The sequence below is a fragment of the Panicum virgatum genome, chromosome 4K (genome assembly GCF_016808335.1).
Source record: "Panicum virgatum strain AP13 chromosome 4K, P.virgatum_v5, whole genome shotgun sequence".
Taxonomy (NCBI): Eukaryota; Viridiplantae; Streptophyta; class Magnoliopsida; order Poales; family Poaceae; genus Panicum; species Panicum virgatum.
In genome coordinates this window covers 39,591,323-39,731,142 of record NC_053139.1, presented here as the reverse complement: position 1 = coordinate 39,731,142, position 139,820 = coordinate 39,591,323, and the positions used below count along the sequence as shown (strand labels likewise).

The 139,820-nt window shown below is 47.2% G+C and overlaps 10 protein-coding genes, 3 long non-coding RNA genes, 1 other non-coding gene and 1 pseudogene across 31 annotated transcripts; 7 read left to right on the top strand and 8 right to left on the bottom strand.

Annotated features, from left to right (window-relative positions):
• The first annotated feature begins 13,449 nt into the window (after positions 1-13,449).
• LOC120703972 (potassium transporter 10-like) lies at positions 13,450-18,228 on the top strand. Its single transcript, XM_039988202.1, has 9 exons — positions 13,450-13,932; positions 14,139-14,685; positions 14,788-14,841; positions 15,776-16,036; positions 16,124-16,176; positions 16,276-16,399; positions 16,512-16,766; positions 16,870-17,276; positions 17,380-18,228. Exons 1-9 carry the CDS (start codon positions 13,864-13,866, stop codon positions 18,043-18,045), a joined length of 2,436 nt encoding a protein of 811 aa, XP_039844136.1. The 5' UTR covers positions 13,450-13,863; the 3' UTR covers positions 18,046-18,228.
• A 101-nt stretch (positions 18,229-18,329) lies between these two features.
• Positions 18,330-19,915, top strand: LOC120703973 (pentatricopeptide repeat-containing protein At4g16470-like). The gene has a single exon (XM_039988203.1). It carries the CDS (start codon positions 18,364-18,366, stop codon positions 19,648-19,650), a length of 1,287 nt encoding a protein of 428 aa, XP_039844137.1. The 5' UTR covers positions 18,330-18,363; the 3' UTR covers positions 19,651-19,915.
• A 1,055-nt stretch (positions 19,916-20,970) lies between these two features.
• On the bottom strand, positions 20,971-25,707 carry LOC120703971 (probable glucomannan 4-beta-mannosyltransferase 9). Its single transcript, XM_039988201.1, has 9 exons — positions 25,196-25,707; positions 24,904-25,002; positions 24,565-24,823; positions 23,199-23,309; positions 22,479-22,615; positions 22,242-22,355; positions 21,952-22,151; positions 21,628-21,822; positions 20,971-21,556 (listed from the first exon to the last, which is right to left on the bottom strand). The coding sequence occupies exons 1-9, from the start codon at positions 25,538-25,540 to the stop codon at positions 21,400-21,402; spliced, it is 1,617 nt and encodes a 538-aa protein (XP_039844135.1). The 5' UTR covers positions 25,541-25,707; the 3' UTR covers positions 20,971-21,399.
• A 4,938-nt stretch (positions 25,708-30,645) lies between these two features.
• Positions 30,646-31,168, top strand: LOC120705214. Its single transcript, XR_005687843.1, has 3 exons — positions 30,646-30,762; positions 30,838-31,034; positions 31,129-31,168. It is a non-coding gene; the product is annotated as an uncharacterized LOC120705214 (long non-coding RNA).
• A 935-nt stretch (positions 31,169-32,103) lies between these two features.
• Positions 32,104-32,697, bottom strand: LOC120702218. Its single transcript, XM_039985945.1, has 2 exons — positions 32,462-32,697; positions 32,104-32,392 (listed from the first exon to the last, which is right to left on the bottom strand). The coding sequence occupies exons 1-2, from the start codon at positions 32,695-32,697 to the stop codon at positions 32,104-32,106; spliced, it is 525 nt and encodes a 174-aa protein (XP_039841879.1).
• A 15,137-nt stretch (positions 32,698-47,834) lies between these two features.
• On the top strand, positions 47,835-49,033 carry LOC120703970 (peroxiredoxin-2E-1, chloroplastic-like). Its single transcript, XM_039988200.1, has one exon. It carries the CDS (start codon positions 48,024-48,026, stop codon positions 48,714-48,716), a length of 693 nt encoding a protein of 230 aa, XP_039844134.1. The 5' UTR covers positions 47,835-48,023; the 3' UTR covers positions 48,717-49,033.
• A 4,253-nt stretch (positions 49,034-53,286) lies between these two features.
• Positions 53,287-64,876, top strand: LOC120703969 (stromal processing peptidase, chloroplastic). 3 transcript variants are annotated; one of them, XM_039988197.1, is made up of 24 exons: positions 53,287-53,612; positions 53,716-53,920; positions 54,638-54,867; positions 55,328-55,526; positions 55,800-55,847; positions 56,054-56,161; positions 56,331-56,519; positions 56,611-56,907; positions 57,066-57,167; positions 57,264-57,398; positions 58,162-58,386; positions 58,459-58,662; positions 58,840-59,010; positions 59,145-59,294; positions 59,396-59,533; positions 59,643-59,870; positions 59,986-60,138; positions 60,781-60,904; positions 61,077-61,191; positions 61,579-61,699; positions 61,778-61,858; positions 62,102-62,203; positions 63,618-63,768; positions 64,221-64,876. In XM_039988197.1, the coding sequence occupies exons 1-24, from the start codon at positions 53,398-53,400 to the stop codon at positions 64,301-64,303; spliced, it is 3,774 nt and encodes a 1,257-aa protein (XP_039844131.1). In that variant the 5' UTR covers positions 53,287-53,397; the 3' UTR covers positions 64,304-64,876. The 3 variants fall into 3 exon arrangements, with proteins under 3 accessions (XP_039844131.1, XP_039844132.1, XP_039844133.1); XM_039988198.1 differs by having other exon boundaries at positions 53,295-53,612; positions 61,110-61,191; XM_039988199.1 differs by lacking the exons at positions 53,287-53,612; positions 53,716-53,920 and having other exon boundaries at positions 61,074-61,191.
• Positions 64,877-68,350: 3,474 nt separating this feature from the next.
• Positions 68,351-72,293, bottom strand: LOC120703968 (probable nucleolar protein 5-1). The gene is made up of 8 exons (XM_039988195.1): positions 72,072-72,293; positions 71,066-71,175; positions 70,935-70,976; positions 69,772-69,804; positions 69,572-69,706; positions 69,325-69,501; positions 68,928-69,137; positions 68,351-68,841 (listed from the first exon to the last, which is right to left on the bottom strand). Exons 1-8 carry the CDS (start codon positions 72,094-72,096, stop codon positions 68,701-68,703), a joined length of 873 nt encoding a protein of 290 aa, XP_039844129.1. The 5' UTR covers positions 72,097-72,293; the 3' UTR covers positions 68,351-68,700.
• A 490-nt stretch (positions 72,294-72,783) lies between these two features.
• On the bottom strand, positions 72,784-80,651 carry LOC120703966 (ABC transporter G family member 36-like). Of its 6 annotated transcripts, none has more exons than XR_005687342.1 (23): positions 80,323-80,650; positions 80,036-80,156; positions 79,823-79,911; positions 79,661-79,745; positions 79,164-79,323; positions 78,997-79,073; positions 78,835-78,888; positions 78,649-78,739; positions 78,228-78,529; positions 77,858-78,139; positions 76,991-77,307; positions 76,734-76,894; positions 76,387-76,647; positions 75,907-76,187; positions 75,476-75,805; positions 75,115-75,405; positions 74,617-74,700; positions 74,392-74,525; positions 73,973-74,200; positions 73,703-73,874; positions 73,486-73,598; positions 73,332-73,412; positions 73,158-73,220 (listed from the first exon to the last, which is right to left on the bottom strand). XR_005687342.1 is itself a non-coding variant. In XM_039988193.1 (22 exons), the coding sequence occupies exons 3-22, from the start codon at positions 79,864-79,866 to the stop codon at positions 72,951-72,953; spliced, it is 3,876 nt and encodes a 1,291-aa protein (XP_039844127.1). In that variant the 5' UTR covers positions 79,867-79,911; positions 80,036-80,156; positions 80,323-80,650; the 3' UTR covers positions 72,784-72,950. The 6 variants fall into 6 exon arrangements, 4 of the variants coding, with proteins under 4 accessions (XP_039844127.1, XP_039844125.1, XP_039844126.1 ...); XR_005687343.1 differs by having other exon boundaries at positions 73,486-73,586; positions 80,323-80,649; XM_039988193.1 differs by having other exon boundaries at positions 72,784-73,220; positions 73,332-73,598; positions 74,617-74,685.
• A 3,016-nt stretch (positions 80,652-83,667) lies between these two features.
• On the top strand, positions 83,668-84,954 carry LOC120702217 (aspartic proteinase nepenthesin-1-like). The gene has a single exon (XM_039985944.1). The coding sequence runs from the start codon at positions 83,668-83,670 to the stop codon at positions 84,952-84,954; it is 1,287 nt and encodes a 428-aa protein (XP_039841878.1).
• Positions 84,955-100,662: 15,708 nt separating this feature from the next.
• LOC120703965 lies at positions 100,663-105,305 on the bottom strand. Of its 11 annotated transcripts, none has more exons than XR_005687335.1 (8): positions 103,778-105,302; positions 103,166-103,231; positions 102,738-102,824; positions 101,947-102,205; positions 101,606-101,839; positions 101,072-101,121; positions 100,928-100,998; positions 100,663-100,805 (listed from the first exon to the last, which is right to left on the bottom strand). It is a non-coding gene; the product is annotated as an uncharacterized LOC120703965 (long non-coding RNA). The 11 variants fall into 11 exon arrangements; XR_005687336.1 differs by having other exon boundaries at positions 100,928-100,987; XR_005687333.1 differs by having other exon boundaries at positions 100,663-100,998; positions 103,778-105,300.
• Positions 105,306-108,034: 2,729 nt separating this feature from the next.
• LOC120702216 lies at positions 108,035-111,297 on the bottom strand (annotated as a pseudogene).
• A 1,172-nt stretch (positions 111,298-112,469) lies between these two features.
• LOC120703964 lies at positions 112,470-114,467 on the top strand. The gene is made up of 4 exons (XR_005687330.1): positions 112,470-113,030; positions 113,103-113,171; positions 113,640-113,774; positions 113,867-114,467. It is a non-coding gene; the product is annotated as an uncharacterized LOC120703964 (long non-coding RNA).
• Positions 114,468-123,349: 8,882 nt separating this feature from the next.
• On the bottom strand, positions 123,350-123,430 carry TRNAL-CAG. The gene has a single exon. It is a non-coding gene; the product is annotated as a tRNA-Leu (tRNA).
• Positions 123,431-124,272: 842 nt separating this feature from the next.
• On the bottom strand, positions 124,273-126,014 carry LOC120705213 (cinnamoyl-CoA reductase 1-like). Its single transcript, XM_039989684.1, has 6 exons — positions 125,900-126,014; positions 125,371-125,540; positions 125,116-125,301; positions 124,775-124,955; positions 124,507-124,708; positions 124,273-124,405 (listed from the first exon to the last, which is right to left on the bottom strand). The coding sequence occupies exons 1-6, from the start codon at positions 126,012-126,014 to the stop codon at positions 124,273-124,275; spliced, it is 987 nt and encodes a 328-aa protein (XP_039845618.1).
• Between the last annotated feature and the right edge of the window lie 13,806 nt (positions 126,015-139,820).

Sequence of the window (139,820 nt, the reverse complement as noted above, 5' to 3'; positions counted from 1 at the left end):
CTAAGCGTAGAACTTACGCAGATGCTCTATGTTCCACGGGTTGGGCAGCGGGACTCCTTCTTCTGTGGCAAGGCGGACGCATCCGGGCCGGCATACTTCTGTCACCTTGAAGGGACCCTCCCAGCTGGGGAAGAGTTTGTGGAGCCCTACTCGGTTCAGGATTCGCCTTAGGACCAGGTCCCCAGTCCGGAGCTCCCTACTGTGCACGAACCGTTGATGATAGCGCCTGAGCGTCTGGTTGTAGCGTGCATTTCGGATTGTTGCTCGCCATCTTTGTTCGTCCGAAGTCTACGTCGTCACGCCGCAGTTGTTCCTGCATGGTTTCATCAATGGCCTGGACCCGTGGTGAGCCCAGGTGGATTTCCGGGGGAAGGCATGCTTCGGCCCCGTAGACCAGGAAGAATGGTGTCTCCCCGGTGGCTCGGCTCGGTGTGGTCCAGTTGCCCCATAGCACACACGGAAGCTCATCAACCCATCTTGCACCATGCTTCTTCAAGCAGTTGTAGGTGCGAGTCTTGAGTCCCCTGAGGACCTCTGCATTTGCCCTCTCGACCTGTCCATTGCTGCGGGGATGTGCTACGGACGCAAAGCATAGTTGGATGCCGATGTCCTCGCAGTACTCTTGGAAGAGTCTGCTTTTGAATTGGGTCCCATTGTCCGCGATGATGCGGTTTGGGACGCCAAATCTGCACACAATGGACTTGAGGAATGCGACTGCTGATGTTTTGGTGATGTTCACCATAGGGGTAACCTCCGGCCACTTTGTGAATTTGGCAATGGCGACGTAGAGGAACCGGTACCCGCCGACGGCCCGGGGGAACGGCCCCAGGATATCCACGCCCCATACGGCGAACGGCCATGAGGGCGAGATCATTTGCAGAGCCTGAGCCGGTGTGTGTATTTGCTTTGCATGGAACTGGCATGCTTTGCAGGACATTACCAGCTCAGCTGCATCCTGGAGTGCTGTCAGCCAGTAGAAGCCATGCCGAAAGGCCTTACCAACAAGCGTGCGAGATGAGGAATGACTTCCACACTCGCCTCCATGGATCTCTGCGAGTAACTCGCGGCCCTCTTCCCGGGAAATGCACCGCATGAGGATACCATTGGCGCCACGGCGGTAGAGATCCACTTCTACCACCGCGTAGTGTTTAGGCAACTGTACTATGCGCTCAACGGCTACATCATCTTCAGGAATGATGTTGTCTTTCAAGTAGTCCCGGATCTCGGAGATCCATGCATCGGGACTTCCCTGAGTAATTGGGGGTGGCCCTATGAGGTCTCCGGGATCCTCGGTAATGCACACGACCCTTGGCAGGCTCCATGGATGGATTGCCGCCGGGATTGCTAGCTTCGAGGTGCTAGATCGATCCCCTTCACCCAATTTGGCAGGCTGGGTGGTAGGTTTCGGCAGCCGTCTTTTGAAGGCGCCCTCAGGCACGGGTGCCCAGGTAGATGCTCTCATGGAGAGGTCATCTGCTGCTGAGTTGAATTCGCGGGGAACATGTTGCAGTTCCAAGGCGTCGAAGTCCTTCTCGAGCTTCCTCACATGTATGAGGTATGCTGCGAGTTGGGGATTGTTGCAACTACACTCCCCTCGGACCTGCTTAATGATCAGCTGAGAATCTCCCTTAACCAGGAGCTGTCGGACTCCCATAGACAGGGCTTCTGTCAGGCCAAAGATCAAAGCCTCGTACTCTGCCATGTTGTTGGTGGCCTTGAACTCAAGGTGCACCATGTACTTCAGTTGATCTCCGTTTGGGTCAATGAGGACCACACCAGCTCTAGCCCACTGCTTGCGGATGGACCCGTCGAAGAAGAGTGTCCAGTGGGGCTTGGTGAAGACTGGTGTCCTGACTTCCGGCTCCGGGGGTCCAGCGTTAAGGTCTGGACCCCCAGAATTGCTTGGGGAAGGAGTCAATTCTGCTATGAAATCAGCCAGGATTTGGCTCTTGACTGTGTGGCGGGGCTGGAAGTCCAGCTAAAACTCAGCCAACTCTGCTGCCCACTTGGCGATGTTGCCCGTGGCATTGGAGTTGTGTAGGATCGCTCTCAGTGGATAAAAGGTCACTACGACAACTCTGTGCGCCTGGAAATAATGGCGCAGTTTCCTGAACGTAATAAGTATGGCATAGATAAGCTTATGGTCTCAAGATACCTGGCCTTTGCCTCGTGGAGGACTTCGCTGACATAGTAGACTGGCTTCTGGATGGTCCGGACCCTGGCCACCGGGTTCGGCTCGCCTTTGTCCACCACGTCAGGTCCTTGGGCCCCCCTAGCGGTTCTAGGTTCCCTCTGGGCTGAGGCTCCTCCGGACCCCCATGTCCGGGGTTCGGACCTTCAGACAGAGGTTTGGCTGCCGGAACCCCATGTCCGTGGTTCGGCCCATCATCCTTGGCCGGGGTGTCGGTGCCCTGACCCTGGGGGGGTCTGGATCCGAACTAGTAAATGCCGCGTGTTTCCTCGTCCCAAATGTTGATGCAAGATGCAACACAGTAACGCACGGGTTTATCCTGGTTCCGGCCGCGGGGCCGTACGTCCAGCAAAAGGGTGTGCGAGGGCACTGTATTATCTTGCACCCGGAGTGCTTGTAGTAGAGGGTACAAGCGAGGCGAGAGAGGGAAGGAAGCTCCCAGTCTCTGCTAGAAGAGGAGTCGGTCGAGGTGAGTGCTCAGTGGTGCTGAGAGTGTGGCGATGATCGCGAATGTAGGTGATGATAGCTAACATCCAGAACGTCCTGAACGTCCCCCTTAAAGGAAGCCCGCCCCCTCCTTTTATAGTCACAAGGAGGGGCGGGGTACATGAGCAGGGGGACGTGGAAGTCGTCGTCTTCCCCCGAATCGCGAGGGTGCAGTGGTCGAACACTGTAGGAAGTACACTGTGGGGTTTGGCGTCGGGCCTGGCAGTCGTCCTGGATATCGTCCTTGATCTTGCGGAGATCGCGCCGGCGTCCTGCCAGCTCCAGCAGGCGGCGTGTTTGTCGCCGTAGGGTGTACCGTCCTGCAGATGTGGCATGGTGGCGTTCCGTGGACCCTGTAGGTCAGGGCCTTGCGTGCACCAGCGGTGGCGGGGCACGCGGCGGTCCCGGACCCCCTGGACGGAGTGCTGGTGTGCACTCTAGGAGGTCCGAGGGTTGCGTGGAGGTCCCAGACCCCTCGAGGGGGCAGGTCCGGGACTTTGGCTGCGTGTGCTGTGCGTCCCTCTTGGGGGGGGTACGTGACGTCGCCGGATCCCTTCCTAAGCAGGAGGCGGGTCCGGGGCCATACGTGTGATGAGGTGGAGTTCGGACGGCCGGAGTTGGTAGAATAGTACGGGAGCAGTGCCGAGCCTATCTTGTCCCGCGTCACAAGTTCCGCAGTGCTGCCACAGCATCCGGGATGGCGGAGCAGTGACCGGAGTTGGCGGATGGGACTCCGTTCACAGCCACTGTGAGGAATGGCGGCCTGACACCGTCTGTCCTGGGTGCTGTGGTGGAGTGGTTGGCCTTTAATGCCTCCGCATGACGGGCGGTTGAGCGGCAGGGCCGTTTTGTTCCTTTCGCCGAGGGGTGGCCTCGAGCGAGGCGGAAATGAGTTACCTGCTCGAGGGAGGTTCGCTGCCCTCGAGCGAGGCGGAGATGATTTGCCTGCTCGAGGGCAGATCCGCTACCCTCGAGCGAGGAGGAGATGCGGGGCGCAGTCGAGGATCCCGATGGGAGCCCTCGAGCGAGGCGGAGATCTGCCCGCGGACCCGAGAGGGGGGCGAATGGGCCGCATGCTAGGCTTCTTTGAGTCATTTCCTTTCTTCTAGATTGGAAGGAGGCCATGGGCCCCGTTGCCTTAACACGTGTTTGCATTTTTTAGAGTGATCTTAGTACCCTGATTAGGGTGTCTCTAATCATGGTAGCCGACACGGGGGGACCCCGGTGTCCCCCTGGCGGGCTTGCTCAGTCCTCTCGGCCACCAGCACCATGCTAACCGCATCTGCAGACGCAGCAAGATACAAAAACAATGTCTCACCTGACTCTGGAGCCACCAATACATGCAGTGAGGTGAGGTGCTGCTTCAGTTCCTGGAAGGATTGTTCAGCCTCTTCAGTCCAAGAGAATGGACCGGACCTCAACTGCTTGAAGAAGGGAAGAGCCCTCTCTGCCAGCCTTGAAATGAAGTAGCTAACAGCAGCCAAGGACCCGGTGAGCTTCTGTACATCCTTGATGCGGCCAGGAGGCCTCATCGCCTCGATCGCCTTGATCTTGGCTGGGTTTGCCTCGATGCCTCGATGTGAGACTAGGAAACCCAGCAGCTTCCCTGTCGAGACGCCGAAAACGCACTTCTCGGGATTCAGCTTCGTGCGCGTGGTGCGCAGTCAGTCGAAGACGAGAGACAGGCCCTCGACTAGGGTTGACCCTACCTTAGTTTTGACTACGATGTCATCGACATATACCTCAACTATATCTCTAATTAAATTACAGAAAGTTTTGTTCATAGCTCGCACAAACGTGGGTAAGGCATTCCGCAGTCCATGTGGCATGACAATATAATAATAAAGTCCATCCACTGTTACAAAAGTAGTATGTTTCCAATCCTCCCTAGACATCTGTATCTGGTGGAAACCAGAGTAAGCATCTAAAAAAGACAAAAGGTCATACCCGGAGGTGGAGTCCACAATCTGATAGATACGTGGAAGAGGATATGGGTCTCTGGGACATGCCTTGTTGAGGCTGGTGTAGTCGATGCACTTCCGAAGCTTCCCGTGGGCCTTTGGGACGACGACCGGATTGGCCAACCACTCGGGGTGGTGGACCTCCTCGATGAAGCCAGCGTGTAGCAGCTTGCAGGCTTCTTCACGGATGAAGTTTTGCTACTCCACGGACTGCTTCCGAGGTTTCTGGCATACCAGTTTGGTGTCGGGGTAGATCCTCAGATGGTGCTCGATCACTTCCCTGGGAATCCCGGGCATCTGTGATGGTTCCCAGGCGAACACGTCCTCATTTGCCCGGAGGAAAGTGATGAGCGCGTCTTCCTATTTGTCCTCCAGGTTTCTCACGATGCGGGTGGTCCTGGAGGAGTCCGCTCCGACCTGCACGGTCTTCACGGGTACATTATCCGGATCAGACGGCTGAACCTTAGGTGCCCTTGAGGGCGCCCTGGCTCGCGAGGTGGAAGGGGTATCCTCCTCGGAGTGTGCAGCCTCCACCGCCAGAGCATGCAGTTTCTCAACTGCAGCAACGGCAGCGGTGCGGTCACCCCACACGGTGAGGACACCGACAGGGGGAGGCATCTTCAAGACCAAGTACCCGTAGTGGGCAATGGCCATGAAGCGGTAGAGCGCCAGCCTGCCAATGATGGCATTGAACGGGAGGTTTACCTCCGCGACGTCGAACTGGACGTTCTCCGTGCGGAAGTTCTCCTTAGTCCCGAACGTGACCGGTAGAGTGATGCTCCCCAGAGGGAACACCGGGTGTGGGCCCACTCCTGAGGATGGGCGAGAGGGAGCCAGCTTGGACTCCGGGATATGCAGCTGCTTGAACGCTGCATAGCTGATGACGTTGAGGCCAGCCCCACCATCGATCTGCACGTGATAGAGCCTGATGTTGGCTATGACAGGGGCGGTGACTAGAGGTAGTACACCAGCCCCGGCCATGTTCTCTGGGCAGTCAGATGGCCCGAAGGAGATGGTGGTGTTCCTCCACCTGTGGTGAGGCGCCGCCCTCGGGACCCCCGGCTTCACCGAGAGGACCTCTCGGCGAAGGGTCTTGACATCTCTCCGGGAGACGAGTTCCGAGCTTCCGCCGTGCATCACGTATAGCTTCTTGCGGCGCTCGTCCTCGCCAGAGTCGGTGTCTCCATGGCTGTAGACGCCTTTTAGTTCTCGAGCAGGGGATTGGTACCCCAGCCCCTTCTCCACGGCAGCAGCCTCACTATCGAAGGCTTTCTCCTTGTCAGACCGCTGGCGAGAAGGGGGTGAGCCGTACTTGGAGGCCTGTTCACGCCGCCCACTGACCCGCTTTGCGAGTTTCTGGATCTCATAGCAGTCAGCGGCGCTGTGGCGAGTGATGGGATGAACAGGGCATGAACCACCATTGCCACCCTGCGGGCGCGGGCGCTTGCCGTTCGCATTCTGGCCCCCAGCTGCCGCTACTACAGCTGGTGCTGCTGCCGCAGCAACTGGGACTCCAACCTGGGGCCCCCCGCGACCGCGGTTCTTGTTCTTCTTTTTCTTGCCACCGCCCTGGACGGTAGCTCCGGAGCCACCAGCCTCGGCGACTCCGTCTTGGGGGGCTGAGTGCCATGCGCGGCCCTCAGCGGCCCTGGCACACTTGTCGGCCAGGGAGAAAAGCGTGGTGACGCCTTCCACCTCGTGTGTTGCCAGTTTCTCGAGCATCTTCTCACCACGTACTCCCTAACAGAAAGCAATAATGATAGATGCGTCAGAGATATGAGGAATAGTACCTCGTACCTTGGTGAAGTGTGAGATGAATGCCCGGAGCGTCTCTCCGGGTTTCTGCCTCACGGCGTGGAGGTGAGCCTCCACACCATGCTGCTGATTAGCACTGGAAAAGTTCACCGTAAATCTGGCGCAGAACCCGTCCCAGGACTGAATTGTCCCAGGAGTGAGGTTCATGAGCCAAGTCCGGGCTGGCCCAGTCAACGCTACATGAAAGTAGCTCGCCATGACAGCGTTGTTGCCACCAACTGCTGTGGTGGCGGTGACGTACACCTGCAGAAATTCCGACGGATTAGTGGTACCGTCGTACTTCTCCGGCAGTTGTGGACGAAACTTGGACGGCCAGGCCACCGCGCGGAGATGATCCGCGAGCGCGGCACAGCCCACCCCAGCAACCGGGGCAGCCGCTGGTGCCCGGGCGTTTCCCAGGAGCTTGGGTGCCGCTGCATCCAAGTCGGCATTGAGATTGCGGCCCTCAATGTTGAGGCGGCGTTCTCGCGCTCTTTTCACAGAGATGCGGGCGTCCTCACCCGCGCGCCTTCGGTTGAGCTCCGCCCGCAGGTCTTCTGTTCGCGCACCCCTCACCGTGGGGGAGCGCACGGATGCCGACGCGCCGCCCTGGCGCCGGTGGTAGGGTACCACCGCATTGCCAGGCGAAGGTCGTTGCCCAGTCCTTATGGAACTGGGGGAGGCCTGAGCCAGATGGAGGAGACGGTCAACGTCGTCCCGCCACTGCCTCAGGGCATCTGGCGAGGCTGCAGCAGCCGGAGGGTTGCGAAGCAACTCCCTAGCTGCCGCCAGCGCCCCGCTGCTCGCAGCTTGTGAGGGGGCCTTTGACGGGCGCCCTGATTCTCGCTGGCGTGCAACGTGCGCCGCTAGCATCGATGGCTGCTCCACGGGCACAGTTGCCCCTGGGACAGGAAGGCGAGAGGCGCGTGGCGCGGATGACGCCACACCCTCCACCATCTGCACGCCGTCGTCGTGGTGGGAGTGCTCAACCACCCGAACCATGGAGACGAGCAAGAGATGAACTAAAACTAGCTAACCTTCCCCCTACCTGTCGCGCTAAATGTCGGGTGGTAAACCCAGCCAGGTGGCAGAATGCACCCGCCTAAGCCCTGAGGGAGAATGAACTCGGGGGGGGGGGGGTAGCTAGGATTAGTCCGATCTAGATGCAAGAACACGATGAACACAGAAGGTTTAGAGTGGTTCGGGCCGCCGGAGCGTAATACCCTACATCCACTGTGTGTTGTATTGCCTGTGCTCACAAGAGATTGCTCGAGAGTGGTTCTAGCTGGTGAGCTGAGAGTGTGAGGGAGAGAGTGTGAGTCCACCTTTTTTGAGACTAGTGTGTGCTCTCATTTCATAGTCAAAGGGAGGCACGTACATAGCCGTTGGGACCCCGACAGGTAGGCCCAACATGGATGTATTTAAATAACATATCGCCTAGCGCTATTATGGTGCTACACCTAGGGAAGATCTTATTCCGGGATTTCGCTGCCTCGTCCGTATGGATGTACTGACCGGCCCAGACCCTCCGATCGGCGTGGTCTTGCCCTGTCATGTTGGTGCGGCGCTTGCAGCTAGCGGGGTAGGCTGCGCCACGCATGCTGTTCATGCCGCGTAGCTTGCGGCGTAGGCGGCATGATGGAAAGGGCCGTGCCGTCGCATCCATTTAATGCGGTAGACTAACGTGCACTGTGCGCGCGGTGCCTGCGTTGCACTGTGCACCTTGGCAATACGCGACCAATAGTGGAGTATGGTAAAGGCTGCCCCGTGCTCTGCGGCGACAGAGCACGCCTCAGCCTCCCGCATTAAATGCGGTGGGTGGGCGAGTCTTCCGGCGGAAGACTCGTGCCCGCGCCCGCGGACACGTGGCGGCTCCGGACCCCTCCTGGGTGAAATGCTGGTTCCCCGCGCGCCGGGGTGTCCGGGGACCCCCGGCTATCTGCACCGGACGCTGCCTTTTCTGGGACACGTGGCGCCACCGGACCCTCCCCCAAGCAGAGAGCTGGTCCGGGGCCGCTGGCCCGGCGAGGTGGACTCCGGACCGCATGGGTCCGACTGCTCTGCTCTTCAGCGTGTAGTTTAGGATAACTATGCGAGTCCTTGCCCAGACGCAGAAGGAGGGGGTACAGTCCCGGAGTACCGACACGTTCCTATAAATCGTTTTTGTTGTAGAGATTGAATGTGCATTTGGGAGTCATATTTCTTTGATTTCTCAAGGCAGGAAGGATCTATTTTTTTTTAAAAAAAATGAGAATCAGTTGGAAAGGAAACGTACAGTCAAACATCAGTAGTTGCTGTGGATTAGATATAGTGCTAGTTTAAATTGCTGTTAGCACGCGGTACGGTCCTCCCGGCCGGCCGGCCACAAGCTTCACAGAATCAAGGCACAAGCGTCGTCAGCGTCCCCCTAACAAACATGCATCCGTGGCTGGAATTCCTCATAGAATTCGCGTGATTCTACGTGGATGCGTGGGAACTAGTCGATCACAACGGCAACAAACCTAGGCCTAGCTTGAAAAATGCGACTAGCTATAGCTAGGAGTCGGGTAAAATGTGCGGATCGGAGGCGGCTCGATCAGCTCCCGTAATCCCGAAATCACAATGGAGACTAGCTAGATGTCAAAGCCGTGGAAGGGTAGGTGGAACTTCCGGCCGGGCCGGCCGGCGGCGGGCTGAAGAGACTAGTCCGGCGACCTATGGCTCAATGCAGATCGATGCCAACCGTACGTCAAGATCACCACCCCCGGCCGGCCGGCCGCCGGCCGACCATCCATCGATGGAGGACAACACGAGGCGGGGAGAAAAGACAGCACCAGGGATACCTGATGAGGCCCATTGTAACACTGACTGTGACTGTATGGAGCGCAATCATGCCTGCCTTCGCCGGTGATGATCGATGCCATGCATTCCATGCCGAAAGAGCGACTAGAGGGGTGAATGAGAGCCGATTAAAAATTCTTGCAATCAGAAAGATCGATTTAGTTCCGAAGTACACACCCAACCCAATAGTCCTAGGCACAGTGTGGAGTAGCTATGGAGAAGCTACAACAACACAAGAAAGCCCTAGAAACAAACAAGATCGACCGCGGAAGCAACCACGAAGAGCAGCACAAAAACAGCACGGTATACTAACACCGGTTAAACCGACATGTGAAGAAGTACTTCACCGGTTCAACCGACGTCACAGAGCCGGCAGCAGAAAAGAAGCACTCACCGGTTAAACCGACGCTACGGTTTAAACAGCGTCGGTTCAACCGACGATAGTGCACCGGATAAACCGACAAAATCCAAAACGAACACCGGTGCAGTTGTCCAGAGAGAGCTCAAAATGAACTTCTAAGCACCGGTTAAACCGACGATCACAAACCTAAAGCGCCGGTGCAGTTGTCCAGAGAGATAGCAAAATGAAACGCACTGAGCACCGGTTGAACCGACGTTAAGAAAATTCTATACGCCGGTGCAATGGTCAAAACAGCACACTACAAGTCAGTGAAAAGGTATCACCGGTTGAACCGATGCACAAGAGAGAGAATGCACCGGTGCAACCAGACGAAGAACAGAAAACCCTAATGTACGAGAAACCTACTCACCGGTTGATCCGACGCATCATATCACAAGCGTCGGTTTAACCGGTGATAGAAAAAACAGAGTCCAGAAACGTTTTTCAGCCCGCGATCTTTGGAAACTTCGATGATTGGAGAATCAAATCAAGTCCAAAGAAGCTCAAATTTTGCAGGCATGATCACAAAGGACTTGTGAACATGCCCACGGAAGGAATCGACGAATCACTCCATGGTTTGGGAGGAATCAAGGAATTCCCGAGCAAGAACGGGGTTTTCTCTAGAACGCCAAGAACTTCAATTCGAGTGAACTCGTGATTCCAGGGAGATTAGCACTAAGTTAGATGTATTAGAATCACTACAAAGAGTCACTCGATCATCAGAAAACCACTCGTCATCTCGTGCTCAAGATTCGTCAAAGGAAAATCGAAATCATCCAAAACAAAGCACAAATCGTACGAGATTGAATTGAATTCAAAACCCCGAAGGGCACAAGGAGGATTGGGCCTCCTTTCCCGATCAATCTTAGTACAAAAACTCAAGAATCCATACCTCTAATCCCTAGTCCTAGAGAGGAGAGGGAGGGAACCGAGAGGGAGAGAGGGGTGGCGCCAGAGAGAGGATGGTGGCGTGTGTTCTGTCTGTGGCTGGCGCAAAGGGAGAGAAGAGAGGGTGAGGGGTATTTAAGGTGCCCACGCAGGGGTCCAAAATACCCTCGACTCAAACTAGACACTAAAACGCCGTATGGGCAAAACCGGAAATATGTACACGATCTCATCCGACGGCGGAGTTTCTTTCTTCTACTCGAAGTCTTCTCCGCGATGCCGCCATGTCGACGAAGATCCGGTTCGCGATTTTGGGGGTCCGCGAAATCCGGGTAGGTGGCCGGTTTTGAGAAAACCGCCAAAATTTCACGCGCGGGAAGATTCCCGCCTCCACGCCGTGGCCATAAACGCTGTTCCCGCCTCGACCTTCTGACGGTCCTAAACGCCGCCCGACGCCCGTCACCCGTCACCTCCTCGCCCGCAGCGAGGCCCTAGACGCCGTCGACGCCCGTCGCCTCCGTTAGTCCCGAGACCGACGCCCGTGCCTCCACGACTTGGTTTTGTGGCGCAAACCAAGAAACCCGCCTTCTGTCGCCACTTGCACCCTCGATCCAGGAGCGGACGCCTCAGCTGCCACCCAGCATGAGCTCCTCCACGACAACTCTCCGTCGACACTTGACGCCCGTGTACCTGCAATCCAAAGACCAAGCGCACGATCACACCGCACGATTGACAATTCAATCATCACAAGCAGATTACTCAACGTTCCTCACTCCACATGTCAGGCCGCTGGCACCAGCCGGGTCGCCGACTAAGCACCGTACCGCAACTGCGCGCTACCGGCCGACGAGCGAGCGAGCAAGGCTCCACGCAGATGCCACCGAGGACTCGGCCGGGCGGCGCTCGCGCAGCCGCGTCGCCGTCGCCGCCCGCCGGATCGGAGGGCGACGGAGGAAGAGAGGGGCCTGCCACGAAAACGCGACGTGGCGGCGCGTCAAGCGCGAGGTAAAAGCGCGGGGGGTGGGGGGAAAGAAGAAAAAAAGATGGCGAAAGCGAAAGCGAAAGCGAAACGCCAACGCGGTCAATCCGCCGTGTCGCCTTGCCGGATCGCGCCAAGCCGCGCGCGCGGCGGGAGCCCGGGGGCGGCGAGCCGAGCGCGGGCTCCCCCTGCATCCACGTCACGGGCGCGGGCCCCGCCGCCCGGGGGTGCGCCAGGTCACCGTTCGGGTCCGGTGGGGTGGGCCCGCTCGGGACACTTGGGCGCTGCGGCGGCGGGCGAAGCGAGAAGCGCACGCGCAGATCACCCTCGGGCCCCGCGCGCTTGCTCTCCCCACGCCGGCCGCGGATCGCCAGCTGCTTCGGTTCTCTTGGGTAACCCGCGGGTCGCCCAGCCTCAGTCACTGAGCATGTGGGTCCACGTCGCGTCGTGGTAGGGGGCCCAGCCTGGAGCGGTGTGTTGTCTTGAGGGGCTTCGGTGCCTCAGGGGTACAGTAGGAAGGAGCAGGTGCGTCTGGCCCACCACCGACCGGTCTGGGTGTGGATTCTCTGCGGAGACTGGAGAGACGCAGCGGGTGTGCTTCTTTTTCTTCCCTGCGTGGGGGCATCAAACGAATTAAATCTCTGGCTGGCACAAGAAAAGGCTACAAAGAACAGTTTGCCGACTCCTTAAAAACCGAGAGTGCTACTAACTTCACAGCTTTATTTTAATCCAGTTTTGGAGCCCACTGATTTTGTTTCGTCTTTCATTCGTTTAACTCATGCGAAATTCCTAAAAAAGATTTGAAAGTTAGAAATGGGACTTGGGTCGAAAGAAAAGTACTGACCCAACGAATCACAGTAGGTGATTACAAACATAGCAGCAACTGAACCATTTCCTCTCTGTTCCATTAAGAAATATAAAATCACTATTGAAATTTTAGTTGGAGCCAAGCATAACTCCGCTTCAATAAAATTCCGCACATAGCAATATGGTAAGTGGAAGGAATAAAAACAGGACCAGCTTAGGACAGGTTCCATCCAATGTAATAACATGTTAAGGTAAAAACAGGAACAGCTTAGGACATGTCATGCATTTAAGGAAGTATAGGATGCTCCTGGTTTCTCAGAGCAGCGTCACCTTTCATTATAAAATAACTTGTTTGAATCCTACTTTGATCCACTAATAGCAAAATGATTGCATGCAGACGTACTTACAAGTAGTATAATCTACGATGGAAACATCTGCCTCACATGACAAGTTCAACCTTCCAGCAATAAACAAAACCGCCACGGTCTCCCTATCCAAGCATTTAGGCATGTACCGTGCCATGTGAAGAACTACAACTGCCATTCAACCCATCAGATTCCTTATATTCATGTCAATTCATGAATAGTAAATCAATTTCGTAGCCCTCACATTAAATCATAAAAAAAACCCCATCCGTCCAAAACAAGTATATTAGTATCAACAATGAAAACCATCCATCAGAAACAGCTCATGTACCACGCATTCACGGCCTAGTCGGTTAAACGCTGCGCCTTACTTTAAATTACAAAATCATTCAAAAAATCTCGTATCATTTATGGCCGCCTAAAATTAAATCGCCCCGTTATCTTCAACATGTTTTCTTTGCAACACATAATATGTGCTTATTCTCGACTCTTATCTTCCTCTCTTCATATAAAGGCCATCATCAATTCTTTTTTGAAAATTAATCATCAGTTCATCATCTCTATTAGATCATGATATCTTTTTTTGTAAAAATATTAGATGATGATATCTACTAAAGGATATCCTGAATAGAAGTATGCAGAGAGGAGGCACACCAAAACAACAAGCGACGGCCTTTCGCAAAAGGGAAAACCGCTGCTTTCTCCCCTGCTTTTCTGCCCCTCTCCCTCTTCTCTTGCTGTCCCACTCCCTCCCCCAAGGCAAGACCCCCCAATATTCCCTCTCTCTCTTCTCCTCCCTGCGCCTGCGCTTCTTCTGCTCGTCTCCTTCCTCCCTCCGCTTCCTCCGCCCCCCTGGCCCCCCTCCCCTGCCTGCGGCCCCCTGGCTGCCCCTCACGCCAATGCTCCCTGTTTTGCTGCTTTGACCACCTTAAAAACCTCAGGGCCTCCAAGTGCCCCCACCGAACCCCGCCTCCCCCTTCACGCCTCCTGCTCAAATTCCTAACGCCCGAGAAGACAAGAACCCGGGTGAGGTGAGGCGAGGTGAGGCCGCACGGCGACCGCCGTCACCTTCACCTAATCCCAACTCCCCCACTAGTCCCCAAGCGTCTGCTTCGGTCACCAGAGTCAGGCCGGAGTTCAACCAGGCCGGCACGGCCCAGTAGTGGGGAGGAGCGATGAAGAGCCCCCCAGCCATGGATCCCGAGTCGCCGCCGCCGCCGCCGGGCACTCCCCCGGATGACGAGGTACGGTGCCCGGAGCTGCCGGGTGTCCCAAAGGCCCAGTCTTGCCCGGGCGGCTCTTGCTCTCGCCGCCCGTGATCGCGGCTCCTGAATCTTGGAACGCCCGCGCCCGTCGGTTTTTGTCCGCGCGATCTTGGAGGGGTCGGTTCCTTCCCTGAAATGCGTGCTGATTTCTTTCGGTTTTTGTGCGGCTGCGCTGCGCCCCGCAGGAGGAGAAGCGGGGAGGAGGGCGGAAGCGGGTGCCGTGGCGGATGACGCTGAGCCTGGCGTACCAGAGCCTTGGCGTGGTGTACGGCGACCTCAGCACCTCGCCGCTGTACGTCTACAAGGCGGCCTTCGCGGAGGACATCCAGCACACGGACACCAACGACGAGATCCTCGGCGTGCTCTCCTTCGTCTTCTGGACGCTCACGCTCGTGCCCCTCCTCAAGTACGTCTGCATCGTCCTCCGCGCCGACGACAACGGCGAGGGCGGCACCTTCGCGCTCTACTCCCTCCTCTGCCGCCACGCGCGCGCTGCGCTCCTCCCGCCAGGCCGCTCCGCCGCCGGGGACGACGACCACTTCTTCGACGCCAGGAAGGCCCCGGCCGAGAGCGGCAATGCCGTGACGCTGGGCGGCCGCGGCGGGGGCGCCGCCGCCAGCGTCAGGAGGCTGCTGGAGCGGCACAAGGTGCTGCAGCGCGTCCTGCTTGTGCTCGCGCTGGTCGGCACCTGCATGGTCATCGGCGACGGGGTGCTCACGCCGGCCATCTCCGGTAAGCCGGCGACCGCCTTGCCTAGCGGGATGTTCTTGATTTGTTGGGTTGTGCGGGTATGCTGCGGATTCCTGATTTTGACATGGTGCTCTGTTGCCGCAGTGTTCTCTGCGGTCTCCGGGCTGGAGCTGTCCATGGAGAAGGAACACCATAAATGTAAGGATCCAACCATCGCACTTCCATTAATTTGGATTTGTTGTAGATTTCTCTTTCCAGCTTTCTGGATACTGTTCATCGGTTCAAGTTCAGCTGAATGGATCAGGGTCCACCTCAAGTGTCCTGATACAATCGGTCAATCATAGAATTGTCCCAGTGTTGGGTCTCAGTTTTGTTTCAGCAACTGCTTCTCCACTGTAAGATGTGGAACAAGGAGTGAATTTGTTTCGAACCGGGGTTTCTCCTAGGAAAAGGTGGTCAAAACAGATGCCGCATACCTGAACAATTTGGTTCACATGGAGTGGAAGTTAAAGTACCAGGATGTGAACTGCTCACAATAACCTCGAGTTATCTCTGTATCATCAGAAGCCATGGTGGAATATACAGTTCATCTCGGAAGGTTTTTGATTCTTTGACAGGGCAACACCACCGACAGGTCATCAAAGAAGATGGAGCTCTTAGTAGTCAACTACTTATGTATATTAACAGTTTCTGTGAGTAGCAAAATGGAACGGTTTCATTTTACACTGATGCTACAGTACATGGAACTACTCCCTCGTTCCAAGGGTAGTTGGAGGTCTGGAATGGAACTACTTGTCAAAAAGAAAGGATGTAAGATATGCTAGATATGCTGAGCTCTTTCAATTGATATTATTTAGTTATTACACGAAAGTGGGATGGCAGAAAGATAGTACCACGTAATGAGATTCAGGAACCTGGAGAAAGGCCACCTCTGCTGAAAGACGTTCACATTTGCCGAGGTCCAAATTATAAAGCAAAGGACCCTATTCTTGACTTTTCAATTAATAATTTGGCCTCTGTCAAGTTAATTATGACTTCACTTTATTCTGATTCCTTTTTTGTGTCGATAATGTGCTGTTTTATTCTACGTCACTTTCTAACTGTATGAAGTTCTGCGATCATGAATTTGCAGATGTGGAACTGCCTATTGCTTGCATCATACTGGTTTGCCTGTTTGCACTGCAACACTATGGTACACACCGGGTCGGTTTCATTTTCGCTCCAATTGTGATCACATGGCTTCTATGTATAAGCATGATCGGTGTTTACAATATTATTCACTGGGAGCCCAATGTATACCGAGCGCTATCTCCATACTATATGTACAAGTTCTTGAGGAAGACGCAGAGAGGAGGTTGGATGTCCCTGGGAGGAATACTGTTATGTGTAACTGGTACTGTGCTCTGCGACCATTTCCAAACCTTTTTGCCTTGATCTGTGGAATGTCTCATACTCAAGGTGACACCTTTTGCTCTTTCAGGTTCTGAAGCAATGTTTGCTGATCTGGGGCATTTTAATCAGTTGTCAATACAGGTGAATAAATGTCTGCTGCAAACTCACTTTTTCCTGTATTCCTTCATACTAGAAACCTTATATAGTAAAATAATTTTCTCTGATAAAATTCTTGGGCAGATTGCTTTTACATGCATGGTGTACCCAGCATTGATCCTCGCATATATGGGACAAGCTGCTTACCTGTGTAGGCATCATACCATGGAAAGTGACTATAGGATAGGATTCTATGTGTCTGTTCCAGGTGAGTTATGCCATTGTGCTATTCGGATCCTTCATCAGAGAATGTGAACAATATTATGATATCCTTGCTGCTCGTAGTGCTATTTTCTAATGTTGACCATCTTACATTGCAGAGAAAATTAGGTGGCCTGTTCTAGCAATTGCTATCCTTGCTGCCGTTGTGGGGAGCCAAGCTGTCATCACGGGTACATTCTCAATGATCAAGCAGTGCACTTCTCTGGGCTGCTTTCCTCGGGTGAAGATAGTTCATACATCTGCCAAAGTACATGGGCAAATATACATTCCTGAGATCAATTGGATCCTGATGGTACTGTGCTTAGCTGTGACCATCGGTTTCAGAGATACGAAGCATTTGGGTAACGCATCAGGTATGCCAGTGTTAATACTTTTCTTGGGGAAGGAGGGACATTAGGGATACTTAAGTTGACAGGAAAGAGCAATCCATCTCATACAAAGTTATTCTTTATGCAGGATTGGCTGTTATAACTGTCATGCTGGTCACAACATGTCTGATGTCCCTGGTGATAGTCTTGTGCTGGCATAGGAGCATATTTCTTGCAATTGGCTTTATTGTGTTCTTTGGAACAATTGAGGCACTGTACTTCTCGGCCGCACTTATCAAATTTAGGGAGGGAGCCTGGGTACCGATTGTACTGGCTTTCATCTTTATGTTGATAATGTGCATCTGGCATTATGGCACCATTAAGAAGTACGAGTTTGACGTTCAGAGCAAGGTCTCCATCAACTGGCTTCTTGGTCTCAGCCCAAACCTCGGTATTGTTCGTGTCCGTGGCATTGGCCTCATCCATACTGAGCTCGAGACCGGCATCCCAGCGATCTTCTCACATTTTGTCACCAATCTGCCTGCCTTTCATCAGGTAGCTTCAATAGTGTTTTTATGCCATTTTCACTGTTCGAAGTTCTAACATTCAAGTATTTTTACCTCCTTAGTCCTTATTCATCATTGTTGGTCATGGTCAGGTCCTCATATTCATGTGCATCAAGAACGTTCCAATACCTCATGTCCGGCCTGAAGAGCGGTTCCTTGTCGGAAGAATTGGCCCCAAGGAGTACAGAATCTACCGGTGTATCGTCAGGTACGGTTACCATGATTTCCCCAAGGATGACATGGAGTTCGAGAAGGAGCTGGTGTGCAGCATCGCCGAGTTCATCCGTTCAGGGTCTTCCAAGATCAATGGCATGTCCGAGGACTTCGACAAGGATGAGGAGCAGCGGATGTCAGTCGTGCGCTCCAGCAGCATCCGCATGCTGGAGGAGGACGGCTCGGTGGAGAACACCGTCGGGCCCTCACAGGCACGGGAGATTCAGTCGCCGGCGCCAGCGCCGGTGCCGGCACCAGCGGCGGGAGTGAAGAAGCGGGTGCGGTTCGTGCTGCCGGCAGCAAGCCCAAAGCCGAACGCCGGCGTGCAGGAGGAGCTGCAGGAGCTGTCGGACGCGCGGGAGGCCGGCATGGCTTTCATCCTCGGCCACTCCCACGTGAAGGCGAAGAGCGGATCCAGCTTCCTCCGGCGGTTCGTGATCAACTTCTGCTACGACTTCTTGCGGCGGAACAGCCGAGGGCCCAACTACGCCGTCACCATCCCGCACGCCTCCACGCTGGAGGTCGGCATGATGTACTATGTCTGAACCCTGAAACTCTGGAGAAGATGAACATAGGAAGAGTAAAAAAGATGAGGAGGAAATGAAACAAAAGTTTTCAGCTGTATATGCTAGATTTTGTAACTGATGTTGAGTTGTGTTGTAAATGCAGCCTGATCTTCTTAGGTCTTCAGCTTCTCTCGTAAATACCAAAATTATCAGTTATCCTCATTGATCGAGAAAATTCCTTGGCATTCCTTACATATATACCAGAATCTGCCAATCCACCTTCAGACCTCAACTACTATAACAAGATCACTCACCAAGTGGAATCCAGGAGGGTGCCATTTCTGGCGGCCCGCGGCCATGAGCTCGTCGGCTGGCCTGGCACGGACGCTGAAGTCCCTGTGCATCACCGGGGACCTGTCCAAGGCCGTGCGTCTCCTGTGCCAGAGCCCCCTGTGCCCCGGCGCGAGGACCTACGAGCTTCTGCTGCAAGAGTGCGTGAACCGGAGGGACGCGAGGCTCGGCAAGACGATCCACGCCCGCATGGTCGCCACCGGGTTCCGCTGCGGCGAGTACATCACCACCAAGCTGCTCATCTTCTACGCCAAGATCGGGGACCTCAGATGCGCGCAGAAGCTGTTCGACGGAATGCCGCAGCGGAGCGTCGTCGCGTGGAACGCCATGATCTCGGGCTGCGCGCGCGGCGGCGCGGAGGCGCAGGAGCGGGCGGTGGAGCTGTTCGGCGAGATGCGGGCGGATGGGCTGGCGCCCGACCAGTTCACGTTCGCGTCCGTGCTGTGCGCGTGCGCGAGGCTGGCCGCGCTGGAGCCCGGCCGCCGCGTGCACGCCGTCGCGGTCAAGTCGGACGTCGGCGGGAACATGTTCGCCAGCAGCGCGCTCGTGGACATGTACCTCAAGTGCAGCAGCGCCGAGGACGCGCGCCGGGCGTTCGCGGCGGCGTCGGAGCGGAACGTGACCATGTGGACGGCGGCCATCTCCGGGCACGGCCAGCAGGGGCGCGCCGCCGAGGCGCTGGCGCTCCTCGACCGGATGGCGGCAGACGGGTTCCGCCCCAACGACGTGACGCTCCTCGCCGTGCTCTCGGCCTGCGCGCACGCCGGGCTCGTCGACGAGGGGCTGAGGCGGTTCGCGTCCATGTCGTCAGACTACGGGCTCGCCCCGAGGGCGCCGCACTACGCGGCGGTGGTCGACATGCTCGCCAGGGTCGGCAGAATACAGGAGGCCTACGAGCTCGTCGAGAACCTGCCGGACTCCCAGGAGCACTCCGTGGTCTGGGGCGCGCTGCTGGGCGCCTGCCGGAAGCACGGCGGCGACGTGGCCCTGGTCGAGCTCGCCGCTCGGCGGTTCTTCCGGCTGCAGCCCGGGAACGCCGGCAAGTACGTTGTCCTGGCGAACACGTACGCCGCCCGCGAGATGTGGGACAGCGTGGCCGGCGCGCACGAGGCGATGCGGGCGGCCGGCGTGAAGAAGGACCGCGCCTGGAGCGCCGTCGAAGTGCGGGGCAAGAGGCACACTTTCCTTGCCGGAGACTCGTACCACGACGAGTACTCGGCGATATATGAGGTCTGCACTGCATTGGCCTCCGCCGTCTCCGAGCAACAGATGGGGCCAGACATTGCTGATTGATGCGCATCAACCTGCATGGTTATTGCTGCAATTCAGAATGGAGAAACATCCTGCACAGAAATGGTATCTTCTTCTTGTGTGATCTTAATGCCAAATTGTTGGCTGCGCAGTTTTGGTACAGCAGTTTTCAGGGCTCGTTCCTGTTGCCCATATAAAGGCTGTGTTTAGATGGGGGGAAAGGTGGGAGAAAAAGTCACATCGGTAACTGTAGCACACTGTAGCATTTTTCGTTTGTTTGTGGTAAATATTGTCATACCATGACCTAACTAGGCTCAAAAAATTCGTCTCGCAACGTACATTAAAATTATGCAATTAATTTTTTTATTTAACTACATTTAGTACTCCATGCATGTGTCATTTGCTATATTTAATGTTTCGATGTGATAGGGGATGTGATGGAAAGTTTGGAAAGTTCGAAAATTTTGTGGGATCTAAACACACCCAAAGACATGATAGAAGGAAGTTAAAGTTACAGATGCTCAGGTCTGCAACACTGTAGCCGTGGATGCTTGCCTTGCCACAGACTGACGAACTGTCACTGACGAAATCTGAAGGAGCAGAGGAAGCCCCCGATAATCTGGCCAAGAAGCTGCCGGAGCAAAGGACAGGTAGTACGAGGTACAGTACAGCTCCATCTGTGCCTGTCAATCACTAGGGGCCTTACCTTGCTTCCAGAAGCAGCATGTACCACAAGGTCGCGTCAACAGTTCAGGTTTCTCGATCATGGAGGCTCAGATCTCAGAACATCACATCGAGCTGTGAATTGGATCCTTGCAGAGCTGTGGTACTGTCAGGGTTTGGACTTTGGAGATCCTTGTTTATCAGTGACCAATAGTGCTATCACATGTTTTCTTCACTCACATGCATGTCCTTGTTTATCAGTGATTCAGTCGAATCCACTGACAGGCTGTAGAGCGAAATCCTTGCTGTGTTTAGATTCGTAAAATTGTGTTAAAAAAAAGTCACATTGGACACTGTAGCACACTGTAGCATTTTCGTTTGTTTGTGGTAATTGTTGTCCTACTATGACCTAACTAGGCTCAAAAGATTCGTCTCGTCGTGTACATCAAAACTATACAGTTAGTTTTTTATTTACCTATATTTAATGCTTCATGCATGAGGTAAAAGATTTGATGTGATAGGTGAATAGTGAAATTTGGAGAAAGAAATTTTGGAACTAAACACAGCCCCCTGAGTGAATCAGAAAAAAACTAGTGACTCATCTCTACTGAGGCCCTGGGAGTCTGACAAGATGTATAACAGTTGATCCCTCAGGAAGCAAACGAAAGAGGTCAGTTCCTCTGATACATCGTATCTCTATTTGTGCCACAATGCTCTGAACTGGAATATTCTCAAATGCAATATTTTTATTACACTTAAAATTGACATGGGAAACAATGAAAGTAAAGGAGAACACGTACAACTTTATTTTCTCCCTCTTCTCCCAACAAACTTGCGAACAATGAATGAGCAAAAGGTTTCTGTTTTTCTGTTTGCACAACAAACGATGAAACTTTCATGATTTGCTATCTTTTTCTACTGCTGATTCATGCGCTTCACAGCACATTCCTAGCAGCAAAAACATACCTATACTGTCTTGCAGTGCTCTTGCACGGCTTCTCTTCCTGACAGCAGGTACACACAAGATAAGGCTGCTTAATCTTATCTTTTCATCCGGTTATGTACCATAAAGCTGTAAACAGTTTAACCCAATCATGAATCCATGAAGATGGTGTCATTGCCCTTCTGCTACGGAACAAATGTACCGACATAGCCCACACCAACGACGAAGAAAGCAATAGATTGGAGAAAGAGGAATATGTAGTAGTGATTATTCCCAAATGTGAAGTCGTAGCATCCACAGAAGAAGAGGTATGCTGCGACACCAAGCTCCAGGATATGCAACCTGATTCCACACTAATGCTTAGCCGCGAGAATGGAAAGATGAATCAGAATGGACAAAATTTGGTGACGTACCTATCTCCGATCCTCATGAGGGGTTTCTTGGATCCCTTGCCTGGCATTTTCATCCTCAAAGCATCACCGAGCTTTTCTGTCACCACCCATTCATTTACCCTGCCTGCCTCCAATAGGCCAATGAAAGTGGCCTTCGTTCTATGCAAGGACATCACATTCTCAAAGAGTACCCAGAAGACAATTAAGTGTAGCGACCTGCATCATCCAATGATTTTGCTGTTAATATTAAGGTAAATGTTAGATTTCTCATATCTTCAGAAGTTAAGGCATATGTTGATTTTTATTACTCCACTTGGATCTCAAACTTCTTTAGAAGATGGGTACCTTGGAGTGCCTACAGCATTGAGAAGGGTGATCATGGTTGGGATATACACAGAACCCCACTTTGGTATCTCAACCTCAGGAACTAAGACTGTGGCCGGGATGACAATGCAGTAAAACACAAAGGTCACAATGTGCGCTATGATCTTGCGCACAAGGAAGAAACTGTAGATGACATGGATTTTCTTCCAAAGCGTCACTTTCTGCATCAAGATTGACAAATAATTTGTTAGAAACAACTGGTGAATGTGTTTAATTTACTTTCGGGAAAAAAAAATCTTGGTGCAACGGACCTTGTTCCTGACAATCTCCATCAGCATTTTCCTGAACAGGTTTGCCGGTCCACATGACCATCTGTGTTGTTGATATCGGTATGCTTTGAGTGTGCTTGGGAGCTCATTTTTCACCTGAAAATACATTTTTGGGTTAGTTTCATGCTTCCTTGTGCATTTACTCATTAACTCTAGCAGCTACGCAACACCAAGAACAATGGTTGTTACATGAATGTACAGGAACTGCTGCGGTTTTACCATGAGGTCGCCTAGGAATACAAACTTCCATCCTTTGAGGCTTGCTCGCACCGCCAAATCCATGTCTTCGACTGTGGTCCTGTCCTTCCAACCTCCTGCCTCATTCAGAGCGGATATGCGCCATACACCAGCAGTTCCTGTGCACAGACATTCGGAATGGTAAGAACAAGAGTGGAAGTGGATAATCTAATAGTTGCTGCCCAGAACCAGTTTCTAAGCAACTACTCCTGCGCTTATGTCTTCTAGTAAACTACCACTGGGGGGGGGGGGGGGGGGGGGGGACTGCAAAAGGTTGGCCATTCAGCTGTGTTTCCATAGCTGTCATTCATCATTTATGGTTTCTGCCTTTTACAAATCTCTTCATAAGACATGGCCATTGGCCAGCATTTAACTTGTTTTGTGCAGTGTATGATGCTTTTGAATGGTAACCCTGTGCCCTCTGTGCCACTGTGTGTTATTCCGTTGTGGCCAAGGGTAATGCTATGCAGGCACATGATGCATTTTCATATGACTTTGAGATGTGGGACAGGCCCCCTCTTTTTTTTACTTTCCAACAAGACTAGGAGACAGAGTCATCTCTGATTGTGAGCTCAAACACGTGGTGGAAAAGGAAAAGGAAAAGGACGAGGGACAGATAGAATCATGGGGTCGAGAAAGGAAACACAGAGAACGCCCCCACGAGAGATTGAGAGAACACACATGGGAAGAGAGGGAGATCACCATTGAAGCCGAAGAAGGCGTGGGTGGAGGAGCCGACTTCCTGCTCCACGGTGAAGTGGTAATCCAGGGAAATCTCCTGCATCCTTGTCATCAGGCATTCATCCGCGTTCACTGCTCACACACAGAAGGGAACCAGCAACATGTACAAACATGCCATCAACATGCAGAAAACAAAATTCTCTACTAAAAACACAGGTTGAGTACGTACTGCAGGTGCTATGTGCTAACAATTGAAAGCGACGTATTATCAGTTCTTAGTGCATCTAATGCTACCATCGGTTGTTCTCGACACCCTCGTAAACATGTTTTTTTTTTAAAAAAAAGAAAGAAACTCCTTGTGCATGGATTGTTTCTTTGACTGAACATACATGTCGGTGAACCTGTCACCAATAATCCCTACGGAAATACGACATTTTGATGAAGAAAGGCAAGCAAAGTTACACTACCTAATCTACGTAGCTTCTTACGGTCAAAAATTTCAAGAAGAAAAAAAAAGGTTTGACCAACCTACCAACGGAGATGTTGTCAGTTGAGGCTACTACTGTTTTGCCGACGGGGCTGCGTGTTTTGTGGCTAATGATTAGGGAGACACTAGGGCCTGTGTGCGCCTCTCTTGTACTGGGCCACGACGACGACACCAAAGCCGCGCAGACGGTAGTGGTGTAGTTTCGTCGATCCAAGTCAAGGATGCCACGCTGCTCACTCACTTCCCTGTGCACTGCTGCTGCTCCTAGTAGTAGTAGGCCTCCCCTATTAAAAGCTCTGGTGACCGTGGCGTTTGCAAAGGCGAGGCGCATGCACGCGTCGTGCATGGCGGCTGTATGCGTGCAGTTTGTGTACGTGCAGGAGCAGGACCGGTTGGGCTCGTGACAGCGATACTTCGACCCTGCACCGACACTCGAGTAGGGGCAACCGGGCAGTTGCATTGGGTCCCCCGGCCCCACTTCCAAACCCAACCCAGGCATTGTTTAGTTCCTTCAAAATTCCAAAACTTTACAAAATCACCCATTACATCGAATCTTTTAACGCATATATGAAGTATTAAATGTAGCTAAATAAAATAATTAATTACACAGTTTGTCTATAATTTGCAAGACGAATTTTTTGAGTCTAGTTAACCCATGGCAGAACAATAATTACCAAATACAAATGAAAGTATTATAGTGTTTTATATCCAAAACTTTATATATCTAAACAACAAGGCCCCAGTCTAATTACCCTGCAGGTCACCTGGCCTCCCGGTCACACGTACTCCAGTGATGGACCGGCCAGCTAGCAGCTCTACGTACTCGAGTCGAGCGCCGGTTAGGTTAACAAACCCGACGGCCAGAAGAGCCAAGCCAACAACGAAGGTACTAGCACTCACCGAACGTCCAGCGCGCCTGGACGAGCGCGAGGCCGGGGTTGTGGAGGAGGAAGGGCACGGCGCGGCGCAGGAAGTCCGGCTCCGGCCGGAAGTCGGCGTCGAAGATGGCCACCAGGTCGCAGCCGCGGGCGTAGGCGCGCGCCATCCCCTCCCGCAGCGCGCCGGCCTTGTACCCGCGCCGCCGCCCGCCCTCCCGGGCCTCGTGCCGCACGTCCACGCCCTTGCCCGCCCACCGCTCGCACTCCGCCCGCACCAGCTCCTGTGATCGCCAATTGCCAAAACCACTCACCACTGGCAGGGAGGAGCAACAGGAGGAAGAGCAGGCTAGTTGCTTGGTACCTTGACCACGGGGTCGGTGGAGTCGTCCAGCACCTGCACGATGATCCGGTCCGCCGGCCACGCCAGCCCGCACGCCGCCCCGATCGACACCTGGTACACCTGCCACGGCCATCCACACCGTGTATGCGTGCACATGCACCAACCGCACGGGCACGACACACGGACACACACACACCATTACTACCACTGTAGCAGCTAGCTTCCATCATCGCTAGAAAACAAACAAAAAATAAAGACGGCCGTGCGCGTGTTGCTCTGCCAGCTCGATCGCCGACCGATCACCAATGCTCACCTCGCGCTCGTTGTACATGGGGATCTGCACGAGCACCATGGGGAACGCCGCGCCTCCGCCGCCAGCGCCGCCGGCGGCCTCGAGGTCGTCGTCGCGGATGGGCTCCCAGCGGTACTGGCGCTCGGGGCGGCGGCCCAGGAGGCGCGCGGCGAGGACCGCCGCGGCCATGTACGCCTTCTCCGCGAGCAGCATCACGGACATGGCCAGGCACAGCGACGCCGCCAGCCGCAGCAGCGGCACCGCCACGGGGGACGTGACCTGCTGCCACGCCGCCGAGGCGTCGCCGCCGCGGGAGCCCGGCGCCGGCACCGTCGTCGCCCACTCCGGCAGCGCCATCCAGGCCATTGTATATCGCGCACAGACCACGGCACACGCAGTGGCTAGCTCGGGCTCGCAATGCGGGGAATGCAGCGCCGCCGCCGGGATGGTTGTGCTGCTGGGCTGGCTGCACGCGGAGGAGAATTGAAGGGAGCGGAGCGAGTGACAGTGAGAGGGCTTTGTCGGCTGTCGCGGGGTGGAGACGGCGAGGCGAGGGTAGGGGAGATTTAACGGCGGGGTAGGGGGCCGGGGACGCCGCCGGGTGTCGGTGGCCGGTGGTTTTAACCGTGGGGCCGACATGACAGTGAGGTTGTGTTTTCAATCTCAAAAAAAAAAAAGAGGCTGTGTTTGATTTGTTCTTTTGTTTTGGGGACAAGACAAACTGAGGTTGGTTTTGACTTTTGATTGAGGTTGAGTCGCTGGCCGTGACCGTGATGCGCTCTCATTTATGGGGTGGGAGTGGGATACGGTGCGTGTTGATTCATCTGGGATTGGGATTTGTTGGAGCTGTGGTGAGTAAATACTCCCTAGTATATAAGTTTGTTACCATTTGATCCATCCAACGCATGCATAGGCATTGAACAGCTAGCGTCATTCGTCTCATCGTCGTCTTGTGGCCGATGGCCAGTGGGGCGCCCCCCGTTGCGCGAAAGGCACGCGGATCTGCTCCTCGGATACATGCACGGGCATCATCGGAGCATGTGGTGCCGTCCGGCGGCGTGCATCGGAGATGGATACCAGAATGTAGGCGTCAGAAACAATAAGAGACATCCCGTTCGATGTGTTTACGCTTCTGCTCATTTCAAGTTGATGTCTCCAAACAAGGCATTCCCTTATTTTTTTTTAAAAAAAATGTACTACTCAGTTGAGATTCGACCTGGTTTCAGAATTCAGAGGTTCCCCGTAGTGGTCTTGTCTAGCTCTAATAATTTTCTTACACGAGCATAGCAAGGCATTAGAAAAGGACGGTTTGATTGCCAGCAGTATGTAATGGACTAACAACAATGAGATGTCATGTTTGCAGAGAAGTGAAATAGGAGGCATGTGACACCGTGCACCCTCAGAAAACTGAATCCCCACAGCATTTCCCAAATGACCACAGCCGTAGCAGCTTCAGCGTGCATTAAGAAAACTGCTCTGCTTATATGAAGCTGCGCGAACTGAAACAGCAGACATGATGAGATGGGACTGTCTGATAAAACTTTATGGACGCAGCAACTCAGTCAACTCAATCCCTCATCGAACGACCTAACCATAGCACCTATGTGCAGAGTGCCTATACCAAAACGCCTTCGTGTTTGGTCAGGTACTCAGGTGCGCATCAAAGCCTGAAGCACTGACTTTCCAAATGAAATTGGGCGGTCGCCCTCTATGGTTTGCACAAAAAAAGTGCAGCTGCAACCATTGCACCTCGACACGGACACAGGGTTTAGGTTGCAAACGAGTAATTCCCCAAACAAAACTGATAGTAGAAGATGCCAAACAAAGCACGCTCACAATCAGAAAGGAGCTATCATGTTCGCTAGAAACTTGGCATCAAGATGACAACTCTTACACAGTTATACACTGAGGTGAAGTGCGCAGAATTCACCAGTCACTATATACCAGTATCACCTGAAGCTTCTGAAAGCTGAGTATATGATGACTTGATATGCTTGTGGTGTAGTGCAATCTCTATCTACGATTCCTGCACCAAAAGCGGGCTAATGGATAGGGCCACGTCGCCCGTTAGCCTCATAGCCATTGGATCGGACGATCAAACAATGTGGTCCATCCGATGTGGATTGGTTCGGGTCTGCAACCCGATATGTCATCTACCCGAGCTGTCACGAAGCTTCGCGGGCCGACGCTCGTCCCCATCGCTTCGTCGCGTGCTCCGCCGCCTCTGCTCTCTGCTCCCCACCCTATGCTTGCCGCGCCACCGGAGCGGGCTAGAATCGCCGTCACCGGTGAGCTGGGACGCCGCACCGGCACAATGGCGAGCTGATGCTGGCGTCTAGCCCTCGAGGCGGCAGGCTCCCGGCCACCACGTGAGGCGCTGGCGTGGCGGGGATCTGGCGGCACGGCCTCGGTGCGGCGGCTCCCGGCCAAGGCGTAGGAGCGACCGGCCGCAGGTCCCGGCGCGAGCGGCCCTCGCAAGCCACCAGCTCGAGTCCCTTGGCGCGGTACAGCACCGGCGCGGGTCCCTGCCACCAGCAAGCTGGTGAGGCAGCAGGGTCCAGGTGCGGTGGGGTCGAGGCGCGGCGACAGCTCCCTGGAACCTGGTGAGGGCGCTCGCCTGCCGCCAGCAGTCTAGCCATAGCCATAAGGGAAGCACCAGATGAGGGCAGGTGGCGACGTCGAACCAGATTTCGACTTTGAGCTCGAGATGGACGACGCGTCGACGCCCACCATGTGTTCGATGCAATGGTGGCAAGAGGAGAGATAGCCGCGCGGTCCTGACAGCGACGCAGCATGCCGCGGGTCCAATATACCGGCGATGTGGCAGCACAAGGCCTCTCGCTCACCCTCCCGCGAGGGGAAACATGCCGTCTGACCCCCGGTGCCGGCGCGTGAGGAGGTTCGCGGACTTTCTCGCTCAGATGAGGCTCATCGACGTCGTCACGGGAGGAGGCTTGCTTAGCTTTGTCAGACTCACTGATTCATAGTACGTGCTCTGATTTTAAATGTTTATATGATTTGATATTTCCTATATGTGTAGTAGACTGTAGAAGTTAATTTGTAAGGCCATTTGTGCTCCTCTGAATTAGTGAATTGTTTTACCTTACTGTGCTTATGATATCTTAATTGATCTATAAAAAAACATTGATTTCATAGAGCCAATGGAAGATGAAAAGTTGAAAACCCACTTATAGGTCCACAAAGGGAAATTCCAATAAAGAATCATGTTTATTTACATAGAGATTTACAAGCTCAAATATGTCCAAGGGCTGAGTTAACAAACCATATAGATATAAAGTTCACTCCCTCAGCTTTTTATTTTGTAGAAGAAATAAGTACTATTATACTTTGTTTTTTTCATCTTTTTTAGTCACCATTCTAGAGGATTTGGGATATAATTTATATTCATTTTATATAGGTAGTATATTTCAGTTCCTACATACACTACATTTCTTTCGGTTCCTGTAGATTTAGGTGTGTGCTTCCCTACATCTCGAAAATAGCTCAGTTCTCGGCTCCCACCAATCTCTCTAAATTTGCAAGGTTAACGTAACAAACTGCACCATTGCTTGTGCTGGTTGACGTGCTACCTGTGTGACCAATTGGTGAAGAGTCACGATTCACACATATATGCCGGTGATTAGCGATTGAGGATTCCTTCTGATTGGTTGTAGTGATTTCTTCTCTTCAGGTGTGGTGGTCCATGCCCCTGTTGGGTCCAATTGGATTGTTTTCTGCATGTCTACAGCCATTTATTAGATTAGCCTCATTATCATTGGAACCTTCATGCTTCAGTTATCCATCTGCCCAAGATCAGTTTGGGAAATTTTCTGGTTGATTCCTATTTGGCTTATGAGACTCGATGCCTTCAGAGAGTGCCAGGGATCTGAGCTCAATGTTAGTGAAGGACCAAAAACTAGAGCTACGTAGAGGTGATGAAGAGGTTAAGGTAGGTTTCTTCCTCTGAACATAAAGAGCATTGGCCCGACGGACTCATGTTACAGTGATGCAGCCGAGAGTACAAACTGAGCCTTCTTTGGTGAAGTAACAATAGAAATAACGGCTGCTCCAGCCAAGTGCCCCTAGGTTCGTTTCCTCTTTCCTCCATCTGTGTTCTAACACTCGCACCTAGGCACCTAGCTTCTTTCTGTATTCCATGAGTTGGACGAAAATGAATCATGAAACTGAACTCCAACTAATCCGCTGACGCTATAGCCTATAGGTATAAGATTGGTTACAAATCAGGAGCACTGAACTTTTTGATAGACTTGCTTAGCTTTGTCAGACTCGCTGATTCATAGTACATGCTCTGATTTTAAATGTTTATCTAATTTGATATTTCCTATATGGGTAGTAGACTGTAGAAGTTAATTTGTAAGGCCATTTGTGCTCCTCTGAATTAGTGCCTGAAGACTCTCAGGTCTGATGAATCAACAACCAAACTAACAAAAGAGATGAGTGATTGTATTGACAAGACTCGTAACTGTTCTAGAGTTGACGTACAACTTTGGAGCCACATAAGACTGACTTCAACGGAGCTCATGCAAATGCATATGCAGCTATATAATATAATAAAATGCATGGTGCTGGTAACTTTGCATTGCCAAATCGTTCTCCAACGGAGAATGCATATCTGACATACATTTTGCACTTGCGGAGAGAGGAAATGTAAAAATACGTTCTCTCTCTCTCTCTCCACAAACGCATCCCTGCTCGCAGCTCGCACGAACCGTCAAGAAGCAGAAGGCGACTCCGGCCTGGCGAAGTGAGTGAAGCTAGTTCGCTCCGGGGAGACTAGGAAGTACGGCGCGGTTGTCCGACGGCCGGCGACGAGATCAACCACCAGTGCAGCTGCTGCAGCTTCGGCGGATCTTGAAGAGCACAGGTACACTGCTTTCGATTCCCAATCGTGGAGCAAAATAGATCCATGGGTTGCAGGCATGTGCATGTCGAATCGTATTTGGGGAAGGACGGAAGTAGGATTTAGGGGACCAGCAAGATCTGTTGCTAGATTTCCTATTATTTCAGTTCGCCATTATTTTAGATCTAGACACTCTTTTTTTTGTGTGTGTGATTTGAGGATTGGTTAATGGTGCTGCTTTTCCTGCAATATCGAGCATGACATAGCGCTTCTCTTGCTGCTTCCGCAACTTTCGTACTTGTTTAGTACTTAAAATCTTAATTGTGTCCCAACTGATGTTTCTGCATATATGTAATTTACAGTATGGAACGTCAGTATCTCAATTTCGGAGGACAAAGCTCTCAGAGACATCCGTTTTATGTTTCTGATCAATTTCTACATTAGTTTGCTACATCCCAACAGAATTATGAGTACCCTAGCAGTCAGGAGGTGCAAAATTCTTCACAGTACAATTTTGTTATGCCAACACAACCATTGACATCCCCTACACAAGCATATTCTAGGACTACTGGAGGTGATGATCAGGACATAGAGGAAGTTCGCCGTCTAACAACCAAAAGAAAGGGCAAGGAGAAGGAAGTTCCTCGGAGGGGTAGTAATTTTTCCAAGGAAGAGGATGTTGTCTTATGCTCTGCATGGCTGAACGTCAGCATAGATCCCATAATAGGTGACATTATTAGTGTATTTAATAAATCTTCCTAATTGATTTTGTACCTAACAGGTAACGTCTTTGAATGAGCAGGAGCTGGACAGAGTCAAGGAGGTTTCTACAAAAGGATGCATGAGTACTTCAATGCGAACAAGCCACAAGGTAGCACAAGAAGTCAAAATGCTATACAAAACAGATGGCTGTTGATCCAGAAATGTGTTAACAAGTTCTGTGGCATAAAGTCTGCTATTGATCGGAGGCATGAGAGTGGTAAGAACGAGGCAGACAGGGTATGTGACTCATTTCCCAAATGTAAACAATTTTCCAACGAGTTCTTTTTATTTTTGTGACCTATGAAATTTTGGACCTTGAATGTATTTTTAGATTGAGGATGCAATCAACACGTACGAAAGGAAGGAACCATTACAGTTCCTTCACTGCTAGAAAATTTTGAGAGACCAAGCAAAATGGAACGGCAAGCTACTGGAGCTCAACAATAATGGAGGGAAAAACAATGAAGACAATGTGGCTGAACCAGGTTGCGAGGGCGAACTTCCATCTGAAAACAATGTGCATGATAGGCCAGAGGGTCGAGATACTGCCAAACGTAGAAGCAGAAGGGAATCTGAATCATCTGCCAGCACTGCATTTGAAGTCCTACAGCGCATACATGACAACAGGGAGAAGAGCCAGCTGAAAGAAGAGGAACAACTACAACAAATTTTGAATAGGAAAGATGAGAAGTTGAACCTACAAAGGGCGGTGCTCAAAGTCCAGATGGACGCCATAGAGTTGAAAAAGCAGGCAAGAGAGGAGGACTTGTTGCTTCGAAAACAGGAACATGAGCTGCTGGCCAAGCAAACCGAGGCCCAGCTGCTCACAGCTGAGGCAGGCATCATGGCAGTAGATCTGGAAAAAGTGGCACCACATCTCAAGGAATATTACATCGGCATGCAGCGACAAATCATGGAACGTCGCGGATTTGGATCTTCTAGCAGCAATAATTCTTGACGGCAACATGTTGCCTACTTGAACTATTGTGTTTTCATTATTCTGTAGTGATGTACTACTTAATTCTCGAATTCATTAGTTTGCTTTCTATGTCATGTAACCTGAACCTTTTATGTTGTGATGTCGTGGATTCTTCTAAATATTCCGAATTCTATCAATCAAGTATGGTCTGTTTTTTTACATTGAACCTATCAATCACAAAATACAATAGCAGTGCCATTCAAGCTACTAGTCTTGAAATACATTGCTAATATCATTCAAGCTAATAATCATAAAATATATTGCCGGTGCCATTCAAGCTACCAGTCACGAGTGCCATTCAAGCTACCATTCACAAAATAGAATGTGCTACACTTCCTCATGTGTTGGAGGTCGGAGCCACTCATCTCCAAACACTTCAATGATAGTTTCAACAAACTTCTTCAAGGTTTCCAGGACAGTGCTTTCACCCATTTTCAAATGATCGTCTAAACAATCAGCTAGACCTCCATTTGCTAGCATCTTTATGGACACCGTGCACTTGTGGACAGGAGTGAACCCTTCCACACCAACACAATCATGTTTCTTTCGAAAGTATGGATTGGCAGCAGCAACACGATCAACAATTTCAAGAAACAAATCTTGCTTCATTCGAAACCTACATTCTGACCAATTGTTAGGATAAACAACAATTGAGTGACGAACCCAATAAAAATTGAGAAATTACCTTCTCCTAAAGTGATCCTCATTGTACAGAGGGCGTGGAACGAAGTAATCAGCCATTAATCTTTTGTCTGCCCCAGCTCTGTCACGTTTATATACTCTGTGTCCCGGAACAGAGCCTCCCCACTTGCGCTTTCGTGGAACCAGCGACAGAGCAACGGCGGCGGAGATCTCATCATCATCATCCCTTGGATCAACATTACTTCCATAACACGAAAGGCGAATGTACCTCGAGGCCATCCCTGAGACAACCTAAGTAAAAAACATTTGTTTGATCCTATGCTTAAGATAATGACCTATTGCCGGGACTAATCTGATGGAGGGAGTCCATGGGACTAACCTGCTGCACGCTATGTTGTATCGTTGCCGGAGCTAATGACTTGTTGGGACCGCGAGCAGTTCGCCGGAGCCCACTTTCGTCGTCGCAGCTGGTTGGAGAGGGGACGAGGATGTTCGTGCACGCAGGTCAAAGCATAGAGATATATCGGAAAGTGCACGAGCGCCGGGTCAATTTTCCCGCTATTCTATATTTACTTCGCCCACTTCCCGCCTATCGACCAGGGTGAGTTTATTTTTACGCGGGAGTCAACTGTCGGAGCCTATGCATGTCTGGATGCGTGCTTCCGTTGGAGTCTCTCATTTTTACATGCCTCATGCAACCACTATACACGGTGCGCACAGTGCCTTTTGCAAATGCATTTGCATGAGCTCCGTTGAAGTCAGTCTAATGTAGGGCAGTGCACTGTCATTCAGAATATTAATGGATTCATTCCATCAATAAATACTGTTGTTACTGTCCCTTGCATTGTACAAATGTCAATCAAGTAATGCTGCAGGCTGATCCACTGGTAATTTCCTACCATTCAATTGTTCAAGATAGATTTTTGCATTTTGTCCCTTGTTGTTGCCTGGCATATACAGTATCAGTAAAAGGAAAATCGACTAACAAAAAAATATGAAATATCTCTGCTAACAAAGTCCCTTCATATTAAGATCTATTTATGCCAGCCCACAAGAAAGTAGTAAGTTGAAGAGGAGGCTCAGCTCCACGGACCATAACTTTTTTTTGAAACTTTGCTCATTCATTTATTCACCAAACACTGGATCAGCAGTATCGCGATCCAACAAAGTACGTACAAAACTTGGGAGAGAATCAAACCAAACAATCAGCTGATCCGGGTCCCTACCTAGGCTACAATGAGCTAACTCTTGTGCACAAATGATTACAAGAACGAGGTATGAAAGCAACTCTATCAGGGCTAGAATGCAGCGACATCTCCTTTATTTCACTGAAGATGACACCACAGACCATAACTTTTGAGATAATTTGCAACTTTGCAATTTAGATTGTAACAAACAAATCCAAAATGGCTGGTCCCCTTCAAGGAAGGCGCGGCAAAGTCGCGCCGGTGTTTCTAGTTGCAACTAAAGCTATGAAAAAAAATAATTCGTTTAAGGGTGGACATTTCGAATGTACAGAACTTTCATAAAACTAATAATCGGTTAAAGAAAACATTGGTCACATGTTTCACATGAAGCCTACAGGAACTTACAGCTCAGGCGGATGATGCTCCAACTAAATGACAGTCCATGTAAAAGTTGGATTACTTTGAGATTCAGCCTAAATTAGATTTATCCCAGATGACACTTTCCATGTATAATATGACAGATCAACGTGTGCCAGCTAGGCAACTACCAATTTCTAGACACAGAACCACCAAACCAGATTCTGGTACCAGCTAGGAAAATAACTTCCGCAGCTATATGCAGAACAAACATGAAATTAAATAAAAATACTGAACAAAATTGTTATCTAAGTAACCTTCAGCATAGCACAAGTTAAACAAAAAAAGAAGAAGAGGACAGGGCGAATTCTTCAGCTTCGGAATTTCAATGAATATCAACAACAGTTTACCGTTTTGAATACATTATCGAACAGATAACCAAAAAAATACTGGAAACAAAAACATGTTGATGCAATAGTAGTAGAAACAAGTTGAATAGCCGCGGCCATGGCCAGAAAGTACATTGCAAATCTTAACCAAAGAGTTTTTCCCATTAATGTTCAGAGAATACGCAGAACTGCAAAACAAATAGTTTTGGAACATCAAACTAAACCCCATCCAACTAATGAGATCTGGGAACCAATTTGACAATTTCAACTACTGTTAAGGAGACACTGCTGAGCATAAAAGAAATGCATCAGATAAACTAGCTTACTTCTTCATCTATCAAGACTAACATCTGGACTCTGGAGCATGAACTGCTGATCAACTGCAACCAAGGTCCACAGGAAGCCACAATCACCACCAATTGGTGACCTCAGAGCACCAACCTAGTGTAAGTGAGCTTCATGGACTTTTGCTTGACCATACGTAGCCCCGGTTCACTTGGCAACACCTCCACACCAGTTAAGACAGTCACTGGGACAGAGTCATACTCGTCCTGATCGTTGTCAACCATGAAGCTACTGACAATGCAAAACCTCAGTGAGCCTAAGGTTCACCAGGTTACACGTTATCTGCCACCAGTTATCCGGCAGTTCAAATTCCATACCAATATGCTGAACCATTGGCGGTGAAGAACCCACAGCAGTGGAGAGGTTGTCCAAGGTGCACAAGTCATATGGGCTGCCATCTGATGATAAGCCAAGCCAGAGGCCCAACTCAGGGGCATACTCAGCTATAAAAGGCAGCACCCAATCACCCACCTTGTTCCACTCACGGGTCACCGTATCGAAGTAGTAGGTGGCTTTGGTGGTTGACACACATATCTTAGTGCTCTCAACCACTGTGAAGCGAGCCTTAAGGGGGCCCTCAAACTCTGGTTCCTTCAAGAATGGTGGCTGAGGGAGTGGATCCCAACACCAGCTCCCCACAGGGTCATAGGAAAGAACCTCGAAACAGAACGATCTGGTACGGTCCATATCCATGATGTACAGGTTGTCTGTGTGATTGCTGAAGTTGGATCTGCCATTGGTAGTAGCATCCGGGATGGAGACAGCCACAGAATAGGAGTCCTTGGGCGAATTCAGCTTGGGGATGGCAATCAAGGAGCGCAGCTCGGTGTTGTAGATGCTAGCATTGCCTGCCGCATCTGAGCAGAGGATCTTGTTCTTGCTCTTGCCAAAGAGAGCAAGCACACTAATCGTACTGTAGGGATTGGACATAGCCGGCGTGTATGGTTTGTAGTATATGCTCGGAATAGGCAAATAGCTCAGGCTTCCTATTTTATCGGTGCCATTCTTCTTCATCTTGGCTTTAGCCTTTGCTTCCAGTGCTTCTGCAGCTGATGGGTAGTGTAAGCTGGAATAGTTAGGGAATAATAGATTGATTTATGATGTACAAGTAGGAGGTTACATATATAGGCCGGGGGCCTATCCTACACATATACGACTCAACCAACACTCCCCTGCAGTCTGATCATAGCGCTTCGCAGAGCGGATTCAGACTGGAGAACCCTGTAAGTTGATGAAAATGCTATCGGAGCACATCAAATTGAACAAGGTGTACAGACTCAAGAGCAAGACGAAGAAAGACAGTATCTCACTCCCCCGTCGTCGCAGCCGTAGACTGGTCGACATTCAGATTGCGGCGGAACTCCGGGAACACTGTGGAAGGGAGACCCTTCGTGAAGTGGTTAACTGGAGATCGGTGGGGACGTGCAGGACACGCACATCACCGAGGGCGACGCGCTCTCGAACGAAGTGGAGATCAATCTCGATATGCTTCGTACGCTGATGCTGAACCGGGTTCGTGGAGAGATAAACCGCACTAACATTGTCACAATAGACAACAGTCGCACGCTGGAGAGGCGCATGGAGTTCCTGCAATAACTGGCGCAACCAACAAGCTTCGGCAACACCATTGGTGACAACCCGATACTCTGCCTCAACACTCGATCGAGACACGGTGTGTTGTAATTTCGAGGACCAGGATATCAGATTGTCACCAAGGAACACAGCATACCCGGAGGTGGATCGACGCATGTCGGGACAACCAGCCCAATCAGCATCGGTGTAGACCACAAGAGAAGCCGGCGAGGTGGGACGAAGCCGAAGACCAAGGTCTAATGTGCCATGGAGGTAGCGAAGGATACGCTTGACAGCCAGGAGGTGAGGTGCTCGAGGATCATGCATGAACAAACAGACCTGCTGAACGGCGAAAGCAATGTCCGGTCGGGTGAAGGTAAGCCACAAAAGAGAGCCAACCAGGATGCGATACTGACTGGAGTCATCCACAGGAGGGCCATCATAGGAGAGCTTGGCACATGTGTCCACAGGAGTCAAGCACGGCTTGCAGTCCTGCATCCCAGCACGCTCCAAGATGTCGAGGATGTACTGATGCTGGGATAGGAACAACCCATCCGAGCTGTGAGTAACGGACACGCCCAGGAAGTGATGAAGCTGGCCCAAATCCTTCATAGCGAACTCATGCTGAAGAGACACAATGATCCGTCGGAGCAGACTGTCAGATGATGCAGTGAGCACAATATCATCAACATACAGAAGCAAGTATGACGTCTCAGAACCAGAACATTAGATGAACAGAGAAGCATCAGTCTTGGACTCAGTAAACCCAATGGATAGCAAAAACCCAGCAAACCGACTATGCCACGCCTGGGGAGCCTGTTTGAGACCATACAAGGACTTGTTCAGCCGGCAGACATGATTTGGGAAGATGTATCAGCAAAACCAGTCGGCTGTACACAATAGACTGTCTCGGTGAGGGTCCCGTGAAGGAACGCATTCTTGACATCCAGCTGATGAATAGGCCACTTCTGAGAGACAACCAGAGTAAGAACCGTGCGAACAGTCATGGGCTTGATGACCGGGCTGAAAGTCTCATCATAATCAAGTCCAGGACGCTGTGTGAATCCCCGAAGCACCCACCTAGCTTTGTACCTTTCTAGTGTACCATCAGAGCGAAGCTTGTGAGTAAAAATCCACTTTCCGGTGACAATGTTGACACCTGCCGGTCGGGGAACCAAGCTCCAAGTATCCTTGGATTGCAATGCTGCATACTCCTCCATCATCGATGCACGCCAGTTGGGATCAGCAAGTGCAGCCCGCACAGAGGATGGAATCGGTGAGATAGCCGTCGCCTGGAGGTTGAGACGGGGCTGGCGGAAGCCCGTCTTCCCTCGAGTGCGCATTGCATGATCATTGGCGATTGGAGGAATAGGAACAGCAGTGGCAGGGAGACGACCAGGAGGGGAGAAACCGGACAGCTGAGTATGTACCGGAGCGCCATGACCTGGGGTGGCCAGTGGTGACGATGAGACCGTGGCTGCGGCATGGCCAGCAGGATCGCCGGACGGATGCGGGGCCGGGTGAGGGAACCCAGGCGGCGGCCTGAGCGGTGAGCGACGGACGGCGCTCGGGGACGAGGCACGGAGGATGTCACTGGCCGCGCGTGGCGCACGGGAAGACGAGGGCGTCGTGATGTCATGGGCCGCTTGTGGCATGCGAGAGGCGGTGGCGAACGTGGACGGCACATCGAGGGCCGTGCGTGGCGCGCGGGAGGACGAGGGTGCCGAGTCGCTGGTGGCTGCATGTGGCATGCGGGGGGTGGCGATGGACGAGGACGGCGCGTCAAGGGCCGCGCGTGGCGCGCGGGAGGATGAGGGCGCCGAGTCGCCGGGGGCCGCATGTGGCATGCGGGAGGCGGCAGTAGATGAGGATGGCGCTCCGAGGGCTGTGCGTGGAGCGCGGGAATGACCTGCAACAGGAGATGAACGGGATGGTCCAATGGGGAGGACAGCGACATCCCGTTCGTCTAAAAAAGTGTAGTCATCGAAGGAGGGAGAGGTGGGTGCGATCCTCTCAGCGAACGGAAACGATGACTCATCAAAAGTCACATGGCGAGAGAGGAGCACACGATTACTGGACAAATCAAGGCAGCGATAGCCTTTTTGTTCAGCAGAGTAACCTAGAAAAACACAAAGAGAGGACCGAGGCGCCAACTTGTGCGCTACGGTGGAAGAGAGGTTAGGGTAGCAATGACAGCCGAACACACGGAGATGGGTGTAGGACGGATGGGAGCCATGGAGAGCAAAGAAAGGTGTCGCAAAGGCTAGAGTCTTAGTAGGGAGACGGTTCAGTAGGTATGTCGCAGCATGGAGAGCCTCAACCCAGTACGAGGGGGGCATAGAGGCCTGAAAAAGAAGCGTACGGAGCACATCATTCATCTTGCGAATGGCGCGCTCAGCCTTGGCGTTCTGCTGGGAAGTATATGGGCAGGACATGCGTATGGTGACACCGTGAAGGAGGAAGAATTGACGAGCGGAGGAATTATCAAATTCACGATCGTTGTCACACTGGATGCTCTTGACGGTGGTACCAAACTGTGTGCGGACATAGCTAAAGAAATTAGCGAGAGTAGAGAATGTTTCAGACTTGAAGCGAAGCGGGACAGTCCAAAGAAAATGAGAGCAATCATCCAAAATGACGAGGTAGTATTTGTAATCGGAGACGCTAGCAACAGGTGACGTCCAAAGATCACAATGTACCAAATCAAAATTACAACTAGCTCTAGAGTTTGAATGGGAAAAAGGCAAACGGACATGACGGCCAAGCTGACATGCATGGCAAAGGGAACTATCAGAGTTCTTATTACATGAAATGGCGGCTGTGCTAATAAGCTTGGCGAGAGCTTCATGGCCGAGATGCCCTAGACGACGATGCCACAGGTCAGTAGAGGTGACAGTGGTGAGGGCATGTGTAGTGGGCGTCCGGAAAGTGTAGAGCTCGCCGGAACTATTGCACCGAGCTATCACGGTCCGTGTGCGAAGATCCTTCAAGGAAAAGCCAAAGGGGTCAAATTCAACAGAGCAAGAATTTTCTGTGGTGAATTGACGGATAGAAACAAGGTTTTTGATGAGGTTAGGTGTGACTAGAACATTATTCAAAACGAGAGGGCCACGAGAGGAGGAAAAAGAAAGGGAACCAGTGGTCGTGACAGGAAGCATGGACCCATTACCAACAATGATGCTAGAGGAAATGGAAGGAATGGAAGACGAAGGAGATGACGACGAGAGTATACCAGAGTTGCTGGCCATGTGAGAGCCAGCGCCGGAGTCGAAACACCACTCGGTGGAGGAGGACGGCGGAGTGAGCGTCACAGTGTTGAAGGCGTTGACGAGCTACTGCTGATCCCAGGAGGCCACCTGAGCAGGCACCTGCTGCTGCATGGGCCCGAAGTAGCCGGGAGGCCCGTATGCAAAAAGTGTCCTGTATCCAGGTGGCCCGTAAGCCCCAGCGCCATAGGAGCCGGGCGGCCCAAGCGCCGTGAACGCGTGAGGCCCAGGGCGGGTCGGCTGAAACTGCTGGGGCGGAGGCGGAGCATTGGGCCGAGGGCCCAAGAGAGAGCCACTTGGGCCACGAGCCTGATGGGGCCAAACTTGGACCATGCCAGCCAGGGATACGTCCAGGAAGGTGCGCCGGAACCCTGGGCATTGCCGGACTGGCCGCCGCTGCCGCTGCTGGTACCGCCGTTGCCACTACCGGAGTTGCCGCCACCGCCGCCACCTTGATTGCCCTTGCCGCCGTGGCGGTTCTTGTTGTTGTTGCCACTCGGAGACCCCTTCACACCAGAGGTGCCCTGCGTGCCGGTGGCCGGTGTAGAGGCCATCAGGGTAGATGGGATCTGCTTGCGATCATCCATGGAGAGTTCTTCCAGCAGTAGGATGGAGCAGATCTTGTCGAACAAGGGGAACGGACGCTGCTGCCGGATGAGAGGACCCATGTGAGCGAACTGCTCGCTAAGGCCGCGGAGGAACGCGAGTGCGAGCTGGCGGTCGGTGAGGGGGTCGTCGAGGGAGGCAAGGTCGTCGGCCATGCTCTTGAGGCGGTGCGAGAACTCAGCGACCGAGAGGTCCCCTTGAGAGAACTTGCGAAATTCTGCCTCAAGGTGCAGAGCGTGTCTCTCCTTTTCGCCGAGGAATTGCTCCTCAAGGAAGAGCCACGCCGCGCGAGCGGTGTCGAAAGCCATGATGTCCTCCAGGAGTCTAGCGGAGACCGTGCCGTAGAGCCAGGTGAGGATTGTCGACTCCATGGAGGCCCATGACGGTCGGTCCAACCGGAGATCGTCAGAGAGCACATGGTCCGTCAAGGCATACTTGCGGAGGACGACGATGATGAGGCGGTGCCACTTGGCGTAGTTGTTGGAGGCGAGGTCGAGGGTGATAGGGACGAGGGAACGGATGTTGAGGACGGCGACGGCTTGTACATGAAGAGACGCCGCGGTGGCCTCTTGTTCCGCGAGGACGAGCTCAAGATCAGTGGCCTCCTTGAGACGGCGTTCCTCGTCGAGGCGAGCCCGTTCGGCAACCTCCTCTCCGCGACGGTGAGTGTCGGCCTCTGCCTGAAGGCGAGCGGCCTCGGCGGTGCGGAGGCGCTCGAGTTCGGCGGTGCGGAGGCGCTCGAGTTCGGCGGTGCGGAGGCGATCGAGCTCATCGATTTCAGCAGGCGTCATGGCGTCGAGGATGGAGCGGCGATCGACGAAGCGACGATCTGCGACGTGAGGGTAGCGGCGAGCGACGGATGCGTCGTAGACTGCAAATCCGTGGGTCAGCGGCGCTAGGATATGCGGCGATGGGCACGGCCGGAAGGCAATGCGAATCAGCGACGCAGAGAAGTAGCGGCGAGCAGGGCCGGCGTCAAGGAGACAGCGGCGGCTGAAGAGCTCGGCGGCGCTAGGGTTTAGGGTGCGGAAGCGATGGTGGAGAGGCTGTAGGATCGATCTCTCGTGATACCATGTAAGCTGGAATAGTTAGGGAATAATAGATTGATTTATGATGTACAAGTAGGAGGTTGCATATATAGCCGGGGGCCTATCCTACACGTATACGACTCAACAACAGGTAGAAGAGGTTCGATACGTCCATGTGCCTCAACGAGTACAAGCCACGCTCCTCACTCAACACCAAATGCAGAGACTGACGGCTTAATTTCTGGCAGCTCATCTTCCACTGTAGTAGTTCACGCTTCGCTGTCCAAACAAGGAAAGAGAATCATTACATAAATCAGCAATATGAACGAGCGACCAAAATTGATTCTCTTTGTTGGTACCCTGAATGACACTCAAAAAGAAAAGGTAGACATTCAATGGCGAAGGCTGATAAATATGGAACCTGGGTGCCCACTTTGACAGAGGATTTATTTTGTGCGACTTATCCGTCTATCACTAACAGCAACCAACGAGCATTTTCTGTGCATTATGCAAAACTGCAGAGAATATGTTAAAGATTTAGAGAAAGGCACAATTTCATTAAAAAAACTTAGCCCTCAATCAACAAATATGGCTATCTATTTCAGCACAGATCTGGAATAACCTGGCCTAGCACACAATTCTAGCACAAATCAAAGAGCTTTTCAGCATGACCACCATCCCTCGGTGTGGCAAGCGACAAACAGTTTGTGCGGACAGATCATTCCATTCCATTCCATTCCATTCCCTGGGTATGCCAGCCAGGATGAAATCATCGATGATCGCAATTCATAGCACGTACTCGATCCTGTCTATCGCGGGATTTCTAGGGTACCCACAGCCGGGTGGCGGAACGCACCCGCCTATTCCCAGAGAGGAAGTACTCGGGAAGGTACTAGGCGATTGGGCTAATCTAGCTCTGGGACAAGCACACAAGAACACACGATCTAGAGTGGTTCGGACCGCCGGAGCGTAATACCCTACATCCACGGAGAGAAGTATTGTTCTTGGTTGTGTATGAATCTATCCTCTGCCGGGCCTTGGCTTTTTCCCCGCCTGAGTTTTTCTTCTAGCGGGCGCCCCCTTTTATAGACCAAGGGGTGCGGATACATAGGACGTTGGGGCCCCGACAAGTGGGCCCAACGTGACTGTGCAGCATACTGCGCAGAGTACTTAAATGGCTACAGTGGTTACGAATCTTTCTTCCGATATGCTTCCATGCCCTGCTGACCCTCTGACGAAGGGAGGTATTCTCTTGTCCCGTCAGCAAGGTGCCCGTTGGGGGAATCGTAGCTTGCGGCGTGACCTGTTGAGGCTATTATGTAGGCGTCATAGTGGGTGAAGCCGAGCCGTCGTATCCATCTGTTATGGCAGACTGACAGGCGCGGCGTGGGCGGCGCCAGCAGCTCCACTATGCATCTTGGTAATACGCGATCAATAGTGCCCCCTGGTCAAAGAATCGCCTCGGCTTCTGCTACAACAATGCGGACGCCCTCCTACCGCAATGAATACAGTGGTAGGTGAACCTTAAAATGGAGACCAAGCGGCTTTATATACGTGTCTGCGCTTGCAGACACGTGGCGGCTCCGGACCACCCCGAGGCGGGGTGTCGATTCCTTCCCTTGGCGAGGGGTCCGGTTACTATAAGGGGGTCCGGGATTCCACGGGGATCCGGACCTCCACGGGAGGTCCGGAGCCCCCGGCTGTTCGGGCTGAGCTCCTGCTTCTTCCGGAACACGTGGTGCTCCCGGACCTTTCCCAACCAGGGGACGGGTCCGGGACCGTTGTCGGGTGAACAGGGCTTCCGGACCGCAGGGGTCCGACTGCTGGACGTAGTTAAGGATAACTACAAGACTCCTTTCGCCTAGTCACAGCAAGAGGGGTACCCCAGTCCTGGGTACCGACACTGTCTGCGATGAGGTATTTGGACTTGTGCTTGATCCCACGGAGGGTCCTCTGCCCTTGTTGATTGTCACCACAGGGAACTACATCCACACCAGTGAAGGCGACCACCTGAGGATCATCTTGAGCATCTGCAGTATGGAAGAACATGGCAACGCAAAACCGACCAGAGCCAAGATTCACCAGCGTGCGACTTTGCAGTGACCAGTCCTTGGGCAGGTCAACATCAAGCCCAACATGCTGCACCATCGGTGGCACATCACAATAATCTATGGCAGCAGTAGAGAGCTCCAAAGCGCACAGGTCGGAGGGACTGCTTGCCGACAGGCCAAGCTCAGGAACATACTCTGCTTTAGTGTGGAAGGGCAGCACCCAATCACCAGTCTTGCTCCACTCAAGGGTCACCGTGTCGAAAGAGTAGGTCGCAGTGGCAGATGATACACAGATTTGAGTACCATCAACGATTGCGTAGGCAATGTTGTTGCAGGCCTTGTACTCCAGGTCATCAAAGAACGGTGGTGATGGCAGTGCGCGCCATTGCCAGTGCCCCACAGGATAGTATGCAAGCACTTCAAAGCAGCCCGGTTCGTCCTGGCCCATGTCCATCATGTAGAGGCTGTCAGTGTGCTCACCATAGGGTTTCTGGGCGAAGACACCATGGTCCAGCTCTGGGTTGACATCGAAGTCGGACCTTGCGTGGGCAGGAGTACGGGTTATATGAGCAGCCATGCAATTGTGTCCCTTGGGCGAATTCAGAGAAGGCATGGTCGTGAAGGAGCAGAACTCTGTGTTGTAGATGTTGGTGTGGCCTTCCACGTCTGAGAAGAGGATCTTGTTCTTGCTCTCACCAAAGAGAGCGAACACATTATTAACCAAACTGTTGGGATTAGAGACAGCAGACGAGAATGTTTGGTAGTGTATGCTTGGTCTAGGCAAAGAGCCGATGCCCCCTAGCTTATTGATGCCATTCTTCTTCTTTGCTTTAGCCTTTGCTTCCAGTGCTCGTGCCGTTGATGGGTAGAAGAGCTTGGATACGTCCATGTGCCTCAGCGAGTACAAGCCACGCCCCTCGTTCAACACCAAATGCAGAGACTGGCGGCTCAACTTCTGGCAGCTCATCTTCAACTTTAGTAGTTCACGCTTCCTTAACCTTAAGGTCCAAACAAGGAAAGAGAATCATTGCACAATGAAACAAAACGAACGGGCGACCTTAATTAATCTTCTCTTCTTTGGTACACTGAATGAACTAAGAAAAGGGCATATATATATTCAGTGGAGGAGGCTAAGAAATAGAGTAATTATTTTGAATGTCTCAGTTAACTATCACTAACAGAGGAAAGAGCACTTTCCGTTCGTTATGCATGCGAAGCCGGGAACGTGGAACGTGGCCACGTTCCTCGTTCCGGAACGGGAACGGGAACGTTCCGGGAACAATTTAGTGTAAAAATCCTTCGTAAGCGCCGTTCCTCGTTCTGGGAACGGTTTCGGGAACATGGCTACTAGAGCGTATCATAAAATAATTATAGAACGAACAATATCATCAGAAAAAGAACTTATCCCTAAATTTATCACATAATCAGCAAAGATCTGGAGAAAAATCATAAAATATTTATAGAAAACAATATTTTGTATGCAAATTATAGAAAACAATATCATCAGGAAAAAAACTTATCCCTCACTTCATCCCAAAATCAGCACAGATCTGGAGAAAAACTAGCCTGGTACCCAATTCTAGCACAAATCAAATGGTCTGTCCGGATGACCATCCCTAGTGGCGGGCGCAACTGCAGGTGCGGGTGCGGCTGCGGCTGCCCCACAGCTGCAGTAGCCCAGCTGCCGCTGCTGCAGCCAATCTGTTTAAAATATGGCAGCAATTACCATTGAGTAAAATGGCGCCAAACCCCACCTCAAATGAACAAACAAGCAACGGAAATACACTAAATGCTTAGAAATGCAAATCCTGCAAGTCATACTACAATAATGCGTACAAATAGCAGATTTGTAATGCTAATAACTAATGTCACTTTCGAAACAAATTAGCCATAAGTTGCTGGGTTGCATTCCTAATAACGACCACTTTTTCATTGCATACAAATCATGCCAAACCTCATATCTTAATGATCCAACTGAACTTTCCCTCCCCTCTCCCAACACCAGCAAATTCCAATAAATTACAGCATAATCCATCTGATAGTATCTACAAAGTACCTGACTACCTAGTTAACCAATTCCTAAAGGTAAGCTTTACACCGTGCTGCATAGCATCAGGAGCTAAGTAATGCCTAATGGAAAGCATGAGAACATGGCAATTAGCCAAAAACTAAATGCAGGATCTCAGTAATGGAATTCGCATAGATTTTGAATGCACAGTATATAGCACATAGGTATGGGGAATGGAGGGTGGCCTCACCTCGTGATGGGGGACTCGTCCTTATGGCTTCGATGAGGGATTGAGGCCTGAGGGGCGTCGAGTGGTACTGCAGCTGGGAAGCGCAAATGAGGCCGAACGGACAGGGGAAACAGGACTTCGCTAGGAGGACAGCGCAACGACGGTATTAGCACGAGCACCACCATGTGTGTTACAGGATTCGCAAAACAGCTTGGCGAAAAGATGGGATCTCACCTTTAGAACTAGGAGAAGGGCTGGCGACGGGTGGAGGCCGGAGACGGACGGAGGTGCGGACAGGAGCCGTCGCCGCCGCCGCCGCCGCCGATGGGCAAAAAGTGAGGGAGGCGCCGGGCTTCTGATTTGTAATTTTTTATTATTTTTAATACAAAATTATACTTTAATTAAGAATAATGCTCATCCTATAAAATACCCAACCTAGCTCACTTTCATCTGCCCACTAGACAAAATTTAAATTTCGTCTACCTAGAAGACGAAAATATGTTTTCATCTAATGAGAAAATACAATATTTTTCGTCCAATCGTTGTCAAACCAGTGGACGAAGCAATTTTCAGACAATTTTTGTGGGGCCTGCATGACGAAAACTAGATTTCGTTTACCCATTAGACGAAATTTAGTCTCCTATGTGTCCAGCTGCTCTAAGTTCCTGTTTTTGAACAGAACTTTGAACATCTTTATGATGTTTTGCACAAAAAACAAAATAATACATTTTTGTAGTACAAGGTTTCCTATACTTAGTGCTAATTTTTTTTCAAAGATTTTACCTAAGGTAATTTTTTATATACGTCTAAAATGAGTCACTTGTAATGGCAAGATTTAGAATTTTTTTCAAATATACGTCCTGCCATTACAAGTTGTCGTACACAGAGTAGACTAAATTTTGTCCACCGAGTAGATGAAATTTAGTTTTCATCATGCAGACCCCACGAGTTCGACGAAATTAGATTTCGTCCAACAATTGGATGAAAATATTGTATATTGTCGTCTCATTAGACGAAATATCATATTTTCGTTCTTTGGGTGGACAAAATTTCCATTTCGTTGTTGGACATATGAATGGGACCTAGTTTTAGAATTTTACAGGATTAGAGCATTATTATGCAATTAAAGTATAATTTCATATTAATTAAAAATAAAAAAATTCTCCGATTTGTTGTCGTGCCAGTTTCCCTCCCGAAGGCAAGTCTACTCGGAGTCTTCAAACCCTAGAAGAGGCCACCCGCTTCTCTCCTTTCTCCTCTCTGCATGAGAGATTCGAGAAGAACGGGAAAGAGTGGGAGATCCCTAAACAGAGGCGGAGACAACCGATGGAGTCACCAGTGTCAGCTCCATTAGTAACCGTTGTCAGGTCACTTGATGAATATGGCATAACAGTAATTTGCCATTGATTTTAAAAGAAATCATCATTGTCTGGGGCTGCAGCCAACGGAGGGGCTGCAGCTGCCACTGCCTGGGCCTGCAGCCGAGCCGCTGCACTTTGGGCCTATTTGGACGGGGCCTGAGCAGAGCTGCCTGGCGCAGGCTCCCAGGCATTCAATTTCGAGCGCCTGGGGTTGGGATGGCTGGCTGGCCGGCAAGCAGCCTGCTAGGTCTCCATCCAAACAAGTCCTTCTTGTTTCACTAGAGTGTGGGCCATTTTTCATCTCAAGTAAACACTTCCTGAAATTTGAAGGACCCAACTCAAAGAATATGGGGAATGGATCAAATTGGTCATTATCAATTTACTGGGTGATTTAGTAATGCTTCTTTTTTTTGCGGTAAAGTAAGAGCATCTCCTGCAGTTTGGCAAATCGAGTTGCCATTTTTGATTTTTGGCAAAAACGTTAAAAATACTCCTCCAACAGTTTGGCAAAAGACTTGGCAATTTTTGGCAACTTGGGAAAACCAGCCTCCAGCGCGTAAATATATGCGCGCGGCGCGCGGTTGGCATCATGGTTTCTAGTCAGGTGGGAGGGTGAAAAAGAAATAAATAACATAGAAGGGTTCCTGATTTAAGTTTTCAAGAGGTGGAAGGGCATAAATATAATTTTGTTTCTCTCTCAGGGTTCCTGATGTAAGTTAGATCTGGATTTGGCAAGTGAATTATGCCAAACTGTTGGAGATAAGCTCTTTTTTTTACTTGACATATTTTTTTAGAAGTTAGCAAAACACAAGATATACCAAATAAAATATGGCAAACTCTTGGAGATGCTCAAATGCTTCTCAATAAGACAATAACCCAATTCAAAGGCATATTTTGGGCCCAACACCTGACACCTCCCAGAATGCTGGGCTCCCTGTCGCGCCCAGCCCAATAACAAGCAGAGCCGTCGTCCTCACGCCGCCGTCGGCATTCCACGCACCACCTCAGACCTCACCAAACTGGCAGCCTCCCAGCACACGGCAGACATCGGCCGAGCCCCGCCGCCCCGCAGCCAACCACACTCCCCAACTACCAGACCAAATCCCCCACCCCACCTCCTAGGGCTCACTCCCCAGGATACCCAAGTCAAAACAGAAACCTCCAGGCCAATTCCTCGACCGCATCGCCGACAGCCCGCCCGCCCCCATGGCCACCTCCGCCGCCCTCGCCGCGCTCTCCGCCACGGCCGCCGCTGCCGGCAAGCGCCTCCTCCTCCCGCGCCCCTCCTCCTCCTCCCTCACCTTCGCCTCCCGCCGCCCGGGCGCCGCGGGCCCCCTCCTGGCCCGCGGGTCCCCAACCCGGGCCGCGGCGTCGTCCGCGTCGGCGCCCCCCGCCGCGGCGGCCAAGACCATCGCGGTCGGGGACCGGCTCCCCGACGCGACGCTCTCCTACTTCGACTCCCCCGACGGCGAGCTCAAGACGGTGACGGTGCGCGACCTGACGGCGGGGAAGAAGGTGGTGCTCTTCGCGGTGCCCGGCGCGTTCACGCCCACCTGCTCCCAGAAGCACCTCCCGGGGTTCGTCGCCAGGGCCGGGGAGCTCCGCGCCAAGGGGGTCGACGCCGTGGCCTGCGTCTCCGTCAACGACGCCTTCGTGATGCGCGCCTGGAAGGAGAGCCTCGGGGTCGGGGATGAGGTGCTGCTCCTCTCCGACGGCAACGGGGACCTCGCCCGCGCCATGGGCGTCCAGCTCGACCTCTCCGACAAGCCCGTCGGGCTCGGCGTGCGGTCCCGGCGGTACGCGCTGCTGGCCGAGGACGGCGTCGTCAAGGTGCTCAACCTCGAGGAGGGCGGCGCCTTCACCAACAGCAGCGCCGAGGACATGCTCAAGGCGCTCTGAGTTGCTGCGACCCCTCCTCGCTCGCCATGGTTTGTGTGTCCCCCTTACCTGAAAAAAAGTTAGCTTTCGTTTCTGAATGAATAATCGTTGCGTCAACGGTGGCTTGTGATGGTTGCTACCGCCGCCGAGAGTTTGGTGACTGGTGAATTCTGCGCACTTCACCTCAGTGTATAACTGTGTAAGAGTTGTCATCTTGATGCCAAGTTTCTAGCGAACATGATAGCTCCTTTGTGATTGTGAGCGTGCTCTGTTTGGCATCTTCTGATGGCATACCACTATTATCAGTTTTGTGTCGAGGTGCGATGGTTGCAGCTGCACCTTTTTTTGTGCAAACCAAAGAGCGACGGAGGCGACCGCCCAATTTCATTGGAAAGTTCAGTGCTTCAGGCTTTGATGCACACCTGACCAAACACCAAGGCGTTTTGCCGTTTTGGCATAGGCACTCTGCACATAAGTTTGGTGCTATGGTTGGCTCGTTTGATGAGGGATAGACTTGACCGAGTTGCTGCGTCCATAAAGTTTTATCAGACAATCCTATCACATAATGTTTTCGCACAGCTTCACATAAGGAGAGCAGTTTTCTTAATGCACGCTGAAGCTGCTGCGGCTGTAGCACAGCTTCACATGGGGATTCAGTTTTCTGAGGGGGCAGGGGGATCACATCACATGCCTCCTATTTCATTTGCTCTGCTAACATGGCATCTCGTTGTTAGTAGTCCATTATTATACCGCTGGCAATCAAACCTTTTCTAATGCCTTGCGATGCTCGTGTTAGAAAAATAGAGCTAGACAAGACGACTACGGAACCTCTGAATTCTGAATACCGTTTTTTTAAATAAGGGAATGACTTGTTTGGAGAGACATCAACTTGAACTGAGCAGAAGCGGAAACACCTTGAACGGGATGTCTCTTGTTGTTTCTGATGCCTCTACTTCCTCCGTTTCAAATTATAAGTCATTCCAAGAATCTTGGAGAGTCAAAGTTTTTCAAGTTTGACTAAATTTATATGATAAGATAATAACATTTATGATTCTAATTAAATATCATTAGATTCTTTATTAGCTATATTTTTATAGTACACTTATTTGATGTCATAATTTTTTATATTTCTCTTTATAATTTTGGTCAAACTTTGAAATAGTTTGACTCTCCAAAATTTTTAAAATGACTTATAATTTGGAATGGAGGGAGGACATTCTGTATTTCTGGTAACAAGTTGAAGTTCCTCGCTAGCATTTTCCGAGGTGGTGTGTCACGTGCGTGGAATGCCGACGGCGGCGTGACCGCGTGACCGCGTGAGGACGACGACGGCTCTTCTTGTTACTGGCTGGGCGCGACACGGAGCCCAGCATTCTGGGAGGTGTTGGCCAAATATGCCTTTGAATTGGGTTGTTGGTTTTGTTAAAAAATTGGGTTATTGGAAGCATTACTAAATCACCCCGTAAATTGATAGTACCAATTTGGTCTCTAAGAACATCTCTAGTAGACTATTTATCACTTATACTCTATATATTTTATATATTTTCTCTTTCCATTACCAATAATACTTTTTACATTTTTGGTAGCAACTGTTGTAGCAGATTACTCAAAGAATAGGATGGAGGGAGAAACTTCCTACATTTGAGGGAGAGGGAGGTGTATTTTGGCGATTGCCAAAATTTTTTTGATATTGGCGATGGGATTGGTAGTGTCGGTACCCTGTAGCAGGGATACCCACTTCTACTGCAGACAAGGCAGGATCCGCGATGTCATCCGTAACTCGTGGTAAAGGGCGGAGCAACCAGGGCCCACAGGACAGACTCTTACCTCACCGGGCCAACGGCCCCGGATCCGCTCCCCGCTCTGGGACGGGTCCGGAGACGCCACGTGTCCCCGAGGAAGGGAAGCTCCGAGCCAGCCACCGAGATCCCGGACCTCTCATAGGGGTCCGGAACCTCCTTACGCCCGTCCGGACCTCCCACGCGCGTAGAGCTAACATACCACGGGGGGGGGGGGTCCGGAGCCACCACGTGTTCTGTGGGTGCAGGCGCGAGTCTTCCGCTGGAAGGCTCGCCCACCCACCGCATTCAATGCGTGGGGTTGAGGCGTGCTCTGCCGCCGCGGCTCGCAGGGCAGACCTTGTCAGTAGACCGTGTTTTACCGAGGTATACAGTGCAGCTGCCTGCGCCGCACCCGCGTAGAGCCGTCTGCCGCATTAATTGGATACGACAGCACGGCTCTGTTTCATCATGCCTCCTACACCGCAAGCTACGCAGTCCGTTCAGCTATGTGGCAGGCGACGCCACTTGCCACGTCTGATGCCGTCCCGACAAGACAGCACCTGGACACGCTGAATAGGGGATTCCAGGAGCAGGCAAGGTAATCCAGGAGAGAGATCTCCTTCGCCTGCGACGCCATAATGTATGAGCAGTACGTTATTTTATACTACATCGATGGGCTCATCTGTCGGGGACCCAACGGCCATGTATGCGCCTCCCTTGAGATATAAAAGGGAGGCGCTCGCTGTGCACAACAAGCTCTCGAAAGCACACAAGAACACTCACACGGAGACACACGCTGGACTCAGCTCCAAGCTCTTCCAGACACAAGCAATACAACTCACAGTGGATGTAGGGTATTACGGTCCGGCGGTCCGAACCACTCTAAACCAGCTGTGTTCATCGTGTTCTTGAGCGAGATCGAATTAGGCGCTAGCTAACCCCCCGAGTACTCACCCTCTGGGCTTAGGCGGGTGCATTTCACTACCCGGCTGTGATTTGCCACACCACGACAGGTAGTTTGCTGGAGCACCTCCCATTACCTAAAGGGTAGGTTTTTGGTATTGGGAAAATGAATAGATAGTCTGTTGGAAATGCTCTAACATTCCCCGTATTCTGTGAGTTGGGTCCTCCAAACTCGAAGGGCTAGCCTAATAGTTCCTAAAGTTTCAGCTTCAAGGCAATTATGAACCAAAGCTGAGAAGATGGATGCTGTGCATCTATATCTATATATATCTTATATAGATAGCACATACTAAAATTATTAACTCTATTTTTCTCAACATGCAAGCTATCCGCATCATATATGAACCCACTACATTATCATCCAATAGGATCACCTATTTATGTCTTTCACCTGTTTTTTGTAACTAATAGCATCCATGCATGGAATTTATTAGTCTTTGTGAATACCACGCTACAACATTCTTATAGTAGAAATACATAAAGGGGCAATCATTGAGCCATTCAATTCTCTCTTAACAAAATGAACATGTTTTCATGTAGAATGTTGTTTGCAAAAGAATATCGCCATGTAATCATCTTAGTGTTTCTACTTTTTAATTTTACTTTAAATTTTATTTAAAAAATTCTACAGCAACATGCAGGGTATCACTAGTTGGTTTTGGTGGGCACGACTCCTCGGTACACGCATGCATCGATTCGGCTCGGCTCCCGCCACAGCCCACAGGGGTTCCACGCCAAATGGATTACAAAGCCAGTTGAATCGGTCAAAACAGCTTACAAGTACGCAAAACTGGGTACTAATCTTGCTTAGGGGATAAATTAATCTGGTATTTATAGGAGGAGGGAGCAAATTAAACCAACATTTTGGTGAGGGGGTGGGATGGAAAAGTGAATAGGTGAGGGGAGTAAAATTTTCAATAAAAAAGAACCTAAAAGGGGGAAAAAATAGCCCCCTCCATCGTCCGGTGGTTAAAATGGAGAACGTGCAGTACCATGGTATACGCACTGTTCGTCTATATAGCCGCTTACACGGCGTGTAGAAGCTACTCGATGGGTAGCAGTGTAAAGTCATTTCGACCATTTAAAAGGCCATTTAAATGGATGGATATACTGACTTTTTGCTAAATGATAGGTGACTGACCGTTCATCGTTTAAAAATTAGGTTAACATTGGGTATACGTGAAAAGTATATGCACTTGAAATTAACATCATTTCTTTAACAATAGGAGAGGAAAGAAATGATTAATGCATGACATGAGAAAGTGCAATAATAAAAGCTTATTGGATCTACCAATCAGAGCAACTAGGTCGATGTGGAATCAGTCTTAAGAAAAGGCTTAGAGCAAGTATATTGAAATTATCTAAATAAGTATACTGAAATTATCTAAATAATATGTGTAAGATAATCAACATTCAATGCTCTTATATTTAGAATATTATAGTTTCTCAAACTGTGGTTCTTATTTTATGTCAATATTCAGTGCTCTTATTTTATGTGCTAGAGTAACCCTCAAATTGTATCTCCATTCTTTCCTAAAAAAAAAACTTGTATCTCCATTCTCCAATCTCCAAGATAAAAAAAATCAAAAGGAAACAGAAAACAACAGCCCCCCATCATCATGGCATGGTGATGGTTGTGGTTGGTCACCGAGGCCGAAAATATCTTGGCGGTCAGGCTGCCTGAAATCCAGTCGTCAAGCCCAAACACGCACAAAACCCCAAGCCCAAAACCCGCACGGCCGCTCCGCCGCCGCCAACGAGGCCACGATATTTGCGTTGCGCCTCGTCTCGTCTCGTCTCGTCTCCGCGAAGAAACGCAGCAGCCAGCAGCCGCCGTGCCTTGTCCCAGCTCCATGCCTTTCACAAAAGCATTAAGAAAAGAGAGAAAATAATAAAAAAAAAGCAAAGAGGAGAGCGTCCTCCTATCCTCCTCCCCCCCCGCGGCCATCCCACCCCCGATGGCCTCCGCCCCCTTCCCGCCCGTCGCGGCGGCGGCGGCCTCCGCGCCGCCGCGCCTGGCCCCGCGCCACCCCTTCGCCGCGGCCGCGGCCGCCCGCCGGTCCTCCCTCTCCTTCCGCCCCGCCGCGCGCCGGCCCGCCCTCCCGCTCCGCTCCTCCGCCGCCGCCGCGGCCACCCCGCTCCGCTGCGCGCACCGCCGCGCCGTCTCGCCCAGGTGGGTGCCACCGGCCTCGCGCCGGTTCCGCTTTGTTGGGTTCATCCGCCCTGTTGGCGGGCTCGCCTCGCCCCACCACCACGCTGACCCGCGTGCCCTGCAGGTCGAGGAGACGAGCGCAGGGCCTCGGCGCGGCGTCGGCGTTGGATTCAGCGGCGTCCACTTGGGGCGCCGCGGCGGGGAGCGACGGGTGCCTCTCGTGCTTCCCCAAGAGCAGGCGGGGCCGGTCGGGGCTCGCGAGGTTCTCGCCGTGCGCGCTCCCGCACGCGCCGGGGCTCTCGTTTCGCGGCCGGTTGAGCGGCGCTAAGGTTCGTTATCATCAACTATTACTATGTCTCGAGTGGATTGCCGGATTAGGAATCGGGATGGCGATTTCGTTGCTTTTGGATTGCGTGAGATGTGTGCCGTAGCAAGTTCTAGTACCTTACTTCCATCGTTAGCTTTTGTTAGCTTGCTTGCTTAATGCTGTGTGGGGGATGCAAAGGGGTGTATGATCACGCATGGATTGGAAGTTCAACCTTCTCTGTCATCATCAGTACAACATTAAGTGCTACCTCCACGTTTTATATAAGCAAAAAAAGAATTAATTCCCGTAATAACTCCAGAATCCATCAAAGGAGCAATCACAGTTGTTTTGTTAATATATGGTATGCTAATTGTTGAATTAACTTCGAATTTTGAACCTAGTGAAAGCTCTTCTGGATATCAATTGTAAAAAAGTGACATTTCGCCATGATAGTTCTCTCTCATTAACATCTTGGTAGTGCAACTCAATTGTGTTGTATTGGAAGCATTATTTCGTACGGGGAACTGCTCTGCGTTTTTTTTCTGATGCACTTATACTCTTATATTTGTTAGAAGGATGAATGCTTTTATTATTTATTAATAAGAAAGTAGGAAAAAAGTTACATTGCTTTGTGTAGTATAATCTGAATTCTGAACTCACATCCTCATCGTCTTTGTGTCCTATTAACAGTGGTCCTGTAGAACGTGACATCCTTAATCAATTCTTCTTCAACTTTCAGGTCAGGCCTAGTCATATATTACGTGCTGCTGGACCTGATGAGCCACATGTTGCAAGTCCGACATGGTCTGAGACTTCCCTTGATAAACCTGATCTGGACCATACTATTAGTAAGGAGGAGCTTGAAGATGTTCTCAACACTCCGCTTCCTGAACACCCAAAGCTAATCCGGGGCCAATTGAAGAATGGTCTTCGGTATCTTATTTTACCAAATAAAGTTCCCGCAAACAGGTTAGCAAACTTTTTTCCCTGCTCGTATCTATTAATTATTTTTGGCGAAGTACTTTCATAATATTCTGCTGCTAGCACAAAAGTATTTTCATGATTTGCTGCCCTATATAACTTGATTCCCTAACATGATATCATTAGTAATGTTGGTTTCCTTTTAACTGGAATTTTATAGGATCCTTTGTACGATGTCACCCTTAATATCCTTATTACATTTGACGGTTTTCTTTATTGAATATACTCGGAAGATGACAATTATAGGTGGAGCATTGAACACCTGTACTTGTGTGAAGTGTTTAACTCATGGAACATGGGAATCATGTATGAATAAATAAATTGAGCAATGGATATTATCCTAATGTCTAATTCATGCTAATTTTTTTGCTAACTGTGAAGCAACCTAACATTACTATGATACATGTGGAGGATATGTATATTATGGTTTTAACTACTTATTTTGCAGGTTCGAGGCTCACATGGAAGTTCATGTTGGATCAATTGACGAGGAGGAGGATGAGCAGGGAATTGCACATATGATTGAACATGTTGCATTTCTTGGCAGTAAAAAGCGTGAAAAACTATTAGGAACCGGTGCAAGGTCTAATGCATATACAGACTTCCACCACACAGTGTTCCATATCCACTCTCCAACTAAAACAAAGGTCTTTACTTTCTTTCTTTATTGAGTTACAGTTTTCTTTTTCAAAGTTCTAAATGTCCATTTTTCAATCGGAAATAAATTATAGCAATTTTTTGAAGCTTGTTTTTGTTTTCTTGTTTAGTTGTCTTTAGCACGAGAAATCACATGAAAGTGGACTGAAAACATATTTGTTGACTTTGATGTTTGAATTTTCTATCTAGAACTAATGATCCTAGTTATATCTATTTCCTTGCGGTATTTAATTTTTACATATTAGTTTGTCTTATATTCGCAGGAATATGGTGAAGACCTACTCCCTTCTGTGCTGGATGCATTGAATGAGGTAATGTGTCACCAAGTGACATTCCTTTTTGGAGTGATCATCTGCCAAGTATACTTTGGTCATTTTTTTACCAACATTTGAAATTGTAAGCGTGCCCAGTCAGTACCTGAAATTTTAGGACAATGTTGCCAATGTGTTTGGAAAGTCTAACAAATTATTTCTGTTGCAATGCAGAATATAACAATTATGCCAATTTATTTTTCCAGATAGCTTTTCATCCAAAGTTTTCTTCATCTCGTGTTGAGAAGGAGAGAAGAGCAATTCTTTCTGAGCTCCAGATGATGAACACAATCGAGTATCGTGTTGATTGTCAGGCAAGTGAACTTTTAACTCCGCCCTATGGCCCTTTGTTTTACCAATATGGGACTTTGAGAAAGGATATCCTTATTACTCCTGAAAACTCATGCTAAATCAATTAACTTTATAATGTATGTGTTTTTTTTTTTGAGAATTGGTATGCTAATCATGATCCATATGTTACAGTTGTTGCAACATCTGCACTCAGAAAACAAACTGAGCAACAGATTCCCTATTGGACTTGAAGAGCAAATACAGAAATGGGATCCTGATAAGATCCGCAGATTTCACGAGCGCTGGTACTACCCTGCTAATGCCACTTTGTATCTGGTGGGAGAAATTGATGATATTCCCAGAGCTATGCGGGAAATAGAGGTAATCAGAAATTACATTCTAGGGTTTTTAAAAATGTTGGCGGCCAGTAGGACCATATAGCAGATTGATGGGCTGTCTTGTTGCAATGCAGGCTGTATTTGAACATACTCTTTCAGAAAATGAAGGAAACTCTGTACCAGGTGGTAGTCCATTTGGCGCCATGGCAAGCCTTTTTGCACCAAAGCTCCCAGGTGGTTTTGCTGCAAACCTAAGTGGCGAAAAATCACCTGTCACAAATAAAATAAAGCCTGTAAAGAGGGAAAGACAAGCAGTTAGACCACCTGTAGAGCATAAGTGGTCCCTTCCTGGATTTGCTCAGGATGCTAAACCCCCAGCAATTTTTCAGCATGAGTTGATTCAGAGTTTCTCTATCAATATGTTCTGTAAGGTATGCTCAAGTTTCATGTCTGGCAGTGTTAAGTGACACTTTTGTGGCTTTCATGTCTGGCAGTCTTAAATGATCATTTTTATGATATTAGAATAGGATACTTTCTTAATAATAATGCAATAATTGTATATCCCTAAAGCTGTTTTGCATTTGGACAGATACCTGTTAGCAAAGTTCAGACGTACAAGGACCTGCGTAGTGTGCTTATGAAAAGGATATTTTTGTCTGCCCTCCATTTTCGAATCAATACGAGATACAAGGTTTATGATTATTCATAAATTTTGATATTTGCCTTATGGATCTGAGTTTTTTAGGGAACAATTGACTGAATAATTTTCTGTTTGGACTTTATACAGAGTTCAAACCCTCCTTTTACGTCTGTTGAGCTGGATCACAGTGACTCAGGAAGGGAAGGATGTACGGTCACTACTCTTACAGTAACTGCTGAACCCCAGAACTGGAGAAGTGCAATCAAAGTTGCTGTTCACGAGGTTTGTTTTCCAAATCTTGTAGTTCACTGTATTGTATATCTTGAAACATATGTAAAAAGTTTCTATGAATTTTTTTCTTAAATGGTTTAAGCTTTGAACTAGTTCAATATTAGAATAAACCCATTTATTCTGAGATCAGATCACTTGATGCAAGTCTTTGTAACTTTTACCATTTTGTCCCTTCTTTGTTTTTCTGGACAAGTAAATCGATTAGGAACTACGACTTTTGAGTTTTGACTGTGAACAGGAACAAGGAATGGACATGTATGATAGTGATATTAACGAAGATTATGCCAGCATTAACCATGTCTGAGTTCATCCAGTCCTAGTTTACGAGCCTGCGTAGCCTAGTAATTCAGCCTAGTGTTGGATATGATGCAAACCTAATCGCGAATTAGCCGAATGCAATGTATACTTTCCTTAAGAACATATTAAGGCCCAGGCCCACTGGTGCTGAACCTATCCCAGTTAAACCCAAGAACAGGTAAAGCATGTTCGGACCAGGTCAATTTCAGTCTTAGATCTCTATTTTACTCAAGGTGATATTCAATATTCCAGAGTGAATTAAACTGGTGTATGGAAATGTGGTAATGGCTGCCATCAAGTGTTGTCATTGAGGTGCAATTGTTTGAGCTGATTTTACATTCAGCTTTGCACAAAAGTAACAGATTTATTCTGCATAAGTGACTTGGTCTATATTCCACCAGTTACCGATTCATCAGTGCTTTGTCCTTTTTAGCAACATTTCTTTGTGCTATTTCAGGTGCGGAGGCTTAAAGAATTTGGCGTTACAATGGGAGAAATGACCCGTTATATGGATGCACTAATAAAAGATAGTGAGCAGCTGGCTATGATGATTGACAGTGTGCCCTCAGTCGACAACTTGGACTTCATCATGGAGAGTGATGCACTTGGCCATACTGTTATGGATCAGTTGCAGGGACATGAAAGTTTGCTTGCAGTTGCTGAAACTGTCACCCTTGAAGAGGTACTATCATTTCTTAATACAAAGCGCAGTAGGAATTGATGGCCTCACTCCATTTCACCTTACCGTATGTAGGTCAACACTGTTGGTGCGGAAGTACTGGAGTTCATTTCAGATTTTGGCAAACCCAATGCTCCACTTCCTGCTGCTATTGTTGCCTGTGTCCCCAAAAAGGTGCATGTTGATGGTGTAGGTGAAACTGATTTTGAGATATATCCAGATGAAATCACTGAGGCTATCAAGTCAGGCCTTGGCGAACCTATTTACCCAGAGCCTGAGGTATGTTGGTTTGTTTCCATTTCTCTTGGTTCTTGTTGAAGCATTTTATTGGGTCAACTCAGTTTGAAAGAACCTGGAGTTTCTTTTGGCACCTCTGTGAAAACCGGAGACTTCCAAGCAGGACATGGCGTTCTGGGACCCTGGGCTGTTAATTGACTACTTTTATTCTTGTTGCAGCTTGAGGTGCCTAAGGAATTGATTACTCAATCAGAGCTCGATGAACTGAAATCACAACACAAACCATCATTTGTTCCTTTAACTAAAGAAGATAATGTGGTGAAAGTGTTTGATACTGAAACTGGTATAGCACAACGCCGTCTTTCAAATGGAATTTCCATCAACTACAAGGTAATTTCTCAACTGTTTGCCTCTCGCTATTCGAGTGGATAGAAGAATCTTCACATTTATATGCCTATTTTCATGTAATTCAGCTTTGTTCCATATCCCTTACAGTTACTAAAAGTTGGTTTATGGTATCACAGATCACGCAAAATGAAGCAAGGGTTGGTGTCATGCGGCTGATAGTAGGTGGAGGGAGAGCAACAGAAGATTCCGAATCAAAGGGATCTGTCATTGTTGGTGTACGCACCCTGAGTGAAGGTGGTTGTGTTGGGAACTTTTCAAGGGAACAGGTATATTCTGCTTATGGGGTCTACTATCATTATATGATTAATCTGTTCAAATAGTACTTGTTTGGCTGTATTCACAAAAAGTTCGCGGATATTGATTTCAGGTTGAACTTTTCTGTGTGAATAATCTTATCAACTGCTCTCTGGAATCCAATGAGGAATTCATATTTATGGAATTTAGATTTGCTTTAAGAGACAATGGCATGCGTGCTGCTTTCCAACTCCTTCATATGGTCCTTGAGGTATGGCCTTTTTAATGCATACCACACTCACCTGCTTCACTGTAGAGAGCTAGTTTTCTCCAAGCAACAGAGGCCTGACACATACAACATTTCCCCCTTTGTATTACAGCATAATGTGTGGCTAGAAGATGCATTTGATAGAGCAACTCAGTTATATCTGTCTTACTATCGCTCTATCCCCAAAAGTTTGGAACGTTCTACAGCTCATAAGCTTATGTTAGCCATGCTAAACCATGACGAAAGGTTTGTAGAGCCATCACCGCATTCATTGCAGAAGTTGACTCTACAGTCAGTTAAAGATGCTGTGATGAACCAGTTTGTGGGTGGCAACATGGAGGTTTGTGATTACTTTTTCCTTTTTGTACTCCTCTTTTCTCTTCAAGTGTTCTCATGGCACTTTTCTAATTAGTAATTTTCTATTTTATTAATTTCATATTGAATTTTTTCACCAGGTCAGCATTGTTGGTGATTTCACTGAAGAAGAGGTAGAATCTTGTGTTCTTGATTATCTTGGGACTGTGAGGGCTGCAAGTTCTCCAAACACAGAGGAGCATATTGAAAAGATTTCCTTCCGACCATTTCCATCAGATCTGCATTTCCAGCAAGTATAGTCTCCAGTGTCATCTGTTACCATAAATGCTTTTTTTTAATTGAGAATCGTTTCTTGTTTCACTTTTTTCTTTTGGTACAACAATATGAGAGATCATTACAATACTGGTGTTAGCTGAAGAATAAATCACTACATCGTCGTTACAATATTGATTAGTTGAAGCATTGACAGAGCATGGAAAATCACATGTTTAAATATTTTGATTGTCTTCAAATTATGAGCCTGTTCGGCTGGTAGATGAACAGTGCAAGGCTGGCATATTACGGCTTATTCCCTCTCACAAAATCCTATTCATCCTACCAGCCGAGCACTATTCATCCTACCAGCCGAACATGCTCTATGTATTTTGAACTGTAGCTCTCAAATCATTTAGGCCTTGTTTAGTTCGCGAATTTTTTTGGATTTTGACACTAGCACTTTCGTTGTTATTTGGCAATTAATGTCCAATTATGAACTAATTGGGCTTAAAAGATTCGTCTCGCGCTAATCAGTTAGACTGTGTAATTAGTTATTTTTTCAACTACATTTAATGCTCCATGCATGTGTCCAAATATTCGATGTGACGGATATCAGTTAGACTGTTTCTAATGCATGTGCTTTCAAGACATGTCTGTTGATTGTGCTCCTTCTTATCCAGGTATACATAAAGGACACAGATGAGAGAGCCTGTGCGTATATTGCAGGCCCTGCACCTAATCGTTGGGGATTTGCTAGTGAAGGAAATGACCTATTTAATGTCATTCAGCGATCTGGTGCTGATGGTAATTCCAATTCGTTATGTGCTAGACGTGTACTTTATCTCCTAGTAGATTCAGATACCCTACAAGTTTGACCTGGTTTTGGCTTCTGTTTGAGGAATTTCCTACTTATGCCAGTGATTGTATAGATGTGTTATTAGTGTATTGGCTGATATTTGTTGTGCTATTGCGGCAGAAATATCCGAACCAGTAAACTTGGATCTAACAGGGAAGAAACACATTGATGTTCGCAGCCACCCTCTTTTCTTCGGCATCACGTTGAGTCTGCTTGCTGAAATTATCAATTCTAGGTAAAAACATTTATATATGATTTTTGGTAGATTATTACAAAGATTCTTCAAATGTGACAAGGGCCATAGTTTGCTTGTCATCTATGCACCTGGGATAGCTGAGCTAATATTAGTACATAAGGCAGTGGTTTGGTACGTGGTAAACCTGCATTTATCCCTACAAATTGATTCTGCACTTAGCAGTTAACATTCCACACTCACCATTTTGGCTACAAGATCACATCACAGACAGTGTTCGTGGTGATGAATAGTTTTATTTATTTATTATTGTTATTATAATTATATTTCCCCCCTTTTTTTGGTTGTGTGTGTGTGTGGGGGGGGGGGGTGTTTTTGTTGGGTTTGCTGGCAAGCCTAACATAATGTGATGCCCTGTTTTGTTGCCAGGCTATTTACAACAGTTCGAGATTCCATGGGATTAACATATGATGTTTCTTTTGAATTAAACCTTTTTGACAAATTGGATCTTGGTTGGTATGTGATTGCTGTCACTTCAACTCCGAGCAAGGTATCTTACTTAGTCCTATAGAATTCAGATATTCTGTATGCTTCCTTTGATTACATATCTTATCATCTTTACTGCCAGGTTCACAAAGCTGTTGATGCATGCAAAGGTGTTCTGAGAGGATTACATAGTAGCCGAATTGTGGAAAGGGAGCTCGATCGGGTTAGTCAAACTTTGCAAGTATTTTCCATTCTGCTAGTCCATATGACAGTCGCAGAACCAGTATGTGTAGGTTTATGGTGCTTATGTATATATAGTGTGAATCAGCATGATAAGATTACATTCACATTAATTTATAGTTCTGTAAATATTCTTTTGGTTGAATACGCATCTTGAAAGTTGAGTTAAATGTATTTCATTGATTAAGATGCAGCATTTTTACCATCCAAAATGCATAATTTTCAGGCAAAGAGGACGCTGTTGATGAAACACGAGGCTGAGACGAAGACAAATGCCTATTGGCTAGGTTTGCTAGCCCATCTGCAGTCTTCATCTGTACCAAGAAAGGTGAAAATTCATAAGCTTTTACCAAAATGAAGTGATTATCTACTTGAGGTTTGCTTGCATTGTTTTCCCCATGTCATGGTAGACAATTTTGTGATTTGTGAACTCATGTTCTAGCCAATCTTGCTAAATTCGCCCCCCCCCCCCCCCGCCCCGAATGTAACTTTGGCAAGCCTGCTGTGAACTGTGATACCATCTTTGGGGCATGCTATGACAAACTATAATATCATTGTAAAAAGGAAGTCACAGTTTTTTTTTAAGATATGGGGAGAGCTGTTTATTAGTATATTGAGATGAAAACGAGTTTATAGCCGCAGCCAATACACAAATAGAGGGTTTTCCAACTGGGAAAGTAATAGCAACTATTACCGAGAAAGAAAATGAACTAAAACTACTCTACTGACCTGAAAACAAAATTGGGCAGCAATATATTTAGATTCATGCTATTGTTTTCACTGCAACTAACAGAAGGAAAAAGAAACATATGGTAGGCCTAGGCCCTGTCATCTGGCTGTTTTTGTAAGCTTCCCATGCATTGTATATTAATAAATAAGTTCTATTGAATTCATGGTGTATTAAGAAGCAGGAACAATATATGTGGATGACAGTTGGTGGTTGGTAACTATGTTTGTTTGGAACGTAGGAAACCTATCAGCTTCCCATGCATGGTATATTAAGAAAGAAATTATATTGAATTCAGAGTGTTTGTTAAAATCAGTTGATTGCTCTTGTGGTCCTAAGTTCTAACTGTATTCCACCCATAACTCTGAATGTCTATGAGTGGGTAAGAACAATGATTAAATCTGAAAAGTATTCTCATGTCTGGATGGCTGGAACTTGAACATGTTTTCTATGGGCCTGTCTTGATCCTGGCCTATTAAGGAATCTTAAATAGTAGTTGTGGGAAAGAATGCAGTAGTGCTAATATCTAATCGTAGGGGTGCAAATTGGTGACCCTTAGATGCACCTCCAACACCCTCTTTAGTTAAAATATTTGTGTAGCACAAATATTTGAACTAAAGAGGGTGTTGGAGGTGCACCTAAGGGTCACCAATTTGCACCCCTATCTAATCGTATTCTAAACATGACTATAAACACACCCATTTTGGGAAATTGTAGGACTTGCCCATTATGTTATTGGTGGATGAATTTTTTGTGGACCATATGCTTCATTTATGAACTATTATTACTTATAGGACTTGTCTATTGTGTTAATGGTGAAAGGAGTTCTGAATCTTCTCCTTCGTTTATTAACTTCTATTGCTTATGGGGCCTATCCATTATATTATTAGTGGATGGAGCTCTTATGCATCTTTAATTTATTAACTTCAGTAGCTCAATTCACTTTTTTTTTGCCTTTTGGTCGCTTTTCTGGTTTATTGTTGTAATATCATTCATCCACTCCAAATAAATGCAGGATGTATCATGTATCAAGGAATTGACGACGTTGTATGAAAGTGCCACGATAGAGGATTTGTATCTTGCGTATGAGCATCTCAAAGTTGACGATTCTTCTTTGTTTGCTTGCATTGGGATCGCTGGCGCTGAATCTGGTGAAGATATGAATGGTAATAAGCTACTGATGCTAAATTAAACCTTAAATATACGGTCAGTATTGTGTAGTATCAAAGTATTCACATGAGAAGCAGTGTTAATGTTTTCATTATGAGAAACACTACTATATGGATGCATTTTTTTTTCAATAGGCATATAGAAAAAAGAGCAATGGTTAACAAAGTGTGTTCTTGTCCAAAGCAATAAGTAAAAATGAACCAGAGGCATTATTCAATTACCAAAAAAATCCTAACCTTATTGTTTACCCTAGTCAGCCCCAATTGTTTTCAAACTTGAGCAACTACTTATGTTGGTAAATAAAATGCAGCCATTTTAAGTTGTGTAACTTGATAAAATAAGGGGCAAGTCCTTGGAAATGTAACTGCCTCACCAGCATATATTGGTGAACACAAGAGTGTGTCATTATCAAAGTTGTGGCTTTATCCATTTTTTGTTTGAACTGCAGATGATGAAGTTGATATGGATCTTCATGGTATGGCTCCCATGGGAGGCCGGGGTCTTTCAACAATGACCAGACCGACAACATGATCTCCAACATTTGGAGCACCAATCCTTCCAAGGTTTGAGAGATCAAATGCTCTGTGTTACTCTGCCACTCTCTACTTGACCTTCTTGGAAATGGCTGTGGTGCTTACTATAGGGATCGACCTTGCTCCTGAATAGAGGAGCCACATGGCCCTAGGAGACTACATTGTTAATCTTCAGTTTTCGCCGTGCACTATCTGAGACCATTGAAGCGTTTGGATCGGGGCAACTATTATGTACTGCGAGCCGCAACCAAAAGCTTGGTTGTTGCAAATTTTTCTGAGAAACATTGAGTTGATTATTGGCATGGTCTTGAAAGGGCTTAAGAGGCTGTGTAGGTTCACATGTACAGAAAAGGTTGATTCTTGCATACAGTTGCTGTACCTAGGTCCTTCAGGGCATAGCAGAAAATAGGATGACAGTAGAATCACAGATAAGTTAACGCCCAGCGAATAGTGCAAGGCATCTGTAACAAAATAATGATGCCTAGGATTGTATCATTTTGATGTCATTCTTTTTCTTGAATAAAGTAACTGTAATAGTTCATAATAAATATATTTACAGTTTTGCTGGTCCTTTCTGATTCTGGCGGATGTATAATTGTTTATGCTAATTTTTCGCTTTCGGGCACCAAGGCTATGGTATAGGTAAACTGGACATCCTCCCTAAAGTGGCTGAGATTCGGGGAGAAGAGGTGAGAGCCAAAGATGCTGCTGAAGTTTGGAGTATCAAAATCAAAAGGGTTAAAAAGGTTCTTAAAGGTTGGGGGATGAGTTTGAAAGGGCATACTAGTACAAAAATATTTTACAAAAAGAGTTGTGCAGTCTTGAAAAAGATGAAGAGAATGGGAGTCTTCCTTCTCCCCTACTGGAAAGATAAACGTTTCATACAAACTGAATTGCTTAGACTGTTTGCTGAAGAACTGTATTGGCACAAAAGGTCCAACTCAAACTGGTTGCTGGAAGGAGATAACAACACAGGTTTCTTTCACAGAATTGCAAAAGGAAAAAAAAGGAAGAATACAATTTTTAGTCTAGAAGATGGTGACTCAATCATTAAGGAACAAAATCAGTTGCTAGAGCATGCTACTTGGTACTACAAAACTCTGTTTGGACCCTCTATTGATCCAATAATGGAAATGGATTCTGACTGTTGGGAGGATAATGAAAAAATCTCTGATGCGGACAATGCCAAGTTAACTTCTCCTTTCTCTGAAGAAGAGGTGAAAAGGACTATCTTTGATATGGAAAAAAACACTGCTCCTGGTCATGGTTCCGCTAGGCGCTAGGTGGATTCTAGGCGCTGACCCTCAGCCTAGCGCCTAGGCGGGATTAATCGCGCCTAGGCATTGCTAGGCTTTCTATATCCATTCATATTTTACCTACAAAAGTCTATTAGAAAAGAAAAAACAGGACACATGTGGGCCAAATATTACATAAAATGCCCATAAAACAGCCCAAGCCCAATTTGTACAGCAACCTTATCTCTAAGGGACCTCATCCCAACCCTGATTTCCCGACCACGCCGGTCGCGGTCCCCGTCCCAGCCTCCTCCGCGCCGGTCGCCGCCCCCGTCCCAGCCTCCTCCGCACCGGTCGCCACCTCCGCCGCCCCCCTCCCCGCCTCCTCCGCGCCGGTCGCCACCTCCGCCGCCCCTGTCCCTGCTTCTCCGCGCCGATCGCCTAGATAGGCGAGGCGACGGGCTTCGCCCAGCGCGTAGTCGCGCCTAATCGCCGGCTAATCGACGCCTAGCGGAACAGGGCTCCTAGTCCAGATCATATGCCTATAGAATTCTATCAAAGCTGGAAATGATCAAATATGATCTTATGGCCATGTTTTCAGATTTTTTTTTTGACCAAAAGCTGGAGTTAAAAAGAATCAACCATGGAACTATCACATTACTGCCAAAAATAAAAGAAGCCAATAAAATACAGCAGTATAGACCTATTTGTCTGCTCAATGTGGTCTACAAAATCTTTACAAAAGTGTTGATGCTCAGACGGGAAACAATCATGGGGAAGATTATAAACAAGTGTCAAAATGCTTTTATCAAAGGGAGAAATATAATGGATGGAATCACGAGTCTGCATGAAATTCTTCAAGATACTACGGCAAAGAAGGAGAATGGGCTGGTCCTTAAGTTGGACTTTGAGAAAGCCTATGACAAAAATAAATTGGACCTTCCTAAGAAGGTGCTTTGAACAACGAGGTTTCTGTAAGAAGTGGTGTGATTGGATCTAGGATATCATGATTAGTGGGACTCTAAGAGTAAAGGTGCACGACTCCTTGGGAAACTACTTTATGTGCGGAAAGGGAGTAAGACAAGGTGACCCTTTGTCCCATTTGCTTTTCAATATGGCAGCTGACGTTCTTGCAAAAATGATAAACTTGGCCCAAGAAAATAGCTTCATAACTGGACTAGCAGATGCTTATGTAGAACATGGTGTGGCTATTTTGCAATATGCTGACGATTCGATCCTTTGTCTTAAGGATGAGGTGGAAATGGCTAGGAACACCAAACTTCTCCTTTACTGTTTCAAGGAAATGTCAGGTCTCAAAATCAATTTTGATAAAAGTGAAGTGGTATGGGAAAAGAGGAGGAAAGGAGAAGCCTATACTACTCTGAGATGTTTAACTGCGCTACTGGAAATTGGCCTCTTAAATAACTAGGGGTACCAGTGTCAGGGGTAAAATTACATGTCGCAGATTAGAAAAGTTTGAATGAGAAAATATTGAAGAGATAAGATGGTTGGAAGGGGAACACGTTGTCAATAGGTGGGAGAACCACGTTGATTAATTGGTGTCTCAGAAGCATTCCAGTGTATTGCATGTCCATGTATCTTATTCCTAAAATGGTGATCAAGAGCATGGATAGGACGAGGAAGAGGTTCTTTTGGCAAGGCGGAGGAACAAAAAAGAAATATCATTTTTTGAAGTGGAGTAAAATATTTATCACCAAGAAGAAGGGAGGGCTGGGGATAAAAGATTTAAGAAAATTGAATATCAGTCTGTTGTGTAAATGGTGGTGGAAGCTAGAAACTGGTGGTCTCTGGCAAGAAATTGTGAAGATAAAAAATATGCGAAGAACTTGTGTTTACAACAATTATAGAGGATGCACACTAATTCCCCTGTTTGGAACGATCTCCTCAAAGTAAAAAGGCTCTATCAACAGGGGAGGGTCATGGTAGTGGGTGATGGAAAAGCCACCGACTTCTGGGAAGATGCTTGGTGTGGCACTGTCTCTCTGAAGGAAAAATTTTCAGAATTATTCATAATCAGCAACAACACATCGGTTACTGTCGCGGGACTAGCACAAAACGGGTGGAGGTTGTCCTTTAGAAGATGGCTGAATGTACCACAACAGGACTAGTATAGACAGTTGAGGGGGGTGATAGCTTCCCTAGCATTGTCTCAGGAAAAAGACACCCCTAAGTAGTGTTGGGATACCAGGGGAGTTTTCTCTGTTAAAATAATGTATTCACACTTATGCTCTTTGGTTCCAAGGAATCCTCATGCAAAACATTGGAAAGCAAAAGTGCCTCTGAAAATTAAAATCTTCATGTGGCTGATTGAGAATGATTCGATCATAACTAGAGATAATTTATCTCGGAGGGGTTGGCAAGGGGATAAAAGATGCAACTTCTGCTTGGAGGATGAGTCGATAAACCATTTATTCTTTGATTGCTCCATGGCGAGATATGTGTGGAGTTTGGTTGCTTTTGTGGTGGGCACGGACTGCAGGTCCTAGCGAAATTTGATCAGTGCTTTAGGGGATATAAAGAAGATTGTGCGAAACAAGCCATCGTGGCAACATTGATGATCCACGAGGAAATTTTTAGTAACATCTTTATCCCCATGAACTTCTACAATATACGACCCATTGTCTGAATGAAGCCATCATGCCAACATGATGGGCCATCTCAATTAACAAGTTTTGCACACATGCCTAACTGCTGAGTGGGAAACTGTGAATATGATACCTCTGAACATCCATCAGAAATTCCCATCTGGGCTACAATCTGTCTTAACATAAATAGAACATTCGATAAGCCCACAAAAGTATGAGAACCACGCAGAACCTGTGGCCAAGTTTGTAAATTTAACTCAAGTTGAAGAGTCAAACTGAGTTTGCACTTCCAGATAACAAAGTCAAAACCAGAAAATAGCTAGAATAGTACATGCTTAAAGTTCTATATGCCGGCCAACTGACATAGCAAGATGGCAGAACTAGATGTTTAATAATAACATCGAAGTGTCAACACCTACATGCTTACAATCCCCAGATGCAACAGTTTCAGCTAGTCGCTTTTTGGGCACTTCCTTCAGATTCATATGCTTCTTTAGCCTCTTGGGCACTTCCTTCAGCTTCATATGCTTCTTTAGCCTCCTTAACCAAGGAGGTCAATAATGCAAAAGTCGGCGATCTAGCTTTATGGGCAATCTAGTTTCTTTGTAAATCCTCTGGCATGCCCACTTAAAGAATTTGCCATTGTAATCCTGTACATCTTCCTGCAACTTCAATCGCTCAGCATCTGTAAACATCTGAACGAAACACACGTCGGCCCATTAACATCAATGACAAGCTTGCATCAAATGTAGCTCAGCGCAAACAATTTACAAAACGTTACCATTTTAGGGTTTCCTGCTATGATATTTTCTTCAGGATACAATATAATCATCAGTGCTGTTGCAAGTTTCAGTAAGCTCCAACCATTTGTGTTGATGCCAGACACATCCTTAATTTGCTCACCAGCCTTTTTCAAGGCTGCACAATGTTTCTGCTCAATAAGTTCACAATCAAGCAAGGTACAGGCTGCCAGAATAATCTGCTCATTAACCTGGACATTGAGAATTGCTGAATCAATAAAAGAAAAATGCAGAGGCAACAATATCTAGAAAACATTACATCCAAAAAACTTTGATCTTATCTGGTGGGAAAAACTAAATGACAAAAAAAGCATCATTTTGCATCAGATATATCATATCAGAAAAACAGGAACACCACTAGGCAGCTGGTAAACTCACCATCTCTGGTTCGATATAAAAGCCATAACGATTCAGGAACTTTATTAGTCCTTGACTCATGGGAAGGCGGTCCTCCCTAGTCAGCCGTGATTTTTCTTCAGGTACTAAAGTAGGCATGATATTCTTGAGGCCCCACATCACCTTCATCACACTTTCATCACACAGGCAGCGTATACCCTGAAAAGAAGCCCAGTAAAATTGGCGCTCAAAGTCTACAAACATAAAAGCAAACAAGGAGTACACTGACCATGTTCATTTCTATGATTGTTTTATATTCAGGTTTCCCAACAACCAACGTCTGCCCACGACGGCGCCACTTCATGATCATCTTAGACAGCTTGCTGTCAACACCAGTATCAAGCCTAATGGCGCTGGACTTGTCCTTACAACAACAACAACATAGCCTTTTTTCCCAAGCAAGTTGGGGTAGGCGGCGCTGGACTTGTCCTTAAAAGTTTTAAATTCCTTGAGCCAAACAACCTGACAAGAAATAATCAATGATGAGCATGTCAAAGAGCAAGAAGAAACAACTAGACAATATCATACAACGTTTCTCAATCATGAGAGTAGGGGAGGAGGGCCAAGGTACAATAAATTATAAACAAATAATTCCGAAAAATTCATGTGCTAAGGCAATGCAATATACTTAAAATAAACCACATGGTGGTTTCCGGTAGTGATCATTTTACACCCCAATTATTCCTAGCTAGCAGCATGTATAGTTATAAACTGGTGCATAGATCACCCATTCCACTAGTGCATAGATCACCCATTCCAAGCGTTACCCCTGCACTGATCAATTCCTCCAAAATTTCCTTCGCACCAAGGCTGACCTATTGAGTTGCATGCACCAACTAGTTCAATACCTAAAAGCTTAAGCTAATGAGGAAAGGTGAGCGATTCACTTATATTCCAACACTGCCCCTCACACGCAGGCTCTCTTAGGCCGCATATGTGAAAACTGGAGTGGGTTGCAGTTATTTTATTTAACCGAGCACGCCACGATTCAACCTCAAGACCTCTAGCCCTGATGCCATATTCACCAGCTTAAGCTGATGGTGAAAAGTGGATAATTCACTTATACTACTCTGCCTCACGTGCGGGCTCCATTAGGCTGCATACGTGGAAATAGGAGTCGGCCATAATCATTTTATTTAAGCGCGCCTGCCCGAATCCGAACTCAAGTCCTCTGGCCAGATTATGGCAAATAGTGATTGATGCCTATTGAACACAAGCAAATATATAGGCAGGGAAGACCTAGGTAGGTTTATAGAAGTATCACTACCGTAGGATATCCCTGCCCATGATCATCTACTGGTGCACACGGGCAGAAGGCCGAATGCAGCACCAGGCCGGCCCAAGCCACCTAAGCTATATATCTAATATGACCTGTTAGGAAAATAGTTTTTGGGGTGTATGCAAAACATCTAAGAGGATCATCTTACAGATAGGTAAACAACCAATGGACAGTAAAGTCATGTTCATATTGCAACCTGAAAAAATAAAATAAACATGCCAAGCACAAAGATGCAAGATCGCTACTCAAATTAATTTGGAGACGAGCAACTTGAAAGAAGTGACAGAGGGTAGAGAAAGGATGGGGCACTAACATCTCGTGCTCTATAACCAACTGTGAAGTTTGCCCAGATATTCTGAAAATGAGAAAGTAGAAAATTAGCCGATGACAGACAACAAGAGTAATCAAGCGCATTAGTAATCAAGCAAGGAAGAACAAAGCTACCTCCATGGCATCTGGAAGGTACAGGCACACCCCATCAATAGTTAGAATTGCAAAGCCAGAAGGCGTCTCAAACAGCACCATCATCATTCCATAATTCCCCAAGTTGTCCGCTGTAAATTCAGCAAAATTGAGCGAACAGGATTACTAATAAGGAAAAAAACGCAAGAAGACCAATCGCCGATTCAGACATCTAGAGTTAACAAGGCAGTCGTGGATCCAAGGCTGAAATCCCTCGCCTAAGCCCAATCCGCTGCCACAATCCAACCACTACATCTCCTTCGCCCACGCCCCCATACGAGCTCTCATGTCCACCCCTCGGCTCCGGCGGCGCTCTATGTAACCCCGATCCCAAATCAATCCCCAAACCCTAACACGTCGACAGCCGTGGGGTTCAGATCTGTGGGCCAAACTTTTATGTTCACCCCGCGGCAAGTAAGGCTCCACTAGGGATTCCTTTCACATCCTCAGTAGTGCCAAGGTGGGTAGGTTGAGAGGGGGAGAGATGACGGCGAGTGGATGGCTCACCTATACTGCGGGCTAATTCCGGCGGAAGATTAAGACAAGGCTCGGTCCGTTGCGCCACAGCCGGAGGAGAACGAAGCACACGTCGCCGCCCCATCAGCGGCGGAGGGGCAAGAGCAAATTCCGCGCCGTCGTGCTATCGAGGAAGAGAGGTTGCGGCCGCGTGGGGATTAGAGCATCTCCAACCAAGACCCTATCTGGTCTCTCATCTAACTTTTGAGGGTTGAAAGGGGAAACTCTCAACCGAGCCCCGACGGATGAGAGAGCTCTCATTTTCACAGTGCGACCTCCCACATGCAGGAGAGAGAAACAGCTCTCTCATCCGCGAACTGCCGGCCCTCCTGCGCTGGCACGGAGCTCTCCCGCGAGGTAGAGTTCGTTCCCTTCCTCGTGTGCTTCCATCCCTTGCTGCTATGGTGCCATCGCATCATGCCATCAGATGCAGACTTCAGGGAGATGGAGATACGGGGAGAGGGGGGCGCACCTCCGCCGCGGCCGCAGGGTGCCATGCCCACGCAGCCCGTGCATGATTGGGTGAGGGAGGAACGGCCCGGCGCGGAGGGAGGCTCGGCGGCGCCTGCAGCCGGCGTTTGGGTTGGTGCAGGCGGCGCGTGAGGAGGAAGGGGCCGGTGCAGGGGTGCTGCAGGTGGCGCTGGGAGGGAGGGATGAAGGGGGGTTGGTGCTGTGAAGGTGGCGCCAGGAGAGAGGAAGGGGCAAGCAGGGAGGGAGAGAAGTGGACAAGGATAGTTTTTGATTGCTGAAATTTCATTGGTGGGGATTTTAGAGATTCAGCTCCGAAAAAAAACAAGACTTTCCACGGCAGTAAACACTCCGATATGTTCAATTGTATCATTAATTCTTCTGAACTGAGGGATCTAGCTCTAAATGGGGGCAGATTTACCTGGAGCAACAACCAGGAAAATCCTACTCTACAAAGGCTGGACAGAATTTTAATTTGGATTGGGAAACTAATTTCCCCTTAACTACTCTTAGAAAGATTCCTTGGTTTATGTGAGACCACAACCCTTTGTTGTTGTGTGCTGGCCAGCAACCTGAAAAGAAAAAGCGCCCATTCAGTTTTGAAACTGCGTGGCTGAAACATGAGGACTAGGGTACCGTGAGCACCTGGAAGGGAAGCCTCTTCCATAATGCATGTCGCTGAGCAACCGATGCCTCTTTTATGCGCTAGTCTTTGATTTCCCGAATGAAGTGAACCATATGCGGCAGAGAATACAAAGTAAAATGATAGAGTAATTGAGTTGTTTTGTATCAAAGATTACAAAAAATTAATAGCATCACCAACAGAACACTCAATTATATACTTTATAAAAATTTACAAATATAAGGCCTCAAGTTCTCTTCATCATTTCCTTTGGAAATTCAGCTTCATTATGGCAAGACCGAACAGCAGTGCAAAGAGGAGCCCGAACGCCACAACCACCACGGCCGCCACTCCCAGGTGGCTATACTTAAATCCAAAGTAGTCGCTGACAAATTTGGCCACGGTGGTGTTGCTGACACCATCAAAGAGCGGAGTGTCGACGTCGTCACCGTACTGTGACACAACCATCCCGTACAAGCTCCACGCAACAGGGCAGAGCCAGTAGTACCATCTCCACCAGATAGGGATTTTCTGAATTATGGGTGTTGAAAGGGAACAGATGAGGCAGCTGTCAAGTCTGAAGGTTCAACTTTTATAAAAGCCAAGTCGTTCAAAATGCAATAAGAACTAGAGCCAACTTACCGTTAGGGGGATCAAAAAACCGGAGAAGAGGTTCCATGTGGCGTGGAACCCTGCGGATACAATGGAAGCTACGGTGTGGTTCTGTGTCATCCCAATCACCATCATGCCACAGAATACGAAGTACAGCAGCGTGAAGTACATAAAGAAGATATACCAGAAGAATTTAGTAACTGTCCACTTGAACCCCATCATGGCATACACTATGGTTCCATATATGCAGGTCTGAACCAGCGTGTAAGGCAGCTCAATCAAAACCTGCAGTACAGTCTACAGACACTCACTGTTGTGACAAGATCTTCTAAAATTACACTACATTTCAGGCAGTACATGTTTTCTCAATGCATTGAAGGCAACAAAGTTTGTAGAGCTACCTGACCAAACGCATACGGGAAAGCTGAGTACATGCCAGCAGCTCTTTCCCGGTAGAAGGCCGTTCGCTCCACTGAAACCACTGGCTGAACTGATGCCGCGTTGAGCACGCCTATGGTTAGAACAGCAGCATACATGGACCCCATGGTGTTGAACAGGTCTTGCGGTTTCTCCCTAGATTAAGAGGCGAAAGAGAATACTGGCCAATTCAGAGGTCATACCAAGATCACGCTATCTTTGCTATGTACGAGCTGCAGTGTACAGGGCTCAACCTTTTGGAGCCGAGGCCCCAGAATATGGTGCCGAAGATTAGAGCTTTAATGACGGTGAAGAAAAACCTGACAGTGTTGTACTGTGCGTTCCTCCAGTAGGACAGATTTTGCTTCCATAGGCAAGCCAGGAATTGTGTGAAGAATGACCGCGAGTGTGTGGTCGGGAAGTGGAGGTCGCTTGAACCTGGTGGCGGAGTACTCAGTTCATGTATCAAGGATTTGTTCCTCCTGTAACATGTAAAAATAAACATTAATGGTGCTGTAACAATTTACAACAAGAAATGCTTGCAGTGGCAACCAAACCAGAAAAACACTACAAATGGTTAACAATTTAAAACCAAAAACTACAACCCTACAAGTCACATTTACAGTTTTTATATGCACATGGTATTAGGGTTGAAAGTAGGTCCTGTACTGACTGGTAGAGTTCAGAGTTCTTGTATATTTCACTGAAATCAACACCTAGCACAAATTCTTGTGAAACTGTTGTCATTTCCAGCATCCAGGTCGCTGGATTATAGCCATCTTTGATTTTGGCAACTCCTTCAATTTCCTGAATAAAATGGGTGAACATGAGATTTAGAGAATGAAATGTAGAAACATTTGAACAAGATCGAAGGAGTTGCCAAAATAGATCCATTTACCTCGAAATACTTGATCATTTCTGAGGAATGATGGCCTAGTGGACCAAAATAGATCTCTTCTCCACCTTGCTTCAATAGTAAAAGCTGTGTCAATAGAATCATGAATTTCAGTATTCTCAGCATTATTCAGAATTAAATAAAAAGAATCACTAATGCTATTGCTAATTGCCAAGTTTCATTTCTTCAAGCGATTAATGCTATTCTAGTACCCTCTATATTGCATGATCCCCAGCATTCCCTCCCCATTTCCTCCGGTAAATTTTCAATGCTTCCTTGGTTAAATGGTATTTGCAGGCACTCAAAATAAAATTATAAGACCTCACAAAATAAGCATCTACTATTCCAATTAGAAAAGACTTGATGGCACGGGTGCTGACAGTCACAGACTCTCCCACCAACTGAGCTAAACTCAATTTAATTAAGTATTAACTATTATAAGGGATATGAGATCCACTCAAAATAATTTGTCGTAATGCTTTAAGGCAATATCTCATGCACCTCATCAAAAGATTCGAATATGTCCATGCTTGGCTGATGGATTGTGCAGACGACTGTTCGATCAGTATCGACAGTGTTCCTCACTGTCCTCATCACAATTGCCGCTGCGCGAGCATCAAGTCCTGATGTTGGCTCGTCCATGAAAATGATAGAAGGGTTTGCGACAAGCTCCACAGCAATTGTCAACCTCTTCCTCTGGTCATTCGACAGGCCATTTACTCCAGGCAATCCAACCAGAGCATCTCTCACTGGCGTGAGCTCCACAAGCTCCATCACCTCCTCAATAAACATCTGCATCCACAAATCACGAAAGTTCAGAAAATAATCACATAAAAGTAAGTGCTTATCAAATTCAACTGACCTTTCTTGTCTTTGAATTAACGTCCCCTGGCAGTCGGAGCCATGCGGAAAAAAGCAGCGACTCGTGCACCGTAACCTGTGGAGAGTGGATATCATCTTGTTCACAGTATCCTGACACACGAGAAAATGTTTCCTGTTTTTTTGGATATCCAGAAATGCTGATACTTCCCTTGATGTACCCAGCGGTCTTTCTTCCTGCCAGAACATCCATCAGAGTTGTCTTACCAGCACCACTGATGCCCATCAGGGCAGTCAGTACTCCTGGTCTGAAAGACCCACTAACACCCTTTAGGATCTCCAATTTATCTTCTAGAACTTTCGTTCTCATTTCCTAAAGTTGTGTATCGACATTGTTTGCTTATAGTTCAGGAAAAAAGAGAATAGTGATAGTTCAAAAATTATAATTATTTGCGCACTCTTACATAAACTTACCTGTGGAATGTCGACAGAGTATCTGATACTGTCAAAAGTTAGTGAGAGTGGGACAAAGGGGAGAACCATCCCTCTTTGAGCAGGCATAGAATTGGCATCGACACTTCGCAATTTTGTTTCATTGTAGCTGCCTGTTGCCTGACAAGCACTTTCAGATGACTGGCAAGTACTTCCAAGTCCCGTCCCTTTATGTAATGATACATCTACAGCCACACCAGTCAAATTTGCATTCTTCTCCTTCAGCGTCTCTTCTGATACTGATGGATACGATGGCCCATATGCTGTAAAACCAAAGGGGATATGTCTCTTAGCAAAGGTGTCTGGCTATTTGGTGGATTAAAGCTTGAACGCATTCTGTAAAGTATTGCAGTTTCTTTTTTCAGTTCGTACAGTGTTACTGATGTACTGAGCTTTGATCACTCAATGATGCTGCCCAGAAAGGCACTAGTTAGTAAATAAGTCCAGAAGGAGTGCACTCACACTTGAGGTATGTAAGACAGAGCGTGAATAGAGAGTTGAAGATAAGTGTGAATCCAAGTAATGCACCAAAGCCAATCCAGTACCACTTGGCTTCTGGAAATATTCCACGGGACTTGAGGATAAGCACACCAAGGGGCTCAGTCGAGCCTGGCAAGACCTTCTGCCAGCTTTGTCCCAAGAACTCATTCACCGACACAGCATTCTGTGCATACATCATTGGAGAGGTCCAGTATCCCCAAATCCACCATTTGTTTATGTTATCTGGAAATCATGAAAGGGAGGGACAAGTTAGCAGCGAGGGCTGCAGTATCAGTTCAACATAATGGAACAGGATGACTGAATTTTACCTCTAGAAATAACAAATCCACCCAAAAGCATAACGACTAAAATTGCAAATGATCCGAAGACATATGCAACTATCATGTTTCTTGCTGCTCCAGCAATGAAACGGAAGAGCGAAGCTGCCATCTGGTTAGCTGCTAAGAAAAGCAGATATTGCTTGAAAAGCCTAAGGATAACACTCTGTAAGCCGGTCATAAAAAAGGAGCAAGAATACTGCATGCAAGCGATTAGAGTAAAATAGGACTTAATTAGTGAAACCCACCTGACTACATCTGGGTCAAATCCAATGGCATAGTACGTTATGAAAACAGACCCACCAACCTCAAGGAATGTGATTGGGATCTTGAGAATCCATGATGGTACAGTGTAAGTCCAAGCAGGATAGAAGAGGAGATCCCTTTGCTTGAAGAAAATAGGTAGCTTTAAAATGGTTAGGGTAAGCTCAGAGAAGCCATTGAATATGATCATGAGCGTTGTGAAGAAGAGTGCACCCATGTAAATGCCTCCATTCGCCACAGAATCGCGGTGCATTTCCGTATGGAAGAAGAGTGTCATCTCAATGACCGACAACAATATGAGCTGTGGTGGAAAAAGAACAGGTAGACATAATTTCATATTTAGTTAAGTAATGAATGTAACATATAACAGCTTGTGTTAATCAACCACTCAACCACTCATTGGCCATCTTGTGGATAACTAAGTCTTTATTAATATCCATGGCATTTGAAACAATAAGGCTCCATTATGAACGTGATAGCTTTGCATATTTATATAGGAATTGTCTTTTCTTTAAAATTCTTACTGTACGTTCCAAAGGCACTAAAAACTGGGATCTTCCCAACTAATAGGAGCATCCAAACTTGCTAGTAGTTGAAGCATGCGACACATTTGAGAAACAAAATACACTTATGCTACTTATGTTTCATCTTAGGGAATCACCCTCCTTGTGGGCGTTTTACAACTAGCTAATTAAAAAAAAACTCTGACTATTGGCTTTTAGCAGTATACAACAGTACACGGTAGACTACAGGGTAATAATAGGGGCAAATTGCTACACTGAACAAAGCTGTTGGTGCTGCATAAATAGTATTTTGAATTGAGCATGTTCTGAAGTTCAGGGGCCAATTACCTGTACAACTCTGAACATGTAGAAAAATGAGTTCCTCTTCATCAGCAGAATTTCCCGGTCGATATTGGCTTTCAGAAGCTCTTTTGTAGTTACACCGTACTTTGAAGCTACCAAAGCTGACGGGTGGCTCATGCTCTTGTCGAATGGCACAGCAATCTCATTTTCCATGGCCTGACCAACACGGAACGAGCAAAATGACTCTGCAAATTCCTTCACTGATATGTAACGATAGGGCAGGTCATGGTGAGCCCAGTACTGTTTCTGATCTTTCTTTGATGTTACCTAACAAGAGAGTTAACAGATAAATATGTATGCTATCAAAAGTTATAAACAAATGTAAGTACCAATAGCATGGTGCAGGCGCTCATACTTCTTGCAAGAAGTCAGCAACACCTTTCCTGTCAGGGCATCTGAACCCCATGGACTCAAAAAAATCAAGAACATCCTCACGGTGCCCATGATACACAATCTGTCCATCCGAGAGGAGCATGACGTCATCAAACAAGTTGTATGTCTCAGGTGCAGGCTGCAGCAAGGAGATGACCGCCGTGCCGCCAAGGATGTGGATGGCCTGTCTGAGGGAGCTCATAATCTGGAACGTCGTGGAGCTATCGAGCCCATTGGAGATCTCATCCATGAATAGTGCTCTTGCTGAGCCAACCAATATCTCACCTACAGGACATACCGAAGTCAAATACAACTGGGCAGTAAGTTATAGTTTAATTCCTACAGGAAAATGGTAATTTGGTGTTCCGAATCCAGGACATAATTGTTGGTTGTTAAGTCCGTACCTGCAGTAACACGTTTCCTTTGTCCTCCGGATATGCCCCTGAACATCTCATCCCCAACCATTGTGTCTGCGCATACCTCCAGTCCTAACATCTACAACAATGATGGTGAAACCTAGAACAAGTCAGCGACTCAGCATCAGACCATGCAATATTGCAATCCAAAAACAATCTCTAGTTTTTACATACCTTAAGCATGTACTCTACCACCACATTGGCTTCTTGCCCTCCCAATGCAGCTGCCTGAAATGAGCATAAGACTTTTAGTGTGACCTTTATGATTAGTAACCATGAAAATCACAAGGAAGAACCAAAGATTTATTGACTTATTTATGTTTTCGTATGTCACACTTTCATAAAAGCATCAAGGTCAGCATCAGGCTTAATGTTCGCCTCTTTCTCTCGCCTTAACAAGTCACACAATAAATCTGAGTAACAAAAGGAAATACAGTATCAATCAAGAGACTATAAGTACCGGCAGTGTTTGTTGTTGTGATTTCTTAACTGGTGCATCATACCATATAAATATCCAACTCCTTGGCACCTTGCAGAGAAGGCCAGTGTTTCCCGCACAGTCATCTCCCCTATGTGAAGATCATGCTGGCTTACATAGGCAGCCGTCCGCTGGGGTACAAAATCATCCATTCCATGCCCATTATAAGTGACATTTCCTGAAACCTGCAAATCGAAAGAGGAATTTGGCGTGTGATTGTAGCTTCAATGCCTAAGTTAAACAATGTCCAAGGTTAATGAATAATGGAAAGCAGAACCATTTAGAGGAGTAGTTTCAGAGGGAAGCCAAATAAACTTTTTGTAGTTAGATATATTCAATATAAAAAACTGGTAGTTGGGACCATGGGCAAATGAATATAAGAAGTGAAAAGCATTTTCTATAGAAAGACAAGAGCTAAAGGCTCTGTTCTTCATATAAGTACAATCAGAAATCAGTCCTCCTGCATACTTTTTTCCTAGAAAAACATTTAGCTATAGGAAATGAATACAAAAGTTGAAATACCTTAAGATCATTGCCAATCCTCCCAGCCAAAGCAAGCAACAGTGTGGTCTTCCCTGACCCTGGTGGGCCTAGCAGCAGAGTCATCCTGCAGAACCAAGGCAAGGTGAATACAAAGAAGTGATGAACTTTCGAATCACTTGTCCACTCAAGATGAACCTATACCTCTGAGGCTTGATGATACCACTGATGCCATTAAGAATTGGCATCGTCTGCTTCCTGCTTGGCAATATGCGCAGAGCATTTGCAGCTCCCTGATCAATAAATAAAAAAAGTCCCACAAATTTAAAATTTAAAGAAATTTGAAGTTCAAGGTCAGTATTGTTGAAACTCCAGTGTTTTGTGGGCTGTGCATATAGGGGCAGATAGATATTTTACCTCAAAAATGTTAGTGACCGAGTTCAGAATGGTTGGCAGGCCCCTGGTCCCAACGTGAACTTCAGCATCTGCCTTCAGATGCTCGAAACGCACCTCAATTGTCGGAAGAACGATCCCAACGCTACAAACAACACAAGGAATGTGAAACAATTAGCTAGGTTGATATACTCAGTCCTAGGTTAATGGCAACCTAACAAAATGTCAAGATTTCCTCTCTGTATTTAACTCAAAAAAATGGCAAATATGCGCGCGTTGAGTGGGGGGATACTCGGAAGAAGAAATCTTACAGTTACGGGTAAAAATTAGCGCGTCGACTCGCCCCCAACGCTTCGGCCCGTAGCCAATGAAGACGGCGGGCATGGCGTCGATGGTGTGAGGACGACACATGAGCGTTTGGGTGGACGGCTGCAGGCCGTGCGCGCGGGCAGCGGCGGGCGTTTACTGGTTCGGAACTCCTAGGGGCGCGACGGTAGACGGCGTAGCGAGCGGCGGCGACCTCCCTGGAGGCAAGCGCTAGCGGAAGAGGGCGGCCGGCGGCGGTGGCTGAGGGCGTCGGGCAGCCACGCTGGAAGCCGAGTCGGCCGAGAGGAGGATGGACGGGCCCGGACCCACGCGCAGTGAGTACGTTGGAGGATCTCGTTCAGGATGGAGCCGAACGCAGCAACCAGCAAGTGACAGCAAGAAAATTTTCTTTCTTAATTTTTTTTAAAAAATTCTTTTTTTTATTTTGCGAGGGACACCATAGGAAATTTCCCCATGGAAGGGCAAATGTGCGATATTTGGAATGAAAAACAAAGATTTAGTATGTCTAAATTTGAAAACAAAACATGAGGACTCAAAGTAGGACTCTCTTATGTGAAGTTCTTTTTTATGAAAAAACATGTCCGGTACGTAAGTACTTATATAGATTATAGATATAAATTATTACGGTGGCATTTCCTATATGTGATTCATCCCTAATGTCCTCTTTCCCTTTCCATCAGTGGGGGGAGCCAGGGGTGCTCCAGCCCCCCTACTCCCACGAAGCCCATGGAGCGCCCCCCCTCCCCCCTCTCCTCCCAACAATTTTCAACCATGATGATGAAGAGAAAGAAGAAAAGGGGAGTAAGAAGAAGAAAAGGAGAGAAGAGGAGAAAAATGAGCTTCCCTAAATTTAGATCCTAGATTCACCACTGCATTCCATGTAGTATTAGTGGCGGTATAGAGTAGGTCGCAAATGATGCTTTCCATGTAGTATTAGTGGCGGTGTAGAGTAGGTTGCAAAGGATTGTTAGCTTGTTACCGTGGCATGGAGCAGAAGCAAATCATTGATTGGAACCACACCATGACAAGAATGGTACGTGACTTGCCTCCTTTTTTTTCTCTTTTTCTTAGGGGTGTAAAGAGGTGACCATTAGATGCATCTCTAACTCTTTTTAGTTCAATATTTTGTACTAATTTTGAACTAAAGAGGGGACATCAATTTGCACCCCTACTTTTTCTTGAATTCCAAGAAAGTTTCTTTTGAAAAGCTTTTAACAAAAGTTTTACTGCAAAAAAAGTTTTTCTTGGCAACTTTTCTTCAAAAGTTTTTCTTTACTTTATTGGAGGTTTTATTAATAAACTAGCCAAAAAAAAGATTCTTGATGAGTTGTGCAAGTACACTTTTTTTAATAAAATTATGAAAAAAATTGGAACAAAGGTTTGGAAGCAGTTAAACGTCACTAAAGCAAAATGCACTAATGCACTATCGCCTTCACCGTTCACTGACAAGAAGTCATCACCCTGTCTCGAAGATCCCTCTATGCTTGGCAATACATGTAACCCCAATCCCGGACTCCAAATGTGCTGGAGACGCGCTATTCCTCCTCTTTACTTTTTTTTTTGCTTGTTTACCAACAATTGCTACAGACATGAGCTGATTTTGTTTCTAAAATGAAGAACTCTCATGTTATTAGGCTAGAAATCTGAACCAAGAGCCATCGTTTTACCTTTTCAGAAAACAAAATTTTAGCTGCTACATCTTCAAATAAATCAATATACTTCAATACAATATGTCCATACTAACTCAACTCCACCAAACTCTCTACAATCTTCTATATTCCTTTTTTTTCAAAAATAAATTAACTTCAACATTTTTATGTCATCGCTTATTGGCGCCGTGCAAATGCCCACGTCATCGCTGATGTCTTGAACCGAAAAAATGTGACACGAGCAACCAACCATCACTCTCGGACTTTTTCGATCAAAGTGTAGGAGAACATCGATCTATCTGGTTGGATGAATCTCAATAGTATCCTAGATTTCTCCTCCCGACAATTCCAGCGGACGGTGAATCCGAGCTAGTATCCGACAAACTTCAGCCCGGCCAATGCCACGTGTTAATCAAAGCAAAACACCAAGCGATGAATCCAATTCCAAAAGAGGCACTCCGTGGATGGATGGCTTGAACACAACCTCAACTCACCACAAGTTAAATTGGTTCACTAAGACCAGTCCTAGTGGCGGGAGTGTCATCGATACAATTATCAAGACTGAAAACTTGAGAGTTGTGCCAGTAGAGTGTCATGGTGACGACACTTCTCTCACATTCCATGACACTCATCTATCCTCGTACTATTGATACATATTAGCAAATTTAATGTCTATGACACTTTCACTGAGACTAGCCTAAAATACTGCCACAATCTCGCCTTATTTCTAATCGTAGTGATCGTAATCGCGGGCATTGCCATCGCCGTCGTCCATGGCCCCATGCGTTCGTGCGGGAGATCAGTCCAAGGAGCTGAGCGTGCGTGCCCACCACATAGCTTCCAATGGACTCTAGAGCTCGAGCGCGATCAGCAATTGGGGGTGCGGCGCGTGCCCAAGTTAGCATACGTACCGGTCGATGCGCTCCCTGAGCTCGCGCAGGAACCGCTCGTTGTCGCGGTCGGCGGAGCCCACGAGCCGGTCCAGCAGCGCGCGGCGCTGCCCCGGGCCGAGCTGGCCGACGTCCACCACCGCCTTCCTGCGGCTGCGGCCGCCGCCGTCGGCCCCGTCCTCCTCTAGCGTCACGATCGCGCTGCGGGCGCGCTGGGGCGTGGGCATCCGCTCCAGCTCCGCCCAGAGCCGCCTCGCCTCTCCCTCGTCGTCCCCGCCATCGGCGCGGGGCGTCGCGGCGGCGCCGTCCCCGGCGGGCGCCATGGCTGTCCCCGACGACTCCATTTGTTCGGACTCGGAGCACGGCACTACGGCAGGAGGACCGATCGAGAGACCACCAGCTGTATATAGTGATGGACGAGAGGGCTCTTGGTCCTTTACTCTTGTTACCCTTTCCTTTTCCCGGCGGAGTCTAGCAGGAAAGGAAAGGTGTTGGAGGTTGGCTTAGTGTGTGTTTAGTTGATGAAAAAGTTTGAGTTTTGGTACTGCAGCACATTTCGTTGTTACATGTCAAATAATGTCTAATCATACTTCATACATGTGTCCAAAGATTCGATGTGATAGGTACTGTAGAAATTTTTTTGAAAACTAAACAGGCCATATACGTACATGCTAACACAACAAGGATTATTTTATGTTGGGATCGCAATCTGGCGGAATGTTCTATATCCCCATGCACATGTCGCCAACTATATACTCCCGTACCGGCCCTTGTAAACGCATCAAGCAAAATGGCTGCTAAGATAGCTCTCCTCGCCCTTACGGTCTCCTTCCTCCTTGCCGCAACTCAGGCCGCCCACGGCCGCCACGCCGAACGCCGAGGCTTCCGCGCCACCATGATCCGCCGCAGCAAGACCGCCGCCGCCATCAACTTCACGCAGGCCGCCCGTCAGTCTCATCGCCGGCTGTCAGTGCTTGCCTCCCGGCTCGACGCGGCCTCGAGCCGAGTGAACGGGCAGACACCACTGCGGATGGACAGCGACGGCGGCGCCTACGACATGGACTTGTCCATCGGCACGCCGCCGCAGAATCTAACGGCCCTCGCCGACACCGGCAGCGACCTCATCTGGACCAAGTGCGGCGCCTGCGCGTCGTGCGCGCCGCGGGGCACCCCTTCCTTCTTCCCGGACAGGTCGTCGACTTTCTCCAAGCTCCCGTGCTCCGACCGCCTCTGCGGCGCCCTCAAGTCCGAGAGGCTCGCGACGTGCCCCGCCGGCGGCGCGGAGTGCGACTACACCTACTCCTACGGCCTGGAGGACGGCGACACCTTCACCCGGGGCTACCTCGCCGGCGAGACCATCACACTCGGCGGCGCCGCCGCCCCGGGCGTGGGCTTCGGCTGCAGCAACGCGTCGGAGGGCGAATACGGCAGCAGCTCGTCCGGCCTCGTCGGGCTCGGCCGCGGGCCGCTGTCCCTCGTCTCCCAGCTCAACGCCGGCGCCTTCTCGTACTGCCTCACCACGAACGCTTCCAAGGCCAGCCCTCTCCTGTTCGGCTCGATGGCCAACTTGTCGGGCTCCGGCGTCCAGTCCACCGCGATCCTCACGTCCACCTCCACCACCTTCTACACCGTGAACCTTGAGCGCATCTCCGTCGGCTCGGCGACGACTCCCGGACCCAGCGACGGCGTCGTGTTCGACTCCGGCACGACGCTGACGTTCCTCTCGGAGCCGGCCTACACGCAGGCCAAGGAGGCGGTGCTCTCGCAGACGAAACTTGCCCGCGCGGCGGACAGGGACGGGTTCGAGGCGTGCTTCTTCGAGCGATCCGGCGGCGGCGGCGGCAACCCCGCGGCGGCCGTGCCGGCGATGGTGCTACACTTCGACGGCGGCGCCGACATGGCCCTGCAGGTGCTCAACTACGTCGTGGACGTGGGCGACGGCGTGGTGTGCTGGGTCGTGCAGAGGTCTCCCAGCCTGTCCATCATCGGGAACATCATGCAGATGGACTTCCACGTCCGCTACGACATCGACAACTCCGTGCTGTCGTTCCAGCCGGCGGATTGCGAGAGCCTCTAAGGGAGTGCGGCCTCGGCCTTGGCGGCTCCTCTCGTAGCAAAATTTCAGGACATTCTCCTGCTGGCAGTGTTGCAGTTTCTATATGCTGTGTTCCCAGACGTGCAGTTAAAAATAGTAGAGTAGTGGCAAGGGGAACTACTGGAAACGTTTCTATCGGTCGTGTTGTGTAATCACTTACCGCGCAAACAATAATTTAATTTGAAATTTTTTTAATTAAAGAACAAATAAATATACATGGCCTAATAATTAAGCTCTCAATTTTATTGATCTTCTTTTCTTTTTGCTCAACTTTATTGATCTGATTATGTGTACAACTTAGAAACCACGATTTTAAAAAGCATAAATTGCAACCCAGGTTCACTTATTCTGAAGTTTCACCTAGATCTTTAAACTTCTCCAAACATATCCTAAACTTTCATCTAAATCCTTGAACTCTCAAATCGTCCTCTTTCTCCCTCACCAATACAATGTCTCTCTGTAAAGAACATGGGCCCATTTAGGCCATTGTTTGTGATTTTGGTGATTGAGTGACAATATAATCAATGGGACTAATGAGTTTGTGAGATCACTCTTGTAGGCGTTATTAGGTCCCATGGATATGAGTCAACACGTCTAATTCATCGTCGAGACGCAATGTCCAATCCATCGTCAAGACGCCATGTCCAATCCACCATCAAGATGACAAGTCCAATTTGAAGTATCCAAAAGATCGCCGCGACATATTGGACGAGAAGTTGCAGATTCAGCTGCACCGGTTAAACCGATGGCCCCACCATCGGTGCATCCGATGGTTGTTGGAAGATCCGACGCCCTATGCATCGGCGCAATTTGGTGTGCCAACTGAGCCAAGTGAGAAAATCTCAGTGGCACCGGTTGAACCGACGAGGTCAAGACGAGCATCGGTACATTCAACGTACTATGTTTCAGAGACGATGTAAAATGCGGAGGAGCTACGCCTTCAGCACCGGTTGAACCGGCGGTGCATAGGAGCATCACATCGGTGCAATGTCGTCAGCTGAAGAATGAGGTCCAACGGCTAGTTCAGATGCTGTGAGTGACAGGTTTAACCGATACCCAGTCATCGGTTAAACCGATGGTTCCGCAAACAGTGCGTCAGAAGCTCAACGGCTACTTTAGGTCTGAGAGTGACCGGATGAACCGACGCAACCCCATGCAGAGGCATCGGTTCATCCGATGGTTTGCTGATTTCAGATATCCGTTAGAGCAACGGCTCCAAGACTTGGTGGCCTATATATACGCCTCACCCAGGCCATTTTGAGGTTACTGGAGACTAGAGAGACCCCATATATATTGAAGAACATCTCCAAGCCAACTCAAGCGCATATTGATCACATTCTTAGGTTTTAGCACTAGCTTTGTAAGTGTGAGTGCTAGATTAGCTCTTGAGAGAGTGAACAAGCAAGGTTGTGATCCTTGTGGCTGGTTCTAGAGTGGACCAAACTTGTACTTCGGTGCGCCGGCCTCCTTAGAGCATTGGTGGCTCGCCGGCACATCAACGACCCTCCGGCTTGGTGTGGAGCGGCGTCGACAATATTGTGCGGGGGACGGAGACCCCTCCTTCGTGGGCAAACTCCCTTAGTGAAAATCGGGATCAAGGTGACCGTGATTGTGTTCACGGAAGAGACTTAATTACCGGGAAGCAATACTCTTCGTGAGTGCTTCAACAACGTGGATGTAGGGGCGTCTTCGTGGCAATCCGGACCACGGGATAAATCCTCGTGTCGAGAGTTTGCTTCCGCTCATCCCTCCTCCTTAAGGTTCCGCATTTCATATTGCAACTTGTGTTCCTTTACTTTTTTAGTGTAGTATTTTGCTAGGATTGGCTATAGATTGCAAAAAAAAATTTGGGATGAGAGTTTTACACTAGAAAAATCATAGTTGCACATCTAGATAGTTTGTTTTAGTTTAAATTTTGTGTAAACTAGTTGGAGTTATAGATTAAGATTTTAAGAGTGTCTAATTCACCTCCTTCCCCTCTTAGACTAGAGCACTCGATCACTTTCACTCTCTCCCTCTCCTTTTCCGTGGAAAAAATTCACCTTTACATGGCGGCCGCGGGTACAGCGCGGTGGCATCCTGGACGGCCGGCTTAGCGACCACGGGCACGGCGGCATCCACGGGCAAGGTAGAGCAACAGGACAGCGTGGCTCGCGGCAAGCCAAGGGAGTGGCCGCCACCTCCATCGGCTCTGTTAGTTTCTGTCTCAGCTGCTTGCTTGTACTCTAGTCGGGGGATCGATCGAGAACCACGCCGGACTAGGCGTGGAAAGTGCCGGAAGAAAAACCTCACGACGTGTCCAAATTTGAGACGTGCCGAAAAAAGTTGGTTCTCGTCGTTAAATTCAAGAGGACAGCATCCAAAACTGAGCCGCACCGTGGGATTCTCGCAAGGAAAAACAAAATACGACCAGCATATTATTATATACTAGTACAAGATGGATGATACCAATGCTCGTGTTCCAAAATTCCAGAAAAGGAAAGAGAAAAAAAAAATCTGTCTCCTTATCAGATGACATAGGTATTGCATTCTGTAAATCACTGTTTAACTTATAGGAATAAATATTTTAACAACATAAATAAATAACTATTTTCTACGAACAAAAAGTTAAATATGACGAACAAATAATAAGACAACAAACAAAATATTACACATTGTGAACATTTAATTGTATATAGGATAAATAATAAAAGATGAACGCGAACAACTAAATCAACATCGCCGAACAATTTAATCTATAAATGAACAAATGATTTGACGTTGCGAACAAGTTAGTTACACACAAAAAATGTATCTACATCGCAAAAATAGAAAAAGAAAAATAGAAAATAGAATAATAAAAAAATAAAAAAATATCGGTGGACACAACATAGGCAGCCCAACACTTGCGACTTTTGCATGATCAGATTCTTCACGTGCGAGAACTATGAACTATGAGTACGACCCACCTAAGCGTTACGGCAAGGATCGAGCAAAGGTACTACAAAACACTATCAGGGTTTGGCACTTTTGGATCTGGTACTGACTTCTAACATGATTTATAGAAAGACTACACCGTCTCTATGTGATTTCATGTTGTGGATAGATATCGAGCAATCTTAATAGGATAAGGATCACGTTGAGCGTGAAGTAAGGTGGGCTGCGCAAAGATGGCAGTGAATGCTGCATGAGGAACAGATGGAGGAGAAGTGTGAGAAAGACCAGAAAGAGATTTGGAAGAGGATTGAAGAAGTGGAACGTCAAGACGCGAAGGAATGTAAAGCTGACAGAACGTCAAGAAGTGGGAGAGATAGCAAAAGAGGGCCTGTTGTGCTAAGGAAGCAGGACCCGAAGCTATTAGAAAGAGAAAATATCCCCGGTGCACTCAGTAAAGCACCACCATAGTCCCGGCATTTTGCATTCCCTAAGGCATGTTAGGGGTTACAACACGAGGTCACCATGTTGCACATGCCACTGCATTTTGTTGTTTAAGTATCTAGTTTACAACAATGGTCTCATCTATATTTACCGTAGTATTATGCATTAGACCTCTGCTTTGTAATCGTTATCATAGCATTGTTTACAAAATTGTAACGCAAGCCGGAAATTTATGGTTCGTAGTAACCAACCTTACCCTACTATTTTCAATACATTCAGTGCAGTAAAGTTTGGACACTTCAAAAAATGCATTTGTTTTTTTGGCAGAACATCATCAGCTTATTCAAGTTCCAACTGAAAAACAATAACTCAACGTTGACAAATGTTCAAAACAGCATAACAAAGGTCTAAACCGAAAAATAATAAATCAAGCTAAATTTCGTCCACTCGGTAGATGAAAATATAGATTTTGTCTACCTGCAGACGAAATCTATTTTTGTCTACTCATTAGATGAAATAATAATTTCGTCATGCACAGCAACATGAAAACTATAATAAATTATAATTTCATGCATTTTTGTCTAACCATTGGACAAAAACAAATTTTGTCAATCTAGTGGACGAAATTATCATATTTCGTCTCCCACGAAAATAGTAGATTTCGTCTGGTGGATAGATGAAATTTAGATTTCGTCCAACTAGCAGACAAGGTTTTGTAATTTCTGAAATCCAGAGTACTATTACATAATTTCAGTAAAAAATCGTATTAAAAAGATTAGAAGAAATTGCTGTTGTAGCGCCACTGTGTGATCTCCTCCTCTTCTCTCCTTTTCTTTCTCAAAAAAGAAGAAGAAAAGAAAAGAAAGTCCTTTCCTTTTCCTGCACATCGGATCTCGTCAATAAATTTCCAACTTGTATATATCTTGTCAATAAGTATTATTTTTGATCTCTTGGGGACGGCAAGTCGAAGCAAAGAAATCCACCTCTTTCGATTGATTTGTTCTCGTATTTACACAGCTGATTGATTGATACAAGAAGATTGGATCTGATCGAGGAAGAGGACATGGTTTTGATGACGTCGATTGTGTGTCCAAAGTCGTCTGCAAAAAATCGACGTCAGTATATCACAATATATGAATATACCTTCGGCACTGCACGTTGAGTGGATCTATTTGAAACAAATCATGTTGAAGATGGGTTTTCATCCGCAATGGGTTGATATCAAATATATCACACCTCTTTTTTGCTGATGATTCACTTATCTTGATGCATGCGGATCATCGGAATGCCATGGCTTTGAGAGGTATTTTGGATCGATATTGTGTTGTTTCGGGCCAGAAAGTTAGTGAAGGAAAGTCGAGTATTTTCTTTAGTGGGAACACGGAAGTGGAGGTCAAGGCTCTGGTTTGTGAAACTTTGAATGTCATGACAGAGTCCCTTAATGATAAGTATTTGGGACTTCCGGCGCTGGTGGGCGCTGACAGACGTGATTGCTTCTGGCATCTGGTGGAACGAGTTCGGGCTCGAATAGGTGATTGGAAGGAAAAGTTGTTGAGTCTGGGAGGGAAGGAAATTCTCATCAAATCGATTGCTCAAGCAATACCAGTATATGCGATGATGGTGTTCAGGCTCCCTCAGAAAATTTACAAAGGAGTCACTGATGCGATATCACAGTATTGGTGGGGCGATGACGACGAGAAGAAGAGAATACATTGGTCGGCTTGGTGGAAAATGTGTATACCGAAGCTCAAAGGAGGAATGGGCTTCAGGGATCTACAGAGTTTTAACTTGGCTTTAATAGCGAAGCAAGTCTGGAGGTTGTTGTGCGATCCAGATTCTTTATGTGCAAAGGTACCGTAACGACCCGGCCCGGGAAAACGGCTAAGATCTACTCTATATGTTGAGTAAACCACACTTGCTAAATAACTCTCTTGCGCTTTCGTCCTCGCTTCGCGCAAAAAAGATTAACCCGGAGTTACTAGCCTTCCCAGGGCCAGCTATTTAAGCTGGTCTGCCTCAGTATCGGTAATCGATATGGGACTAAGCCTCGGGTGAACAGTGTTCCGTGCAGCTACAGTAACCGACGTACTACAGTACCGAGGTACAGTACCGATATTAGGCCCGGCCCAATTCGGCTACAGTACCCGAGATACAGTAATCCCGACTGCTACAGTGCCGCGTCCCAACACTACTCATCTTGGCCCACTTAACTAGAGCATGCGAGAACAGATAGAGGGAGCAAGGAAGCATGATTGAGCATTATTCAAACAGGGGATAAGTATGAGTACGAACTTGGTGATCCTCGGGCGACCTCCCGGCGGGGCTTTGTTTAATGTCGAAAGCAGGACATTGAGAGTACTTACCACGACATTTTGTTGATGAAGACTCAATGTTGTCGTCATGGCAACTCCTCTCATTTTTTTTCATTTTTTTATTTTTTATAGAGCAAGATGCGAGGACATACACCAATTCCAAGACATGATATGAATTGAGAAAAAGAACTTACTTTGGGGTACTCACATACCTCCCCCACATTTGAAGTTTGCAAAACTTCAAGTGTATGGAGTTCAAGTCTCCTTCTGTAGTTGTTCTTCATCAAGGCATATCGAGGTGTTGTAGTCGGTGTAGCTCTCATGTTCGTAGGTGTTGTTTGTCCGTCATTCTTCTTGATCTTCCCCTAGAAAGGTTAGGACCAAAAATACCCGAAGAGAAACCATATCCTAGAACATGCACTTGCTTTTTTTATTGAAAAGAAAATAAATAAGTAAATAAATAAATAATAGTCTGAGCTATCTCCCAGTAGTGCTTTGTTTTTATGGTCATAAGCTCGACTATGATAACTCTTGCAGCCATCATTGGTGATGGGTCATTGTTTCACCACCAATTGTTGAAGCTAGCTATAAGGTTAGTGCCACGGTGCACTCATGAAATCTGCAATGTTTTCGATAAACATATACATCTACAAACAACCTTCTGAAGATTTTGCAGAAGAGGACCTTGAGTTGGTTGTAGTCCTCGTGTGTGCATGGTGCACTAAGTATGCCTGACTCTAGAGCTATATTGAATGAGCATGGTTTCCGTGGTATGTCAAAAGTGAAACTCCCATGCTCATTTGTGGAATCCTTTTCCTCGGACTCCAGAGTCGGCGCCTCACAAAGTTCCATGGCCCATTGATTCTCCATCTCAAGAGATTCATCATAAAAGATTATAGTTGTATCTCGATCAAGGTCGAGAACAACAGACTCTAGGCCAGTGGGAAGAGGCTCAAACTCGATCAAGGGTGATGATGATCGTTCATCTTCACAAGAGTGAAGGCTACCCTCCGAGTCGTAGTCTTTAAAGGATTCTAGAACTCCCAAGAAAACGGGCTCGGATGATATGAACGGAGATGTATGCATCATCTCCTCGAGCAGGTTTTGCTCGGGAAGAGACTTTGCCAGAATATTTTCTAAACAAGGAGTAGCAATGGCAGAGCTGGTTTCCCTAAGCTTTTCATCTAGGCTCCCATGAGATGCCAAAAGTTTTTCTAGCGGGAGGCCTAGGAGAAGATCAAAATTGAGAATATCATAGATGCAAAAATCTAAATACATCTCGATTTTGTCTATGATGATAGGCGCGTCCCTTGCAATCCCCCGACATTCAAAGAACAGTCTGGATGGACTTTTAAAGTACTTGTCGATCGGGGTTAAAAGCTTGTTACCCACAAGAGTATCCAAAAGGTACTCGGGTATGATACAAACCTCAGCAGCAGGGTCATGAAGAGCTTCTACGATCTTTCCCTTCATAGAACAAGTGATTGTTGCAGAGGTTGGGCTAATCCGAATTGCTTCGAAAGAACGCTTTGCCTCTTTTGACCAATCCATTGCGGGTGTATGGCGGGAAATTATATTGAGTGTCTCATAAAGACACATCGATTTCATAGGCTCCTCGTGCCTAAGATGATTCGAGGTATTTTTGATGTTCCCTGAAGGGTCATCCTCGAATCGGGAAGAGAACTCCAAAGGTTGAATTTCTTCTTCCTTCAGTGTTCGTGGTTCGGGAGAGGGCTCAACAGACGAATATTGGGACGTGGAAGATGAAGGCTCAGATTCGGGTGTTGAGAGACTCTCATGGCTTGACGCGGATTCCTCCCGGTGGGGTTCACTATAGTCGGTAGCAAAGAAAGAGTCTTCTAGGAAGCTATCTAGGATGTCTCTTCCTTCTGCCGGAGCTGTATGTGCGAACCATCCTCTGCTGACGACGTCAAGCTCTAGGGCAGTTCTCATGTCTAGACCCGAGTAGAAAACGTTCAACGATACTTCATCGGGTATAGATAAGTTTGGGCTGGATTCCAAAAGGCGTGAGAATCTAGCCCATGCTGCACCTATGGACTCCTTCTCTAATTGCTCAAAAGCAAGGATGTCGGTCGGTAGGGAGTCTATGCGTTCGGTGGGGGAGAACGAGTAACAAAAGTCATCACGAAGTTCTTCCCAATCACCGGTCATATTCCCTATCGTGCGGGTGTACCATTGCTCCGCCTTCTCTATAAGAGAGAAGGGGAACAGTTTTCACTGCAAGGCTTTCTGTGTCATGCCTAGGATTACTAGACCCGAACACAGTTTCTCAAATTCTTGCAAGTGCTCGTAGGGATCTTCATGAATTTCTCCAGAGAAGGGTTGCTTCCGAACCATGGCTATAAAGCCTGGGTCGAGTTCATGGTTAGATGAGGGAGATGGTGATGGCTTAGAGAACTCACCCCTTGGGGTAGAGAGCTGTGGAAAAGATAGCTGCTCCATGGGGAGCGGGGGTTGAGGTAGAAGGAAAGAAAATTAAAAAGATACGGGGACGACTGAGTCCGAAGATAATGTAGCTGCCGTTCTCCGGCAACGGCGCCAGAAAACTTGGTATTTTGTAACGTCACGAATAAAATCTGCAAGCGCACGGATACCGCTGTAGCTTTCACCCAAGAGTATTCCAGGGTATCGTATCCACTGGGGAACGTGAGTACACTATCTACGGTTTCAGGCTGTCCAAGGACACACACTGGTGTGGGAAGGATAGGATAGAGAGGACTAAGATTTAGAATCTATGTTTAGAAGAAGAGATCACATCGCCGTTATACTTCGAGCTACTGGTTTGGACCGGCTTATACAAGCCGATAGCTCCAATAATACGTGCTCTATCCGATATCCGAAAGTGGAGGGTTACTAGGGCTCGAACAGGGCTATCACCACATGCCGGCTACCTCTACAAACCATGGGATTATCGGACAATAGAGTGGTATAGTCCAGTCTAGACACCACGTCTACGCTATTCCCTGCTAACTCTAGAGGCGTACAGGGTTATCCTTTTCTATCCGGAGCCCAACTCTAGAGTCAAATACTACTCTATAAGCATACACTCATGTAATATAAGACAGAGATGATAACTTGCAATCTAAACTCTAATTCTAAATAAGAAAGTCTCGAACACTTACAACCAAATAAGCATCCGTCGAGGTACAAGCGGAGAAGAGCGCCGACAAGCCCGGCACTTCCCCCGACTATCTCCCTCATTCTCGTAGAGGTACAATTTGGAGAAGAGCGTCGTTACCGGCGCTCCTCTTGAGTACCTCTACTCTCTTCCTACATTAAACACAAGCTAAGAGGCTCTTCACTTGGGGGTGAGTGAGTGTCTTCATTTGGAGCCCCTCCCCTTGTATTTATAAGAGGGAGCCACCAGCTATTTGTCCGAGAATCGACCCAAACCGCCATGGAGTACCAACCATACCTCGTCACATGTCATCTGTAAGTCAGTGGGGCCCGTGGGCCGTTACCACATGGTCGGCCGACCATGGGCTGCACCAGTTCGGCCCGGTCTTTGGTCAGAAGGCTGTTAGGTGGGCCCCATGTCATATGTATGGGTATGGGCTTGTCTTGAGTCGGTTTTGGTGCTCTGGTGGGCCCGTAGATCCCGTGAACGTGTCTGATTTGTCGAGAAGTTGTTGCCTCGGATCAACGACATGTCACCTTGCTTTTGGGGTGCATTCTCCTCTTATTTCCAAGCATAGGCAACCTGCACATAAATATTCACCGACACTCTGTGGAATTTGTTAGCAATAACTTCTACCACAAGTGTTGACGCTCGTCTTTCATACGCTCATGCAGGAGCTGATGGCTTGCTCTGATGGTCGGGTTTGTAACTTGACGCTTGAAGCCTGTTTTACCTGCATTTCTGCCCGAATTCCAATATAGTAATATTTCTAAGTGGAAATGTGGAATTGGCTCTTTATGGATAACATATGCTGGTATGAAGCTTTATTCTCATGATTTCAGGCTCCAGGTGACGCTTGAAATGAGTCGTTAGTGAGCGTCAATAAGCGCTTGTGGAATTGAGAGGGAAATTGGTGCTGGAGCTCAACTCTGCCTCCGTCCCTCGAAATTATCGTCTGCTTCAGTGGCGAGTGGCGACACGTTCAGCAATGTATAGTTCGTGGAGCGCCGCTGCTGAGCGGTGGACTGTGTGAAACCAAACAACCTGGGTTAGCATCAACAATGCAATAAAATGGTATACCTTTCATTTTGTCTCTCATTTTTCTCAGGAGGATCCTGGTTGGTAAATCTGCATACCCTTTTCCCGTAACAAGAACACATTTATGCCTTAGACCAAAGTCGTGATCTTGCAGATAGTGGAAGATTGTGTCCTTTTAAGAATAAGAACAAAGTCTATGTCAGTTGTTTCACGAATGCTATTTATAAAGACCGACAACAGTAACAATGGTCCACTTATTAAGCCTTTGGGAGATGCAAACAGATTCAACGACTCCCTCGTAACCTTTAGAAGCAAACAAATATCAGCAACAAAGTCGCTAATACTGAACATGTAGAATGAGATAGAGGTAACAAAGACTTCGAATTCTAAGCACTATATCTTCTTCTAGGGCATCGAAAAGGATTTTAAGCAAGTTGTACATTCTCTAAGATAGCACTCCTTTGCTAAGAACCTTGTAAGACATATAAGATATTTTGCTAGCTCTTGCTCTAGATATTTTCATCTAGACATTTTATATGCCCATGCCAACTTGCAGCCTAGTAGCAAGTGGCCAACTTGGCTACAGTAGCTGCAACAGTGCCAAACTGGCAACATTAGCAGTAGGAAGTAGAAGGGTGTGGAACCAATGTGTGTTCGAAGTCTTCCTCCTTTATATATATACACCGCTTTGAGGACTTTGTCAATAATGAGAAGTCAGTAAAGAGAGTTCATTTCAGTTTAAGAGCAGCACAACCAGTCCGGAGCCCTCCCTATTTTCTTCCTTCTTTCACCTTCCAGTTCAAGTGTGTGTATGTGTGAGATTGTGAGGGACCAGATCAAGGATTAGGGCCAACAAGGGATACTTGTTTTAACCGTTCCTCAAAGACATATGCATCACTTCTTTTAGTGCCAATCAACTTAAATGTCTTCTTACTCAGCATCCCAATCTTCTAAAGCTACATGAATCTTAAATTTTGCAACTGTTTTGTCCACATACTCAGCAATTACATAATTTTTCCTTAAGTACTCAATATCATCAACCTCAAGATGAATATGGTTTAGACTTTGCACCTTGAAAAGCATACCATACTTACTGCCAATAGAATTGTTGAATCAGCACATGTTGATTAAAGAACATGTTCAAACTAACAAATCAAAATGTATTGACAACACAAGCAAATTTTGTTTAAATATATAATGTCTCTATTCCTTACTAAAAATATGCCCATTAAGTTGTTTAATCTCATGAATTGCCCACGATGATCAACGAACAAAAGAGTTAGGTCTTAAATAAATAAATAAATAGCGGACAATAGATTATATTAGAATTGAACACTTCACAATTGTTGGAATGTGATGCGGATGGCGGGGCCTAAGGTCCGGCGGCAACAAAGTTGGAATCCCGGTGGGCACATGCCCCACATGCGCCGCAACCATGCCGATCAATGCGATGCATGACCGCCGGAAGGTAGTGCTGGCCCTAGAGAAGGCAGCCGTGGCCGCCCACAAGGCTGCGGCGAAGCGCAAGTTGACCAACGATACGCTGAAACGCAAGGGTCAGGTGTCGGCTGCCAAGTAATGAGATTGCCGACAAGGTCTTCTGTTTTGCATTGTTTTGTTTCATTTTTTTTTGTTCGTTCATTTGCACATTTTGCACATAACATGGCACGCACGCACGACTAGCACTGATTTGTCTAATTGGATTGAGATGTTTGCTTCTACCACATTAGAGTAGTTAATTCAGACATTCAACGATTGACCACACCATTGACAATAGTACTACTGCTCCACTTTGCATGCGGAGGCCGGGTTAAAGGAAAGGCTACGAAGTGGAATGTCAATGACGGGTACAATGGACAGCATTAATGGTGACAATGTCAGCAGTAGTATAGTAGACTTAGTAGCAGTAGTAATTATTCTACTAGCATCAGGAAGTAGTATGGCGCGTCACATTCGTCTGCAGGTACAGTGCCTTAGAAATATCAAATATGGTGGTGGACTGGTAGTAGTAGTCATCGTCGAATGGAAATATTACCTGTCTGCCTTCATCACTAGTGTTGTGTTACTGCATGGATCGATCGCATCGCGAGTACATTTGGCATGCATTCTGGCTTTATTTTGCTACAGCTGCGTGCAAAGTTGAGACGCACGGCCCACAGCAAACAGAGCAACCAAGATATTGGTAGTGGTAGATGCATTGCATGCAGAGAATCGAATGAACAGCTCTAGTAGTAGTACTGTCCTAGCTACCACCTGATCGAACCCACGCCTGCCCGGATCGAGCCCGATGATGAGTAGCACCGTACCTTCCTTCAGCTGCTCGCTGCCTGTGGTTTGTGGTCGCCTCGCCGGGCGCTGCTGGTGAGCGGCGGCCTGGCCGACCTCCATCCGCTGCTCCGCTGGCGCTGGGTTGTCGGCGCATTCATTCGCCGTTGTTGGCTCGCATGCACGGCCGCCGCCAACGGTGCCAAGCTGCAGGCGCCGGCCGCGACTGGTCCGACTCGATCCCCTGACTAGAGTACAAGTAAGCAGCTGTGACAGGAACTAACGGAGCCTAGCGAGGTGGCGGTGAGAGAATGAAGTTATTGCGTACATGCTTGCTGGCTTGCTGTGGGGAGAGGCTAATTTACGGTCGGGCTGTAGGGAGTGCTTCCTCATAGCATCTCCAAGAGTTTGCCATATTTTACTTAGCATATCTTGTGTTTTACTAATTTCTAAAAAGATATACCAAGTAAAAAAAGAGCTTATCTCTAACAGTTTGGCATAATTCATTTGCCAAATCCAGATCTAACTTACATCAGGAACCCCGAGAGAGAAACAAAATTATATTTATGCCCTTCCACCTCTTGAAAACTTAAATCAGAAACCCTTCTCTGTTATTTATTTCTTTTTTCACCCTCCCACCTGACTAGAAATCACGATGCCAACCGCGCACCGCGCGCGTATATTTACGCGCTGGAGGCTGGTTTTTCCCAAGTTGCCAAAAATTACCATGTCTTTTGCCAAACTGTTGGAGGAGTATTTTTAACATTTTTGTCAAAAATCAAATATGGCAACTCGATTTGCCAAACTCTTGGAGATGCTCTTACTGTCGATATTCCGACTATCACCTTTTTTCCATTTTAGTAATTTTTTTTGTCATTTTCTAGAAAAAAATTAGAATTTTTTTCAATGAAAAAATTGGAGACATAGGAAAAAATTAGAGATAGAAAAAATTTAAGAAATTTTTTGGAGATTTGGAGAGAAAAAAATTTCAAGAAAAAAATTGGAGATTATTTTGGAGAGATAGAAAAAATTTGAAAGACAAAATTTTACGAAATAAACTAAAAAATTTGAAGAGAAAACTTTTGCATCCAAAATTAAAAAAACTCGAGTAAAAAAATTTAGATAAAACTTTTGGATCAAAAAATTAAAAAAAAGGAGAAAAAACTTACCAGCCCGCAGCCCGCCGCGACGCCTCCCCCGCCACTGACGCGTCGCCTCCCGGCCGGAGCCGTGCCACCTAGCTGTCGTTGCGATGCCTTCCCGCCGCCGCCGCACAACCCCGCCGCTCTGCACCACCCACCCACCGTCGCCGCGCCTCCCCACCGCCGCCGCACGACCCCGCCGCCGCTGCGCCAGCTCTGCCGCCGCCCTACCCAGCTCCGCCCGCCACTAGATTCGGGAGGAAGGGGGAGGGGCTCCCCCGCTGGATCCAAGATGTTGAGGGAGAGGGAAAAAAAGGTGAAGAAGAAAGAAAAAGGAAAGGAGAAAAGAAGAGAGTGATTGGATAGAAGTCAACCGCAGATTCATCATTGGACTTGTGGCCCCAAATTAAATGACAGAAAATGTTAGATGAAAGCCCGCTTTCCTTACCTTCCATGTCGGATTATCGTCAACAAATATATACCCGTTGTCGCCTGTCAGCGCCGTCTTTTCTCACCGTGCTCCTCCAGCATGACGAACTCAAGATCGCGCTACGGACGCGCTGGGGCATCTCAAGTTGCCAATGGGTACCCACTACCCTTATCCAAATCCATACCCGGGTATGGATTATCCATCTCAACTTGAATATGGGTAGGGTATATATGAATAATACATGTTTTACCCACGTACCCATTAGTTAGTTCTTTTCTATTCTCTTATGTTCCGTAGCTCTGCTCTTGACGTGAGGCCCACATGTATTGAAAGCTACACTGCTTTGCACAGAGTAGCTGTCGATTATACTGAGTCATCTGCAACAAATTTCAGTCAATTTCGATAAAATTTTATAGCGTGAACGCGAGGTTTTATTTCTAGGGTCCGGCTCTTGACATGGGGCCCACGTGTAGGTCTAGCCACACTACTTTGCACATAGTAGCTGCCGATCATAGTTAGTCATTTCCAACAAATTTCAGTTATTTTTGATAAAATTTTATAGTGTGAACGTGAGATTTTATTTTTAGGGTCGGACTCTTGACGTAAAATCCATTTCAACCCACTCCACTTGGAGGCCTATTACTTACCCATTAAATTATGTATATCCGTTGGACAATTATCCACTTATTTGGATATGGATAAATTAGGGATGAGTAGTTTATGGGTGTGGGCATGGAATGGGTATGGGCATGGATAATCCGTTTCCTCCCCAACGGCAACGTGAGGGGCATCGGCATCCGCTCCAGCTCCGCCCAGAGCCACCGCGCCTCCCCCAAGCCTCATCCTGCAAACGGTGTGGGTTCAAATGGGTTTAATGGGTTGGCCTTTAATGTGGAGTGTATTTAGATGGGTTGAAATGTGTTATATTAGTTAATGGGGGTGGAGTGGAGCAGGTTCTATGTAAATACGGGTTGAATTTGGTTGGGTTGGGTTGAAATTGATTATTTGTATAGAGTCGGACCCCGAAATAAAAACATCGCGTTCACACTATAAAATTTTATTGAAATTGACCAAAATTTGTTGGAAATGATTCAGTATGACTGACAGCTACTCTGTGCAAAGCAGTGTTGCTTGACCTACATGTGGGCCCTATGTCAAGAGCCGGACCCTGGAATTAAAATCTCGCGTTCACACTATAAAATTTTATCGAAATTGACCGAAATTTGTTGGAGATGACACAGTATGACTGGCAGCTACTCTGTGAAAAGCAGTGTGGCTAGACCTACACGTGGACACATGTCAAGAGCTGGACCCTGGAATTAAAACCTTGCGTTCACACTATAAAATTTAATCGAAATGGACCGAAATTTTTTAAGATGACTCCATATAATTGGCAGCTACTCTATGCAAAATAGTGTGATAAGATCTATATTATAATTTTTTTTAGAAATGGGTTTTATTGGGTTGTAACCATAGTTTGGTTTATAGTTATTACATTATGAGCTCAAATATTTGGGTTGGATTAGTGTGTGGTGGTGGTTTGGGATGGAGTGGGTTTATATAATTTCTCTCATAAAAATGGGATGGTGTGGGTATAGTTTGGATTCCCACCCATTTACAGGGTGACCCACGCCGTCCCCGCCATCGTCGATGTCGCCAGCAGCGCTGGGCCTCACGGTGGCGTCGTGCGCCGCCGCCGCGGAGTGAGCCATGCATGGCTGTCCCCGCCGACTCCATTGGCTCGGAGCACGGCAGGAGGACCGGGACAAGCTGTATGCCTGTATATTTACGAGTACTTTGTGCGCGCCATGGTGCGCCCTGATATTTTTAGCGAATTTGCCAAGTGGAATAGCATTTATTTGTAATAGGTTATTTAACTTTTTTTGATATGTTTTTTTCCATATACAACAATAGTATAGCTAATGAGGTATAGATACAGACACTTGTGTGCTAGTTAACATCCTTCTATTATCCGCTGTAGCAAATTTAAGTTAGGAACATACACAGTTATGAAGCAAGAGCATGTAAATATTTTATTAGCAGTTGAGATATAGTTACAGACGGCTGGCTACCCTGACCTAGCGTAACTAATTATCTTTTCATACAGTCACATTTCGCCTTCCATAGTTTGCCTCGCCATTGAGAATTATCTGGAGATATTGAAGATGCATCACTTTAGTACTAAGACATTTTTGTCTAGCTGGATATCTTGTATGGTAACATCTCCTTTTTATTCTATGATGGTTAATCATGTTTCATTTTTTAGAAGAACCTTTGTCAGATATTGGCCAACCTCCATGTTCATCACACTGGCATTTACCACCAAGAAATTCTGGCAATTCACTGCACGCATGTGACTAACAGAAATTAGGGAAGCTACCAACACAAATATATGGTCAAGAAAAAGGAAACTGACCACTCATCAATAATTCCAAGCAACTTATGTTGGCACTTATTCCCAAGAACCTTCAAGAGAAAATGAGGAATGATAAAGGGTAACTATAATGTGTATAAAATCACTCAAGACAGATGCAATCAAATCATTGCTTAACAAAGCATTATATACATGAATCTTCAAAGCAGTTTTTTTTATCAAGAAAAATTTTGTTATGTTCCATAACATCTTGAAGCCTTTGGCCAGCATTAATTATATAAATTCGGCACAATGTTTGTAACAACATCCCAAATGCTTTAGGGATTCAACAATGGGATAAGGTAAATATAATGTTCAAAAGTAACTATATTTCTTCTTTTGAAGTTAGTAAAACTATACATGGAAATATTTAATTGAAAAAGTTTCAGTTGCTGGAATGAAATTTGTAGTTATTACCGTCGACCATCTACAATCGTGCGATTAATTCCCTTCATTTACATAAAAAAGTCTAGAACTCTTAGCGATCTGGCTTTAAATACAATTAGCAATATGTAACTATGATAGAATGTGACATACTACTCCTTGCACATCCGAAATAGTCATAGATGAGTCTGTCCTTTTTTTTTCCAGCAACTGAGCTAGCTGGAAATCTCAAATAGAAACATCTCTCAAACTCCTTGACATGGTATCTCACATACCAATCGATGGTTGTTACCTGCACCGGATTGTTTGCATCAACATTTCCTATTAACTCCATAAAAAATGTGGGTAATACTTTGTAACTTTATCTAACTCGGTGTAGTCAAATTCCTGAGGTGTAGAAACCAATAAGGGTCAAAATACAGAAGTTACTCCGAGCAAGACAGATAAAAAATGCAACTCCTTTGTGAAAAATGTCCCAGTAAAGCAAAACTTACCAAGTACTTCATCAGATCCTTTGGGTTCTCCCAGTTCTGTCCATCCTTAAGTATGTTCTTAAATATGCCACCATCTTTGCAATTATATTTGACAGTGGTCCATAAATGTAGCTCAAATCAAACTGCAAGGTTGCATTGGGTGGAATCTTTGGAGGCGAACCAGATTCTTCATAAGACATTTCTGGAGGAATGGTAGAAATAGCATTTTCTCCTTTCTTCATAGTCTTCATGCCTTGGTCGTAACCCTTTATTGTTTGACCTGGACATAACTTGACAAAATAACCACTGAGTATCTATTTCTGAAGTCCCGACTTGGCATGTTTACTCGATCTAAAAAAAACTTGGCATGTTTACTCGATCATTAGCATGTTTTTTCAGACTATCAAGGCAAGCACTACTTGCATCTATGCGATAAGCAAAAGGTCAGAATTTTATCTTTTCTTTCTAAAAAATATGATAAGCAAAAAACACACAGAGAAAGAAGATGATCTGCTGAAGTAAGAAAAAGTTAGTAATCAGGTACTTTGCTAGTATAAACACTAATATTATTGCCACACAAAGATTCATTTCCTAATTCTTGTTGACACGTGGGTTTGAGGGTACAAAATTTAGGAACGAAGCTACTAAGGGGAAAAACTACATATTATTGATGTGACCAGGAATATTCATCTAATTCACAAACCATCAGTATGTAAAACTATTCTCACAATTTCTCTGTTAATGATAATTAAACAATCCATACCAAAGTTTAAAACATGAGACATGAAAATCTTATGAACGAAGAAATGTACCTTGTCCCAGCTTAAACATGAAGGGATCTCCATGATCACAGCTTGAATCAAACTTAGTTCTGTCAAGGAGTGTAACCATGTGATACACTGGAATATCAACAATAGCAGATCAGCACAAGCATACCCACTATATTTCTCCAACAACAAGATGAGAAAACAATCCATAGATCACCCAAAATCAGCAATTTATGGTTCCTCTGCAAATTTGGATGTAGAGGCACATATAGGTAGGAAAATGTTGCAACTAAACATTTTATTAGTCCTGATAAATTAAATTATGAAGTCCTTGAAGTCTTACTACGTGTCAGTTTACTTCGCTGTTAGTTAACCATGGTACTCTTACATTTCAAACAGGTCAAGAGATAAAACAAAGATATACAATATAAATAGGGAAAAATGATGGATTATTGATCCATGGTCTTGCTTACCGTGAACTTGAATTTTTTATTTTAACCACTGCTGCTACATGGAAATTTATTTTGCGAGATCTTGAGCTGCATATTATCCACAAATAAGTCACTTGAATTCTTTGGATGAAACCTATTGCAATACATTAGAGCTATGTTCACTAACAGAAAACCTAGAACCAATATATAAGGATATCTGATTCCAAACTAGATCTGTAGGTACTATTTTCCCATTTGTATGCATATCTATATATGTAGGTATATTTTTGTGCACTATGTACTGAACAAAATAGATTCAGGTAAACAATCATGCAGCTCTTTAAGCAACTTTCAACTGAGAATCAAAACTCACAAGAGTTGCGGTAAATTCCATTCAACATTTTGTAAATCAAACATAATAATAGTAGTAAGAACAAATGGGGAGTAGTGAAGTTTTTAGATCTAATTATGCTTCTGTCTTTTCCATTATTTTTCTTCAGAACATATATACATAGTTAACTGTATTGACATTGACAAGGTCGCTGCAGAGCAGCGACCTTGTCAATCCCATACCTTTTTCACATAATGAATAGTTAAACTGAGTGTGCTCAATTAGATTAATGATGTAAACAGTTCATGTACGTAAATACTGACTTAAATTACTCCTCATCTTATCAATATGTCCACGAAGTTTCTCAGTCTCCTGCTGTAGCAAAGAGAAATGGGTTTCCTGCAGAAAGGAATGGTATCTTAAGAGATCACCCCTTGTAAAAATTACAAAGAGATATAAATACAGGACAAAGTACGCAAGCCAACAGTTTGAAATACTCAGAATGTAAAGAGAGGAACAGAATTATTACTATCTTGAGAATCAATTCTTGACTTCAACCTGAAAGTTGAAAAGGAAAATTGTGAATAAGTTGATGAAATCAACGATGTATGGATTCAAACAGAACTACATATGAATGTAAGGCCTTGTATTGATCAATGAGTAAATTGGATATGTGGATATCACAATGGATGCATTTGAAAGTAGATGATGTCCTACCTTCTGCTTGTTTAAATAACATGTGGTGATGCATTCGTCCACCTTAAAACTGTAACTAAATTCTAACACATTTGCACAATCTAAAAATAAGAGAAGGTATGGTGAAATCCAAGTTGGGTGTGACAAGCTTAACTAATTGTCGCCTGTGAGATGTTAACAGTATAAAAGGACATATATAGCATGCGAAGAACCAGATTGTATTTGTAAGTTTAAGTTTGCAAGGCAAATTATGTGGTAGCTAATAATTATTGATTAGCTTGAAGTTACCCACTGAAAGAATAGACCTACCTAGCACTATCAGCAGGAAATTAGCACAGACTTACATTACCATCGGCGCACCTTCAACCTGGAAGGGAAAATTAAAAATTAGAGAAAGAGTTTTCAGGTAACAGGAAACATGAATTTCTTCTTGATCCAAGAGCATCAGCTTGGTAAGTAATTAGTTATGAGATAACAGCCATAAGGTCTTGGATTTGTGGTGGTACTTTGTATATACATAAGTGCTAATTTTGTAAGCATATGATAGTGTACATATCATTTTTTTCAGATCAAACCAACTGGTGAAAGACAAAATAGTAGTGCTGGGAAGGAGCAGGCTCATCTTGCATTTGATTGGACCTGAGCAAAAAATAATTTGGAGAAAAACAGAGTTGGAATACGCACTTGACCCACAGGAGTAGAAAAGATGAAACAGGAAGCTCAATTCGAAGGTGCTGATTTGTGCTGAGCTGACTTCGATCCGGTGTATTTGAGTTGAAAAGGGGCTCCATTTATTGAGAAGAAATTCGAGTTGAGATGGGGGCACATATGCTCTCCTTGTGGACGTGTGAGGAGATGAGCAGGTTGGAGGATCGTAATGGAAGGGGTAGGGAAGCTCACCTGCGATGTTGAGACTCATGGGAAAAGAACCACCTGTGTGTCTCCGCTCTCTACTCGTGCCCGCGCATCCATTCTTTGGCCGCGCTCCAGGCCCGCACACGCCGGGCGCCTGCATGCCGTCACTGCCCGCCACTGTCTCGCGCAGTGAGGCGGCGGCACGGGGATGGGGCAGCGGTGGGAAGGAGGAGGAGGCGGTGGGAAGGAGGAGGAGGAGAAGCCGGGGACGGGGATGGCGAGGAGGAGGAGGGGTGGGTTGGCGGCAGGGAGGAGGAGGGTGGATGGGATGGCGGCGGGGAAGAGGAGAGGGGAGGACGGGACGATGGTGGGGAGGAGGAGGCGGCGGCGGGAATGAGGAGAGCCGTGGGATGTGCATCGTACGGGCCAAATTATTTTGGCTGTCGTGGACCATTGGGAGGCCGAGGAAGCGTGGGGCTTTATCTGTCGTGGACTATTGGGAGGCCGAGGAAGCATGGGGCTTTATCATATAGAAATAGTGACGGCCGGGAGGGCTCTTGGTTCTTTTCCATTTACCCGGCGGAGTCTAGGAGGAGAGCGAAGTGGCAAGCAAACCTCTGTTTGGGGAATTGGAACTGGAGATCACTTTTGCATTTGCATTGCATTAGCTTTGGGATTCACCGATGCTATGTCCACAGCCACGTTGTACACGTGCTTGTTCTCCACTGTACGTATGAGCATGACTTTGTCTGCAGTTCATTTCTGATTACTGAACAAGAATGGAATTGGAGCACCTTGGCGTGCTTTCCAATTCCAAGCACCAGGTAAACAGTCAGAGACTAGCTCAATTTTTTTTTCTGAAAGCAAGCACTTACTCAAACTTCAGGCAACAGATAGATGAATATTCATTCACCCAGCAGCAGACACGGTAGAAAATGTACGTCAGCATATCACCATATACTGAACAAAAAACATGAAATTAAATAAAAACACTGAACAAAATTCTTATCTATGTAACCTTCAGCTCAGCACAAGTTAAACAAAAAAGATAGTACAAAAAACAAGTTGAATAGCCGCGGCCATGGCCACAAAGTACACTGCAACTAGGCTTAACCAAAGAGTTTTTCCTACCTCAAAAAAAAACAAAGAGTTTTTCCCATTACTGTTCAGAGAATACATAGAACGGCAAAACAAATAGTTTCGCAACATCAAACTAAACCCCATCCAACTAATGAGAGCTGGGAACCAATTTGACAATTTCAACTACTGTCAAGGAGGCATTGCTGAGCATAAAAAAGATGCATTAGACAAGCAGCTTACTTTCTTCATCTATCAAGACTAACATATGGATTGTGGAGCATGAACATATAATTATTTAATTATAATGTTTACATGGTTGTGTAATTCTCTATCTATAAATATATTTTTGGCAGCGCGGCCCGCCCGCAAGGGTATTTTGATCCTGTTACTTATTTTATCTCTTCTTTGAATTAGAAAAATATTATTTTAATGAATATAGTATCTTGTAGCAAATATCTGAATCTGAAGAGTGTCCATTGGCAATACAATATTGAGTAGTGTGCAAGAGCAGAAAATCAACATTAAAGAGTATCCAGCAGCAAATTTACCCATTTTGCAACACAAAGCTTAGTACATAGTACGACAATACATAGAAAAGATATCCGCATAATATGAAGCTATGAACAGTAATTCCATGGACTCAATTGCATGCGAGTGGACGATGAGCAAATAAAATAGGATACATTTAAGAGAGCAGCACACGAACATTGGTTCGAGAACTGGAAAGGTGGATCTGTCCAGTGGCGGATCCACAGGGGGGCTCCAGCCCCCCTACGGGCTGCAACCTCCATTGGAACAAGGGGAGATAGAGGAGGAGAAAGTGAAGGGAGAAGAAGAAGAGGAAGAAGAAGGCTTTAGCCCCCCCCTATGGCTGTGACCTGGATCCGCCACTGGATCTGTCCTGTGTGTTGCAATGTATAAGTGTCTGGTGTGACATTATGATGAGATACAAATGTCATTGGCAATAGATCCCCAAAGAACAAAGATCAATTTGCTAGTGTTAAGTATTAATGTATAATGTATTCATGCAATAGTAACGATATATCCTGTTATGTGGACTGGCAACTATGGCTGGGAGTTTCTAATTATTTGTTTACATTATCTAAAATTGTTTCAAAATTAATTAGTAGATTGTTTCAAAATTAGAAGACCGGAAGTGTGCATATGCAAGTAGTTGGTAGCTTGTACTGTCTGTCTTATTTCCGGAACACTTCTCTTCTTGAGACCCATGGATTATTTTTTTCACAAACTTTTTTTGAGTTTCATGTATCTGATGCCTGCAAGTTTTCAATAGCCGTCCTCGCAGCCCATTTTACCCAACAGAACTTGGCCAAAACAAATAGGAAAATCGCATGCAAAGAAAGAGATAACCTTTTGATGAAAACAAAATCAACCTAGAAGCATGATGAATAGTAAATCAATCCTAACAGTGCACAGATTCTAGCAGATGAGAAAAAACTATCCAGGCGATTGTTAGAAATTTAAGAAAAGGGTAACGTTTAAAATCACGTATTTGAGACCAAATTGACATCAAAACTAGTATAAGAAAAATGGAGGGAGTGTTGACAATAGCACCACCGCCTGAGACAATTGCCATCCCAAGGCTAGATTTAGGACAGCCATTCCTCTCCAAGTGTAAGGATCCTTTTTGCCCCCAAATCAATCGTATATGCAATCCAATTCTCCAAGTGGTAGTCCTGCCCTCCCACTAAAGTCTACCAAATCAAGTGGTATTGAATTAGACGAATTTTGGCTTACGGGCAATAGTAGTATGGCCCTGAGTAAGGGGGATAATTTGTTGCAGTATGAAACTATATATGTACTGACGATAGATTGACCGGTTCCAGCAAGAATGTTGCACGAGAAGGCAGTAGCAAATGCAAAAGTTGGGCCAACCTTGTTGCGGTAGCGCTGCTGGCAGCATCGATCCATGTTTGCACAAGAACAAATGAGAAACAATTTTATTTTCAAGAAGCACCTAATTGAACTGGAGAAAGGGCAAATAGAGGCTTTAAAAGCAGTTGAGAACGAAAAGACATTTGCTAATCATCATCTATTCGGCATTGGTGCATACATCGGATTTATGCAGAACATCAACGCAGAGAATTCAGACTATCCAGGAGCAGCCCTCACGGCACCAATCACCGTACCTACGCCTTGATCAATCAAACACCGCAAGCTTCTGGTACTCCTCGCCGGCGATCGCTGCATTCATGACAGCCTCCGGGTTCACCACGCCATCGTTCTCCAAGAAGAGCTTGACGAAGTTCTTCGAGAAGCCGCTCACCATGGCGACCCCTGGCTGCGTCGACGTCACGGGCGTGGAGCGCGAGTCCCGCAGATTCCAGAACACGATCTGTGGCACCACGTCGCCGTACCCGGCGTCCCGGAACTTGCGGCAGATGGCCTCGTAGTCAGTCTCCCACCGGCTCGCCGATGCTTGGTCGAACTCCATGTCGCTGAACACGAACACGGTCCTGATCATCTTCTCCCGTGGCAGCTGGGCGTCCAACGCCGTGCGGAGGATGCGGTCGAAGACCGCCTGGAAGTTGGTGTTATATCCCCAATCCATCCGCTGCACGAACCTCAGCTTCTCCTGGAGGGTTTTCCCTTTGATCATGTGGATCTCCGGACTGTGGCTGAAGGTGATCACCCTACCCGCCCACGGCTTCTCGCTGAGCTCCGAGATGAGCAAGCCCAGCGCGACGCACACCTCCATCGGCGTGCCGCTCATGCTCCCGGAGACCCGGACACGTCGCAGACGGCGATGCAGTTGCTCAGCGAGCCCTTCTTGCGGAGGTCGTCCACCATGCGGCGCCACTGCAGCTCCGACACGTCGTCCTTCTCGCCGCGGTAGGCCGCGGCGGCGATCTCGTGGGGCAGGAGCGCGCCGGCCGCGATCTTGGCCTTGCCCGCCGCCACGTCCTCGAGGTACTTGCCGAAGCGCACGTCGTCGTGCTTCTTGAACAGGGCCTTGTAGCGCCTCATGGCCACCGAGGCGACGCGGGTGTAGGGCAGCTCGGACCACCGCTGGGCGCTCATGTACACCTCGGGGAGCTCGAGGACCTTGCGCAGCGGCACCAGCACCTCGGCGGAGACGGTGGAGCAGCTGGTAGGAGTAGTGCTCCTCTGACAGGCCGACGTAGTCGGGGGTGGAGTCGCGCGGGAAGAGGCGGCGGGCGATGGCCTCGCAGAGCAGCGTCGAGCGGTCGAACGACGAGCCCGGCGTGGGGCACCACTTGGCCGCGAGCCCGATCTTCCTCTTCTTGCCGCCGGGCGCGAGCTGCTTGAGGTCGGAGGCGAGGAGGTCGGCGAAGAAGTCGGCCACGCAGTCGAACAGGAAGCGGTAGGCGCGGTCGCCGTAGTACATCTCCAGCGACTGCACGGCGAGCTTGGCCACCTTCTGCACCTTCTTGGTGACCTTCTTCTTCGTCGCTGTCGCGGTCGCGGCCACCTCCTCCTTCATTGGCGATGGCACCGCGTCTTGATCCGCCGCCTCCTGCGGCGGCGCCTTCTGATCCAGATCCACCTCCTTGGCCTCAGGCTCGGGCTTCTGCTCCACCTCCATCGCCTGCTCAGGCTCGTCGGTCTCCACCGGAGCCACGGCAGCCGCCTACCTGCCTCGCTTGGACTTGGTCTTCCTGGTGCTGGTGAGCGCGGCGGCCACGTAGTCGGCGAGCGTGGGCGCGGACAGCGCGGCGGGCCGGCGCGGCCTGGAGCAACTCGGCGGCGCGGCGCCGCCTCCGGTCGGTCAGCTGCGCGACGCAGACCCTGAGGGCCCTGCGGCCCTTCTCGGCGTCGGCCCTGGCCCTGGCGACCACGCGGACGTCGGCGCCGTGGACGAGGCGGTAAAGGCGTAAAGCAGCTCGGGGAAGTCCTTGAGGTAGCCGAACTCCGCGAGCGCCGGGACGTTGCAGGCGAGCGTGAGCGGGTGGCGCCCGTGCACCCAGAGCGCGGCGACGTAGAACCCGTCGCGATCGGACTTGCCCGTGCCGCGCACGCCGCGGAGGTTGGCGACGAGCCGGAGCGCCGTGAGCGGGTCGCGCGCCCAGGCGGCCGCCACGAGGTCCCGCACGCGGTGCGGCGGGGTGCCCGGGACCACCTGGAAGAAGAGGTCCATGCAGGGGTTGCCGGAGGCCGCGTAGGTGGCGGAGCCGTTCTCGGTGCGCGCCTTGTTGGGCGGCAGCCCCGCCTTGGCGTTGAGGAGGTCGAGGAAGGGGTGGGACGCGGCGGCCTCGGCGTCGGCGGCCGTGGGCGTCGGGCGGGCGCCGCGGATCACAGGAACTCAGGAAGGCCAAGGAGGACGGGCGCCATGGCGAGGAGATCGGAGCGGAGCGGTTAGGGTTTAGGGGTGGATTCGGCTGGTGGATGCGGATGGATCAGCAATGCGCGGCCACGCCGTCGCGTCCGTCTCGCTATATAGGAAGGAGGGCTTTGCGGGGGCTCCAATGTAACTTCTGAGATAGATAAGATATTCATCTTTAAAGTTTATTTTTTGAAATATTTTTTAGTAGATTTATACGAAGTTTGCGCCAAAACTTGGTTTGTACTGGATACGTTCCCAATTATCTATTGTAAATATGTTCAACATTTTGATAGAATTAATTCAACATGTTATTAAACTAATTCAATATTTGACCATCAAAATGTTGAAATTGTACAAATAAAATGTTGAAGCTAGAAGCACAAAATATTGAAATGTTGAATTCGAAATGTTGAACGGCGAACATCATGGAGCTTCTTCATCGGCGGCGGCGGCGCGAGCGGCGGTGGCGCACCACGCGGAGGGAGGCAGGCGGTGGTGGCGCAGCGCGCGGGAGGCGGCGGCGTGGTGGGTGTGGGCGGCGGCGGAGCGGGGTGCGGGCGCGGGGCACCGCACAGGGCGGCGTCGATGCTAGCGGTGGGGAGAGAAGGTTGGGGGAGAGAAGAGGTTAGAGTTTGAGGTAGATCCAACGGCTATTATTATTTGCACGAATCTCAAACACTAGAAGATATGTTGATAAAAAATTTCCGGAAGATGGATAGGTTTCATGGGCCTTTGCTGCCAGGTGGATGCGTTTGGTCGGTGGGATTTGATTTCGAATCGAGGCCGTTTGTTTGAACTTTGAACCGACGTAGCAGGTTGACGGCTCAGATCGGCCTCAATGTCCGTGATTACCGCGCTCTGCCGTTGGGCTTTGGACTCATCAGGATTAAGTTCAGAGTTGTGCATTCGGCCCCAAAAAAAAAGTTCAGAGTTGTGCAGGATGAACGGAAGGTTCGTTGTGTGTACTGGTGTCTGTGTGATGATGTTTCACTTCAGAATTCGGGAGGCTCGGCCAATCGATTTGTTTGCTAGCCATTTGCATGTAGGGCTGCTTTTTTCTGAATCTACATGTAATGTCTGTACTATTTGCAATTATCTGTCTTAGAATGCACGTAGGGTGTGTGCTATGAATGTAGCTGAGTTCATCATATCCAACTCTAGCAGGCAAGCTTGTGGGTTGTGAAGCGGCGAGAAAAAAAAAGTTGGATGGTGTTTGACACTTTGACTGTTTGTGCAGAACACTACGACGACATGTTAGCGCCATGGCCGCTACGACACCAGGTACGGTGCTTCATTCCTCGCCGCGGTGCGGATGAGGCACGAGCGGTTCACACGCCGGCGCCCCCCCGGTCACGCGTTCCGCCGTCGCCGCCGCTCCTCGGCGATCCCCGCCGCACCGTCGTACACTCCAGTTCGCTGGCCGTACTCTGAGTGACGTGTGAGTGGGGGAACGGGGACTGCACGGCAGCACGGCACCGCGGGTAGTAAAGAGCAACTCCAACAGATTGATCTTCCCTTTTTCCCTTTCTCATCATATAGGAAAATCACCTTTCTCAATTTCAACATATATAGAAGAAGTGCTCCAGCAGATTGATTTTCCCCTTTTCTATATGGAAAGGGAGATGTGATGTCTCCCCTTTTTATTGGAGATTGGAGAGAAATTATTGGGGATTGAGAAAAAATAAAGGGGAAAGGGAGATGAAAAATCAATCTGTTGGAATAGATTTTTTTAACATCAATCTCCTATATTGAGAAAAAGTGAAAAAGGAAAAAGGGAAGACCAATCTGTTGAAGTTGCTCTAACCGTGGCTCGTCGAGGTGGCCCAGCCGGGGCGGGGTGAGTCGTTTGCCAGGAACTCGGTGACAGTGTAACCGAGGAACAGTGCACAATATGGCCATATATTATCATTCGAGAAGGATTTATATGTAAACATCGAACGGTGGAGATTTATCTATACCACTGAAACATTGATAAGTAGTATGAGCTAGTATATTGAGATAGTATAGGTAGTATAAAGGTAATGTAGGAAAGAAAAATATTAATACCCATTCATTATGTTATTTTCCTTTCTTTCTTTCTCTTTCTCGTTCCCTTCATTTCTTTTCTCGTTCACTTCTTCCATATCCCGTTCACCTATGTCACGAGCTCGGCGCTAGGGTTCCATGGCCGGCGACTCGAAGCTCGCCGCCGAGAAGGAATCCGTGGCGGCAGATCGGCCCCGGCGGTGCATCTCGCACCCGACGCAAGGCCCATGGGAGGAGGGCGGTCAGCGGCTCGCCACCGCCGAGGAGTCGGCCTGCGGACGGTCCCCCGCTCGGCCGCCCAGTCATTGGCGGCGGCAACCGCAGCGACCCGTGCCCTCCTGCGGGAATGGCGCGGATCCATCAAGTCGCTCCCCATGCCACCGCCTTTCGCCGCCGGGTGATGATGGGGGTGAGGGCGAGATCGAGATCGGGGCCCCAATCCACCGCCGATGGCCACCATGGAACCAACGTGGACAAGAAGCAGCAATCGTGGCGGCGCCGGCCCCCTTCACGGGTCGATCGCTGCCACCTCTACGCACGTCGCCACACCCTCGCTTCGTCCTCCGCCACCGTGGCGAGCACCAGCGGGAGAGGCGGCACCGGACTGTTGCAAGGTGATGCTTGCTGGATTTGCTGGCTTTGCTCTTGAGAATTCATATCTGATATTGCTCTTGTTGGTTTTGCAGCCGACAAAAAATGTCGATGATTAGATGAAATGTGGCATTATAAAGATTGCTTGACTTGTAAGAAATAAGGTAAGCATCCTGTTTCATCATTCAACTTTACGTATCTCCCTTAATTAACTCAGTGTCATGGTGTGCTGAATTACTATAGAAGTTTGCTAAACAGCGCTACAACGCATGTTTGTCATGTCCAACTAAGAAAAAGGAGACAACTTATCTTCATGAATAGTGGTAACTAGTGAACTACAAACACTCTATAGTAGTACCACCAAGAGTTTAGCCTTTTCTGATCCTTTTCAATAATTACTCGGCCGAAATGTGGCTGGTCAGTTAAATTGAATTGGTATCCTAGCGCACCAGAACGACCATTTTTGCTGCACCATTTTTAACACTGAATGCAGATTTCTATATCCATTTGGACCTCAAGTGTCATATTTTTTAAGGCTACCTCTGTGTAGTTGCCTTGTATGTTTGTAGAACTAAGGTGTCAATTGGCTGCTCAAATTCTTTTGTTGAGGTTGCTTCCTTGATGTTCTGCAGTTGAGAAATTTAGTATGGGCAACGACAAGGCATGATGTGTATCTTATGTCATACTACTCTGTGCTTCATTGGTCAGCATTGACTCCCGAGAAGCAAGAAATCATTGATCTTTAGGGGCATGTCGCACCATGTGAGGTACAGGGTTCTCTTCCAGACGTTTATTTCAGAGTCCTCTCTATTTGATGTATGGTGATACCATTCTTATCTTCTTTGTTTGTTGACTTCAGAAGCACCATGGAAATTTCTGTGTGGGATTTTATCATTACTCAAGTAAGTACTTTGGCAGTGAAAAACAACTTGCTTGTTACTGGTGGATTTCATGGCGAAATAATATGCAGAGTCTACAGATTTCATCCACATCTTTGATGTTGATAGTGGGTACAGCAGTAAGCAGGAACTGGATTTCTTTGGTGAGATCGCAGGCCTATCATTCAGTCCTGACACTGAAGCTCTCTTTGTCGGTGTGCATGATCGTGCATACAGCAGCCTCCTCCAGTTTAACCGCCGACGATTCTACTCGGACCTTGACACAACACTGTGAAGTTGCTGCTGGCAAGGAAATGTGAGTGAGATCCAGATCACAGGTTGTAGAAACTAGAAAGGTGTGTATATGTTCGTTGGTGTTACTAGCCAAGTTGTAGATATTCAGCTAGCCATGTTTCTTTTGTTGAAAAAGGTTGTAGATATTCAGTGAGCCATCTTTTCGGAGATTTGTATGTACTGTTTCTTCTGCTGCAACGTTGTTGTACTTAAAGGGCTACTTGATCAACAGGTTCACGCATGTTTTCATCAATTGAAGCTGGTTTTGGCATCAGAACCTTCTCATAATCTCTTCTTGACAAAAGAGTCAAAACTAGCGGCTAATCTTACAGGTTCAGACAAATGAGACACTAGCAGATTTGAGCAGGAAACATCGACCTAAGAAGTGACACGAAGAATATAGGTCGCAGAATATTGATCTTACATAAAGATTTTATGAGCTAACTCATGCCTCAAACGGTAAATTACAAGAGAACAATTGCAAGCACGTTTACACGAGGGGATTCCCGACATACTCTTTTACAAGCTCAGGTAGGTACAACCTCGGTAGACGAGGTAGAGAGCTGCATAAGATAGGTTCCTATAGCAATACACAACAGTACAAACTGAGCGAAACAAAAGATTGAAACCCTACTGGTCTTAGATTGCAGCTGCAGCCTGCGGGACTTCAGAACTACTGGACAATCCCAAGGCATCGTAAATTGACATCCAATGATCCAAATAATCTGGATAGCAATGGAACCATACATCAACAAGCTGTCTAGCTAATACACAAGCCCAGATATCTCTCAACTGGTAGGCAATATTTTTGATGGCTTCCTCTTTTTGTGAGCCAATGCTGATAGTATCTTTTTCCTGGGACCCTGAAAATAGGACAAAGCTAACGAATGAATATGAGCAAGAAACTTAGGTAGACAGCAAATAAATAAATAGTTGGGCAATAGTACAATAATAGACACCCAACTTGTTGCTACTTTTCAATTGTAGGTGGCAAAAAATGGAAAATCATGGGATGTATATCGAACAGACAATTTTCATTAATATAACAATGGCTCAGTGTGTGCATGTGAGGCTAGCTGAATCATAACTGAATATATCTTTAGTACCTGAGTTTTTACTCTCTAGAGCATTTGGTTCTTATGATAGCCACACTGAAAATGCACAGCTCATGGCCTAGTCAGGTCATTCTATCCAATTTATCCAACCAAAGTGGGATAGAAATATGTAAAAACATGGATCTTAATAAATATGTATACGACAAGTGGAAAGCAGATAAAGACAGGTTCCACCATGGTTCATGGGTGCAATCATTCAAAATAATTCAAAAACCGAAGTTAGTCATTAACATAGTTTACAAGTTAGAAACTCAATTGCTACAGTTTCCCTTTTCGAATGACTCTGCCAATCTATAAGCAGGGAAGTAATAAAATTATCAAGTTCGACCAATTTATATATTTGAATCGCTTCAACCTGAAAGGTCTCTTAAAGCAATGGATAAGCATGCCACCCAGTTGGAAAAGAAAAAAGGCAGCAGCCTAGCAATTGAGAATTCTATAAATAGTGATTCAATTTCAAAGGCTGTGCAGTACCATTGGAGTTCCTAAAGACTTCATATCTTCTTCGTTCATGGAAACCAATGCTTTCATGTCAACCTGAAAAAAAAAGAGTATCCATTAAGAATATTTATGGTCACTGGTCACATTCATAATATGAAATTAAGACATAAACCAAACATGCCTCTTCAGCCTGGAAATTTATCAAATAGAATACTTCTCTAGATCAAGAGCATTGTTTTTAAAGCGTCGCCTAGGCGTCGCCTACATGTCCGAGCGGAAAAAAAATCAGGGCGTCGGCCTCGCTTATCCAGTCGTGAGTATGGCGTCCGCTTTAGATCGATAGGCGTCCGCCTTGGCGTGGTAGGCGTCCGTGCGTCGCCAAGGCGCAGCAGGCGGACGCGATACTCGCCGGGAAATCGCGGCGCGCGAGAAACTGCGGCCCGCGCGGGAAGAAGCGGATCCCGCGCGGAAGATCCCGCCTTCCGCCTACTGCGCGGGAAGAAATAGAGAGGAAGGGATAAGAGCGCGAGTGGAAAGGAAGGCAAAAAGAGAGCGGGAAAGGAGTCACCGCCACCTGACCTGGAACCAGAGCCGCCGCCCGCCGCCGGCTGCAGTTCCGCCCTTCCCTGCGCGGCGCTTCTCCCCGGCGGATTCCGGCACCCCACATCTCAATCTCGTCGTGCGCAGCTCGATTGACCAGGGCAGGGATTGAATCCCGGCAATTCCTGCCACGCCGGCGCCGCGCAGCTCGATTGGAGGCTTCGACGCGAGGAACCATCAGCTACTACTGCTCCGCCCCTGCATCCCAGGAGCAGCCTCCTTCCCGCTGGCCCCCAGTAGCAAACTCCTTCCCGCCGTCCCCAGCAGCCTCCTTCCCGCCAGCCCCCAACAGCAGCCACCTTCCCCGCCGGCCGCCTGCAAGCAGAGGTATGCCTCTCCCTCTCGCACTCTCCTGTATCCCCTTCCTCTGTCTAGACTGTTATATAAAAGTCTTGTGTGGCTGTGCCGCTGTGGCTGTATCTGTCCTGCGCCTACATGTGGCTGGCTTGCATATAAAACAGAGCACATGTTGTCTGCTTGCTTAGTGGCCATGTTGTCTACTTGTGCTTTGGCTTTTGTATATACTTGCTTAGTGGATTTTGTATATCCTAAAGTCTAGGCTAGGAAGTTTGTAAGGCGTCGCCTCACCTCGCACCTTAACCGCCTAGGCGGCTGAGCGGTGGTCTGTCGCCTCGCCTCGCCTTACCGCTTTAAAAACCATGATCAAGAGACTTCAGTAAACTCTTGAGCGAGGTATCAACCTGTACATTTCATATAGATACATTATTATAGCACTTAAATGAAAGGTTTAATGATGAAGAGCAGATTCCACAGATGAAATTATACACCACAAAGAGTGCACATTCATAATGGACTAGGCAAACAGAACATTGGAATTTGAATGGCATGCTAACCAGAAAGCACCGGTTCCAGTGGCCGGGATGAGTCACCGCCGCCGCCTCCAACGCACAGAAATAACGCCGGACGGTGGCCAGCCAGGGCCGACGGCGAACGCAGCCAGCAAGGGCCTGCACTGCAGGAGGCGGCATTTGCGGTGGCGCGCGCAGCAAGGGCCGGTGCCCCCCGGCCAACAGCGGGGACTAGAGACTGCAGCCGGCAAGGGGAGGTCGTGTGTACGGAGAGGATGAGGCGGCGATGGCTGCACAGGATTCTCGGGAGGGGAAAATGAGTGGCACGGAGGACGCCCAATGCCGGCGGGAAGGGGGAGGACGCGGTCGTTGGTCAGGGCAGCGCCACGAACGGCGCACGAGGTGAGGCGCCACGCGCGGTTACCGGATAGGGCCAGCGTCGCCAACGGCCCCGCGCGTGGCAAGGGCCACCTATTCATCGCGCGCGCGAGGCGCGGCCAACGCGTCGCAGAAGAGGAAGCGCAGTCGCTGCAGGTGGGACCGCGACTGTTTTTCTTCTCCGGCGAGATCCGACGACCGAAGGCGGAGGCGGTCGGAGGCGGCGGCGGAGGCGGCCAGAGGTGGCCGGAGGCAGAGGCGGCCGGAGGCTGAGACGGAGACGGAGGCCGCTAGACAGAGGCGGAGGTGGCCGGAGACGGAGACGGAGGCCACAAGGCGGAGGCGCAGCGGAGGCACAGACGGAAGCGGAGGCGGAGGCGGAGGCGACCGGAGATGGAGGCGGCCGGAGGCACACGGGGGGCCGGCATCTACGAGTGGATCGATTCCACTCGCGCGCGGGGTGAATAGAACCCCCCCCCCCGACGATGATGCCCGACCACGCAGTCACAGGGGCGGGGAGGAGGCTGAGGCCGGTCAAGGGTGCCACCACGAATGGCGCCCGATGAGGGCCGACGGCCTGAAGGGAGGAGGAGGGGGCATGATCGGCGGCCCGGCGCTCGTTAGATCCACGACGGATGGGAGCGGCGGGCGGGCGGCAGCGGTGCCGGCAGCCTGGAATGAACGAGAGCAGATGGATTGATGGGCTAAATTGCAAAAAATAAAAATTCTTACAATTTATATTAAACTAATAATGACAATCATAACCCTTCTAATGGACGGTTGGATCTTTCCTATACTACATACTACCAAATGGCAGTATCGTGCATCATAAAAGAGCTCGTGTAACCGTGCCAAGTGACACGATGGTCATCAGCTCGTGTGCTACAACTACCGGTGATTGGATCGGATGAAGGGCCTTATTTGGTTAGGGGTGAAAAAGTTTTCATGAAAACTCTTTGTCCCTTTGACCACTAATTTGAAGTATTAAATAAAGTCTAATTACAAAATAACCTCCACAATCATGGTACTGTAGCATATGCTATAGCTAATAAGACCTTTGAACGCATGATTAGAAGATGATTACTGTAGCATCACTGTAGCCAATCATAGTGGAACTTGGCTCATTAGATTCGTCTTGAAAAGTTACACCTATCTGTGAAAAGATTTCACAAATAAATTTTATTTAGTACTCCATGCATATATTCGTCTTTTTGTGAAAAAAAATTTGAGGGTGGAAACCAAACAGGGCCAAGTTGTTGTGATCGAGATCTCAGAGCGAACTCTCTTCAGCAACCAGCAGCTAGCACCGCCAAGAGCTGAGCAGCAGCCAGCAGCAGTGCAGCACGGTGAGATTGGATGCGACTCTGTGTCAAGGGTTACCTCGGACTGCCCGCTGCTTCCCGTCTCCAGTCAGCTCAGCTCTAGGACCGCGTCTAACATTCAGACTTTCAGTAATATGCCCTCACAGTCACAGCAAGGGAGGTGAGAAAGGAGTCAAAATTGCATCATGCCAGATGCAGTAATTGAAAAAGCTAGCATCGCCACTTGTGGTCTTCACGTCTTGTGCTGGGCACAAAATCAAAGAGAGTCGCAGCAAGTGAGATTAGATGGCAAATCGACAAATGAACTTGGAAGAAGGGGCACAAATGAAGGTGATTGTGCTGTTGTGGCATTGGTGGAAAGAGAGGAACAGGATTCGAGAAGGGGAAAAAAGAAGAGGGACGGATGATTTGGTGTATGTGATTGAGAAGAACGCAATGGAATTCCAGCAGCTGAAATGTGTAGAGGTGGTTACACCTACAAGGACAGAGCAACATTGGCGCAAACCAGTTGAGGGCGTTGTCAAAATTAATTCGGATGGGTCATTCATGGCTGGGACTGGAGCAGGCGGCTGGGCATATGTGATCAGGGATGAAGAAGGAGCGGTGCTTTTTGCTGGAGCTGGGAACCTCACGAGGCAAAACTGAAGCCATCCAAGCCGAAGTACATGTGTGACAGACTCGTCGAGTTAAAATGTTTAATTAAGCATAACCGCCATCAGTTGGCACATTAGTTTAATTAAGTGTACATGCTGTTTTCAACCCACAGGCCGATCGAAACACACCAGAAGTCTCGCACGAAAGCGAGCGCAGAAGATACCAGTATGATACAATATTACAAAAATAGCAAATTATATTAAGACTTTTACAAAACAGCTTAAAATTTAAAATTTACAAATGGAAAGATAGCAGCGGAAAAGAATCTAACATACAGAGCATTTTTACTAGAGAATAAATAAAACAAATTAAATAAATCGAGAACTACCGAAACGTGAAGAAAAGGCGTCACATCAAGCACACTGATATGACACCTAGTTAGTTCCTAAACCTGAAATAGGGTAAACAACAAACCCTGAGCAACTAATACTCAGCAAGACTTACCCGACCAGCGGGTATAACTTAGCCCACAAATCTAGACATGTAAAGCTTTTGGCTGGTGGTTATCTTGCAGAAAACAGCGACTAAAGTAAATCCTCACTTTCCTTATTTTAGCCTAAGTTCTATATAAATTAACATAGTCTAATATTTGCATAACCAAATCTAGAGCAAACATAGTGGAGCAATAAATACTAAATCATATGCTCATCAACATAGGTATAACCATTATTCCATCACAACACTACGCTGCGACGCAGTGACCAAGATGCTCATATCCGAGAGCGACTGATGGCGAATCGATTCGATTTAACCTTGCAAGGTGGACCTAACCAACACGGCACGCGTATGCCCCGTCGGACCACACGCACCAACCATTCCCCTCCCCGCCTCGAACTACAGAACCACCCCACCTTCATATAGTCAGCCAAGCTCAATGTGAGACCACCAAAAGTAAACATATGCATCCCGTTTCTCCGCGACTACTCGACTCGCCCTACGGGGTGGTGATGCAGTTCTGTACTTTCGAAGCGAGGCAGTACTAGGCTTACCGGTTTCGACTACCTCCTACTCCCGGCATGCGGTTAGTACAGTTCAAACATGATCAGCAGGGCCAACAACGGCTCGGTCCTTAACCAACACAGGCGGAACTACACTTCTCCCGCCCGGTCTCCGATTCTATTCTTTCTTTGATTCTAAGACTTTCATCCATAATTAGTAACTCATATCTAGAAACATAAAACTATCCTATATCTCGCGAGTAACCAAGAATTACTTGACTTCTACCGAACCCTATCTAGTATAGCATTTCTATCGTCCTATACATACTAGTACAACTCAAGGACACCTAGGGTTCATGCAACTAGGGTTTCAAACAACTCCTAAACGTAATGCATAAATAATAAATACATATATATGTGTCATAAGTTAAATTAATAGGATGTGCACCGGGGTTTGCCTGAGGGTAACACTAAGTCAGTGCTAATATTATTTCCGGCCTTGAGCCCTTCCGACCTTGGGCCGGGTCTTTGGTTGCTTCAGCGGGTCCTTACATCTTCTAGCGATATCCATCGAACACCGTCTTGTGGGTCGACTCCAACACCACATGCTTCACGTCCACACGTGTACCTCTAGCGCACCTAAATGAGGTGCAATAATGCATATGCATGAATATATATGAAATTCCGATTAATGCACATGCATATGACACAAATTAGTGCAGCTAAAATCCCCTACTTACAAAAGAACCATACTAAAAAATGAACTAGTTGGTGGACTGTCCGCTATGCAGCAGCAGATTGTCCTCAACTCAAACTTGCCGATCTACCAGACCTACCCACGTCTCTGGATAAACTTACGACTATACGACGGACGGTCCGCGATCCAGTAGCGGACTGTCCACAGTACACCTCTGCCAACTCGCCAGAACCTACAACATCTCTGGATGAATTTCTAGACTGGCTGGCGGACTGCCCGCGCCTCAGTAGCGGACTGTCCGCAACACACCTACGACAATCCACCAGAGACAACGACGTCTCTGGTCGAATTTCTAATCCTAACGGCGGACAGTCCGGCCCCCCTTGGCGGACCGTCCGCAGTTCACTCTGCTCAACCACCAGAGGCGACAACGTCTCTAGACAAAATCCTAGACTCTACGGCGGACTGTCCGCTATGCAGCAGCGGACCGTCCGCAGCTCAATCCTGCGAACCCCACCAGAGACAACATCGTCTCTGTACAAATTTCAAGTTTCAACGGTGGACCGTCCGCTCTCCTATAGCGGACCGTCCGCAGTTCGGTTCTGCTAAACCACCAGAGACAACATCATCTCTGGACGAAATCTAATCTGACCGGCGGACTGTCCGCACCTCCCAGGCGGACCGTCCTCGATGCATAACTTTTGACCCGCGCCACAGGCGGCAGCAAGTGCGGCGGCGACGGCAGCGGCCGTTCACCGGCGCCGGCGACACACCGCGGAAGGGGAAAAAGATCGGGGAGCACACGGAACTCACCACGAATCCATTCCCGCGATCGGTTCGGGCGGAGGATGACAGGAGAAGCGGATCGACGGTGGAGCAAGGCTTCAAGCGCCTCCAATGGTGACGGGCGTTGGCGGGGGCGATTCCGGCCGTAAGAAACCTGTCTGGGGGTTGGGGAAGGTGGAGGAGGTGCCGGGGAAGGTTCTTGCGCGAGGAATTGAAGTATGGTGGCCGGAGGAGGGAGATCTACGGGAGGAGGCGACGGCGGCGCGAGCGGACGAGCTCCGCTCGTCTCTGGTCGAGGTGGGAATGAGGAAGGAGGAGATGACGACCGGACCCACATCCAGCTAAATATCTAGGCATTACTCTAGCGGACCGTCCGCCGATCCCTAGCGGACCGTCCGCGGTTCTTCCTGGGCGTTACAACATGCCTGCCAGGAGGGTGCAAAAGCAGCTGCGGAGCGCGGTATCGGCAGGGTGATCCTGGTCCTGGAGACGGATTCACTGCAGCTGGTGCAGGCTATGAAGGATGACTCATACAGGCTGTCCTCGGTTGGTGGTGACAATTTTGAGTTGAAGAATTACATCAGAGAAAATTTTATCTCTAGTGTCGTGGCCTTCGTGCATAGATCTTGTAATAAAGTGGCCCATGCTCTTGCCGCATTGGGACGTATGTGTACTCAGGAAGCCGACCTTGCATGGAACGGATGTCCTAGTTGTGTTGTAGACTTGGTGGCTGTCATGCTAATTCGTGGGCGAGCGCTAGCAGGCCTGCTGGCGGTCGATTCCCGACAGGCTGCTTCCTTCCCCAACTTTCTATTTGTAGAAAGTTTTTATTCCCACAAATTTCTATTCTCAGAATATTATAATTTATGTACATAATTCGAACGCATAATTTGTTGCTGATAACTTCTACAGGATAATTTCTTAGCATAACTTTTATGGTGTACATAACTTATACGTATATTTTCTGCATATAATGATAACTTAGAACTTTTTAAACTATAACCTACGGCACATAATTTATAAGCACAACTCATTCTCCTGGCAGCAACTTGTTATACGGCAATTTTGTAACATAACTGTCATGAGATACATAATCTACAGATATAATTTTTGTGACAACTTTTCGCAAAAATGATACTAGGCAATCCATCCATATAATTTAATGATGTATATAGGAAAGGAAAAATATACGTCGTCACACGCACATGCAGCCCAGCGGTCTTCGCGGCAGGCATCCGCGCGCGCGCACCTCTTCCTGTTGGCCGCTGGGACGGTTCCCAACGAGCGCTTGTGGAATCAGGACTGCGACTTGGTGCCCAGCGATATCGCTGAGCAGTTAACGTAATGGAAAGCTTTTTTCCTCGCAAAAAAAATCGACATAAGTAGTAGTATTTAAAAAAATGGACAAAGTAGAGAAAAAAATGTTTAACTGTCAAGAATGGGATTCGAACCCATGCCCTTTCGGACCAATACCTGAAACTGGCGCCTTGGACAAACTCGGCCATCTTGACTTTATGCTTTGAAATTACATTTTCTTGTGAAAATTTATTAATAGAACCCATGTGGCTCGGTAGTCTGTTTTTTTTTTTTAGAAATAGCTCGGTAGTCTGCTGAAAGACTTCCGGCAAGCGGAATGCGAAAACGGCCCAGACCATCAGCCCGCCAGCACATGGACCAGGCGAAGGAAGTGGACCGCCCGGTCCGCCACTCACCTTGTCTTGCTCTTCCTGACCCTCTCCGTTGAATCTCCACTCTCCAGCATCCTTTTTTCAAAAAAAAAAAAAAAAGAGAAGGGAATCTCCAATATCAGCCAACGCACAGTGAATGCTTTCTCTTCCTCGTCACGGGGATACTAGTAGTAATCAAGTTTCTTCTTTGTTGTATCATCAAGCGTTTATTCAAGATTGTCATATTTTCATTGCATATTCTCTCAAAAAAAAATCATTGCATAATGCTGATTTATGCATGCGAGATTTTGCGTTTTCTTGTGTTTAATTGTCCCGTCATTTGCTCTGTATCGTTAACCGTACGTGAATCAGTGGTGCCATAAATGGGTTACATTTTTTTCCTAAAAAAAAGGCACTTCCAATTCGAGCGGCTGTATTATTGCATCATCACCACTTTCCCTTTCATTTCACCAAAGCTCCTCTAGTCTAGTTGGTTAGAGGAGCTGAGGTGGCCTTCACGGGTATGGGCCAAGGTTCGGGGATTTTTTCGCGGCCGGGAAAAGCCATGTTACTTCCTCTTAGTAAAAAACGGTGGGGTCCGTTCACTCCTCCGGCCGCGTTTTTTTTCCTTTCATTTCGTTTGTTACACCTTGAGAGTCCAATCTCCATGACTCATCCGTCAGGCATCAACTCAGGATTCCAGCAGCCTTGTACGAGTCAATGGTGTCCCTGAGAGTCTCCTCCGCCGTCCTGAACTTCCACCCCAGCGCCTGCAGCCGCTTGGAGCTGACCCCCTTCTCGTCTTCCACCTGAACAAACCTGCGATGCCATCCAAGCTAGTGAGCGACTGATCAAGTGTTCTTACAACTTGATCTGCAATTCATGGTGTCTGGTGAGAGATAGCTAGTCCAGGTTCTCACTCCCTGGGGTAGTCCAGCAGCTGCTTCAGGTCCGGGTGCAGGCTCCGGACGAGGCCGACCATTTCGGACACCTTCATCGCGTGCGCGCTGCAGATGAGCCGCCGGCCGGACGCCGCCCCCGGGGTCTCGAGCGCCAGGACGAGCGCCGCCGCGACGTCGCGCACGTCCACCATGTTCCTCATCTTCTCGTCGGTGTTTTCGCCTGCACACGTACATACTCATCAGCTCTGAATCTTGATCAGGCATGGTAGCTAGTGGATCGAGCAACCTGTCAGGTAACTGACGAGGCGCATGCTGGTGGTGTTCACCGTGGGCTGCAGCAGCGGCCCCAGCACCCAGGGAGGGCACACGGTGACCACGTCCGTCGTCGTCGTCGTCGTCGTCCCGGCCTTCTCGCCGTATGCCAGAGCCTCGCATTCGGCCAGCGTCTCGGAGAGGCAGTACCAGTTCTGACAGAAACGGTGACGAGCTCAGCTCCCGGACCCGGAGTCAGAAGCGAGTCAAGATTGACTGATTGAGACGTTCGTGCAGTTGAGCAGCTAGCGATTTTTTGCAGCCGCAAAAGATTTTTGGATCGGATGTCAATTAAGGTTCTGACTACCGCCGCACCTCGGTGGCTCTGCAGTAGTCCTCGTCGGACCAGCAGTCTTCGTCGACGACGGCGCCATCGGGGATCCTGGGGTTCACGATCACCGCGCCGACCGACGACACCACCACGACGCGGCGGGCGCCGGCCGCGTGGCTGGCCCTGAGCACGTTCCGCGTGCCGGTCACCGCCGGCGCCAGGATCTCCGCCTGCACGCGCATGGATCAGAGGCCGGCGAATCTGTGATCGTATTTGATGAATTACAAGCTCCGGCATACATCGGGATTCGGCGGGTTGACGGCCGGGAAGGGGCTGGCGACGTGGAAGACGCCCTCGCAGCCGGCGACGGCGGCCGCCACGCTGCCGTAGTCCAGCAGGTCGGCCTTGAACAGCCGCAGCCGCTCCCCGGCGCCGCCCAGCGCCATCAGGTGCGCGTTCTTGGGATCACCTGCGGCAGACGACATCGCTAATTGTTTTGGCCGGATTTACTGCAGCGGATCGACGCTCTGAATCGATCGTGAGGGGGACCCAAATGTTCTGGTGTCCTATGGTGGACGTACCCACCGTCATCGACGATTCATATAGATGCGAAGAGATTCGTGCCAGTCCTAATCGCGGGTGGAGAAGGTACCGTCTTTATGGTGATGTGGAGCTAAAAAGTCAATAGTTACGCAGCTGACCACAGCCCCGTTCACACATAGCAGCTATTGTGGTAACTTGTAGAAGGGGAAAGGTTGACGGCCGGAAGTGATTTTCTGAACGCGGTAGTGGAGTAGTCTCAGATCACAGATCAGATCAGGAGCTTACTCGGGTCGCGAACAGTGCCATGCACGAGGTAGTCGCCCCTGAAGAGCAGGAGCTGCACGAGCCACGACGCGATGAAGCCGCCGGCGCCCGTCACGCACACCGTCTTCGTCGTCATCTTCCCCGCGCCGCCGCCGTCCATGGCCTCCTCGATCTCTATCTGCTATCTCCTCCTCGCCGGCGTACGCGCGCGCCGCCTCCAGCTATATGACAGCGCGCCGGTGGGTGCGGCTGCCGTGCGTGCCGCCGCACGTGGCCCAGTGGCCCCTGACAAGTGGAGCGTGGTTCCAGTGCAGAGCCAGACACGCCTCGCCGCCAGTCGCCACTCGTGCGCGCGGCATGGACGCCGTGTGGCCGTTGGCGTCGAAACAAAACTCTGACGCCGCCGCCTCCCATGCTCAGCCCAAGGTAGGCCCATGCAACGGCCCGATCAACCCATCTTCTCAAATCTCAAAAAAAAAAAAAAGAATGCATCTTCTCTCCCTGACAAGTGACAACAATCACCTCCTCGTCATGGCCTTATCTCCAATGATTTCGTCACGCTGTGTAGCATGGACCATGGGGCTCCCCCGATGGTTGCGTACGAGACCTGCTTGAGCAGGAATGTAATCACAATCTTTGATGAATGAAGCTACCCATTACTCAAAAAAAGATGGTTGCTAGCAGTGGCGGAGCCAGGAATCACGGCAGGAGGGGCTGCTTCCACTTCTTTCTCCTCTAGCCCCTCCCCTCCTTCTTCTTCCTTCTCAAATTTGTAGGAGGGGCTTAGGGGAGCTTCATGGAGATTACAGCGGCAGGGGGGCTTGAGCCCCTCCCGCCCCACCGCTGCCTCCGCCGCTGGTTGCCAGGCATCATCCAGCATGTAGGGATAAAAATGTGAATATGAATATCCGAAATATCTTATACCCATATTTGTTTAAATATCAATATGGATACCCGTATTCATATTCGAATATTTATGATAGTAAAGCGGCTATATTAGGATCTTATTTCTTTTATTAATTTTCTCTATCCGATTTCACATCCGTATTCGACAATATCGATATTATCCATATCCATTTTCTTTGAAACTATTTAAAAAATTATATTCATTTCCCATAACCAATGTTATTAATTTCTATAATAAAGATATAAGAAAATTAAATTTACTTTTAAATATTCTTGCCTTATATATTTATTGTTGAAATTACTTTAAGAATTTTGTATTTATATATTAATAACAATGATTATATATTTTTGAAATATAATTTTCTTTCTAATTTTATTTATATATATATATTTATTAAAGTATTTGTTGATAAATAAGCTATTTTTCACTAGGTATCTTTATTAAGTTGTTATACTTTAGTTTGTACATGTAGAATTTTGTATTTTAAAACTACCAATAAAAAATAGCTAAACACTATATTATATATCGAGTAATATCCCATTTCGAATCTGAAGTATCTGTTTTGCATTGGTATTTGAGAATATCCGAACTGTATTCGTATTCGATTTAAAATGTGATAAAAGATGCAATCCGAATCCAATTCCATGCGAATTCGATCTGCTTCTATCCTTACCAGCATGGACCATGGTAGAAACTTCCAGCTTTGACAAAGAAGTATTGATATCTTTTTCGTTACACGAGTACTGATACCTCTGTAAAGGAGATAAGCACTTAACGGGTTGGGATTACACAAGTCTGTGCCTATAAATCTATATAGTATAAAATGAATACACGCCATACCTTAATAGATAACAATCCATCAAGTATCGGGTTTCAGGTATCATTGCCATTCCTAGTCGAGGTGCCGTCTGCCGAAACGAAAGCCCCCTCCAGTCATGCGAAGGGACAGTGGGCCTTGAATTTCTACATATGGGCCTGCCACATATTTGATTTAATTTTGGAAGGAAAAAGTCTTTTTTTACCTTCCTAAATCTATAACTCAGGCATATATGATACCACAAATATGAAACTTTTACTTCAGCTCAAGCATATAATAATTGGCCCGCCATAATAATTGGACCACGGAAAATAAAGATATGAATTAATTAGGTTGGACAATTGGGTTTTTATAATAACTAGCATAGTGCCTGTGTGTTGCTACGGATAATATAAATTTTACACATATCTACATGAGACTAATAATTTTTTTATGAAAAGTCCATGTACAACCCGCGCCGTGACTGCATGAGGATTGATTTGTTCGGGTTCCGATTAGAATTCTGATTAGAATTCCGTTGACGGATCGTGTAATCATTGTTTGCTTTAGAGATAGTAGAGAGTAGAGATATGCACGTGCGTTGCAACGGAAGAAATATAATTCTTATATACCTCTTGCCCAACAAACATGGATAAAATTCAGATGAATACTTGATTTATGGTTCACCTCAATTATTTTTAAAATGGATTTGAAATTGGTGGGCAAAACAGCAAGCTTATTAGTTTTAGCTAAACACAACGGTTAAAATAGTTCACGATCAGAATTCTTAGCAGTAGCATTCGGCTTTGAGCAATATTGGATCGTAAGATCAAACCATAGAATCATACTTGTATAGACATAGTTAGATGAAACAAATATTCTCTATTTCACATCACACTCTCACGCTTATGAACATTGAGACCAAAAATATTATCTAGAAATAAATCCTTTCAATCTGAATCTGATGAGTTGTACAAAGGATTCTCCATGGCGATGGAATTCTTACTCAGAGTGTTACGTCGTATCTCAAGACATGCTTTTTCACGGATTTTCTTTGTATACTTCTGCTCAAATGTCATGTTTGCATATAGCAACCTCTGATGATCACGTATCATCTGCCTTTGCTCTGGTTTTAAATTTGCATAACGCACCCTAGCATTTGCACGCCTTGCTTCAATTTGCTCGGATGTGCGTTGTATTTTATCTTGCACAAATTGCCCTAACCCCATGTGTTTATAGTGTTCTACATCAACAAGTTCATCAGCTAGAACTTTCTTTTGTTGACGAGCTTCACGATGTTTTTTTTAGTAATTCATCCTTTTGCTGGCCAGATAGTTGTGCATACCGATTTTTTTCTTGCTGTCTCTTACGTTCTTTAGGATCCATGAGTAGCTGCTGATCATTAGATGTTGTGGGAACATTAGCAATGCTAATGTTGTCACCGTCTAAAGAAACATGTTATGCATTTAGTTACGTATAGTATCAGATGGTATAAACATTTATAGACAATGAGTAATCAATATTACTTGTGTAGGTGGTGCTGCCTAGTTTCTTCAATTGAGTGTGGTCCTCGGGTCGTTTCGAGCAAGGCATCTGCAAAAAATACAGCTTGTGATAGTCATCAGTGCTATCAATAACAAAATGACATGCATGTTAAAATAAATATCATGACAATATTATCCAGATAATTAATCTAAGGTAGGAATCTTCTCAGCCATGATCTTTTGCTTACAAAATTTGAGGCTGAATTTACTTATAAATCTGAGAAATTTTTGAAGTTTTCAGCTTGTTTGAGAACAAAACTTCTGTGCAAATTGTATAGCACTTTCCTGTCACGCTCTTCTTGCAGCAGAAAACAAATAAACAATTAACGTTTTGCAGCCAAGCAAAGTTGGTTTTCGTGAAGCTGAGTGACATGAGGCCAGGCAACAAACCACACGGCACCCAAACCCAGCAGGCAGCAGCAAACCAAAGCGAACCATCAACCATATCCGTCATCCCGCATGGCCGCCACAGACCAGAACACACACCTAGCATGGCCCCCGCTGGCTCCTCCCCTATTTCCATCCGACGGCCGCTCTGATAGAGGCGGAGTGCCCGATCTTTCGGTGAGTGGGGATAAATTCGACTTGGCGGAAGATGACCCTCACGATCCGACTACGACGAGCGAGCCCGAAGCGCCAATGCAATCGCTGAACCAACTCCCTGTGGTTACCGACCTTGTTGATGCAAGATCAGCCTGATCACGAAGATCGTTTCCTGTCCGCAATCGAAGAACGAACAAGAAAAAGATGCGAGCAATCTGATTATCACTCGAAGGTGGAGTTCTGAATACACGAGGACAGCGCTGATTTGCGCGTATTCAAGAGTAGCTAAAGCTAGATGTAAAACAAAACTCAAGTCTGAAATGAAAGGAAACCTCTCTCTAAATAGAGGGAGAGGGGGTGCAGCCCCTAGGGGAGGTGCGGCCAGGAGATGGGGGCGCCGCCCCTGGCGTCCAGGAAAAGGGGGAGGGCGCAGCCCTAGGCACCCACACAAGGGTCTCTGTTGGGCCAGCTTCTATTCTTCTGTGACTTCATTCTTCAGTAGCATGACGAAGTTCATTTCTCTTGCACAGGCCCAAGTGATTAGCCCAGAAGGTGGCGCCTGGGGTGGAGGTGCATTTGGAGGCGCTGGAGAAGGTGCTGCTAGTGTAGACGTACTCGTGGTGTCCTCATCACGCTCTGCTCTCATCTCCCTCCCCTCCAATCTGGCATCAGCTCCTCTCCCCTATCCCTCCCGGTCCAATGCAGTCGCTGCAGTGAGGCGTCGCCCCGCGCGCCACCGCCCTCGGTGGACACGCATCACAATGAAGCGGATCCTGTGCCGCAGCGACTTCGTTGAAGGCTGCGGCAGCCGGCGAGTTCGTTGAAGGCTTTGTGCTTCGGTGGTGCTACACGACTACCTACAGAGTGAGAGAAAAGATGGAGATCGTGCGAGTTAGTTTGGAAAATAAATTGAGTCGGGTCGAGTTGACAGGTACATCACGACTTGGCAAACATGAAATTCGTCGAAACTCGTAGGAGTAGAATTGTTTATGTATATTCATAGGAACGAGAGTGCGTACGTATTTGTGAGTGTCTATATATGTACATTATTTCTTCTTTTAAAAAAGAATCTCTAAAAAGTCTATTTGTTGACATTCCAACGCATTGTCACACCCCGTTCTTTAAAACCGCACTACCCAGCCTACACATAACACCCTGATTATAGTTTCGTCCTCGCTTTGAGTAAAACTAGCAAGGTGGCCCGTGCAAATAGCACGGGTGGCTAGTTTTTATTTTTATTCTTCCATCTACAATTCCTTAAAATTTATGCATATATATGCATTTATTTTGTTTTATGGTCACGGTATATTTTCTCTATTACATGCTGTTTACGGGCTCAACAAATTTATTATTATAGCCGGCAAGGTAGAATCTCCTTCTTTATGTTCACCATCCTCTATGGTCGTCATCACTCTCTCAAAGTCTCACTTGTATTCACTTTTTTCTACTCATAGTTTTTTTAAACAATCCTATTAAATTATACTTCTCCATGGCCATGCCAATGGTTTTTTAGTTGCTAACATGCTTCCTAGATCGCACACTAACAATTTATTTGGTTGGACCTCATCTCCTCCTAAAATTCCTTTAGTTTTGACTTTAATGGTGAAACCACATTTTTTTCATGGTGGCCCGTGCTAATAGCGCGGGTAGCTAGTTTTTTATTTATTTTTTTTTAAATTTTATCTTAACAGAATAGTCTATTTGGTATTTTATTTACTATACCTCTAGTTCGCTCTCGTTGAATACTACTTGCAGCTTCCTATTGGTTTGTATTAAATCATCGGATTTTAAATTGCTTTATTATATATCACATTTATATATTTATAATGTTTTAACTTGCAAAATCTAAATATAATGATTCAATAATATTAGGTAACTTTGAATATGGACACATATTGTAGCACATAATATTTAAGTTCGATGATTCACAAGATGGGATCAACTTGGATACATGTTTATCTTTTTACAAAGTTTTTATATGTTGGCACTAAATATATTTATATGTATGTGTTAGTGATGTTGAAGCCAACAACTTGTAACTATGTTGAACTTTGATTTGTGCAATATTTTGAATAATATTAAGTGAAAGAAAGTCTAGCCTAGTTGTTAGAGCACCTCAGTAATATCCAGCCGATCTCGATCGGTCATATCCTTTTTTTATTCTGAAATTAGATATTTATTAATTATATTTGATATAGACTTTTTGGATTAATTTTGACTGTCAGATGTTCATTAAATCCAACAGTATATATTCTTTTTTTTAGATTAATGTGTGAATTTATAGACCCTCTCAATGAACATATTTAATATGGACTTTTTGGGCTAGATTTAAACATGGCCTCTTTAGGTTAGTTTAGACTGTTCGATCTTCATGACATATTGTAACATTTCGAATTTTTTCGGAATGTTACAAAGTCAAAAAATGCGAGTTTCAAAATTTTTTGTGTTGGTGCTGTAAATAATTCATTTAAGTAGGAATTCTACCTCTCTAAATTCCTAGTAAATTAAAACTTTGATTTGAATTAAGGAATTATTTTGTTAGTGTGAAAATATTTGGAGTTAATTGGATTTACTTGGCTCTACCTTGTTTAATTCGAATCCGATTTGGATTTATTTTATCGTGTGAAATCGAGTGGAAATTAAATTGAGGTGTGCCCCTCAATTCAATTTCAATTGCTAACACTTCTGTGGGATGTAATTTGAGTTGAGCCACTCAAATTAAATCCAAATCCTAACCAGCTCTAACTCTAACCCTAGTAGCTAACCCATGTCCAAACCCTAACCTGCTACCCTATCCGACCCTAACCCAGTCTGACCCAGCTCAACCCAAACCCAGCAGGACCCAACCATGCCGGCCCAGCTGACCCCTTTCTCCTTTTCCAACCCAAGTAGCCTTTTCCTTTTCAGCCTGACCTAAGGACCAGCTAGCAGCCCGGCCTGCTAACGCCTAGCCAGCCCGGCCTGTCACCCCGGCCTGCCAATCCGCGCTCGCCGGCCCGTTCGCTCGCACACGACCCGCACCGGCCCGACGCACACACCGCCTGCTGCCCCGCACGCTTCGGCCTGGCCCGTTCCACCCCCGTACCGCGTGCGTGGCCCAGCTCGCTCCCGCGGACGCACCAGCACCGCACGCGACGCCCCTCCTATCCCTGCCATCTCGAGCCCGCTTGTCAGGGGGGGGGCTGTTCCCCTTTCTTCCCCAAATTGGCAGCGCTGTTCCCTGCTCTGTTTTCGCGCATCCCGCAGGCATCCCGTGCAGTGCTGTAAGCATCTAGGCCCTCAAGGTATGTTTCGGTGATTAATGACAACCATTATTGTGACTAATGAGTTTGTGCAGCTTAATAGATCATTATCGCTCATTTGGTCATATGTCAAAAGAGGCCCCTCAATTTCATTATTCAAAAAGGCGATCTCGGTATTCAACTCAAATATATGTCAAGACTAAGGATCTTTCTAGTCCTAAGTGTCATAAGGTTGAGAAGGACACTTAGATTAGTATAGGTTTTATAGTTTTGTAGTGATCGCACTATTAAGAGGGGTTAATGCCAAGTAACTTGAGCATGGACATGGTCAATCAAAAATGGATGCACACTATGGTCACTCAGGTTCCTAGAAGTTCAAATAAGTGGTTTTCAACTTATATCTCAAGAATATTTGGATTTCATTCAAGACTCAAATCAGAAAAGGCAAAATCAGAAAAAGTCTTTAACACCGGTTTAACCGACGCTTTCATTTTTCTATACGTCGGTTAAACGAAGTCAGCAGAGTCTGGACAAGTCAATACACCGGTTAAACTGACGTGTTTGAATTTAACGTCGGTGCATTAGTCCAGAGTTGGTTTTTCCAGGGTGTTTCAAGGTTCTATACACCGGTTAAACCGATGCTGTTTGAATTGATACGTCGGTGCAATTGACCAGTGAGATGGTTTTTCTAGGGATTTCTGAAGTTGTACTCACCGGTTAAACCGACGATGGTTTTGAGTTAACGTCGGTGCAGTTGTCCACAGACTTGGTTTTTCAGTTGATCAGTGGACAACTACACTCACCGGTTAAACCGATGATACGTCGGTTAATCTGCCCAAGTTGTAACGGCTAGTTTTTAGAAGGGGCAGTTTACATTCATCGGTTAAACCAACGCTGGTTATTGGAGGATCGTCGGATTAACCGGCGCTACGCAGTTTTCTGGCAGCTTTTCTCCAACGGCTCTATTCGTGTGAGCTGCCTATATACCCCTCCAATGGGTCATTTTGCACTCTCTTAACATCAGGCTACATTCATACACTCATACATTGTTGAGAGCCACCTTGAGCTTCATCTTCCACACATTTGTTCATTCAATCAATCAAGAAGCAAGACTAAGGACTTGAGTAGAGAGAAGCTTGTGTGCATCCGTTCTTGGTGATCGGTTATTGCTCAAGTGAAGGCCCTAGCTTGTTACTCTTGGTGATTAGCAGCACCTATGCGATCTTGGTGATTGAAGGTGTTTCTTCCGGAGCTTGCCAACGATTGTGGGAGCCCGAAGAAGTTTGTACGTGGCTTGAGCTCCACCACGCCGGGATGGTGAACGGAGACTCTTAGTGAGCGCCCTCGTCTCGGTGACTTGGAAGGTGATAAGACTCTTAGTGAGTGTCACAACGTGGATTAGGGGTGTGTGCCAACACATCGACACCACGGGAAAAAATCCGATTGTCTGTTGCCCACTCTTTACTTTCAAGCACTTACTTTCATGTAATTATTCATGTGCTTGACCTTAGAGATCATAGCTTAGCTCTACCTTACTTAGTTTCTTATCTAGTTGTATCCTTGTAAGCTTGTGTAGTTTGTCTAGCTAACCGGTTGGTGAATTGAGCCTTACTAGTTTTGCATAGGTTAAGGTTGTTTTACCTTGTTTTAGAAATTTGAAAAAGGCCCAATTCACCCCCTCTTGGTCCATCGATCCTTACAATTGGTATCAGAGCCTCGTTGCTCATTTGGATCATTAGGCTTCACCGCCTAGAGCTATGGCCAAGATGGGTGGTTCGCCGCCTCACTTCGAGGGCAAGAACTTTGCTTATTGGAAAGTTCACATAGCCGCATACCTTGATGCGATTGCCCCCGAAGTGTGGTTGGCAACTAAGACCGGGTTCACCGGAACTCCCACCACAGAACAATTAAAATGGAATGCAAAGGCTAGAAATACAATTTTCGAAGCCATTAGTGAGGAAGTCTTTGCTAGAGTAAATGGCATGGACTTAGCAAGTGATATTTGGAAAGAGCTAATTGAAATTCATGAAGGCTCTACAAAAGTTCGTGAGCAAAAGTATCACTTGTTTAGAGCTAAATATGATTCCTTTAAGATGCTAGCTCATGAAAATTGCAATGATATGTATTCTCGCTTGAATGTCATTGTCAAGAACATTAATGCTCTTGAAGTTTCTAAAATTGACAGTGGCTCCATCAACTGCAAGATTCTCATGCTCCTACCAAAGCCCAAATACAACATCATAAATGCTATGCTTCAAAAGGAGAATCTTGACACAATGGAAGTGGGAGAGCTTGTGGGTGAAATTCGTGCTCATGAAATGAGGATACTTGGTATGTCCGAAGAGCCAACTACAAGCAAAATAATTTCTCTCAAAACCAAGGCAAACAAGCACCGCAAGCTCAAGATGGTCAAGCAAGAATTAAGCTCAAGCAATGAAGAAGAAGATCATCATGAGAGGTCATCCGATGAAGAAGATGATGGAGAACTTGCTCTCATGATGAGAAAGTTCACACGCTTGAATGACAAGATCAACAAGAAGGGTTTCAACTTTGACCCTAAAAGAAGAATGTTCCGGCCATGGGGAGATGTCAAGAACAAAAATTGCTACAATTGTGGAGAAAAAGGTCACATTGCTCCAAATTGCCCCAAGCCGGACAAAAGAAAGAAGGACAACAAGAGCAAGCATCGCCATGACTCAAACGATGATGATGAAGATGAGAAGAAGAACAAAAACAAGAAAGTTGGGAAGAAGAAGAGCCATGACAAGAAAACCAAGCTCTTCCCAAAGAAAAAGGGCAACACCAAGAGAAGCTTCTTGGTAGAAAAACAAGAGTGGGTGACCGATGTCTCATCAAGCGAAGAATCAAGTGATGAGGAAGAAGATATCGTCACCATCGCCCTAACCAATGAAGAATCATCGCTACCTCCACCTCCATCACGCCCTCTTCCCACTTTACCAAAGAATTACTCATCAATGTTTCAAAATAACCATTTTCTCTTGAGTAAAGTGAAGGGCAAGGTGAAGGCCAAATTCATTGGCAAAATTGCTAAGGAGTCAAAGAAGAAGCTCCCCAAGCAACTTTGGGTCCCAAAAGCTCTTGTCACACATGTGCAAGGCCCAAAGCTTGTTTGGGTTCCTAAAACTCAAAAGTGAATTCTCATTTGTGTAGGTGAACAACAAAGCCGGTGGAAAATATTAGGTACTTGATAGCAGTTGCTCTCAAGTCTCAACACATGACCGGCAATGATAGCATGTTCACCTCTCTTGAAGACCCCGGCGATCATGAACATGTCACCTATGGTGATAACTCAAGGGGGAAAGTCTTAGGTTTGGGTAGAATAGCTATTTCTAAAGACTTATCTATTTCTAATGTCTTGTTTGTAGAAACACTTAGTTTTAATCTTATTTCTATTGCTCAATTATGTGATCTTGGACTAACGTGTACCTTTGACAAGAATGGTGTTGTAGTAACTCTTGAAAAAGACAAGTCAATGGTATTCACGGGGTTTAGGCATGGCAACATTTACTTGGTGGATTTCTCTTCAAAGAAAACAAGCTCCATGACATGCCTCTTCACCAAGTCGTCTCTTGGGTGGCTTTGGCATAGAAGAATTGCTCATATTGGCATGAGCAACCTCAAGAAAGCCCACAAGAGAGGGATGATCACCGGCTTGAAGGATGTCACATTTGACAAGAATAAACTATGTAAAGCATGTCAAGCCGGAAAACAAGTTGCAACACATCATCCGATCAAGACAATGTTGTCTACCTCCAAGCCGCTCGAGCTACTACACATGGATCTCTTTGGTCCAACTACATACAAGAGCATTGGTGGTAACCTCTATTGCCTAGTAATTGTTGATGATTTTTCACGCTATACTTGGGTCATGTTTCTAGGCGATAAGGGTGAAACTCCAGAAATCTTCAAGACATTTGCAAGAAGAGCTCAAAGGGAGTACAACTCCCCAATTGTGAAGATCCGGAGTGACAACGGCACCGAGTTCAAAAATATGAAGATTGAAGAATGGTGCGATGAAGAGGGCATCAAGCATGAGTTCTCCGCCACCTACACGCCTCAACAAAATGGAGTGGTGGAAAGAAAGAACAAAACACTAATCACTCTAGCAAGAGCAATGTTGGATGATTATGGCACGTCCGAGAAGTTTTGGACGGAAACAATCAATACGGCGTGTCATGCATCCAACCGAGTGTATCCCCACCGACTCCTCAAGAAAACTCCATATGAGCTCATCACCGGGAAGAAACCAAATATATCCTACTTTGGAGTCTTTGGTTGCAAATGCTTCATCTATAAGAAGAAAAGGCTCGGTAAGTTTGAGAGTAGATGTGATGAAGGTTTCTTTCTTGGTTATGCATCAAACTCCAAAGCATATAGAGTATTCAATCAAACCTACGGGTTAGTTGAAGAAATATGTGATGTGGAGTTTGATGAATCTAATGACTCCCAAGAGGAGGTTGTTGGCTATGACAATGTAGGTGATGACGAGATTGATGAAGCTTTGAAGAATATGTCCATTGGGGATATCAAGCCGGAAGAGGTGCATGAAGGCAATGATCAAGGGGGAGGACCTTCCTCATCTACACCAAGCACCTCCACGGCGCCCCAAGTGGACGAAGATCAAGAAAAAGATGATCCACTACCTCAAGAAAATGTGCCAACGCCAACACCCCAAGTCCAAGAACAAAAAGAGCAAAATGTTCCACCACAAGCACAAGTCACCCATCATGCACCCCAACAAGCATCCACGCAAGTACCGCTAGTGAAGCATGGTCGCATCTCCAAGGATCATCCAATTGGTCAAATCATTGGGAGTCCTTCCAAGGGAGTAAGAACTCGCTCTAAGCATGCTTCATTTTGCGAATATTACTCGTTTGTTTCTTGTATTGAATCCACTAGCGTAGAGGAAGCACTTGAGGACTCGGATTGGGTGATAGCCATGCAAGAAGAATTGAACAACTTCACCCACAATGAAGTTTGGGTTCTCGAAACTCCTCCAAAAGATAAGAACATCATCGGCACTAAGTGGGTCTTTCAGAACAAACAAGATGAACATGGGGTGGTGATACGCAACAAAGCAAGACTTGTGGCAAAAGGGTTCTCTCAAGTCGAAGGTTTGGATTTTGATGAAACTTTTGCTCCGGTCGCAAGACTTGAAGCTATCCGCATCCTTCTTGCTTACTCTTCACATCACAATATTAAGTTATATCAAATGGATGTGAAAAGTGCTTTCTTAAATGGCGTAATTAACGAACTTGTTTATGTTGAGCAATCTCCCGGGTTTGAAGATCCGAGGAATCCTAACCATGTTTATAGGTTGCACAAGGCACTCTATGGGCTCAAACAAGCTCCAAGGGCTTGGTATGAGAGGCTTCGTGACTTCCTAATCATGCAATGCTTCAAGATCGGGAGGGTGGACACCACATTGTTCACAAAAGACATCAACGGGGATCTTTTCATTTGTCAAATTTATGTTGACAATATTATCTTTGGCTCAACTAACGATTCACTAAGCCATGAGTTTGCTACCATGATGTCTAGGGAATTCGAGATGTCCATGATTGGCGAATTGACCTTCTTCCTTGGTTTTCAAGTCAAACAATTGAAGGAAGGGACATTCATCCATCAAGAAAAGTATACTAAAGATATCTTGAAGAAGTTCAAGATGGATGAGTGCAAGCCAATCAATACACCCATGGCAACTAATGGGCATCTCGACTTGGATGTGGACGGTAAACCGGTTGATCAATCCCTCTATCGTTCTATGATATGGTCTTTGCTTTACCTTACCGCATCTAGGCCTGATATAATGTTTAGTGTGTGCTTGTGTGCCCGCTTTCAAGCAAACCCAAAGGAATCACACCTCTCGGTTGTGAATAGGATCCTTCGGTATCTCAAGCACACCCCAAGCATACGCTTGTGGTACCCCAAAGGCGCTAGCTTAGATCTCTTGGGATACTCGGATTCGGATTTTGCCGGAAGCCGTGTGGATCGCAAGAGTACCTCCGGGGGTTGCCACTTGCTTGGGCATTCTCTAGTTTCTTGGTCGAGTAAGAAGCAAAATTCCGTGGCCTTGTCCACCGCGGAAGCAAAATATATAGCGGCCGGTGCATGTTGTGCCCAAATCCTATATATGAAGCAAACCCTTTTGGACTTTGGTGTGAAACTAGATAGGATACCACTCCTTTGTGACAATGAAAGTGCCATAAAAATTGCCAAGAATCCGGTTTAACACTCTCGCACAAAGCACATTGATATTCGCCATCACTTCTTGCGTGATCACGAAGCCAAAGGAGACATATCTCTTCAAGGTGTGAGATCCGAGGAGCAATTGGCGGATATATTCACAAAACCATTAGACGAGAGCACCTTTGCTAGGCTAAGGAATGAGCTTAATGCGCTAGATGCGGCAAACGTCATGTAAGTTGCCATGTCATATAGAAAAATGCATACATATAGGACACTTGTCTAACCATGGTAAGATAGTGATGAGCAAGGGCTTAGCTAGAGGTGGTGGTCCACTTGTTTTCCTCTAGGTTTGTAGAAAGGCTCATCATGAAGAAGCTTCCCGTGGGTTCAAACTTGACAAGTAGATCTTAAAATTCTTGCTATGCATTTCTTGTCATATAGATGTGCACTTCATGTCTACTCTTCTTTCGCATGTGGTTGTAGCTTGCACCATCCTTGCATGCCTAAGGGTCACAAAGGAGATCACTTGATGAAAATGAGACTTGTTTCATATACAAGATCTTAATTCATGAAGAGTGAAAAGAGCAAAGTGTTAGGTGCGTTATTGCCTAGTGAGCAATGTCATGATGAGTTTGAAGCTCTCTATCTTCAATATTCCTATGACAAGGCTCATACATTTTATTTGGCGTTTTGTCTCGCT

Bases quoted from the DNA above. Each gene is read 5' to 3' on its own strand.
- LOC120703972 (XM_039988202.1), top strand. From the start codon at position 13,864: ATGAAGAGCCCCCCAGCCATGGATCCCGAGTCGCCGCCGCCGCCGCCG. The intron at 13,933-14,138 runs GTACGGTGCCCG...TGCGCCCCGCAG, and splicing joins GCACTCCCCCGGATGACGAG to GAGGAGAAGCGGGGAGGAGG. The intron at 14,686-14,787 runs GTAAGCCGGCGA...CTGTTGCCGCAG, and splicing joins GCTCACGCCGGCCATCTCCG to TGTTCTCTGCGGTCTCCGGG.
- LOC120703973 (XM_039988203.1), top strand. From the start codon at position 18,364: ATGAGCTCGTCGGCTGGCCTGGCACGGACGCTGAAGTCCCTGTGCATC.
- LOC120703971 (XM_039988201.1), bottom strand. From the start codon at position 25,540: ATGGCCTGGATGGCGCTGCCGGAGTGGGCGACGACGGTGCCGGCGCCG. The intron at 24,824-24,903 runs GTACCAAGCAAC...TGGCGATCACAG, and splicing joins CCACCGACCCCGTGGTCAAG to GAGCTGGTGCGGGCGGAGTG. The intron at 22,152-22,241 runs GTCCGTTGCACC...ATCTTGATGCAG, and splicing joins TGGAGATTGTCAGGAACAAG to AAAGTGACGCTTTGGAAGAA.
- LOC120702218 (XM_039985945.1), bottom strand. From the start codon at position 32,697: ATGGCCTCGAGGTACATTCGCCTTTCGTGTTATGGAAGTAATGTTGAT. The intron at 32,393-32,461 runs GTAATTTCTCAA...GTCAGAATGTAG, and splicing joins GAGGATCACTTTAGGAGAAG to GTTTCGAATGAAGCAAGATT.
- LOC120703970 (XM_039988200.1), top strand. From the start codon at position 48,024: ATGGCCACCTCCGCCGCCCTCGCCGCGCTCTCCGCCACGGCCGCCGCT.
- LOC120703969 (XM_039988197.1), top strand. From the start codon at position 53,398: ATGGCCTCCGCCCCCTTCCCGCCCGTCGCGGCGGCGGCGGCCTCCGCG. The intron at 59,011-59,144 runs GTAATTTCTCAA...ATGGTATCACAG, and splicing joins GAATTTCCATCAACTACAAG to ATCACGCAAAATGAAGCAAG. The intron at 61,700-61,777 runs GTATCTTACTTA...CTTTACTGCCAG, and splicing joins TCACTTCAACTCCGAGCAAG to GTTCACAAAGCTGTTGATGC.
- LOC120703968 (XM_039988195.1), bottom strand. From the start codon at position 72,096: ATGGCACCCTGCGGCCGCGGCGGAG. The intron at 71,176-72,071 runs GTGCGCCCCCCT...CTGAATTTACAG, and splicing joins ACCCTGCGGCCGCGGCGGAG to CGGACAACTTGGGGAATTAT. The intron at 70,977-71,065 runs GTAGCTTTGTTC...TCTCATTTTCAG, and splicing joins ACCTTCCAGATGCCATGGAG to AATATCTGGGCAAACTTCAC.
- LOC120703966 (XM_039988191.1), bottom strand. From the start codon at position 79,866: ATGCCAATTCTTAATGGCATCAGTGGTATCATCAAGCCTCAGAG. The intron at 76,648-76,733 runs GTAAAATTCAGT...CATGATTTCCAG, and splicing joins TGGATTTGTTATTTCTAGAG to ATAACATAAACAAATGGTGG. The intron at 75,406-75,475 runs GTCAGTTGAATT...TTGTGGATGCAG, and splicing joins TTAATTCAAAGACAAGAAAG to ATGTTTATTGAGGAGGTGAT.
- LOC120702217 (XM_039985944.1), top strand. From the start codon at position 83,668: ATGGCTGCTAAGATAGCTCTCCTCGCCCTTACGGTCTCCTTCCTCCTT.
- LOC120705213 (XM_039989684.1), bottom strand. From the start codon at position 126,014: ATGACGACGAAGACGGTGTGCGTGACGGGCGCCGGCGGCTTCATCGCG. The intron at 125,302-125,370 runs GTATGCCGGAGC...ATGCGCGTGCAG, and splicing joins TCAACCCGCCGAATCCCGAT to GCGGAGATCCTGGCGCCGGC. The intron at 124,709-124,774 runs GTTGCTCGATCC...GTACGTGTGCAG, and splicing joins CCTCGTCAGTTACCTGACAG to GCGAAAACACCGACGAGAAG.